Raw genomic sequence first — 140,327 nt, 5'->3', positions numbered from 1 at the left:
CAGCTGTGGCCCCCATCTCTGGAAAGCCGCTGGTACCCCTTTCATCTCTCTTTCTCTTACCTCTCCTGATTGACTGGAATTCAAATGAATTCAACCCCCATTTATTGGGTGTGCCAGGCACTGTGCTAGGAGCAATGAAAACCTCCCGACAGATCTGAAAGGGGGGGATTACTAGAGCAAGGAAAGAAGTGTGGGGGTGGGGTGGGGAGGTCATTCTATATGTATGTCTGCAGGGAGGTACTTCTGAGTACTTTTCTTTTGCGGTACCACCTCCTCCAGGAAGCCTTCCCTGATGACTTCTCCCTGCAGACATTAAGGGCCCTGACTCCCAGCCCAGGGCTCACCTGGAGCTCAGACCAGCAACACAAAAGGCTTCCAGAAGCAGGGATTGCCAGGCACTCGGACCCTGGGCAGTCCTTTGGCAGGTGGTACAGATGGGTGGCAGTAAGTGCTGTCCCAGAAAGGGACCTGCCTACTTTATAACATGGGGTGACTCTGCCCTGATTGGGCTCTGCTCACAGCAGCCTGCCAGGGCAATCCGGGGAGGGCAGGGCCACCTGATAAAGCCTATCTCATGGACCCTCCTAAGGGAACCAGATAGGAATCCTGCCTGTTTACAGGTAAGCAAATGAAGGTTTAGGGAAATGAAGTGGCTTGCCCCAGGCTCCTAGGCAGGGATGACCCAGCTGTGGCAGGGCCTGTACTGTTTCCACGACACCATTGACACCATTCTGCCTGTGCTTGGAGGTCCACAGCCCTCCCACAAAAACACACACGCGTTCCTGACAAGGAGCCTGGAACCCTGCCATGAGCTCTCTTTCTTCCTGGTTACCATGAACAGCCCCTAAAAAGCAGCAGGCACCCCTGAAGGAATTATCGGCCATTTCTACCTGAGTGTAAATTAGTTATCAGACCCTGAGACTGGAGCCGAATGCAGGGCCCTGCACCAAGTGACACATGGCAGGTGAAGAGGGAGAGGTCCCTGGGCAGGGCTGTGCCCTGGGAGTGGCTGGGTGGAACTTCCCTGGAAGCACCTGTGCCCTGGGCCCTGTGAAGTGTCCAGGGCTGGAGGTGCAGGGCGACGTGGAAAGAGCACTGACTTTTCTCGGGTTCCAGCCTGAGCTCTACCACCTCTTACCTGCGTGGCCTTGGGTGAGCCAGTCACCTCCCTGAGCCTCACAACCTCACCTGTGCCACGGGGATACTATTAGCGTATCTACCTTGCAGGTGGGGGTCCTCGAGAAGATGCTCCATCCCAGGGTTCTCAAATTGACTGAACATTGGAAGCCCCTGCAAGGCTCCTTAGAACCTAGGGTCCCCACCCCAGAGTTTCTGCTTTAGTTAGTCTGGGGAGGGGCCTAACTAACTAACTAACTAACAAGTGCCCTAACAAGTTCCCAGGTGGTTCTGGTGCTGCTTGTGCTGGGACCACTCCTCTACAAAAGATCTCTATGAGAACAGACTTGTGGTTGTCAAGGGGAGGGGGAGGTGGGGTGGGGGAGGGATGGAGGGAGAGGTTGGGATTAGCAGATGCAAACTGTGATACAGAGAATGGATAAAGACAAGGTCCTACTGTACAGCACAGAGAACTGTGTTCACTATCCTGTGATAAACCATAATGGAAAAGAGTATGAAAAAGAATATATGTATGAATATCTACATATATAAAACAGTCACTTTGCTGTACAGCAGAAATTAACGCAACATTGTAAATCACTGTACTTCAATAAAATAAATTTTTAAAAAAGATCTCTATGAAACTAGGAGATCAGGAAGGGGGGCAGGTGCAGAGCAGAGCCTATAAAAGACGCTAAATACACACTTGACATTTTGCAGGGATTTCACGCCCCATCACCACAGTTGGACAGAGGGTACCCAGGAGGCAAAGAAGAGGTGGCTACGGGGCCGAGGTTCAAGGGTCAGGGCTCTGAGCTCTCTCCAATAACCCCTCCTTTAATCCCCCCATCTACTCTGTAACACTGCAGTGAGCAGGTCTTTTGCACCTACTTCATACATGAAGAAACAGGCTGGGAGAGGTCATGGGACATGTCCAAGGTCATGCAGGCAGCAAGGTGGAAATTGAATCGGAAGCCAGACCTCTGACTCTGACCCCTGGACGTTTTCTAACCACCACACCGCCTCTCCTAAGGGTCATCCAGCGGATGTAAAAATATATTAAGAGCAGCGCAAACCCGTGCGGGTGGTTCTTCCCCCCCTGGCTGGCCCGGAAGCCCCAGCTCTGCAGAGACCGCTCTTTGCCCCCAGGCTTTGGTTCGTGCCACCCCGCCCCCCAGTTCCTTGCCCTTATGGGTCCTTCTGTCTTCCTGGAAAGGGACTGTAGCCATTGATGCTCCCCCCGCCCCCAGGCCCTGATGCAGTGCCAACACCCAGGAGGTGCTCAGTGAACTTGGGCTTCTCCTCCCCTCCTCCCCCCCTCCCCCGGCCCCAGCCCAGCTCCCTGCTCTCCACGCTCCTGGGAAAGGCGGTCCTCAGAGCCCCTCAAAAGTGAGATCCTCCCTCCTGAGCCCCGGGAGCCTGCACAGGCTGCCTGAGTGGAGCGGGAGGGAGGCATGTTGCAGCCCCCCAGGCCAGCTGACAGGGTCAGAGGGGAAACTGCATTTCCTGCTGGGCCCCTGGGGAGCCTTGTCTCTCAGAGAGGCCGGCTGGGTCTCTGCACAGGAGCTCCTGGGGAGAGGGGGCAGGGATGGGGGAGGAAGGAGGGAGGAAGAGGAGAAGGGGAGAGAGAGGAAGGCAGGCATGGAGAAGAGGAAGGACAGGGCAAAGGGGAAGGGAGGCAAAGGGGAAGGGAGGCAGAGGGGGTTGCGAGAGAAAGAGAAAAAGAGGCAGAGGCGAGAACCAGAGACAGAGGGTGACAGAAGATTGGAGATCATGAGATGCAGAGAGGAAGAGGCAGGAGAAAAGCGTCAGAGAAACAGGAGAGGGAGAGCACGTTAGAGACGAAGTAGAAAGAGGTGTGAGAAAAAGACAGAGAGGCTTAGACAAAGGCCAACAGACAGGCAGAAACCTCCTGAGACCAGGCAGACGAGGCCCCGAGGAAACACTTGAATTTCCCACACGTCGCAGATTTTCTTTGGGGTTTTCTTTGTGTCTGTGCTGTGAGGCTTAAGGCCTGGGGCCAGCACCACATCGAATTGACCAATAAACATCACCGTCATGGCCACTGATGGCCTGATGGGTAACGGCCCAGCCGTAGAATTTGGAGGGAGCTGGCTGGGCCCGGGGCGGGGGGTGGGAAGTGGTCAGCTCCCTACAAGCCATGGGGAAGAGTCTCCCTGGGGCCCTGACTTGTAACAGACTCTTGGGAAAAGCCCCTGCCCACCCTCCCCCAAGCACATCCAGAAATTCTTTTTTTTTCTTTTCTATTATAGTTTATTACAAGATATTGAATATAGTTCCCTGTGCTATACAGTAAGACCTTGTGGTTTATGTCATTTATGTACAGTAGTGTGTATCTGCTAATCCCAAACTCCTAATTTATCCCTCCCCGCCCTTTTCCCCTTTGGTAATTGTAAATTTGTTTTCTATGTCCTGAGTCTGTTTCTGTTTTGTAAGTAAGTTCATTTGTATCATTTTTTAGACTCTTTAGGGTCTCAATTTATGCCTCTGGGACAAGGACATTTCTCAAGGGGGCATGGAACACTTTAAACCAACCATTCAGTGGATAAAGAAGATGTGGTACATAGATACAATGGAATACTACTCAGCCACTAAAAAAATGAAATAATGCCATTGGCAGCAACATATGGACCTAGAGATTATCATACTAAGTGAAGTAAGTCAGACAGAGAAAGACAAATATATGATATCACTTATATGTGGAATCTAAAATATGACACAAATGAACTTATTTACAAAACAGAAACAGACTCACAGACATAGAGAACAGACTTGTGGTTGCCAAGGGGGAGGGGGGTGGGAGAGGGTTAGATTGGGAATTTGGGGTTAGCAGATGCAAACCATTATATATAGAATGGATACACAACAAGGTCCTACTGTATAGCACAGGGAACTATATTCCATACCCTGTGATAAACCGTACTGGAAAAGAACTTTAAAAAAGAATGTATACGGAAACCCACCATTCAGGCTTCCTAGTGGAAAGAGTCTGGGCTTTGAGGGCAGGCCAAGCTGAATTCAAATCCAGACTCTAATATCTACTTGCTGGGTGACCTCAGGCAAATGACTGCCCCTCTCGGAAGATTCCATCTCCCGAATGTGACTGAGCCCGCTGAGGAGCTATTGCTCTCATCCCTGTGCTCACCTGGCAGGAGCTTTCAGGGGTTCCAGGCCTCCTTCCACAGGCAAAACAACTCCATGAGACTTTAGTGAGTCATGTGGGGCTGTGAAGGAGGGTTACAGTGCACAGGAGGCAGGAAATTGAACAAAAGTGCCCATTAGTCCCCTTGATTCTCACTGTACAGTCCGCTCTGGGCAGTAATAGCTCTCTCTCTCTCCCCCTTTCCTTAGGCAGCCACTCTAGTCTCCCTGGCTCTGACATTTAGTCTTTTCACTACTTTTCTTTCTCTATGTAGCACGAGTTCTTGGAGTCTTTTAGCCTTTTTACCCCAGGAAGGAGTTGAGCATCGCTGCTAAGAGCAAATCTGCAGAGTCAGACGAGCTGGGTTCACATTTCAGTTCTAATTCCTATTACAGGTGTGGCCTCGGATAAGTGGCCTCGCCTCTACATGCCTCAATTTCTTCATCTGTTAAATGGGTGACTAATAACAATGTCTACCAGAAAGAGCTGTCTTGAGGATTAAATACGTTAATATATATAAAGCATTTAACAACAAAGCCTGGCACAGAATAAACACCAGATAAATGTTAGTGATGATTATTATTACCTCCTAAGTAGACAAAGGACCCTGCTTAAGATCTACCCTCTTTCAATGGCAGGGAGGGACTGTAAATAACAATTTTCCCCATCACAATTTTTCCTGATGTACATCAAGTAGGCACACTAAAGCTATGTTCATCGGGCTCTGTGGCTGCCTGACATTTTTGAAAACCCTTCCTATGTTTGGGAAAAGTTTCACATTATGATTCTAACCTCCTTTTCCTAGCCTCTTTTGCAGCTGGGAAGCAGGCACGAGACTCAGGCTCTGCCAGTTAGAAGTGACACATGCAGGAGACTTGGGTTGCAGGCACCAGGCTGGGGATGATGGGTTGGGGTTGGTGACATGCCAAGTCCATTTTCTTGCAAGAGCGATGAATGGTGGGGTGGTAGGTGCCCAGCACCTCAGGTCAGTGGGCAACCTTCAGGTGGGCCTTCTCTGGAGCTGTCCCATCGTGTGGTTTGGGTTTGCTTCTTGCTGTGTAGCCTCTATGCCTGACTCTCGGTTTCCCTTACTGGTTCTATAACGTTCTTTTTTTTTTTTTATTGAAGTATATTTGTTGTACAATATTATGTAAGTTACAGGTGTACCGTATAGTGATTCACAATTTTTAAAGGTTATACTCCATTTATAGTTTTTACAGAATATTGGCTTTTTTAACAAAATATTTCCACATGTTATAAAACATATCATTTCATATGTAGCTTATTTTATACCTAAGAGTTTGCACCTCTTAATCCTCCACCCCCATATTGCCCCTCCCCCTTCCCTCTCCCCACTGGTAACCACTAGTTTGTTCTCTATATCTGTGAGTCTGCTTCTTTTTTGTTATATTCACTAGTTTGTTGTAATTTTTAAATTAATTAATTAACTTATTTATTTTTGGCTGTGTTGGGTCTTCGTTGCTGCATGCCGGCTTTCTCTAGTCGTGGCGAGCGGGGGCTACTCTTTGTTGTGGTGCGCAGGCTTCTTATCGCAGTGGCTTCTCTTGTTGCGGACCACAGGTTGTAAGTGGGGGGGCTTCAGTAGTTGCAGCACGCAGGCTCAGTAGTTGTGGCTCGCGGGCTCGAGAGCGCAGGCTCAATTGTGGCCCATGGGCTTAGTTGCTCCGCGGCATGTGGGATCTTCCTGGACCAGGGCTCGAACCAGTGTCCCCTGCATTGGCAGGCGGATTCTTAAGCACTGCGCCAGCAGGGAAGTACTTGTATTTTTTTAGGTTCCACATATAAGTGGTATGGTACAGTATTTGTCTTTCTCTGATTTATTTCACTTACCATAATGTAACCTTCTTAATAGCATTTAGTCCAGTGGTTCTCAAAGTGCAGTCCCAAGACCTGCAGTTAGAAACTTAGCAATACTGGGAGCTTGTTAGAAACACAAATTCTTTGGCCCACTTCACACCTCCTGAACCAGAAACTGTGAGGGTGGGGCCCCGCAGTCTATTCAACAAGCCCTCCGGGGGATTCTGCTGCTGGCTCAAGTTTGGGAATCACTGTTCTAGTTAATTCCCGTTCTCGTTTCAAGGCAGCATGGATTCCACTGTTTGCGGCTGCGTGCCCTGACGGAACTGATGTCTCTAAATCTCTGGAGAGTTACCAGTACAGCCTATTCAAAAGTTCTGGACATACTTCAGTGCCCAGTCTGCTTCATAGTCACATCATCATGTACATCCTGTCACCTTTGCCACATTCAGTTGGTTAGAAGCAAATCATGGTCCCACCGACACTCAAGGGGAGGGGATTCCACAAGGATGCGACCACCTGGAGGTGGGCTCATGGGCCTGCTCTAGGGCTCAGCCACCACAAGCAGCCTGAGCAGCTCCTAGAGTCGAAATTCAAGTTAAATGAGAAGAGGACATGAGACCCATACAGGAAAGTTGTTCCCATCTTTTCTTTTCTTTTTTCTTTTTTGCGCTGTGAGTCTTGTGGGATGTTAGTTCCCTGACCAGGGATCGAACCTGGGCCCTCAAGCACAGAGTCCTAACCACTGGACTGCCAGGGAATCCCCTGTTCCCATCTTATGCCATGATCTCTTGAGAGTAAGAAATCTCATCTTGGGCTTCCCTGGTTGTGCAGTGGTTAAGAATCCACCTGCCAATACAGGGGACACGGGTTTGAGCCCTGGTCCGGAAAGATCCCACATGCCGTGGAGCAAATAAGCCCGTGCGCCACGACTACTGAGCCTGTGCTGTAGAGCCCGAGAGCCACAACTACTGAGCCCGCACGCCTAGAGCCCATGCTCCGCAACAAGAGAAGCCACCGCAATGAGAAGCCCGCGCACTGCAATGAAGAGCAGCCCCTGCTCGCCACAACCAGAGAAAGCCCGTGTGCAGCAACAAAGACCCAACGCAGCCAAAAATAAAATAAAAAATAAAACAAACAAACAAACAAAATCTCATTTGTTATTTGTGATTTTCTTCAGTCCCCAGCCCGGCTCCTGGCACATAGTCGGCCCTTAGCAATACCGTGTTGGATTGAATTGTTAAACTAGGTGACAGGACTTCCCTGGTGGCGCAGTGGTTGAGAATCTGCCTGCCAATGCAGGGGACACGGGTTTGAGCCCTGGTCCAGGAAGATCCCACATGCTGCGGAGCAACTAAGCCTGTGCGCCACAATTACTGAGCCTGTGCTCTAGAGCCAGCGAGCCACAACTACTGAGCCCGCATGACACAACTACTGAAGCCCACATGCCTAGAGCCCGTGCTCTGCAACAAGAGAAGCCACCACAATGAGAAGCCCACTCACCGCAATGAAGACCCAACACAGCCAAAATTAAATAAATAAAATAAATAAATTTATTTTAAAAAAACAACCAGAAAAAACCTAGGTGACACATTCAAGCTCTCATTCATTCAGCAAGCATTCACTGAGCCCCTCCCGGGCGTCAGGCCCTGTGCCAGGTGCCGGGACACCGGGTGGAGTAAGGCCAGGGCTTTGTGCTCCCTGGGATGGTAACTTGCAGCTGAAGCGTATGACAGTTTCTGGTCTCTGAAGCCCTCTCGTGTACGCGTTGTGTGACCCTGAAGTGTGGGTGCTGTTGGAGAGACGGAGGTTCGGAAGCATAGACTCTTGGGTGGGGCCACTCTACAAGTCAGCAGCGGAACTCCCTTCCCCGTGCTCTCTCCCAGAACTGCCTGGCCCGGCACACGATGGACCCCAACCTCAGGGCACCACCTGGGGCTCCTTCTCTGGCTCAGTGTTTTTTGCGGGTGCCCTCTGGTGACCCCCAGTGGAGCTGGGATGTCCTCCTTGGAGAAGGCGCCTGGGGCCCTGGGAGCTGGGGAAGGGTCTGATGTGTGTGCCCTCTGCCTCCACCGCAGGCCCGATAAGAAAGTGACCACAGTCCTTTTTGGGTCACTTTCTTGGTCAAAAGAGGAACATAGTCTTGAGTGAAAAGGGAAGATATAGCGAGAACTGCCCCTGAGTGACTTGGTCAGTGCAGAGGATGGGACAGCAAGTTATCATCACAGGACTCCGCCTCCTACCGCCCTGGTCCTGGGGTGCCTGTGCTTTCCTGTTTACTACCTTCCTTTTGAAAACGTATTTCTCTCGCTCAAGATCCAGGGTTGAACCTGAAAACAACCCTGTGAGTCCCATTTTGTAGGTGGGAAAAGTGAGGCTCCAACAGAGCTGGAACGGACAGAGAGGTGAAGATGCATGGGGTGGGTGGCTTCCCCTGCTCCATTGGACGTTTGTGTTTTCCCTCATCATAACCTCATCACTCTGTCCCATGTCTGCAGGCTCCTTGAAGGGTGGGGGAAGAGGGGGTGTCTGGTTTGTCACTGTGTTCTCAGTGCTCCTGTGGGATTTTGCTGACTGAATGAGTGAGGGTATATAGATACATAAGTCACAGGAGGGGGCCTACAGGAGCCAAAAAAGTGAGGCCATAGGGAGGCCAGGCTGCTTGCCTCTTACCGTGTTCCTGGCCCTCACTAGTGCCAAGCCTAAGCCTTAGAGAAGTTTTCCAAAGCCAGCATTCACTCCAGGCTTACTACAAGCTGGGCAATAAGGTAGGTGCCATTATTGTACCCACTTCACAGATGAGGAAATTAAGGCTTCCAGCAGAAAAGCATCTCCTAGACCTCTGACAGGATAGTCAGTGGTTCTGTGCAGGCCCCACTGGGAGACTTTTGGTCCAAGTAGTTCAGAGGCATGTGACTTCTGTTTTATCCCAAATTAAAAAAAACACTCATGATAGTCAAGGAATCATCCCAAATTAAGGAGCCCTGTGGATGAAAGGCTCTTGGTGCTGCAGCCAGGAGTCAGTGCTGTGCCTCTGAGGTGGGAGAGCCAACTTCAGGACACTGGTCCACAAGAGGCCTCCCAGCTGCACATAATATCAAACAGCAAAAATCTCCGAGAGATCTCCATCTCAACGCCAGCACCCAGCTTCACTCAATGACCAGCAAGCTACAGTGCTGGACATCCTATGCCAAACAACTAGCAAGACAGGAACACAACCCCACCCATTAGCAGAGAGGCTGCCCAAAAGCATAATAAGTCTACAGACACCCCAAAACACACCACCAGACGTGGACCTGCCCACCAGAAAGACAAGATCCAGCCTCATCCACCAGAACACAGGCACTAGTACCCTCCACCAGGAAGCCGACACAACCCACTGAACCAACCTTAGCCACTGGGGACAGACACAAAAAACAACAGGAACTACGAACCTTCACCCTGCAAAAAAGGAGACCACAAACACAGTAAGATAAGCAAAATGAAAAGACAGAAAAACACACAGCAGATGAAGGAGCAAGACAAAAACCCACCAGACCTAACAAATGAAGAGGAAATAGGCAGTCTACCGGAAAAAGAATTCAGAATAATGATAGTAAGGTTGATCCGAAATCTTGGAGATAGAATGGACAATAGAATGGACAAAATGCAAGAATCAGTTAACAAGGACCTAGAAGAACTAAAGATGAAACAAGCAACGATGAACAACACAATAAATGAAATTAAAAGTACTCTAGATGGGATCAATAGCAGAATAACTGAGGCAGAAGAACGGATAAGTGACCTGGAAGATAAAATAGTGGAAATAACTACTGCAGAGCAGAATAAAGAAAAAAGAATGAAAAGAACTGAGGACAGTCTCAGAGACCTCTGGGACAACATTAAACGCACCAACATTCGAATTATAGGGGTTCCAGAAGAAGAAGAGAAAAAGAAAGGGACTGAGAAAATATTTGAAGAGATTATAGTTGAAAACTTCCCTAATATGGGAAAGGAAATAGTTAATCAAGTCCAGGAAGCACAGAGAGTCCCATACAGGATAAATCCAAGGAGAAATACGCCAAGACACATATTAATCAAACTGTCAAAAATTAAATACAAAGGGGCTTCCCTGGTGGCGCAGTGGTTGAGAGTCCGCCTGCCGATGCAGGGGACACGGGTTCGTGCCCCGGTCTGGGAGGATCCCACATGCCGCAGAGCGGCTGGGCCCGTGAGCCATGGCCGCTGAGCCTGCGCGTCCAGAGCCTGTGCTTCGCAACGGGAGAGGCCACAACAGTGAGAGGCCCGCGTAATGCAAAAAAAAAAAAAAAAAAAAATTAAATACAAAGAAAACATATTAAAAGCAGCAAGGGAAAAACAACAAATAACACACAAGGGAATCCCCATAAGGTTAACAGCTGATCTTTCAGCAGAAACTCTGCAAGCCAGAAGGGAGTGGCAGGACATATTGAAAGTGTTGAAGGAGAAAAACCTGCAACCAAGATTACTCTACCCAGCAAGGATCTCATTCAGATTTGATGGAGAAATTAAAACCTTTACAGACAAGCAAAAGCTGAGAGAGTTCAGCACCACCAAACCAGCTCTACAACAACTGCTAAAGGAACTTCTCTAGGCAAGAAACACAAAAGAAGGAAAAGACCTACAATAAGAAACCCCAAACAATTAAGAAAATGGGAATGGGAACACACATATCGATAATTACCTTAAATGTAAATGGACTAAATGCTCCCACCAAAAGACACAGATTGGCTGAATGGATACAAAAACAAGACCCATATATTTGCTGTCTACAAGAGACCCACTTCAGACCTAGAGACACATACAGACTGAAAGTAAGGGGATGGAAAAAGGTATTTCATGCAAATGGAAACCAAAAGAAAGCTGGAGTAGCAATTCTCATATAAGTTATATATATATATATATATGTAGTTTGCTTGAGTGCAGTGTTTTTTGTTTTCTGTACTGAATTCATTAGCATGGGTCGGTATAAAATTTAGCATAGGTCAATATGTAATTTGTAAACTAATAAGGTCTTAAAAGTGAGGAATTAAGTCTTTTAAATTTAATTATTTATTGTAAAGAGCAGAATAGCATACATAAACAGGTGCCTAAGGAAAACTTGTATTCTAATATGGAACTCTCATGAACACCTTTTTTTTTTTCTTCTAACGGTATGATAGTAGGCCATTTGATTATTTTTATGGCTTTAACTTTACAACAATGAAATATTCATAAATTTTAAAAAGTATTTTTCTTTATTTGATGCGGGTGGGATACTGGAGAAATGAAAGGTCAAACATCTATTGAGGAATCCATACTTGTCTATATATTGTGTACTTTTATTTCAAGAACTGATTTAAAATTCCTAAAAGGATGCTATAATAAGTTATTATGCCATTTTACAGACTGAATTAAGTGAATTTCAGGGAGGTATGAAACTTGCCTAAGGCTATCCAGCTACCAAGCGGTAGAAGTGAGAATTAAATCCAGGTATACCTATAAAAAAAAAAAAAAAAAAAAAAGAAGGCGAGGGCAGCACCAGGGTATGGGGTTGTTAGTTTTATAGGGGTGAGTAATTTCATACGCTGATGAGTGGGAGGAGTATTCCAGCTATTTTGGGGAAGGGGTGGGGATTTCTAGGAATTGAGCCACCGCCCACTTTTTGACCTTTATGGTCATCCTTGGAACTGTCGTGGCACCTGTGGGTGTGTCGCTTAGCTTGCTGATGTGTTACAATGAGTGTATACTGAGGCTCAAGGTCTAGTGGAAGTAGACTCGTCCGCCATCTTGGACCTATTTTGTTCTAATCAGTTTATGTTGTGTCCTCGGGCTATGTAATTCTTTTAAAGGTTGTGCCCTGCCCCCTTTCCTCCTGTTTCATATTGAATATATAATATTTACCAGAGTATGTTTTAATAATTAATACATGATATATTGTATAATTAATTTAAAAAAAAAAAAAAAACACTCATAATAACACACGAGAAAGGTCCATGTGGTCCAACCACCCAGCAGCAAACCTTCTGTTTTCCTTCGACATTCAAGTCTGTCTGTGGAGATTGTGCCTGGCGGCTCCTGCCAGAGTCTTCTGGGATCTCAGCAGAACTCATGTTTTCTACATGAATACAAACGCCAGTCTCCGCACCCCCTGGCTTTTCTTTGGCTCTGTGGGAATGTTCACTCCTTTGCATTCCTCCAGCTGTGTATGGGAGTCCCTAAGGAATTTCCTCTTGACCAGTGACCTCTGAGACTTTAGTAAGCAGATCTTCCTGTTTGGCTCACTCACTCCTCTCCCCTCCCCAGGAGTCAAGCTTGAACTCAGGAGGGCTGCTTGTGGGAGTAATCCATTCATCCGTTCAAAGGTATAAATTGAAGCACCTCATACATGGCAGGCACTGATCAGAATGCTAGGGATATAGATGTACCTTCTGTGTGGGCCTGCCACCCTCACGGATTTACAATCCAGCAGGGAAGACAGATATTAAGTTAACACTGATTAAAACAGTGAGATATCACTTCACACCCATCACAGATCAGAAAGGTCAATACTCTCAAGTGTTGGTGACAATGTGGGGAGACGGGAGGCCCCAAGTACTGCTGTGGACATGTGAATTGGTGCAGCCATTCTGGAAATACCTGGCAGTATTTGGCAAAGTTAAATCTGGGAATACCTTGTCACCCAGACATCTTATTTCTGGGTAATCATCCCATAAACATAATCATCTCTTAAAACTCCCTGAGGCAACTTGGGCAGAGATGTTCACTGCAACGTTGCTAGTGGCAAAATGTAGCAGATCCGTGCTAGGGAAGCTGGAGCAGCATCAAGAAACAACATACAGGGGCTTCCCTGGTGGCGCAGTGGTTGCGAGTCCGCCTGCCGATGCAGGGCCGATACTCGCGAAGTATCAATAGTAAAGAGAGCAAAATTTCATTTTTGAAAATTAAAATGCATGCAAGAAGTCCTTAAAAGGAAATTTACAAGATTCATGCGTATTTGGGGAAAGTGAATAGGAGTGGGGATCAGGGAAGCAGGAAAACATAAAATGAATAAGAACGTGGTCTTATATAAACCACCAAAATGAACTGCTATACCCTGAAAGAACGTCAACTCAACTCTATGTAGCTGGTGGTCCATAGATGCTAAATAAAAACAAATAACTAAGCCTAGTAGAGATCATCTGAGGGTCACATCCCGGGCTACTCTGTGTCCCTAATTCTCCCTTCCGGCCTTGGCCCGGTGCCCTGAAACCAGCCTTCCATGTTTGGACTCTCTTTTACCTTCCAGTGAGTTTTCTTTCCCAGAACTCTCCTGGACCCCATGCAGATAGGACCATGTTGGATACCCCAGAACCTCCAGTCTTAACCTGAATCACAGATGAACTCGGCTTAGGTCTCAAGTGGAGATTCCAGCTGCACCTGAACCATGGACCCATTCACCCCCACCCCGTTCTGTAATCATTTACTGGGTGCCTGCTTGCTGTCAGGAACAGGCAGCATAAAGACGACTGGCAATGACGAGAAGCACTTCTCTTTTGCGTGCAGCGTGGCAGGCTCTATCCTAGCGCTTCATTTATATCAACCCCCTCAAATCCATTTAAACTTGTAGACACTTGTGGCATTGGTTAGTTGATCACCGTGTCCCTAGAAAAAAATGGTTGGGCGGTCTACTAGACTCTTTACTTGATCAGTGTAAGTGGCAGAATTCCAGCTCAAGTGAACAGAGCCTAACTCGAGTCACCAAACCAATCACTGCCCTTGACCAGCTCCCGGACTTGAACCAGTTTACAGACCCAGACAACTTGAATGAGGAGGGCGCTGGTTCCCCTTGAGGAGGGACCCCACTACACCGTCAGAAAGTTACCGTCTTTATCCTTCTCCCAGCCTTCCCCAAAGGGACTTCCAGCCATATACCTGGGTGACAGTGTATTAGAGAGAAGAAGATAATCAGACTTTTCTGGCTCTGAATTGACCCTAATTCCAGGAGACCCAAAACGTCACTGTGGTCCACCACCAGAGTAAGGGCTTATGGAAGTCGGGTGATCAATGGAGTTTTAACTCAGGTCTGTCCCACACTTGGCTAAGTGGGTCCCCGTAACCCATCCTGTGGTTATTTCTCCAATTCTAGAATGCATAACTGGAACAGACATACTCAGCACTTGGCAGAATCCCTATAAGGCAGACACTGTCATTATCATCCCCATTTTACAGAGGGAAACACTGAGGCTTAGGAGATTAAATTACATATCCAAGGTCACACAGCTGGGAAGCTGGGATTCAAGCCATGGCAGTTTGGGTCCAAATCCATATCCTTAGTCATCATCCTATACTACCCTTAAGTGCTTGCCGCTTCATAGAGGAGAGAAGCAAGTACACAAATAACTGCAATGCATTGTAGAATTGCTGTGACAGAGATGAACGCAGGGGTTATGTGGGTCTGGGTGGTGGGATGGGGTCAACCAAGGGTTGCCAGCAGAGATGGTGTCTACACACAGTGGTAAAGGATGAGCTGGAGTTAGTGGGACTAAGGTGGGTGGAGTGGGCAGAGGGGTCCTACAGAGGAGAGGGGTGGTGGCAGGAACAGCGAGGGGGCAGCATGAGTGTCCATGTGGGTGGCCCAGGCTGTGTGGGCTCAGGTGCAAGAGATCACGAACTCCTGGACGTGAAGGTGCCAGGGTGCCTGGGAGGGCTGCACGGGCCGAGTCCTGGTCCTGCCTCTGAGGCCCAGCCCAGCTATTCAGACCCAGGCCCATTCTCACACTGCTGCAGCCTGTGACATTCCAGAGCACCCCAGCATGGAGTTTCTGTACATCAGGCCTTGTGGGTAGTATTGAGCAATGCACTCTCATCCCAAAATAAACATGTTTTGGGCTTTATTTTTGCTCCTTCTTTATTTATCTCCCTGGGCATCTCCCTGCCCCCCATCCGAGGCCCTGGGAGGAGGGAGAAGGCTCTTCTGCAGCCCTTGGAGGGTGGGTGGCCTTTTGTTAACGTCTCTCATCCCGGTCACGTGGCCTGAAGCGGCTCCTTGGAGACAACGGTTCTCTGGTCCTTTACAAACCAGCGGCAGCCTGGGAAGTGAGGGAACACACTGCCCCAACCCCCCAGGCCCCACCTCTGCCATGGATCCAGGAAGAAGGGAGGGATGGACATGTGTGGGGTGGTCCATTCTTTCTCTTAACCCTTGCTTCACCTGTGAGATAGGCAGTAGTTTAACCATTTCATAGAGGAGAAAAATCTGGCACAGAGAGGTCAATGAACCAGCCCAAAGTCGCACAGCAGCACATGGAGGGGCTGGGTTGAATCACCCTGCTGACTGGCTATGACACTCATCTTTTCCACTAGCCCACCCTGTGGCTTGAAGCATGGACAGTCCGATGTCTTTAGGCTGGTGGAACCTGGAGGAAGAGACACAGAACATTCACAAGAAAGAATCATCATTTTTCTTCTCTCATTTAGTCTTGGTCCGAAGTGACTGTATGAAAATAACAATAACTAACTTATTGAGTGCTTACTTAGTTCCAGGCACTGGAACTAAGAACTAAGTTCTGAGGACTTTATTGGTATGAAGTCCTTTAAACCTCACTACAGTTCTGTTGAGCTAGGTGCTACTGTGATCCTCATTTGATAAGTGAGGAAACTGAGGCACAGAGACGGAAAGCAACTTGCCCAAGGTCACACAGCTCATGAGTGGCAGAGCTGGGATTTGAGAGCAGGCTGTCTCTGGAAACTACTCTTTTTTCTCCTTAATTAATTATTAATTGGGGTAAAAAACGAATATAAAATTTACCATTTTAACCATCTTTAAGCATATAGTTCTGTGGCATTAAGTACATTCACATTGTTGTGCCACCATCCATCTCCAGAACTTTCTCTCACTCGCAAAACTGAAACTCTGTATTCATTGAACAATAACTCCCTATTTGCCTTTCCCCTCAACCTTTGGCAAGCAGCATTTTACTTTCTGTCTGTATGACACTGACTGCTCCAGGTACCTCTTATAAGTGGAATCATACAGTATTTGTCCTTTTGTGTCTGGCTGATTTCACAAAGGAGAATGCCTTCATCCATGTTGCAGCATGTCTCAGAATTTCCTTCCTTTTAAGGCTGAATGATATTCCATGATATGTATATATCAGATTTTATTTATCCAGTCATCTGTTAATGGATACTGGGTTGCTTCCACCTTTTGACTACTATGAATAATGCTGTTATAGATGTCGATGTACAAATGTCTCTTTGAGACCCTGCTTTCAATTCTTTTGAATGCATAGGAGTCCGGAGACCACTCTTAACCCCACACTTCCTGCCTCTTAGCAGAATCCCCATGGGGCTTGTCTGTGGCCTTCCAGTAGTGAGTCTGGCCAGGGGCCGTTTCAGGGAAGTCAATGTGATCAGAGAAGATGCCCTTGTCCATCCTCCCCCACTCCCACCTCCCCAGATTGGTTTCTAATCAGCCATTCTCATGAAGGTGACAAGAAGCTGGGGAGCCATCTGCCTAGATGTGGTGGATCAAGGAGTGTGCGTGAACTTCCAGCCACAGAGAGCTCAGAAGCCGGACTCCCTGGGCCACAATCCAACCTTGATGCTGCCTGGCTTTGTGACCTTGACTAAGTTCCCGACTTCCCTTATTTGTTCAACTGTGTGATGGTGTCATCATCATCACCGGCATCATACCCACCAGTATCTTATTTTTTTAATAATAATGAGATTGATATTATTTATTTATTATTTATTAATTAATTAATTTTTGGCTGCGTTGGGTCTTCGTTGCTGCACATGGGCTTTCCCTTGTTGTGGCGAGTAGGGGCTACTCTTCGTTGCAGTGCCTGGGCTTCTCCCTGCAGTGGCTTCCCTTGTTGTGGAGCACAGGCTTTAGGCACGTGGGCTTCAGTAGTTGTGGCACGTGGGCTCAGCAGTTGTGGTGCACGGGCTTAGTTGCTCTGCAGTATGTGGGATCTTCCCGGACCAGGGCTCGAACCTGTGTCCCCTGCATTGGCAGGCGGATTCTTAACCACTGCGCCACCAGGGAAGTCCATACCCGCCAGTATCTTATTGTATGGACCACATGAGCAAAACATGGCAAGCACTCACAACAGTGCCTGGCTGTAATTACAGGTAGAGCAGAGCCCAGTGGAGCGCCAAGCCCTCCAGCTGAGAGTTGAAACACGTAAGCCTCAGCTCTGCCACTTCTTGTGTGACCTTGGGCAAGCGACCTCATCTCTCTGAGCTTCGGTTTCCTCATCGTTTAGAGATGATTATACTTCCCCTGCTTCACTCCTGGAGAGGAGATCAGATGAGACCCTGGATGTCTGTGATGCTGATCTAGTCACCTCACTGTCTTAGGCACCCTTGTTGCCTGTGTGTTGGTCCCGTGTTCCAGTTTGTGAGGGGCAGGGGCAGGGCCTCACACTTGACACCTCCCTCATTAACTGGATGGGGTGCTTCTGGACCCCAGAGCTCTGTCCCCAGCCATATGTAGTTGCACGGGCAGAGCCCCAACCTCAGGGAACTGAAAGGGAATCTACTGGCTCACACAGGGAAAAGTCCAGGTAGAGCTGGATGCAAGCGTCTGATGAGGCTCTCAGGACCCTTCTCTATCTCTTAGCTCTGCTTCCCTCCATTCAGGGCTTATTTCCAGGCAGGCTGTCTCTACATGATGGCAAAGACAGTGAGCTGCTCCAGGCTCACAGCAAACCAGTGAGCAACCTCAGTGGAAAGAGAGTTTCTTTCTTTAAATAGTTCCAGCAAACATCCTGGGGCTGCCTCCCACTTTCTGAACTTAATGTCAGACCGTCTCAGAACATATCCTGGGATTCTGATTGGTTAGTTCCATGTCATGTACCCACTCCCGACTTGGGTGGTTCAGCCCCACTTGAACCCTGGAAACTTGAACCATGACCCGTGTCTCCCCAAAAGAGAACTGAAGTGCTATTATCAGAAGCCAGGGCAGGCAGAGATTACAGGTGACGAATACAGGTGTTAAGAGCCATGGTCAGGAAGCCTCGTTTCTGGTCTAAGCTTGATCACTTATCCCTGTGTGGCTTGGAGAAAGTCACTGTCCTTCCCAGCCTCAGTTTCCTCATCTATAAAAGGGGGTTTGACTCCATCATTGGGTCCCCAGCCTGACTGCTGCTGGAATCTCCTGGTGAGCTTTTTTTTTTAACTTAATTAATTAATTTATTTATTTTTGGCTGTGTTGGGTCTTCATTGCTGCGCGCGGGCTTTTCTCTAGTTGCGGAGAGCGGGGGCTACTCTTCGTTGCAGCTCGCGGGCTTCTCATCGCGGTGGCTTCTCTTATTGCGGAGCCCGGGCTCTAGAGCACAGGCTCAGTAGTTGTGGCGCACGGGCTTAGTTGCTCCGTGGCATGTGGGATCTTCCCGGACCAGGGCTCGAACCCGTGTCTCCTGCATTGGCAGGCGGATTCTTAACCACTGCGCCACCAGGGAAGTCCCTCCTGGTGAGCTTTTAAAAATGTAGATTCCAGGGAGTTCCCTGGTGGCATAGTGTTTAGGATTTAGGCTTTCACTGCTGTGGCCCGGGTTCTATCCCTGGTCGAGGAACTGAGATCCCCCAAGCCCTGCAGGTCATGTGGCCAAAAAATAAAAAATAAAATAAAATAAAATAATAATAAAAATGTAGATCCCTGGCCCCATCCTAGACTGTTCTGATTCAGCAGGCCTGGGGAAGGACCAAGGACTCTGCATTTTGGACAAAAACCTCACAGGGTTCCGATTTGCTTTTGGATGAGATGAGTCCCAAGATCTCTCTCATTCTTATGTCCTCTGATTTTAGAGTCAATTAATATTGGCTAAAAGGCTGAGCAGGCAGACACAGCAATGTCCCCCAGATACTCCACTCACTCCCCAGCACTGGCCTGCACCCTTTCACTTGGGCAGGGCCTGTGACTAGTTCTGGCCAACAAGATGTGTGAAAGTGACATGTGTCACTTTCAGGTTACGGCAGTTAAAGCCGAGGCCCCAAATGTCAGGCTCTCTCCTGTCTGCCTTGATCATTTGTGAAGCAGAACCTGAACTGCCAGGTCACTGCCACACACAGCAAAGATGTGACAGTAGACACAGGGGTTTCTGCCCTGTGGGCTTGGGCCTTGAGGTTCTAACTGCCCTCCTTTCTCAGCTGAATGGGCGCCTCCAGTGTAGAGCAGTGGTGGCCCCAGGGGAGGAAGCAGGAAGGCTGTCCAAGGCCAGAGGCTTCGTAGGACATTGGAGAAGTCTGGGTGTGGATTGGCTGGGTGGCCCAGAGCTAGCCGATATTCATGTAAGACATTAGGGTCTGGGGAGAGCTATTGCTCCCAGATGAGGTGTTCAACCTTATCCAGGTTGGAGGAAAAGCCCCGCAGGGAGGAGTGAGTCACCCAGAGTCCTGAATACCCCTGATGCCAAGGAAAATCTATCCAGAGGGCTTCCAGATCGAGGTCATTTCCTTCCATAGAGCATGACTTCAAGTGGCTTTGAGAATGTTTACACCAACGGATGGTCAGTCCCTTCAGAGGTGACCCTTTGTTGGATTTGGCAATTTTCCCTGTGATCTTAGAAAAAAAACATGACTCTGCTGTTCCATGGTACGTTCTGGCCTGTGTGGGTACCAGGTTATACTTTGCATTTGGGGATCTTCTTACTGCAGAGAAGGCCTCTACCCATGAGATTAAAATTTAGCTTTAAATTATTACATTTTGATTGTTATTATTTATTACAGACACAATGCATTATATTTCCATTTTAAATTTATTTTATTTATTAAAAAAAAATAATACATTCCCATAATATAAATCAAAAGATACAGAAGGATGTACAATGAGAAGCAAGTTGTGTTTTCAATCCTGTCTCTCAGTCCCTCAGTTCCAGAAACAGAATCCAGGGAAATTTAAAGAAAAACTTGCTAGTAATATTAGAGACCGTTTATTAAAATTTGTTGTGTACTGGGTGTATAGTAGGCATTTTCCATACACCATTTTACCAATGTCCACAATGGCCCTATAAAGGTGGTATATTGCAGAAGAGGAAACTGACCCTTTGACAGGGGAAATCACTTCTCCAAGGTCGCACAGAGAATAAAAGGCAGAGCCAGGGCCAACATCATGCTTTTTCCCAATGTGCTGGCTGCCTTGCATTATCACTAATTAACATTGGTGTAATGTTTTTAAACTGTGTCACAAGATATTTAGGCCTCATTACAATCCTTTGAGGCATATGGGGAAGACATTCTGGTTGTATCCCGAAGACAGATGAGGAAACTGAGGGTCCAGGAGGTCTCATGTTTGTTTCTAGCCACCACACGTGTCTTGGCCCTGTGCCAAGGGCCTTATTAAACCTTAACGCATTTAATCCTGAAAACAGCCCTTAGACTTTTTGACTTTAGAATTGAATAAAGCAAGAGCCAGAGTGGTAAAGGTGACTTTCCTAAGGCGGGTATCACAAATAACGGGAAACCAGAATTTAAACCCTGGTGGGTCTAACCTCACTGTGATACACGCGGGCCTCTCACTGCTGTGGCCTCTCCTGTGGTGGAGCACAGGCTCCGGACGCACAGGCTCAGCGGCTATGGCTCACGGGCCCAGCCGCTCCGTGGCATGTGGGATCTTCCCGGACCGGGGCACGAACCCGTGTCTCCTGCATGGGCAGGCGGACTCTCAACCACTGCGCCACCAGGGAAGCCCTCACAGTGATACTTTTAAAATCATCAAGCACTATGACTTGCAGAGATGGAAACCCCTTGCGTTTTCCATTTGACTAGCCCATTGATCCTCACATCAAAGCCAGGAGGGTAGTGTTATTAATCCCAACTTCCAGGTGAGGAAACTGAGGCGTAGGGAGCTGAGGCGGAGTGCCCAGTCACACAGCTAAGAAATAATAGCGGCAGGATTTGAGCCTGTTTCTGACCCTCTGCGGGGCTTTCCCCCACACCCACTCCCAGATCTGGGACCTGCTCCTTCTGATGAAGCCGCGTCCTTTTTTCACGTCTGTGGGTAGTGATTTCACCGGACCGTGTGAGCACCTGTCAGGAGTCACGCGGAGGGAGGGAGTCAGTCCAGAGGTCAGACGAAATGACCTCTAGCAACCCTTCAAGCCTCAGTTTCTGTGATTCAGTGCCGTCAGTCTCACCTCGGCATTCCATTTATGCCCCAGTCCTCATTTCTCCAGCTCCTGAAGTTTCTAAACTCCTTTTACCCTTGGCAGAAATTTTACAGACTACTCCGAGCTCGGTCAGAACGGGAAGCTGGCGGACCTGTTGCACCTCAGCAACCATTGGTTGTCGTGGGGGTGGGGTGGGGGCGGGGCGGAGAATTGATCTAATTTACATAAATGTGCTCATTGGTTAATGAGACAGAAGTGGGCAGGCTCAATCAATCCACCTGGCAGAGGGTGGAGCGCGCAGGACTTCCGGGCAGGAGGGGTGGAAGGACCACCGCGCCCGGGGAAACAGGCCCGGCTGCGTTTGTGGGTCAGAGGTGCCAACCGCCTGCAGCCGGTTTACAGCCTTTCCGCAAGTGCGGCCTCGCTGTAAATGTGCATCTGCTGGGGCAAGACACAAAACACAGTAACAGGACTTCCCTGGTGGTGCAGTGGTTAAGAATCCTCCTGCCAATGCAAGGGACACGGGTTGGAGCCCTGGTCCCAGAAGATCCCACATGCCGCAGAGCAACTAAGCCCGTGCGCCACAACTATTGAGCCCGTGTGCCATAACTACTGAAGCTCGCGTGCCTAGAGCCCGTGCTCTGCAACAAGAGAAGCCACCGCAATGAGAAGCCCGCGCACCGCAATGAAGAGTAGCCCCCGCTCGCAGCAACTAGAGAAAGACCGCGTGCAGCACCGGAGATACAACGCAGCCAAAAATAAAATAACTAGAAAATAAATAAAAACACAGTAACATTAGGGAAGGGCAGGAGTGGGAGGGAGATTTTTATTGTAAAACCTTGTATGCCCAAACTGTGAACCTTGGAAGCTTATCAAAACATATATACACATATTTAGTAAAAATAAAATATAAATTAAAAATATAGGGGCTTCCCTGGTGGCACAGTGGTTGAGAGTCCGCCTGCCGATGCAGGGGACACGGGTTCGTGCCCCGGTCCGGGAAGATCCCATATGCCGCGGAGTGGCTGGGCCCGTGAGCCATGGCCGCTGAGGCTGTGCGTTCGGAGCCTGTGGTCCGCAACGGGAGAGGCCACAGCAGTGAGAGGCCCGCGTACCGCAAAACAAACAAACAAACAAACAAAACCATACATGTGTGTATGTGTAATTTTTGTATGTATAATTTTAATTTTATATTTAATTTTATTTTAAATATATACATTTTTAAAATTTATGTTATTAGGCTCCCATGGTATTTGTGTATATGTATTCCACATATGTGTGTGCAGATAGTTAGAAATCGATATGCCTTTAGATATAGATAATAGATAATAGATGAATAGATCATCTTAAGACACTACCAGAGACTTATAAACTCCAAACTTCTTAGCCTGGCATTCAAAGCCCTCTGCAACCCACCCTAGCCATCTTCCCACCTGCCCATCAAACCTGAACACAAAGCTACAGCCCGTGGATTGTTCTGTGTGCCCGATCCACCTTTCTGCCCCTGCATCTTTGCCTTTGCCTCTCCCTCCACATGGGATGCTCTCTCTCTACTTACAGCTCCATCTTTGCCGTTCCACCCAGCTTCAGGGATCACTCAGAGGCCTCCTCCTCCTTGACCCACAGTCACAATTGATCTCTGCTTCCTCTGTGACCCGAGGGCACTTGGTTTGTACTTAGAATGTCCACCAGAATGGCTCGCCATGGTCCCCACTGGTTCATTAGCCCAGCGCCGCAGTCTGGGCCCAGTGTCATTGATTGATTCAACAAACATTTATTGAGCACCTCCTCTGTGCCAGCCACTGTTCTAAGCCCTGAGAATAGAGCAGAGAACCAGCCCTATAAGTTCCTGCTCTCCTGGAGTTTATGTTTTAGTGAAGATAAGTGTTAATGGATAAACCAAGGCAGTGTATCATTTGTCAGGCTGAAACACACTCATGAAGAAAGCTAAAGCAGGAGAAAGGGGCTGCCCTGGACAGGGGGTGTTGGTTCTCATTCAGATTAGGGGTGTAAAGATGGTTGTATGGAGGTGACATTTTAGGGGCGACCTGATTGAGGTAGGGAGGGCAGCATCAGTAGTGTTCCAGGCTGAGAGAGGGAATGGCCATGTGTCCAGTCAGTGCCCAGCAAATAGACATTGAATTAAACTGGACAATGGAGTAGGGGGAGAGAAGACAGTCACAGACCCAGGAGAGAGTAGGGGCAGCTTCTAATCTTCTCCAGGAGAAGCGAACTTGGTCTCGACCCAAGTGACTGAGCTGTAACCAGTAGCACAACCTTTGGAAGCCACACCAAACAAGTTAAACTTCTCTAGGAAGGCAGCGTGGAACTACTGGAAAGAGCCTGATTCTCAGCTCAGTCCTGGTTTTGGCCCTTGTCTATGTGACCGTAGGAGCCACTTAATCTCCTTAAGCCTCATTTTCTACCCTATCTGTAGGGTGATAACACCCATCTTGCTGACATAGGGACCATTTCTTCATCCCTAACCGTGAACCAGGTCCTGTGTTAAACTGTTCGCATACCTTATCTCACTTACTACTCACAACAACATTTCAGTAACATGCCAAATTCTGCAGCAGGATTCCGTTGACGTGCCATGAAGGTAATGTCATGACTGGTACTTTCAAAACTGAAATAGATTAGAAAATATCAGAGTACTGGGGGGTACCTGTTTCATTTATGTAAGAGTATTTGTATTACGAAATATATTTCTTCTAGTGGGTTGGGGGTAAAAAACAAAAACTCTAAAAACAGCCTTGGGTAAAACGCCTGCTGTAGCATTTGGCATGTAGGATTTGCTCCATGCAGGGTTGCTATGGGAATGTAATGAGTTAGGCAGCACACCTGGAATTGCTCAGTGACCCTGGGTCCTGGGACCTCCATGCTGGACCGATGCTAACAGCAGGACTGCTGGATTCATAGTTCTTACTACGCCTGCATGATGATGATGATGATGAAGGTCCTAGAAGACCATACCCAGCCTGATCCTTCTGTTGAGGACTCTCAGGCCAGCCTCTACCCACTGTCTCCATCTCCAGACTAAAAAGCAGTAGAAGTGAAAATTATGTTCACAGAAAAACCTGCACATGGATGTTCGTAGCAGTTTTATTCATAATTGCCAACACTTGGAAGCAACCACAGTGTTCTTCAGTAGGTGAATAGATAAATAAACTGTGGTACCTCCAGGCAATGGAATATTATTCGGCACTAAAAAAAAAAAAAAAGAGCTATCAAGCCATGAACAGTCATGGAGGAACCTTAAATGAATTATTACTAAGCGAAAGAAGCCAATCTGAAAAGGCTACATTCTGTATGATTCCAGCTATGTGACGTTCTGGGAAAAGCAAACTATGGGGACAGTAAAAAGATCAGTGGTTGCCAGGATCTGGGGAAAGTGTGGGGGAGAGGGATGAATTGGTGGAGCACAGGGGATTTTTAGGGCAGTGAAAAAACTATATGATACTATAATGAAGGATACGTGTCATCCTACGTTTGTCTAAATCCACAGAAAGTGCACCACCAAGAGGAAACCCTGATGCGAACTGTGGATTTGGTGATTATGACGTATCAGTGTGGGTTCATCAGTTGTAACAAATGTACCACCAAAAAGAGTTCTAGTTATCAATTCCTGTGTGTGTGTGTGTGTGTGTGTGTGTGTGTGTGTGTGTGTGTCCCCACACCAAGAAGCACTGCTCTGGATACCAGCTGGGTGCCCTACAGTTCAACTCAATTCTGGCACTGTTTACCTGAAGATGGTGTCACATCCCACAGGTTGAGGGCTCCGTCTTACAAGACCATTCCCTTCTCCCACTTTAGATGCCAACCACAACTCCAGGTTGTCCCCTGTGCTTCTGACCAACTGCTCGGAGGTTCCAATGACTTCCTCACTGGCTTCAATTAATTTTGAACTCAGGAAACCCATTTACTCACTAGACCACTGATTTGTTAGGAAAGGATGTAAGTCAGGAACGGCCAGATGGAAGAGCTGCATAGGGCTGGATATGGGGAGAGGGGGCGTAACTCCCATGCTTTCTCTGAGCGCACCACCGTCCACGTGTCTCCCAGCCTGGAAGCTCTCTGAACCCTGTCCGTTTTGGGTTTTTATGAGGCTTCATTACGAAGGCTTGCTTGATTAACTCACTGGCCATGGGTGGCCTGATTCAACCTCCAGCCCCTCTCCCCTCCCTGGAGGTCAGGGGGCTGGGAGAGAAAGTTCCAACCCGGACACAAGGGTGGCTCCCCTGACAACCAGTCCCATCCTTAAGTGGGGTCCGAAAGTCATGACAAAAGACACCCTTTTTGCTCTCTTCACTTAGGAAATTCCAAGGGTTCTAAGATCTGTGAGCCAAGAACTGTGGATGAAGGCCAAATATATATATGAAAAATATATTTTGGTTATCTGAATGACCCAATACATGTTTCTTGTAAACCACAATGTCTCAGCCACTCTGGTGGGGGACATTGATAGCGGGGAGGCTATGCGTATATGGAGGCAAAGGGTATTCGGGAAATCTCTGTACCTTCCCTTCAATTTTTCTGTGAACTTAACCATGCTCTAAAAAATAAAGTCGGGACTTCCCTGGTGGCGCAGTGGTTAAGAATCCACCTGCCAATTCAGGGGACATGGGTTCGAGCCCTGGTCCAGGAAGATCCCACATGCCCTGGAGCAACTAAGCCCGTGCGCCACAACTCCTGAGCCGGCATGCCAGAACTGCTGAAGCCCACATACCTAGAGCCCGTGCTCCGCAACAGGAGAAGCCCACAATGAGAAGCCCACAGACCACAAGGAAGAGTAGCCCCTGCTCACTGCAACTAGAGAAAGCCCGTGCACAGCAACGAAGGCCCAAAGCAGCCCAAAATAAATAAATAAATAAATGTATTTTAAAATTTTTAAAATAAAGTCAGTTTAAAAAAGGTCAGGAGGGGCTTCCCTGGTGGCGCAGTGGTTGGGAGTCCGCCTGCCGATGCAGGGGACGTGGGTTCGTGCCCTGGTCCGGGAGGATCCCACATGCCACGGGGCGGCTGGGCCCGTGGGCCATGGCCGCTGGGCCTGCGTGTCCGGAGCCTCTGCTCCGCGACGGGAGAGGCCGCAGCAGTGACAGGCCCGCGTACCGCAAAAAAAAAAAAAGGGCAGGAGAAGGGTTGCTAAGAACTGGGCCCCTGGAGTCAGGCATCCTGGGCTGGAAGTCTGGCTCCATCACTATGAGCTCTGTGAAACTGAGCAAGTTACTCAATCTCGCTGTGCTTGTAACGTGCGGAATGTAAAGAGACCTACCTCATAGCGCTGTTGCGAGGATCACAGGAGGGAACATAAGAAACGTTCTCAGAAAGTGCCCGGCACATATAAACATCACCTGTTACTGTCCTCTTAAAGGCCATGGGAAGCCACCGATGGAGGGACTACAAGCAAGGAGGGAATTTCCAGCCCCCTGGAGACCACCTGAAAGCCAGACACTGCCATTCACAGCACCTGCCCCCCGCACGGGTGCTTCTAGCAGCGCGAAAACTTTGCCACCTGTTTACCAGGAGGCACCAGCTGTGAGCCTCCACCTCCCGTGCCTTTGATGGCATCTCCCTGTCTTGCCCAAGCACTTTGTGGTTTTGTCTCCATTTCCTTTGGTTACATGTCTTTGAGGTACAGAGGCTTCTCTTGGGCAAGAGCAGTGCTTCCTCAATCGGTCTCCTCTGCTTGCCAGGGTCTTTGGCCCTGGCTGCCTCAGCCGTGCTCCAAACCCTCCCTTATCTCCAGAATCTAGCAAGTCACCCTGTCTCCACTTTGGCCGAGACAACCATGTCCGCACTTAGGCCTCTCGAGTTTGTAAAGCACTTTTCCACATATTGTATCAGAGGAGCCTCATGCAAACAATCTTGTTAGATAGACAAGACATGGAAACACTGAGGCCCAGTATAGTCAAGTGACTAGCTTAAGACCACACAGCGAGGAGGTGGCAGAGTTGGGACCAGTGCAGCCCTCTTTTCTATGTAACAATAAACCACCATAATCCACGTGTGTGGCACCTATGGGGTGCCAGGCACTGTGGCAGGGTTTTACCTGCATAATCTCATTTAATTCTCACCAGTGCTTCTTAAACTTTACCGTGTATCTGAATCCCCTGGTCGTGATGTTTAGATGAAGATTCGGATCCAACAGGTCAGGGGTGGGGCCTGAGATTCTGCATTTCTAACAAGCTCCCAGGGGATACTGAAGCTGCTGGGTTAAGTGGACTTCCAATTTGAATAGCTGGGGTCCTCTCAGTGTCCTCAGACCTAGGGATCACCCCCCTCATTCTTTCAGGTGAGCGAATGTTGGCTCCAGGTGGTTAAGAGACTGCTCCGGACCACCCAGCTAGCAGGTGGTGGAGCTGAGATTCAAACCCGGGCATTCAGGTTCCCGATCCAGGGTGCCTGCCTTTATATCCCAGCTGCTTCACGCTGGGGGTCAAATCGTTGGCTCCAGATCGCTGACACCCTATGACGTCACCTGACTCTGTCATCACCCAGCTGGGCTGGGCGGCTACCTGCCATGGCTTCCCCATCTGGGAATGGATACGTTATGACCGTAAAGTCCTTTGCCACACAGAAGACCCAATGTTAAGGGTGCGCCCTCAAAGGGAAGAGAGGCTAAGAGACACTCCCACGCCAAATCAAAGAGGCCACGCTTGGCGGTGGGTGCCGTGCTGGGCCCAGTGAGTGGACGCCATGCTCTGTCACAGCATGGGCGTGGGACCAGGGCACCTTCAAATACCTGCTTCCATGGGACTGGAAAAGACAGAGATCAGTTTTATTCTTTTTCCTTTTATACCAGCTTTATATATATAATTCACATACCGTAAAATCCGCCCTTTTAAAGTGTACAATTCAGTGGTTTTTACTGCAGTCACAGAGTTGTGCAACCGTCACCACTATCTAATTCCAGAACATTTTCGTCATCCCCTGAAGAAACCCCATCCCCGTGAGCAGTAGCTCCTCTTTCCCTCCTCCCCTCAGCCCCCGGCAACCGCTAATCTACTTTCCGACTCCATGCATCTGCCTATTCTGGGCATTTCAGAGAAGTAGAATCACACAATATGTGACCCTTTGTGTCTGGAGTCTTTCACGGAGCGTCACGTTCCCAAGGTTCCTCCATGTTGTAACACGTACCAGAACCTCATTCGTTTTTATTGTCAGATAACACCCCGGTGTACGGAATGCCACATTGTATTTATCCATTTCTCAGTCCGTGGACATCTGCGTTGCTTCCTTTCCTTGGCTATTATGAATAACGCTGCTGTCAACATGCATGCACATTCATGTACAAGTTTTTGTGTGAACATATGTTTCATTTTTCTTAGGTGCATACCTAGGGGTGGAATTTCTAGGTCAGGTGGTAACTTCATTTTAGTACTTTGAGGCACTGCCACAGTGTTTTCCAAAGTGACTGTACCATTTTACGATACCAGCGATGCATCAGGGTTCCAATTTCTCTGGTATTTGGATTTATTCATTTCCTTGTAAAGCTTCTCAGTGGGAACTGAGACTTTCACTTGGGCGATGCAATGTGGAATAAACACCCAGCAGCTGTGCTGTGCTGAAGCAAGTTTGCCCTTGGAAACAAGCAGGTTTGGCCTTGAGGGCTGGTCCTCCCACTGAGCTGTGTGTTTTGGATTGTCACTTAACCTCTCTGAGCTGATTTTCTCTCTTGAGACCTGAAGTGGGATCTAGTAGTAGAGATCACAGGTAAGTAGAGTTTGAGGAGCTTTGGGCAACCTTGTCCTTTACTTATTTATTTATATTTATATTTTAAAAATATCACTTGAATATTTTATTTCATTTTTAATTGAAGTATACTTGATTTACAATGTTGAAACTTATTCTTTTTTTAAAAAAATCATCTACTCCCAAAGGCCTGATTCTAAAGTCACCCTTGCCCTAAGAGGGACCCACTGGTGGTAAAGAGCAGCCTATTGGAAGACAAATGGGTCTAGATTTAAATCCCCACTTTGTCTCTTACAGTCTAGGAGGCCTTGGGCTTGTAAACTTTACCTTTCTGACTCGCCAATTCTTCTTCTGTGAAAAGGAGATTAGACACCACATCCCAGGGTTGTTGTCAGGATAAAACGTCTTGTGGTCAGCATGCAGTAGATGACAGACACTATTTTTCAATTAATCAATTAATTGTTTTTGGCCACGCCACACGGCTTGCAGGATCTTACCCCAACCAGGGACTGAACCAAGGCCATGGCGGTGAAAGCTCCGAGTCCTAAGCACTTGCCCACCAGGGAATCCCTGATAGGCACTATTACCAAAACACGGAAGACCCATTCATTCCACTAGCATTGACCCAGATCCTGTTGTCAGTTGCTGTGATATTAAGGTGATTTTCAGGTCTGCGCTCACAGGTCTGGGAGACCAGACAAATAAACAAAGAACTGTGTGACAGTGTGACCAGGGCTATCAAGAGGCGTGTTTAAAGTTCTCTGTGACTGGAGAGGAAGGGGCGTGGCAGGCAGGCGGAGTGGCCACAGGAAGGTCTGGGTGGCGCTGGGGCCGGTGGGGGAGGCCGCTTTCTACAGGGTGGATGGTGGGGTAATATACTCCCAGAACTTGGTCTCCTCTCAGCTAACACCCCCTCCCCCTCCGCTGCCCCCATCCAGGAGCCAGAAGTGGCCTGTCTACACTGAGGCTGTAAACAGGGCAGACCTTCGGCTTATAAATCCAGATCAGATAAAGGCTCAACACCCTTCCTGAGCATACACCCAAACCTCTGTGTATCCAAGGCCCGGTAGCCATAGGGCACTGTGGACACCATGAAAAGTGGATTTATAAAGGGAAAAGGGAGATGTGACATAAACTGGATTGGGGAGGGAGGCAGAATGGCACAGAGAAAAGGGCTTCAGATTATGACTCTGCTGTTTAATAGCCTGTGATCTCTGGCAAGTCAAAACTGCTCATTCTAGCCTCAGTTTACTCACCTGCAAAATGGGGATAAACACAACCTTCCTCAAACAGTAAATGTCAAGATGAAGCGAGGCAGCATGAGAATGCAGATGCAAAAGCTAAACGCTGTAAACCTGCATGAAAGTTGGTTATTGTCATCTGACGAGTGGATAAGCAAAATGTGGTGTATGCATACAACGGAATATCTTTCAGCAATAGAAGGAATGAAGTACCGATACGTGTTCCTGCATAAATGAACCTGGAACACTCCTGCTAAGTGAAAGAAGCCGGACGCCAAGGACCATATATTGTAGGATTCCACTCACATAAGCTGTCCAGAGTAGGCACATCTATAGAGACAGGCAGTAGATTAGTGGTTGCCTAGGGCACGGGGAGGAGGTTGGGGGGAAAAGGGGATTGACTGCTAATAGATATGGGGTTTCTTTGGAGTGATGAAAACGTTCTGGAATTAAATAGTCGTCATGGTTGCACAACTCCATGACTATACTCAAAATCACTGAATTGTACCCTTTACATGGGTGAAAGGTATGTGAATTATGTCTCAAAAAAGTTCTTAAGAAAAATAGAGGCATGGTTATTTGCTCTCCAGCACCCATCTGTGGAAAGACACCATGCAACAAACACAAATGAATAATTGTATTATCTAACATTGATGTCATGCTTTCACATCTATTCTTTTCTAAAAAGTTTTTATTGAAATATAGTTGATTAACAATGTGTTAGTTTCAGGTGTACAGCAAAGTGATTCAGTTATATATATATATATATATATATATTCTTTTTTTAGATTCTTTTCCATTATAGGTTATTATAAGATATTGAATATAGTTCCCAACAGCAGTTCCTTGGTTATCTACCCCCTATATGGTAGTGTGTCTATTTTAACGTTTATTAGGTTATTTATTTGTTCATTCACTTTACAAACATTTAACTGTGCCGGGTCATGGGGATACAGGCACAAACAAAGCAGCGATCTGTGCATAGGAAGCTCCTGGCTCCTTGTTCGGAAGCAGGCAGGCTGATAGTACAAGGATGCTATGACAGAAACAAGCCCAGTGTGCTATGGGAAGAGGACCTCCGTACCAGGTAGGAAGATCTGAGAGGCCTCCTGAAGGAGTCAACCCACTCAAAGGCTGAAGAGGAAGGGGGAGAAGTGTGTGTGCATCTTTGAGTGACGGCAGGGAGACCAGGGTGGACCCTAGACAGAAAAAGGTAAATTGGGCTTGGGAGCCCATGCACCAGATTCCTGGCATGATGTTTGTTGAGTGTGTGCTAAGAGAGAGGCCCTGAGTACTATTCCAGGAAAGGAGAAGGCATGGTCCTGTGCTCAGTAATCTTTTTTTCTTTTAAGATGTGATATATTTTAATTAATTAATTAATTAATTGATTATTTTTTGGCCACGCCGTGCGGCATGCGGGATCTTAGTTCCCTGACCAGGGATTGAACCCGTGCCCCCTGCAGTGGAAGCCTGAAGTCTTAACCACTGGACCGCCAGGGAAGTCCCAGTAATCATTTGTTGAATGAATAACAAATTTATAAAATAAGGACCCTCAGGACCCACCACCTCGGATACTGATTGGATGCAAATCTCCCCAGAGATTCCAACGTCCACTGGAGTGGAAGCTCCTCTGTAGGACCGCAGGTCACCTGATTAAGCCCAGTGTTTGCCCCACTTAAAGATGATGCAAACCACCTGGAGGGCTTGTTAACATGCAGATTTGGATTCCGTGGGTCTGGGCTGGGTCCTGGGACTCCGGGCTTCTAACCAGCTCCCAGGTGAGGCTGGTGCCGCTACACTGCTGGTCCGGAGACCCGAGTTTCTGCAGCAGGTCCTCGTCCTTTCCTACCCCTCCTGCCTCCTTGACACTTCCCTCCCAGGCACCGAGCTGCTGAGTCCTGCACAGTCTGTGTCTTCTCCCCACTGGGGCTTGCACTCAGTTTTCCTGCCTGGAATAAGCTGCTCCTCCCCCTTCCCCTAGATGTCCTCCTTCTGCCCCCACACACCCCTCAAGTGCTTATTCTTTGCAGCCCTTACCAGGCTGTTCTGTTAGCACCAGCATCAGAGCAGAGACGGAAGCTTGTCCGTCACCAAATCCCAGCATCTGGCACAGGGTCTGGCAAATAACCCACCCTCAGGAAATACTTGGGGATAGCACTTACTCCGCCCTGACTCCTGTGGGTGTTTGACGTACATGATGTCGTTTCATCCTCACAACCACCCAGCTCTGTAAGGAGTTATCATCATCCCCATTTTCCAAATGAGGATACTGAGGCACAGTAGGTGCTGGAGTCTGGATTGTGACCCAGGAGGCAAAAGACAGGACACGATGGAAGGGGAAACGTGTGGTCAGAGGATGCTCTATGTCAGGAGGAGGGAGGGGTCTCTTGCTAGAGGGGGATCGGGGTCTGGACGGATGGGTTGGGGCCAGCGGGCAGAATCGCCAGAGAAGGTATGAAAGCAGTGGTGGGACAGTGGCCAATTCGTAGAATGGGCAGGTTCAGTGAGCTGCTGCTGCTTGCGGGGTGAGTCCCTGCAGAGGACCAGAGGGTGACAGGTCTTATCAGGAGATTGGAGATAATCGCATGCAGCCCAGGAAACCAGGCTAGGAGTTTGGGCTTCACAAGGAAAGCACTGCAAAGGTTTTTGGCCGGAGAAGGGCAGAACGTAATCTAGGCTCTTTGAGGGCCAGAGCAGAGTCTACGAAGACAGAGCATCAAAATGAGAGGTTTTGGATTTTGTGCAGTGAGCACACCTGGGTTCAAATCTCAGCCTCACCACCTATTAGCTGAACAACCTTGATCAAGTCACTTAACGATCTGTGCTTATTTTCTTCTCTGTAAAATGAGGAGCAAAAGTCATGATGATTGGGTCGTTGAGAGTAATGAACCAATAATAATCCTAAAGTTGTTATCAGAACGTGAGCGATCTAGTATAATCTTGGACAAATTACTTAACTCCTCTGAGCCTCGGTTTCCTCATCTGTGAAATGGGGGAGAATAATAGTACCCACATCAAAAGACTGAGATGAGGATGTAATAAGGCAACGGATGTGCCAAGTGCTTAGCTCCATGCCTGACACATAGTAAGAGTTCAGTAAGTCTGTGCTGAGCTGATGCTCATAGCTGGGCTCCAGGACATCAATCTTGGGATGTGGAAAATACCAGTGGAAATGGGAAGAGACAGTGGGGGAGAGCCCTGCTGGGAAGCTCAGGTCACGGTCTGGAGGGGAGGAGGGGAGGGCAAGTGCCCGAGAGCAAGGAGATGCTGGGGAGAAGGAAAGGAAGACTGGGTGAGGTGGGGGTAAGGGGAGTGAGGAGTGAAGTCAGGGAGTCAGGGAGGAGAAAGGACAGGGGAGCGAGAGAGGCCTCTGGGCTTGGGTCTGGTTGGCATGGAGAGGCTGGCAACGTGAGTAGAGCTGGGAGTCAGGTGTGCAGACAGGTTTGGCGAGAACCTCATCATCACACAACCGAACAATAGGGAAATGCACCAAGAATCTTGGGTAAAACTGTAGGTGATTTAGATGTTTTTCTTTATGCTTAAAATTGTTTTCTAGGTTTAAAAAATGAGAATGTATTATTTTATACCTATATTTTAATTTGTAGCGTATCTTTTTATATTTAAATTTGATTTATTTAAATAGATAATACATTCATATGAGTCTCAATTTAAGAGAGAGAAAGGTTTTTTTCAGTGAAAATTCTCCTACTCCTGTTTCCCCATCAGCCAGCTCTTCTAAGGACAGCCAGTGTTACTTCTTGTATATCCTTCCCAAGATACTCTATGTTTAGTCCAAAATGTATTATCTTAGCATAAAAAATTATGTGGATTAAAAAAGACTGAAGGGCACGTGCAACAAAAGAAAAAAATAGGCAAATTGAACTTCATGAAAAAAAATTCTGTGCATCAGAAAACACTATCAACAGAGGGCTTCCCTGGTGGCGCAGTGGTTAAGAATCCACCTGCCACTGCAGGGAACTCGGGTTCGAGTCCTGGTCCGGGAAGATCCCACATGCCGCAGAGCAACTAAGCCCGTGCGCCACAACCACTGAAGCCTGCACGCCTAGAGCCCACACCACAAGAAGACAAGCCACCGCAATGAGAAGCCCACACACCGCAACGAAGAGTAGCCCCTGCTCTCCGCAACTGGAGAAAGCCCGCACGCAACAACGAAGATCCAATGCAGCCAAAAAAAAAACAAAACAAAAAACAGTATCAACAGAGTAAAAAGGCAACCCAGAGATTAGGAGGAAATACTTGCAAATTATATATCTGATAAGGGATTAATATTCAGAGTATACAGAGAACTCCTAAAATTCATCAACAAAAAATCCCAACAGTCTGATTCCAAAATGGGCAAAGGACTTGAATAGACATTTCTCCAAAGAAGATATACAAACGGCCAATAAGCGCACGAAAAGATGCTCAACATCGCTAATCATCAGGGAAATGCAAATCAAAACCACAATGAGATACCATCTCACAGCCATTAAAACGGCTACTACCAAGAAAAAATTTTTTCACCTATTTTCCTGTTGCATATATCGTCTTTGTTGACAGTACTTAAAAAACAATTTATTATTACAGAAAATAAGCAGAAGGGAGGATGTGGACAAATTGGAATCCTTGTGCACTCTTGGTAGGAAGGTAAAATATATAGCTGCTGTGAAAAACAGTATGGTATTCCTAAAAAAATTAAAAATAGAATTACCATATGATTCAGCAATTCTACTTCTGAGCATATACCAAAGAACTGAAAACAGAAGCGATATCTGTGCATTCATGTTCACAGCAGTATTAGTCACAATAGCTAAAATGTGGAAGCTACCCAAGTATCCATCAATGGTTAAAAGGATAAGCAAAATATGGGATGTACATGCAATAGAATATTACTCAGCATTAGAAAAGAAGGAATTCTGACATATGCTACAACATGGATGAAAGTTGAGGACATTATGCTATGTGAAGTAAGCCAGTCACAAAAAGGCAAATACTGTTGATTCCACTTACCAAGAGTGACAGACCTAGAGTCAGACTCATAGGGACAGGGCTTCCCTGGTGGCGCAGTGGTTGGGAGTCCGCCTGCCGAGGCAGGGGACATGGGTTCGCGCCCCGGTCCGGGAAGATCCCACACGCCGCGGAGCGGCTGGGCCCGTGAGCCATGGCCGCTGAGCCTGCGCGTCCGGAGCCTGTGCTCCGCAACGGGAGAGGCCACAGCAGTGAGAGGCCCGCGTACCGAAAAAAAAAAAAAAAAAAAAAAAACTCATAGGGACAGAAAGTAGAATAGTGGTTTCCCAGGAGGTGGGGGCAGAGCAAGAGAGGAGGATGGGGAGTTACTAGTTACTGGGTATAGGGTTTCAGTTTTGCAAGATCAGAAGAGTTTTGGAGCAGGATGGTGGTGACGGTTTCACAACAATATGAGTGTCCTTAGTGCCGCAGAACCGTACACTTAAACCTGATTAAGATGGTAAATTTTACGTTATGTATGTATTTTAACCACAATAAAAACAAATTAAAAAAAAGAGACTGGGGCTTCCCTGGTGGCGCAGTGGTTGAGAGTCCGCCTGCCGATGCAGGGGACGCGGGTTCGTGCCCCGGTCCGGGAAGATCCCACATGCCGCCGAGTGGCTGGGCCTGTGAGCCGTAGCCGCTAAGCCTGCGCGTCCGGAGCCTGTGCTCCACAACGGGAGAGGCCGCAACAGTGAGAGGTCCGAGTACCGCAAAAAAAAAAAAAAAAAAAAAAAAAAAAGGGAGACTGAACATCAGGAAGAGGCTGGTGTTGGAGATACGGATTTGCAAGTCATTCACATGGCTATAATATTTAAAAGTGGGGGAGTGGGTTAGAAGCCCAGCTCTAGGACAGAGGAGAAGAGAGGGGAAGAGAGCTGGAAATAGTGGGAACCTCAGTATAGTATGTGGCACATATGCTCTGAAGCTGCACTGACATGGGCCGAACTCTGATCCCACCACTGTGTGAACTTGGCAAGTCACTTAAGTTCTCTGAGCCTCCTCTTCCTCATCTGTAAAATGGAGATAATATTCATCTCTAACCTCACAGTATCCTTGCGAGGATTAAATGAGATGATATTTAAACAAGGCATTTAGCACCGTGCCTGTCACATGGTAAATCACTCAATAAATGTCAGCCTCTGGCAGAGGTGCTATTAAAAGTATTTAAGGACAGATACAACCCAGGTACCAACCAACTGGAAGAAATACCACCTTCAAAAAACAGATGCAGGGGTTTCCCTGGTGGCACAGTGGTTGAGAGTCCACCTGCCGATGCAGGGCACACGGGTTCGTGCCCCGGTCCGGGAGGATCCCACATGCCCCGGAGCGGCTGGGCCCATGAGCCATGGCCGCTGAGCCTGCGCGTCCGGAGCCTGTGCTCCGTGACGGGAGGGGCCACAGCGGTGAGAGGCCCGCGTACCGCAAAAAAATAATAAAATGAAAATTAAAAAAAAACAAAAAACAGATGCAGCCCAAACCTGTGCATTCCAGCAATCATGGAAGAGAGAAAAGGGAAGGTGACCAGTCCTTCTGGGGAGTTTCTAGAAAGTCTGTGCTGGGAGGAGGGGATGTTGAGCACCTTCAAAATCCATCCAGGAAGGCAAGACCTGAGTGAGGCATTGGGCTTGTGGACCACGGACGGGCAGTTTTCGGAGAGAGGGAGGGGCCCAAGGTGAATGAGAGCAAGGTGAGGTATCCGGGAACCTCATGCAGATGCTGTGATTTAAGGCTCGCTTTCTGGAGAAGTCTGCTGATGAGAAGGAGGGGAGAACGAGGAATGTATCCCCCATTAGAGTATTTTCACTGCCCTAAAAATCCTCTGTGCTCTGCCCTGTTTGGCCCTCCCTCTTCCCACAACCCCTCGACAACCACTGATCTTTTCATTTTCTCCATAGCTTTGCCTTTTTCAGAATGTCATGTAGTTGGAATCATATAGCGGGCAGTTTTTTTCATATTGGTATCTTTCACTTAATAATATGTTTTTAAGCTTCCTCCACGTCTTTTCATGGCTCCAGAGTTCATTTATTTTTAGTGCTAATATTTCATTGTCTGGATGTACAACAGTTTATCCATTCACCTACAGAAGGACATGTTGGTTGCTTCCAAGCTTGTGCAATTATGAATAAAGCTACTATAATCATCTGTGTGCAGGATTTTGGGTATATGTAAGTTTTCAACTCCTTTGGGTAAACACCAAGGAGCACAATTGCTGGATCATATGGTAAGAGTACATTTAGTTTTGTAAGAAACCACCACACCGGCTTCCAAAGTGGCTTTGCATGCCCACCAGCAATCAACGAGAGTTCCAGTTGCTCCACATCCTCAGCAGCATTTGGTGTTGTTAGTGTTTTGGATTTTGGCCATTCTAATGGGTATGTATCAGTGGCTCATTGTTGTTTCAAATTGCATTTCTCTGACAACATATGATGTGGAGCATCTTTTCATGTGCTTATCTGCCCTCTGTATATCTTTTTCTGTTAAGGTCTTTGTCTTGTTTTTTTTTTTTTTTTTTTTTTTGCGGTACGCGGGGCCTCTCACTGTTGTGGCCTCTCCCGTTGCGGAGCACAGGCTCCGGACGCGCAGGCTCAGCGGCCATGGCTCACGGGCCCAGCCGCTCCGGGGCATGTGGGATCTTCCCGGACCGGGGCACGAACCCGCGTCCCCTGCATCGGCAGGTGGACTCTCAACCACTGCGCCACCAGGGAAGCCCTAACTTGCATTTTATAACTAATGATGTTTAGCACCTTTTCATTTGCTTACTGGCTAGTTATCTTTTTTATGTAGTACTCATTCAAGTCTGCCCATTAAAAAAAATTGGGTTGTCTGTCTTTTTCTTAACATAGATGTTCTTGATAAATTCTGGATACACACCCTTGGTTATATATAATGTACTGTAAATATTTTCTCCTAGTCTGTGGTCTGATTTTTCACTCTCTTAAATGTATCTTTTGATGAATGAAAGTGCTTAATTTTAATGAAGTTCTCTTTAACAATTTTTCCTATGGTTCCTATTGTTCATAATTTTTGTGTCTTAAAATCTTTTTGCCTACTTCAAGGTCATGAAGAACTTTCTTCTAGAAGTTTTATTGTTTAGTTTTCACATTTAGGTCTTGGATTCAGCCTAAACTATTTATCTCAAAAGTATAAGACAAGGGGTAAAGATTCATGTTTCCATGTGCAGATAGGTGATTGACCTAGAACCAGTTATTAAAAAGACCATCTTTTCCCCAGTTATTTTGCAGTGGCACCTTTGTAATAAATCAGATGACCATATATATATGTGGATCTCTCAATTTTATTTTAAATATGTGTGTGTATAAAGATTTGAAGGAAATAAGATTTGTTAACAGTTGCTACAGTGTGGTGGTAAGGTTGTGAGTAGTTTTGATTTGTCTTCTTTTTGGTATTTTTCTACACCAACCGTAATACTATTTTAATACTCAGACAAAAGAGATAAAATATTTTTCTAAAATATTACAAGGGTAGACACCATTGAGGGTGCAGGTTTTGGGAGATAGAGGAAGGGTTAGGCTGGACAGTAAGTAGGAGGGCTTCCTGCTTTAGGGAAGAATCCAGGCTAGTAGATGGGGAGGAGAGAATTCAGAGTTTATCTGACAGGTTATCTTCTGAGTGACCTCAGTTTCCAGGAAAGGGTGGTGTAGGAGACTGAGGGTGAGGAAAATGGAAATGATCATTTTCCATAATGTTGTGTTGTAAGTACACATTGTTAGCGGTTTATAAAACACTTATAAGCCTGCTTCTGTGTTCCTCCCAACAGTCCTGCGGACTGGGCAAGCCCCCGTGATTACATCCATTTTATTTATTTAAATTTATTTATTTTTATTTTATTTATTGTTGGCTGTGTTGGGTCTTCATTGCTGCACGCGGGCTTTCTCTAGTTGCCGCGAGCGGGGGCTACTCTTCGTTGAGGTGCGCGGGCTTCTCATTGTGGTGGCTTCTCTTGCTGGGGAGCACAGGCTCTAGGCGCTTGGGCTTCAGTAATTGTGGCACACGGGCTCAGTAGTTGTGGCTCGCGGGCTCTACAGCGCAGGCTCAGTGGTTGTGCATGGGCTTAGTTGCTCCGTGGCATGTGGGATCTTCCCGGACCAGGGCTCAAACCCATGTCCCCTGCATTGGCAGGCAGATTCTTAACCACCGCGCCACCAGGGAAGTCCCTACAACCATTTTACAGATAAGGAAACAGATGCTCTCTGATTCCTGTTCAAGCATCCACTAAGGACCATTTTATGCCAAGCCTTGTGTCAGTTCTGGGTCCACAAATAAGTCATACTTCCTATCTGCCCTCAGGCAGCTCCTAGCAGAGAAAACAGTTAAGTACATGGACAATTAAAATCTAGTGTGTAAAAAAAAAAAAAATCTAGTGTGTAAATACTATGAGAGATAAATTCAAGATGATGTAGGGGTGGACTTCCCTGGTGCTGCAGTGGTTAAGAACCCTCCTGCCAATGCAGGGGACATGGGTTTGAGGCCTTGTCTGGGAAGATCCCACATGCCACAAGGTAACTAAGCCCGTGCACCACAACTACTGAGCCTGTGCTCTAGAGCCCGTGAGCCACAACTACTGAGCCCGCATGCCACAACTACTGAGCCTGCGTGCCACAACTACTGAAGCCCACACGCCTAGAGCCTGTGCTCCGCAACAAGAGAAGCCACTACATGAGAAGCCCACGCGCTGCAGCACAGAGTAACTGCTGCTCGCTGCAACCAGAGAAAGCCGGTGCAAAGCAACGAAGACCCAACACAGCCAAAAATAAATTAATAAAAATAAATTAATTAAAAATAAAGATGACGTGGGGGTGAGTCTTTTTCTCCCAGTTTTGAAAAAATTATGCAAGTGATATATGTGTTAGAAATACAGATAAGAAAAAGAAAAAAATCAGTCACAGTCCTTCTGCCAAGACATAACCCCTACTTACACTTTGATATAATGCCTTTTAAACCTCGTTCTCTCTCTGAGACATACACACATGTACACACATAACACACACACAAACATTATGAAAAAATAAATGAAATTCTGCTATCATAGCATTCTATAATTTGCTCTTCCTCACTTAGTATATTTTAAGTCAGTAAATACAAATCTAGATACAATTTTTGATGACTTTCTGGGTAGCATTCAACATGTGGATGTATCAAGATTTATTCAACCTCTTACATTGTACATTTATTTCTAATATTTAATGACTATAAACAATGTTGTAAAGAACTTTTAAACCCATCTTGGTGCACTTTTCCAGTTATTATTTTATGATTAATTATCAGAGAAAATTGATCAATTTATTTTCCCACCTGTATCTCTAAACCTGGCTAACAGTGGACATTTTTATTTATTTATTTTTTTAATTTGATAGGTGGAAAATGGCATCCCGTGTAGTTTTGTTTGTATTTCAGATGACTAATTTTTTCATAATTACGGGCCATTTATATTTCTTCTCTTTTAATACCCTGTTCCTTTTTGGGCTATTTTTATTTTGGAGTATTGGGGGTTTTTCTTATGGAAGCAGAAGAGCTCTTTACATATTGTTGATAATAATTCTTTGTCACAGAGTTGCAAAATCGTTTTTCCAGTTTTCTCTTGCCTTTAGATCATACTTTTTTTGAAGCTCATTTGGGAGAATAGTCATGATAGGAAGAACATTCCAAAAGGAAAGAGTAATGAGAAATTTGCCCTCTTAGATATAAAATGTATTATAAAGCCACCATCCTTAAAGTATTGTGGAACTGGCACAGGAACACACAGAAAGGTCACTGGATACAACTCAGAAACAGATCCAAGAATATATGAGTTCGGTAGGTGATGGTGGTGTGTGGATAGCTGGCTATTACAAAAATTATATTCGATTTCTTTCCCACTCCAGAATTCAAATGAATTCCAGATGGATTAAAAATGTAAAAAAATCTTAAAAAAACAAAATTAATCCTCTTGTTGTGGGCAGTAACCAGGGGAAAAAAATGCGCTTTGCCTACCTACAAAAACCCCAAAAAACATTTTGCAACAAATACCCGAAAGGAAGTGTGCGAGTTAACCACGTGGAGGTAAAGAGAGGCTCGGAAGGGCACTCCAGGCTCAGGGAACCCGTTCGTGCAAAGGTCTGGAGGCTGAAAGACGGCAGCATGCCCACTCCAAAGAGCGGGTCAGAAATCGAACTTAGGGAGCACAAAACGGATCCGGGGCTGAGTCCAGGTCCGCCCCCACAGGCCTTCTTAATTGTAAAATAGCACTTTTCCCATATATGGTACTTAATGTCTGTTCTGGTAGAATGACATGGGTCAGGGAAAACAGCTCGCGGGGCGGGGTGTCAGAAACCCGGACTTCCCCAGTCTGCTCCCGCCTGGCCTCGCCCTGGGTCAGGCAATGCGCCAAAATCCCGGCCGGGAGGCCGCTGAGAGTCTGATCCTCCTGATTGGACTCTCTCTGTGTCAATCCTCCTCCTGGAACCTGGTTGTTTGTTGGGCCCGCCCTAGGGGGCGGGGCTCCCGCCTAGGAAGCGCGGGGGAAGGTGGAGAGGGTGGAGGTGGGGGCGAATGGGGAGAATGAATTCCCACCCCTCTGGCCCCATAGGCTCCGCCCGCTGCCTTCCCACAGGTCAATATGTCTGTCCATCATGACCAGAAGCGGGCTGGAGTGGGTGAGACAACTCGGGAGGCGGATTCGTCCCGCCAGGCTCCGCCCCGCAGCCGGCGCCCCGCTCGGAATGGGCCCGCGCGGAGAGGGCGGGGCGGGAAGGAGGCGAGGAGCAGAGCAGGGTGCGGTGAGGCGCGCATATCACCGCGGTTCCTGAGCAGGGTACCGAAGGCTGAGCGAGGCTGACCTGCTGCAGCTCCCGCCTCAGGCGCTCGTCCCATCCCGTAGTCGCCCGAGCGCTCGAGAAAGACCTCTCGGGAGAAGCAGCGCTTGTTCCCCGGGGCAGATCCAGGTTCAGGTGAGCGAGCCCCACCGGCGGGTCCCGCCCCAAGCAGGCGGGCGGCTACGGGACGCGCGGCGTCTGGGGCAAGCGGGCCGATGTGTGGTTCTTGGCCTCCGCGCAGCCGGCGACCGGCGCGGGCGGGCGCGAAAGCTGCGGGTCCGGTCCGGGGCACCGCATCCTTCGCTCCGGGAGGGTCTCCGGGACCTCTGCGCGGACGCTCCGGGAAGGCGCCGTTGGAAGCGAGGCCTCGTGGAGCAGAGGAAGGCTTCGGGGCCGAGCGCTCCCCGGAAACCCTCCGTTCCACCCGCCCCCTCCCGCTGGCGCACTCCGCCAGCCGGGCACCCGGGAGCCTCGACCTCCCCCTGCTGTCGGGGCAGGCGCCCCGCCCTCGCCTCGCCCAGTGCCCAAGTTGGGCAAACTTTTTAACCCCTTCTGGGGAGCCTCTGTCCCTTGGACCCAGCCGCACGGGTGAGGGTAAGGTGGGAGGCTCGGGGCGGGGGTTCCTTTGGAAGTTGCCGGGCGTTTTCGAAACGGAGGTAACGGGTAGGCGGGGACCGTTTGGCAACTGTCAGGGCGTCCTCCTGAGTCAGAATCGGACAATCCTGCTGCAGACATTGCGCTCTGCTGTTTCACCCCTCCGCTCCAGACTTCCTCATTCGGCCGGCTGCGATCGGCTGGGCGGAGGAGGGGAACCGGGAGAGGTGCGGGTGGGTGCATGGGAAGGGGTACCCGGCGGAGACCGCGGCTCGAGGCAGGAAAGACTCCCCTCCTCCCCCACAGATCCTCATCCGTTGACTTTTGACTTCTGCTCCCCGGGAGAGGAAGGCCCGCACCAATGTCCGCGGGCCCGGCGCGCACCTGATTCCAGCGCACCTGCGGGCCGCCCCAGCAGGGCGGGGGCGGGGAGAGCTGGGCCCTGCTCCTCTAGGATCCGGCCTGGGCTATTGCATCGTTCCCGTTTGGGCCAGATCCGGGGTTTTCTACTAACCTCCCACCCCCACCCCGCCCCATTTGTCCCTGTGCAGGGTCCTCACCCCATGCTATCCTCGGGCCACGCCGAGGGCGGGACTGCATCCCCCCCATCGCATGCCTCCCGAGAACCCCGGTGTCTCAAACAGGCCAAGTACCCTCCTGGACCAGGTTGTCGGCTGTCTTGAGGCGGGGGCAGGGCGAGCGTCGGGGCTGCTGTCTGCGGCCCCACCCAACCGGTGTGGGGAGAAGGTTCCCGGGAAGTCCCAGGTCCTGGGGACCAGCGGTTCTCTCCGCTGGGCACTTGAGAGGCCCAGTCGCTTCTCGGTTCAGTGCACCCTTTCCTGGGTTTAACAGGATCGCAAAGTAACGAGTAACTGTCGAAGGGGAAGAGCCTTAGCGCCTTCCTGCAACACTGTGGCCATTTCTGACTATCTGAGCCTGTAACCTCACCGGGTGCTTTATTCCCTTTTTGGTAGGGAGGGAGGCTGCCTTAAGGCCTATTTAGACAGTCACTTGATTAATATTAGTCAATCTACGTACAAGGCTGCTAGGGGTGGGGGGAGGGTACACAGATGTGTAACTGAGCAAATATTTAACTGGCTTCTCTGTGCCAGGGACTCTGCCAGGTGGTAGGGGGGTGAGGTTGAGCAAGACCTGGCCCCTGCCCTGGGGCATCTAGGGGAGAGCTGAAACAAATCTGCAGATGACTCTAATGTGAGGCAGAGATGACAGAGACCCTAGAAGGGTGCTGTGAGTCATGGGGATTGGGAGAAGGGAGCCAGCCTATCCATGGGGGAACCCAGAGGCCTCTGCCCAGGGGCAGTTGACAGTCCTCAGGGGGAAATAGTGGCCCAGTGACTGAAATACAAAAGCAGCCTGTGATGAGTGTCCCAAGCAGGCCGCAGACAAAGGACTCGAGGAATTCTGAGAGGGGGCCACTACTGTCTGGGATGAGGAGAGAAGCCGCCCCCAGGAAGGAGGACGTTGCAGGTTTGGCAAACCAGGCAAGCATTCAGTGTCGGGAAAGTGAGGACTCATTTAGTGGATAATTGAGGGGTAATTAAAAACATCAAGAGATTGCTCCATGTAATTTGAGAGCCGCTGTGCCCCCAGATGGCTGCAGGGTGACACTGAAAAGCTCTACTCTTCACATTCAGCAAGTCCCGGCAGTGCCCGTGGGCAGATCCAGGTGCTGGGATTGGCAGGCTCTGTTTGGGGAAGGGCAGCCCAAGAGGTGCATTCTGTGGGGCTCCTAGTCTGAAGGGCATATGAGGGTAGAGGAAAGAGAGGGGCAGGGCTTTCTGGTTTTTATTTTTTATTATTTTTTTATTTTTATTTATTTATTTTTTTGTGGTACGCGGGCCTCTCACCGTTGTGGCCTCTCCCGCAGCGGAGCACAGGCTCCGGACGCGCAGGCTCAGCGACCATGGCTCACGGGCCCAGCCGCTCCGCGGTATGTGGGATCTTCCCGGACCGGGGCACGAACCCGTTTCCCCTGCATCGGCAGGCGGACCCCCAACCACTGCGCCACCAGGGAAGCCCTATTTTTTATTTTTAAACTTTTTAACCTAAGGGGTTGGAGATGGGACAACTTCCCTCTTACAGGATGAAGGACGCATGTTAATCACAGCCTGCCTCTTGCCCGTTTTTTGCTCCAGAAAAAAACAAAACAAGGATCTGTTGAGGGCTTTTTAAAGGGAGAAAAGCGCACTCAAAAATGCTGCATTGTTGTGTTGCCTGGTGGAGGGTATTGCTAGAAGCCAGGCTAGCTGTGCTTTCTTCACTTCCTCTTCCAGCTAATCCTTCCATAAAGTACTTAAGACAGCCTTTACCAGCTTGACATCTTTATTTCAAAAGGAGAGGAGGGCTTGGCTGTTGTTTTCCTGTGAGCCTGGCCCTACCCTTCTCTTGGAGGGGGAGAAAGAGAAACCCAAGGCAAAGGGAAAAAAGAAAAAAAAAAAAATCCGTGCCTTGACAGCTTCCTCCCAAGCATCATGTTCCAAAAATATTTAGAATAACAAAATCTGTGTGTCTTCTTAATTAAACAAACGTCCTAATTTGCTGAGCATAATACAGCATCTCTGCCCGCAGGGGCAGGAAGTGCATTTTCCCTTTGTGCAGCCTCAGAGAGTCACTGCCTCTCGGCTTTAACCCTTGGTGTGCTGAGCCCCTGGGCTTAAGCCCTCTGGTGACAATGGCGTGGAACCCCGGCTGCCCCCTGGGAAGCAGTGAGCCTGTGACTTATGGAATCCCGTTCTTGAGAGCTGGGAAGAGTGGGGTCGTGAGCTTTGGCACTAGGCAGAGTTCAGCTCCCGACGCTGCCACTTTATGACTGTAGGCAAGTCATGTCACCTCCCTGAGCCTCAGTGTCCTCATCTGTAATATGGGAATCATGGTGCTTCTCCTGCAGGGTTAGATGTAAGAACTAAAAGAAATAAAGGATATAAAGGGCCTGATATATAGTGACTATGTATGTTTTTAACTTAACTCCTGGGGTGTCAGGTGAGGAAACGGGAGGCGGGGTAGATGGATTTCCCGGCTTTTAGCGCAGTGCTGTTTGTACTTCTAAAAATGGTGCGCTTGTGTGTGTGCAGTGCTCATTGACCACAAAGCCCGAGTGGTGAAAACACAGGTGCTTCCGGGTCCCATCTGCTGATGCTTTTGGATGCTCTTGGTGATGAGCTTGTGCTCACTAGCCTTGTTGCAGGGCCCTGGCCCAGGCAGAAGGTACACAAACTCACTGCGATTTTAGTTCTCAAACACGGTTTCCGTGATCTAGGAGAGAGCCAAGGGGTGACGTGGAAAGAGCACTGGACTTAGTGTCTGGAGGCCTGGCTTCTGGCTCTGGCTCTGGTTGGGGGAACATTTGATTTTGGTAGGAGGTGCCGTATCGCTCCGTAAAGGCGTCATACCAGTTTATGTGTCCACCAATTATACCTGAAACATGCACTTTAATTTCTCCAAGATTAATTTTAATTTCTCCAAGATGCCCCAGTTTCTTAGGCACTCTCATGCCCTGTTGGTGGGAGTCTAAGTTGTAACAACTCTCTTTTGAGGAGGTAGTTTGGCAATATCTGTCAAAGCATTGTCTTTCTGACTGATTTCTAGGAACTCACCCGGCAGATAAATTCAAACGTGCAAAAGGAAATGTCCGAGGACATTCTTTGCAGCATCGTCATAGAAAAAGACAGGAAACAAGTTAACTGTCCATTAAGAGGGTCAAATAAATCATGGCACAGCTGTACAGCGGGAATCCTTGCAGCCCTTGAAAAAATGAGGCTGACCTATAGGTACCGATAGGCCATGCTCTTCAAGATACATTGTAAGTGGATAAAACTAGAAGCAAAGTAGGATACGCGTTGCTCCCTTTTGGGTGAAACAGGGTATGTCGCCTGGGCTCTATGCACGGAAAGCTACAGAAACCCGGGTAATAGTGGTTGTCTCTAGATAGGGCCCAGGAAGCCGGAGTCCGGGGTGAGCGTTACTTTTTTCACTAAATGCCTTTTCACATGCGTTGCCCTTAAATAGTCAAAAACTCAAAATTTTCTTAGTTTTATTATTTATACAAATAAGTGGTTGGCTGGCCAGTCTCAGAGGTCTCCGCTTTAAAATGCATTTTGCTCAGGATTCCAGATTGCACACTGAGTGCCTATTGTATGCGGGGAAGGAGGAAGGGTCTTAAAAAGGGCTGAATTGCTCTGTGGTTGGACCATTTTCGGGCCTGTTTTTTTCTCCATGATGTCATATTATCACCAGAGTAACCCCTTTAGACAAATGTCTACTCTGATCCACTCCCTCGTGTTCTGGAAAATGGTAGATGATTGCTTTTTCTCTGCAGTATGAGAAAAGGAAGCCTGCAAGATGTGTCTGGAAAGTATTTCAGGATGCCCCTTTGCCAGCTTTCCCGCAATCCCCCTGGCTCCAAACGGTCCTCTTGTCCTTGCCTGAGGAGACCACCCTGACCAGAAGACCAGACCTTTATTCTCTTGGGTCCTCCTTATTTGGAAACTTGGGGTCATTGCAACCCACCCCGTCTCCGGTTGTCCCTCACACATCTGGCCTGTGGTTTTTATGTATTAATAACATTGGAAAAGCCCAAATTCTTGAGAAGATGTGATCAGAGGGGTGTTTTGAATTGGAGGGCCCCGATCCCCCTCTCAAGGAGGACTGCCTTAGTCTTGCATGATGTGGGCCCCCGAGAAGACGTAGGCTCTGCTCACCACCGAGTTGGTGCTTTCAGCCGGTGGAAGACCCCTTCAGGGTCTCGGGCAGGGCTGTGTCCCTCCCAGGCAGCCTGTAGGCCTCCTGGAAAGTGGCGTGAGTCACACAGGAGCACCCAGAATGAGCCTGCGTCTAAAATGGGCCTGCCAGCCCGTGGGCGGGCGGTTTGAAGTCTGGATGCCAGCCTGTATCTGCCCCCTCTGCCCGCACCTGCCCCTCAGGCTTTGAGGGGCACCAGATATTTGGGGAGCTGCCCCCTTGCGTCTGATGCGGGTCTCTTTAAAAAGTAACTGAGGCAGGCAGGCTGCAGTTGGACTTTCTCAGGCCCCCATTCTGCCGACTGGTTTCTCCAGCCTGAGGTGATTCAGCACCCAGGATGGGACACAGCACACCCGGGCCTGGGCAGGTGGGCCCAGAGAAGGCTCCTGGCCGACCTTTGGCTGAGGGCGAGGCCGTGTAGGGAGTTTCTTTGCAGCCTGACTCTCAGGTTCTCACCGTGGTGTCTTCAGCAGCTGTCTTCGTCTCTAGCCTGGGTGCGGAAGCCTCCCGCTGTGGCTGGAGGGAACCTTGCAGGGCCTTCTGGAAGTTGCCACTGAAGGGTATGGCTTCCTGCCTGGGCAGGTTGGGCTGTGGCCTGCAGGGAAGTCGAAGGTGCAACCGACCTTCCCCCCGCCTGCAGGTCACTTCCTTGGGGCCTCTCAGAGGTCCTTGGTCCTTATGGTCCTTACCGTGTTGCCCAGAGGACCAGGGGTCCTCCAGGGGAGGTCCCTCTCTCACCTCCATGGACGTTATTTTAGGAACTTCCATCTCAGGTTTTCTTTTCCTTTCATTTAACTCTAATCCTGAATGATGCCCCGCTTAAAAGGAAAATCAACGGCGACAGGACAGTCCTCCCTACTGAATTTGCTTAGGATTATAGAATGTCTGAGCTGGAAGGGGTCTTAGGGATAGTGTAATTTTGCCGCCTCCCCCCGCAGTTAGAGGAGTGAGTCGCCCAAGCTCATTCTGTGAGTTGGTAGACCGCCCTGGCCCCTGGTTTCCCGTAACCCCAGTGCCTTTCTCTCAAAATCACGTGGCCTCGCTTAAAAGTGGTTTTGAGCTGTTATCATGCCTTTCCTCAACTTTATGCACTGTTTAGCCCAGCAACACGTACTTAGCTCCTTTAATCTTCCCTCAAGAGTCTGTTTTTCCACACCCTTAATCTTTTTCTTTTGGGGGGTGCGGGGGGAGGGGCCCGAGGGTTAAGAAATGGGGTGGGAAGTGTTTCGGGTTCCTCTGAACTTCTTCCAGTTGGACAGTTCCACTTGGGCTGGAAGTTCCTGCAGCTCAAAAATCAATATTTCACATGGGGCAGCGCCAGGCAGCGAGCGGGTGGGCCACTCAGAGAGCCACACCAGCTTTCCACGGTCCTTCAGCCAGTCCTGGTTTCTAGTAATTTTAGACGTCACTTAACGTCTTGGGTGATCGCTGTGTTGTATCTTTGATACAAAACCCACGCAGAGGGAACCAAACCAGGGCTTTGGGATCTGGTGGAGCTAGGACCAGACCCTTGCCTTTCCTCCCACTGCTAGGCTGGAGCCTCAGTTTCCTCATCTACCACATGGAGATGTCGCTTTTGTAGGCTTGTTGTAATTTACATATAAACATACGCCAAGTGGGCCAGTTCTTTTCCTCCTCCTCTTCCTCCCTTTTGCAGGTCGTCGCCAACATCCTCTGTCCTCCGGTGTTTGGAGATGTATGTTCAGGTTTTAAAGATTCTGAATTTGCGCAACAAGCCCGTCCCTCGATAACATGGTGCGGTGAGATGACTGAGGAACCTGCGAAAGTTTCCCTGGGCTTGGAGGCTGAGGTTTTCCAGGCCTGCAGCCTTTGCATTCTTCTCCCCAGACCGTACAGTTCAACTGGTGACTGATCTGAGTCGGTTTAAGCATTTTAAAAAAGCGATTATAAAGCTGCCAGGGCACCTTTTTTTTGAGTTGTCTATGTTCAAAAGCCGCCACATTTCCTGTGTTTTGCATTAAGTCACAGGGCTGGAGAAGGCAGCTTCCTGTCTGATAAACATAAAGACGAGGCATTTGGAACCATTTGGGTGACTTAATCTAACTGGGCTGGAATGGGGGAGAAGGTTTTAGACCCCACTGAACTGAGAGGTCAGAGGTGGGGTCTTTCTTCATCTCTCCATCCCCAGTTTCTCGCCAGCGCCGGGCATGGACTTGACCTCTCGTCCTTGTTGCACGAGTGGAGTTCAGGTCTCACTGGTACCTGTGCCCGTAAGCCTGGGGACGCGGGGGGCCAGGCAGCCAAAGCTCTAGATTGCCGTTTAGTGATCTCTCCATTTCCTAAAAGGCGGATGCTCGGTACTTGTCTGGAAGTCTCTGGGATAAGAAAGTTGGTGGCAGGGAGCTATTTTAAAGTTTTTGTCTGTTTTTGAATATTGAAGAGCCAACTGTTGGGTATTGATCCCAAATTTCTTGGCCAAGTCAGTCATCAGAGATGCCTTGGGCTCCTGCTGTGTGGCCTGCCCTGTGCTGGGCCTGCTGGGGCTTCAGTGGGGACGAGGGCAGAGAGCCCGTCCCTGGCCTCAGGAGCCTTACCCTTTATTAGGGAGTTGGGACACTGGGACGGAGACTTGGGACGTGAGGCAGCCCGTGCCACCCTGAGTGAGCAGGGATTTCTGGGCATCTCGAGCCAGCTTCCTGGAGGCTAGGATCATCTGGGAGGAGGAGGGAAGATGAGGAAGGTGGGCAAGGAAGGAAGGAAGAGGCTCTGGTGGAGGGACGCTGGCCTGGTAATCAGGATATCTAGGTTGAAGTCCCAGCCCTGCCCGTAATAGTAATAACAATAAGAGATAAATTTTATTGAGCACTTGCTAGGTGCCAGGTGCTGTGCTAGTGCTTTTACATGAATTCTCTCATTCAATTCATTCCCAGGAGGTAGGAAGTTGATCCCCATTTTACAGATGAGACTGAGCAGGGATTCAGACTCAGGCGCCCTGACCCCTGTGTGTCCCTACAGATGCCCTTCCCTCCTGGGCTTGCCTGTTCTCACGTGGCAGTGAGGGGTCGGACTGGTCCCTGAGTCCTCCTTCCTCGCCAGTGGCCGAGAATTAATGAAAAGAGTAGGGCTTTGGGCCGGGGCAGGATGGGGCACCTCACCCCTAGTGCAGTTAGCTGTTTGGAGCGAGGTTGCCAGTTCGATAGTGTTGCCTTGGCTACTGACTTCACCTTTAACTTCAACCGACCATTTTTCAAATGTGTGTGTGTTTTGTCCTAAAGGAGGGCAGCGTAAATCCCAGCTGCCGTGCCTGCCTGCTGTTGGCGGGGCCCTGGCTGGTCCTCACTGGGAGCCAGCCAGCCAGAGGGCCCGCCACCATCTCCATAGTGGGCTCTTCTTGACATCAGCCCACTTGCAGACTTGCATTCCTTCCTGCTTCATTTGTCCATCTGTCTATCATCATTCAGTAACCACTCCTCAGAGCTTTACAGTGTATGCTGGGTGCTTGCCTGGGTGCTGGGAATAAGGAGGGGAAGGAATCAGGGGCCCTTGTTTCCAGGAGCTGTTGGTGTCCCACCAGAGTGCTGGGGGCCCAGGGGGATCTGAGAAGGCTTCCTGGAGGAGGTAGCATCTGAGCTGATTGCAAGGTAGGGATGTGGCACAGCACGTCCAGGGAACAGGGCTGGGACCTTGTTCATTCACTCAGACTTCGGTGGAGCTTTGTAAGGGTGATGCAGGTGGCTAAGGCCCTCTGAGTCACCCTGGGCTAGTAAGAGATTTCTTCTCCTTAGTGGCTCCAGGCCCCGGCCCCATCTCAAAGCCCCTTAAACAGCCCAAATGGCCCATTAAGGTCTGCTTCCCTGTGCCATTTCCTGGGAAATGTGGCGGTCCGGGATTCCACTCCCAGGCCCTTAACCTCTGGGTGGCTGCTGGGAATTCTGCCTGTGCCCTCTGGTTATGTGATCAGCAAGGACACTGTTCCCAGCTGAAGGATTTGGGATGACATTTTTCATGGAGTGTTGAGAGAGACAATTGTTCCTGGAATAGGTTCCCTTTTTCTTTTTTTAATTAATTAATTTTTTATTTTATTTTATTTATTTTTGGCTGCGTTGGGTCTTCGTTGTTGTGTGCGGGCTTTCTCTAGTTGCGGCGAGCGGGGCTACTCTTCGTTGCAATGTGCAGTCTTCTCATTGCTGTGGCTTCTCTTGTGGAGCATGGGCTCTAGGAGCATGGGCTTCAGTAGTTGTGGCACGCGGGCTCCAGTAGTTGTGGCCCGCGGGCTCCAGAGCGCAGGCTCAGTAGTCGTGGTGCACGGGCTTAGTTGCTCTGCAACATGTGGGATCTTCCCGGACCAGGGCTTGAACTCGTGTCCCCTGCATTGGCAGGTGGATTCTTAACCACTGCGCCACCAGGGAAGCCCCTAGTTTCCCTTTTTAAAGTAAAAGAAAAGCGAGGAGGGGAGGTTTGTTTATAGCACAAACGATATAATAACAAACCTGGCAAGAAGCAAATTTGCCCCTCACTCCATCCACTGTTTGCATTTTTCTGGGTTTCCTGTCCATATACTTGCATATTTTACAAAATTAAATGCTAAAATTAAATATTAAATTAGATACTGTCGTGTGTTATGACTACTCAGTGCTGTAATATAAAGTTTCCTATGTTGCAGCAGTCTCCACAGTTATTATTTTAATGGCTATGTTATGGTCCACGGTGGGAAAGAACCATTATTGACTTTGCCAGAAAGTTCCATGGGTTTTATTGAGTCTTTTGGAAATTCATTCATGCAGCAAATACAGAAACTGTTGGGTGGTTAGGATGTAGATGAATGAGACATCCCAGATCCTGCCCTCAGGGGGCTCACAGTCTATACCCAGGGAAGAATCACTTCACTTGGGTGTCGTTGGTTGTGATGGTGGTGAGCCCTGGAGAAAGTGGCAGCTTAGATGCCCTGGTAGAGTTGATGGAAAACAGGTAAAACCACTTTGTCATCAGTGGTGAGAAAGCGCAGGAACGTGGACCTGGGAGATCTTTCTGGGCTCATTGGAGGAAGATCTTTATGCCCTCCCTCCCCGAGTGGTTGGTTCATGCAGGTCTGGACCAGAAAACGCCTGGGGTGGGGTGGCGGTGGGCGGTAGTGAGGGACAGCGGCTCCGAGGGACCATGTCAGTGGGGAGGGGGGGGGTTCTGGCCCTCTGAGGGAGGCCCCTTGGTGACCACGGTGGGAGGCGGCCAAGGGTGGGGACATCTGAGAACCGTCCAAAGCCAGGCAGGCCACTTGGGCTGTGCTGTGGCTCCTGCCTCTGGGGAAGGAACCAACTGTGGCAACAAGTTGCAACAGTGTAGTTTTGTTGTAAAGAGGAAGTTGCAGAATCTTAGTGGCTGCTTTTAAGCAGACAGACCTTTACAACAGTAAAGGAGTTTTGGGGGGCGGGGCTGGGTATGAGGGGAGAAGGCGGGTGGTCAAGGGCCTAGAAACTGGGCTACAGTGTCTCTGTTCTGGTGTTTTCTTTCATTCCAGATTAATGGCTTCCTTGCCAAGGCTTCTTCCCTCTTTCCAGCTGCCCACTGCCCCTGTCCCCCAGCCCCAGCTTCTGGCTCAAGGGAGCCTGGCCTGAATGCTGCAGTCTTCCTAGAGCGCAGGAGAGAAGCCAGCCCCATCCCCATACCCACACCCCGAGGGAGTGAGGGGGGATGAGAGGGCCAGGGCGGGACGTGGTCACTGGGACACCTCCGTGGTGCTGTCTGTTTCAGGTTTTGCCGACCTCATCGGGTCCCCTCTCCAGGCTGCAGCGGCGGTTTGGATCAGTACCAGGTCCGCAGGGTTGAGGTTTGAGTAGGAGAGCTCTGTCGTCCTCAGTGTGCTCCCCCCTCCATCAAATACACACTCAGAAAACCAAAAACAAACCCTAAACCTCACCTAACCTTATTTTTTACAATATTGACTTTAAATTAGTAATGAGAATAAACCATTAGCTGGGGATTTCAGCACTTAGATCATAATGTTCCCTGGTGGTCAAGGTGAGGTCCAGGGTGTATCTTTTTTTTTTTTTTTTTTTTTTTTGCCGTATGCGGGCCTCTCACTGTTGTGGCCTCTCCCGTTGCGGAGCACAGGCTCTGGACGCGCGTGTTCAGCGGCCATGGCTCACGGGCCCAGCTGCTCTGCGGCATGTGGGATCTTCCCGGACCGGGGCACGAACCCATGTCCCCTCCATCAGCAGGCGGACTCTCAACCACTGCGCCACCAGGGAAGCCCCAGTGTGTATCTTTTTTAAATCTCCTGTCACCTTATTTACACTACTGTTTGGCGGTGATTATAGACTAGAGATTATCTTTGAATTTATACGCTTTAAAATTATTTACCAGCTTTTATATTGGAGGAGGAGAGGTGGGGCAGGAATAGAGAATTAGATAAAGCGGAAGGAGGCAGCGGGGCGTGGGGAAGGGAGTGGGTGACTCTAGAAGTGGCAGCTGGGTTTAAATCCCATTTTTACTCAGTTTATTTATTCATTAAATATGTATCAAATGCTGGCTGTCTGTGAGTCTGTTTCAGTGCTGGGGATACATGACTGGATAAAAGTAACCAAAGTCTGCGGTTGACATTCCAGTGGGGAGGAGCAGACAGCAGACAGCCAAGCAGGCTCGCCGTGGCAGGTCAGGGTGGTGGACATGCTGTAGAGAATGATGGTCAGGTGAAGGCATGTACAGAGCACCAAAGACCGGGCTGCTTAAACAACAGAAATTTATTTCTCACAGTTCTGGAGGCTGGAAGTCCAAGATCACAGTGTCTGCAGGGTTGGTTTCTGCTGAGGTCTCTCTCCTTGGCTTGCAGATGGCCTCCCTCTTGCAGCCTCTTCACTCAGTCTTCCCTCTTTGCACACATCCCTGCTGTGTCCCTGTGTCCAAACCCCCTCCTTTTACTAGGACACCAGTCAGATTGGATTAGGGCCCAGCCTCATGGTCTCATTTTCATCTAAAGACCTCTTTAAAGACCCTCTCTCCAAATACAATCACATTCTGAGGTACTGGGGGTGAAGGCTGCAATATGTGAATCTGGGGGACAGAGTGCACACCATAAGAGGGGAGAGGGGAGTGGGTATGTGTCAGTGTCAGAGGAGGCCTCTCTAACCCAGGGACACTCTAACGGTCCCTCTAGGACTTTTCCCTACTTCACCAGTTGTTCCTTTAACTGCTTCGAGCCCCAGTTTGCTCACCTGTAAAATCTGGTTAATAAAACCCATCTTGTGGTGTCCTTTGGGCAGCTAAAGTGTGGAAGTCACTCCGTGCACTGTCTGGTTCATGGGGGACCCCCAGTAAATGTGTCCCCATACCCTCTTCTGCCCCCCGCCTGCCCTTGGTTCACAGAGCGCCTTTGCCTTCTGTCTTCTTTCATCCTCTCTGCTCCTGAGTTCCACTCCTCGACATCAAACTGCCGCAGTAACCAGGCCCCCAGAATGGACCAGGGATGGACAGTTCTTAGGTCGCTCTGCCTTCCTTACAGGGGTGATGGCATCCTCCGCCCATTCTTGTGGAGCAAGTGTTCTTGGAGATGACTTCTCCCCTCTGAGGAGCCATAAACACTGCTTTTACGTGAGCAAGAGGAAACGCTTGCGGAAAACTCTGCAGGACTAGAAAATCCCAGTTGCTGGCCGAAGTGTTGGGTGGCTGCCTGCCAGGGAGAGCTTCCCTTGCTCTGTCAGCACCCACGCCCCCCACTGGTTTCTGTCTTAGCCCTTCTCGACCCTACTTGCTGGTGTCCCTGCCCTATTAGAGGACTTGCCACTGGAACGCTTGCACTGTATGTGGCCCACTGTAAGCACTTAATACATGCTTCAGAGAGGGGTGAATATATTCATACTGGAGCGTGAACCAAACAGACCTGGTTCAGCATGAGCACTGTCACTTAGCTCTGTGTGACCTTGGGTAGATGGCTTTATTTCTTTGGGGTCTGAGGTTTAACCACTGTGCCATGGTTCTGTCTGGTACTTGTGTACATAGGCAGGGGACTTGGAGTCAGACCCTCTGTCCTAATTCGGATTCTCCCCAGTGCCAGCTCCTGGACCTTGGGGGAGTCATGCATCGTTCCTGTGCATATGTTTCCTTGTCTGTGGAATGGGGAAAATAACTACCATGAGCGTTTTGGTGCTCAATAAAGTTTAGCTTTATTGTTTATTTGTTTTATTTACATACAGTTTCTCCAGCACAGTGCCAGGCTGTCTATTATAAATATATCTATTTTATCCATTTTTAACAAACCGATCTTCATGTACCTTTTCTATCACTGTGAAGTTTGAAGTCACACTCAGGTTACTGCAGTTGAAGTCTCCCAATCCCACGAGGGTGGCGGTATTGATGTTCCCATTTTAGAGCTGGGAAAATCGAGGCTCAAAGAACCTAAGTGCCTCACCCCAGGTAGTACGGGAGAGATCTCAGGTCCTCTCCCCGCTCCTCTAATTTTCAGGGCAGTGATTTTCCATATCTGCTTCCGTTGCCTCTCTTGCCCTCTCATCCCACTTAACCCTTTAAGTGGATAGTGTCTGTGAAGCTGGGGGCTTGTAGACTTTCACGCTTTCGTACACAACCTTAATGCAGTGGTTGTCGGCCCAGTGCCTCCCTGGCTTATGGTGCCAGGTGGGAAATACAGCCTTCCCTGCTCCACTGGAGACACACATCCGTGGGCGGCAGGTGCGGGTGGGCGGCCAGGTGTGTGAGATGGGCTCAGCATGGCTCCTACAGGGAATCTTAGCTGTTCCCCCTCAGCCTTCCAGCACTGCTCCTGCCTCCTAGCTGCCTCCTGGCCGCCTCCTAGCCCACCAGCCTGCCTTCTGCCCAGAGCTGGGCCCGCTGCCCCCCAACCATCTCCTGCGCCTGCCAGGGTGTGGAGGAAGTGGCTGTGTTGCCCCGAGCGCTCATGAAAAATGCCTCATCACGGGATACATCACTGGCCGCCGAGCCCGGTGGAATTCCCAAGGCCCCGTCCGCACTGTGGCTTCTCACCTCCCTCCAGACCTCCCTGGAGTTGGTTCTGCCCACTTGCTGGCTGGCACTTGAAACCTCACATCAGTGAGGAAGGAACAGACAGTGGCCTCCAAGGCCGAGACTGAAGACGCAGCGTGGCAACGTCCCTCCCAGCCTCTTACCAGCCACGTGCCCTGGAGCCCGGTTGTCCTCAAAGTGCGGACACGCTGGGGACACTGGGCTGAGGGCTCTTCCGGGTTGCAAACCCCCGTGTGCAGATCTTCACAGTCTACACACCTAGGGCAGACCAGTGTGACAGCGGCTGAAAAAGGATGGCTCTCTTCCCCTTTAAGACAAGTCTCAGGCTTTAGTTATCCCTAGGTTGAAGTAGCCAAGCCCCCGTCCCCTTCTGGCTTTCAGACAAGAATCTGAAGAATGTGATGCTCCGCTGAGGACCTGAGCAAAGATCGGGGGCTGGGGCAGGATTCTGGGCCCTTGGGGGACTTTCGCCTGCCGCCTTTGTGCTCCTGGACCTGGACATTCCAAACTGGTTGTGGTCGGGAGTGTGAACCACAGGCCTGTTAAATTCCTGCCTCCTCAGTGGGATCCGCAGGGGACCGCTGGGAGGGGCGGGGAGGGAAACCTCCTCCCCCTTCTGACAAGCACATCTTAGAGAAATCGGGTTAAAGGAGTTTGCAGGTGAAACTTGCCTGATGCGAGGGGGCTTGCGTCGGCCGCTTGGGTGCTGGGTGGCAGGGAAGGTTGTGGGCCGTCCCCTTCCTGACCCATTGCTGACGGCCGGTCACCAGGTCTTCTTACCAGCCTTGCCTACTGCTCTGTGCCTCTGCTGCCTCTCTGCATGTTCAGAGCCTGCTGGGTAGGCGCAGACCCCGCGGTACAGGCAACAGCAGCTACTGCTTGCACCCTGGGCTTTGGTTTCCTCATCTGCAAAGCAGGACGCTAACAGAACCTACCTCTGCGTTGTCGCGTGCAGTAGTGAGGTCTCATGTGAGAAGCACCCAGAACTAAGTGTCAGCATGGTCCTGTACTATGGGCTTTGTGATTCCTGAGATGAAGAAAGGGAGGTGCAGAATGCTTAAATTATGTTCCCAGGACCTTCCTGGTGGTGCAGTGGTTAAGAATCCACCTGCCAAAGCAGGGGACATGGGTTCGAGCCCTGGTCCAGGAAGATCCCACATGCCGCGGAGCAACTAAGCCCGTGCGCCACAACCACAGAGCCTGCGCTCTAGAGCCTGCGAACCACAACTACTGAAGCCCACGCACTTAGAGCCTGTGCCCTGCAAAAAGAGAAGCCACCGCATGAGAAGCCCGCGCACCACAACGAAGAGTAGCCTCTGCTCGCCGCAACTAGAGAAAGCCCGCGTGCAGCAACGAAGACCCAACATAGCCAAAAATAAATTAAAAAAAAAAATTATGTTCCCAGAATCCCTCAGCCAGTGAATGGAGACTCCAGTGCCCACATCCAGGTTGGCCGGATGTGTCCCATCCTGCGCTGATCCCACAGCCTCTGTGGGGTGTGTGTGCGCACGTCTGCGTGTGGGGGAGGGGAGGCTCCGCCCAGGGCAGGCTGGTATGGCCGCATCTGGCCACTCCCTAAGGCAGGGTCCACCACGGTTTCTCTCACACAGCTTCAGCCTTGGCCCCTCTGGGACCAGCCTGTGGCAAAGGAATGATTCTCAGCGGGTGGTTAAATAAGCGGCGGCCAGGTTTCTGGTGACAGATGTGGTGAGGTCATCCCTGCGACCAGGCTCCCTGCTCAAGGACAGCTGGGCTGGCCGACCTTTCAGACACGGGTGCTAGCACACTATGCTCTAGGAGCTGTCATTCAATTTTTGTGTCAAGTGTGAAATAAGTGGGTTTTATCTTCACCCCGTGTGTGGCTCGTCTTTGGGTCACTTTCTCCCGGGAGGGCGAAGGCTCTGGGATGCCGCTTGTGCAGCCTGGCTTCTCTGGAGGGCTTGTCTCTGCCCGCCCTCCAGCCTGTGTGCCCAGGGCTGGCTCCCTGCTGGCTCAGTGGTGAACAGGCCCAAGGGATGGAAACGAAAGGGAGACGGTTTGCCGTCCAGTTTTGGATGTTTTGTTTCTGCCGTCCAGAGTGATCAGAGCAGCCCAGGGGACATGGCCTCCTGCTGTCACCATCCCGCGTCCTCTGCTTCCCAGGCAAACTCTCACTATTGGGCCATCCCGACCGCAGCCCCTCTGGAGATGATGAAGGAAGAAAACCCTCTGAAGTCAGTTCACGTTGCCTTGGTGGAGAAGGAGGCCACTCCAGTGCCCCTTTGCCTTTGAGCTGGTAACCAGGGGGCTCGTAAAAGTCCGTGGACTGTACTTGAGGGTCTCTGTGACCCCCTAAGTTGATATACAAAGGGTTCACAGCCTCCAACCAATTCTCAAAGGGGTCTTTGATGGCTGGAAGTGTTAAAAACCACTGATCAAGAGAAATGGGGACTTTGGGTTTCCTGTTTATAGAGTGTGTGTGTATGTGTGTGTGTGTCTGTGTATAAACAGATGTGCAGAGGCATATCTGTTTATACACAGACACAGACACAGACACACACACACACAGGCTATTATCAGGCAGCAGGGTCTGTTCATTATAGGGTTAGGTGACATTGTCCCCAGGATATAAATGCGAGGAGAGTACCCTTCCTGGGGCAGTGGGCTTTTCCTCTCCCATCTCATCTGTATGAAGCCTTTTATATAGCACTTCTGGGCATCTCTTCAGTGTGGGGCTCTGCCTGGAGCTTTGAGTGGTGATGTTTTGATAGTAGTGGATTTGATCTGTTGTTACTCTGCATACAGAAGAAACTGGGCTCTTCTTTCTTTCTGTCCTTGTGATTTTCCACCTGGGCTCCAGGTCCTCAAAAGATGTTTCCTAAACCCCAGGTCCAGACAGGTCACTTCACCTCCCTGAGCATCGGTCTCCCTCTTTTTTAAGGGGGACGGTGGGGAGCAGGGAATGGGGCAGGGGCCGTAGGATACCTGCCATGGCTTTACTGAGGGTGTCGGGATCAAATGATGGGAGCGGCGGGGGACCAGCAGTCCAGCCCATGTCAGGTGACTGGGCTGCTACAGCTGCCACCTTACAGGCTGGAGGTTTGACACCGCCCCCCCGCCCCGCCCCAGCCTTGCTTTGGCTTTGGACTTAACTTTTGCTTGTGAACTTCACTGTTATCTTGGGCAAGTCGCTGGCCTAGTCTGAGCCTCACATACCCAGTGAAGGCTGAGGGCAGATGGGTGTTTCTCAGGCTGTCAGTTGAGACTCGCTGGTGGGTTGTGAGATTACCGGTGGCAACCAGTAGTGTTAGGAATTAAATAGACTCGAGTGCATAGCGTGCACATATCATTTTGCAAAGCTTTTGTTTGACACATTTGCGTATTCGCGATAAAAAGCTTTTAAATCTTTTTTTTCTACTGCGACTTGAGAGTTTAAAAAAAATGTTGGCGCCCCCAGGATGAGATGCTTCTTGCGGGGGGCTGGGTGGGGTGGGGTCTTTCAGCCCTGACTTGTGTGGTTCCTGCCCACAGGTCTGAGCTGAACTGGGTCTCCTCCACCCCTGCAGCTGAGCCCGTAAATGGAGCTCCCTGCAGGATCAAACTCTTTAACTAAAGTTCTTCACAAAATTCTGGGAAGTGAGCTGCATTCCTGGGGTGGAATAAATCATGCTGAGTGAGGCTAGGCAGGATGTGACTTCAAACCCCCCGAAGTGGGCTTTGTGAGGGCAGCATTTGTGACTGACTCATTATGAGCTAGCTCAGCAGCGACACAAACTCCTTGAGAGAAGAGGCAAGACTGTCCGGGAGGGGCACCGGCGGGCCCGGGGCGCCGCCAAGCACCGCTCTTCCCTTAGCTCATTTTGGTCCCCACGATAGTCCTGTGAGTTGAGCCGTGCTCTGACCGCATTGCAGAGATGGGGCTGTCAGCTCTCCGCTGGGGGCTGCACAGCTCCACGCCCTCCTGTCCTCCCAGCTGACCCGGGGAGTGGGGGGGCAGCTGGTAGTATCTCCAGTTGATGCATGGAGAAACCGAGGCCCAGGGGCCCAGTCAACCTGGCCCAGTTTGTTCTGTTAGTAAAGTGACGGGTCTGCAATCCCCCAGCCAGTCTTGGCTGTCTCCCGAGTCTGATTTTCTAAGACGCCTTCCATAAAGGTCATGAATTAAGTTATCACCATTTGGAAGGTCTCTCTCCTCTCAGGGCCGACTTACTTAAATGACTGCCTGATCAATACAGGAAGATCGTTGTTGACCTCTAGCCAGTCTGTGTGTCAGTTAGAAGCAAAACAGAGATTAGTGTACATCAGATTTAGCTGGAAGGGCGGTGGAGAAGAATGAGGACGCTGATACGATCCTGAATGGCCACAGAGAAGGCTCAGCCCATTCTGGGCCTTTACTGCCTTGTCTACTAAACAGAACCACTGAGGTTTGGAAAATAAGATGCAGGATTACTGGGCTTATCCTCAGGCACTTTAAGAATGGGTGGCAGAGAATCGGTTGGGCTTGGTCCTTGGAGTTTGGACCTTTCGGGAGACTGGAAACTTCCCCATTTCTAAAGTTCATTAGGGATTACTCAGCACCTACGCAGGTCCGTCATCGGGGACCTGGTGGTGACTGGGATCCACCGTGGCCCTAGAGCTCTCAGCCCAGCAGAATGGGATCAGGATGGCTATTGGTGGCGGTGGCTACGATATTCAGGGATTTTGTTTGCTTTTTATGTCATTTGAACATCACTCAGAACAGGCTGCCGAAGACCTGGTGGGCCCTGGACTGAGGGGTCTTCAAACTTGTCTTTCGTTTCTGACCTCAAGTTGGGCTTCTCAGCCATCGTGATGTGGACTCAGGAAACCCGCGTGCTGCACTTTCCCATTGAGACTGCGGCCGTATAATTAAATCTTCTCAGTATGGTTATTTTTCTGTGTTGGGCTTCAGCAAACTGTGCTTGCGTGCTTGGGGAAAGAAAAACCGTCCTATCAGCAGAACCAAAGGGAAGGAATAACTTGACTGCAGGAATCTGAAGGTTTGTGTCGCCCCTGTACGAGTGTGGGAAGCTCTTGAGGGTTCAGGAGATGCGATCTGCGGGAGGACGGGGTGGTGTGTCCGTGCACAGTTCCTGATGAGAAGTCAGCCAAGCTATTCTGTCAAACCCGGGGGTGCATCTGGGAGGATAATGGGCACCTTGCTCTTTGGGGGGGACCCCACCACCACGTTTGAAACGACTTGCTTCTCTACAGTTTCTCCTGGGCAGCCGAGTGGAAGGAAGCTCATTACCGAGTAGGTGAGGCACCTGTGTGATCTCACTACACAAATATTGAACCGGTTAAAAGCAAAGTCAACATCCAGTGCAGACAACTTACCCGCAGACCTGCTGGCAGCTGCTCGCCCAGCTTCTTCCCATTGAGTGACAGCTGCATTGCTGCTGTGCCTGTCCTGTCCTTTAACACCAGACAGGAGGGGTTAGGAGGGAATGGTGATTCTGCTGGACAGCCAGGTTCCAGAAGACACAACGTGAGCTGCTAACCCGAGCATTCTGAATAGGCGAGTTCACGTCCACAGGCACCGACTGACTGAGGACCTTCTCTCTGAACCCTGGGCTCAGTCAGCACCTGAAGGAGTTCCAGGGACTATGGAGACAGGCAGAGAGGTTCTGTTGGTTCTGGTATAAGGCAGACTGTGCTGGAGCAGGCCTGGGGAGAGGAGAGAGAAAGAGGAATAATATACCGGGTGTTAGGAAAGGCTGCCTGGGTGAGTGGAGAATTGTGATGAAGCGAAGACTGTCTTCTGGGGAGTTGTATGTTTTTTTTGTTTGTTTGTTTGATAAATTTATTTCTTTATTTATTTTTGGCTGTGTTGGGTCTTCGTTGCTGCACGCAAGTTTTCTCTAGTTGCAGCGAGCGGGGCCTACTCTTTGTTGTGGTGCATGGGCTTCTCATTGCGGTGGCTTCTCTTGTTGCGGAGCACGGGCTCTAGGCACGCGGCCTTCAGTAGTTGTGGCATGCGGGCTCAGTAGTTGTGGCTCACGGGCTCTAGAGCGCAGGCTGAGTGGTTGTGGCCCACGGGCTTAGTTGCTCCGTGGCATGTGGGATCTTCCCGGACCAGGGATCGAACCCGTGTCCCCTGCATTGGCAGGTGGAGTCTTAACCACTGCGCCACCAGGGAAGTCCTGGAGTCGTGTTTGAATGAGAGTGTCTGGCAGGGGACAGGAGAGATGGGGCTGGAAAGGTAGTTGGAGGCACTGGTTGCGGGAATTGGTTGGGCTCTAAAGGCCATAGGGATCTTTCTCTTTAGGTGGGAAAGGTCGTCATTCTGAATGGTGGATTTCTTAAATAGCAGAGCTGTTTTCAAGCTCTGCTTCCTGCCCTGATTAGTTGCTTGATTCATTCATTAAAAATGTACCTTGTGGGGCTTCCCTGGTGGTGCAGTGGTTGAGAGTCCGCCTGCCGATGCAGGGGACACGGGTTCGTGCCCCGGTCCGGGAAGATCCCACATGCCTCAGAGCTGCTGGGCCTGTGGGCCATGGCCCCTGGGCCTGTGCGTCTGGAGCCTGTTGCTCCGTAACGGGAGGGGCCACGGTGGGAGGGGCCATGGTGGTGAGAGCCTACCGCAAAAACAAACAAACAAACAAAAAAAACAAATCCAGTGATGTCACCCTCCCCCACTTCCCCTTGTCCCTAGAGTAAAGTCCACATTCCTCAACTTGGCTGATAAGATACTGGGTGAGCAGCTGTGCACCCTCCTCCTCCACCCCCAGTCTCCAGCTACTCCCTCCCACGCCCCCTGCCCCTCCCCCGTGCCTCACTAGGAGGAGGGAATCTGCATACTCAAGTCTCGTGTCACTTGATGGCCTGGGTTCCTTGGGTGCAGGCCCTGTATCTCGGCGTTCCCTGGGGAGCTCAGGAGTCCTGGGAAGCCCCTCCAGATGGCCTCTGAGGAGGGAAGGGTGAAGGGGTTGGGATCTGGGGCTCTGGTGCTAAATTCCTCTCTGGTCTGTCTCTGGTCTGGTTTTCTTATCTGCTAGGCATCTGTACAGGCTTGGGTTGGAATACTGCTAATGGAAACAAGTCCCAGCTTCTTCTGTAAGCAAACAACATTCCTGAGGTGGGGAGGGGAGGGGTCCATCCGCCATTCTCCCATTCCTCAGCAGCTTCTGGGCTCTGGGCTGCTGGGGGGCCCCTCCCCCCTTCATAGCCTGGGGAGAGTGAGCACCTCGGGGTGGGGGCTGGTGTGAGCTTGGCCCTGGGTGGCTCAGTGGCTGAACAGCCCCCGTGCTTATGCAGGAAGGCTTCTGTGTCTATTATCTTGTTTGAGCCTGACAACAGCTGCCCAGCAAGGGTCACCCAGCTGGTCAGTGCCAAGCCGGACTCAACCCCTGCTCCTCTGCCACAGGCCTCCTGCACACATCCCACCAGACCAGCATTTCCCAGGCCAGCATCAAGAAATATTTTTCATGAAGGATATTCCTGGGCGTTAAGCCTGAATGGGCAAAATGAAGTGGGTTTCCTTACTGCAGGCTTCTCAGAACCTTCTGTGTGCCTCGCGGCTCAGCAGAAGGGCCATGGGATGCAGCATTTCCAACTTTCCTTGGCCAGAAAACCCTCTCCCCTCGGGCAAATCACTTAGGAGGCTAAGGTGGCTAAGAGTCACGGGATTGTACCACCTTGTTCTCTGTGGAGTAGCGTAACCTGGAGAAAGTCACCAAGCTTCTGGAAGGTTTTTTCGTAAGTCCCAGGTATCATTCCAGGAAGGGTTAGGATTAATCAGGTCAGGAGGACAAGACAGAGGAGTTGGGAGGCAGTTCCTAGTAAATGTCGGATTCTTTGCTGGGTAGTTGAGTTACAACTCCTCCAATGGTTGACGGTCCATACTTTTTTCTCTTTCTAAAGCTAGGAAATTGAGGTGTTCCCAGCTTGAAGATCACAGGAATCCTGAACTGGGGATCAAACCCAGGGGCGTCCGACTCCAAATTCGTGCCCATTCCATTCCTTTCCATCATGGTGCATTACAAACACTTTATCTTGGGATCTGCAGAGTCGGTGCCCCACGAGGCAGTGGTTTCTCCAAGTCCTGTCTGTCTCTTTGTTCTGAATTGATACCAGAGAACGTGCCTGAGGCACTTGCTCAGCAGATGCAGACCAAGGACAGGAGAGGCAGGAAGCATGGCCCAGGGCTTTTCCTGGCTCCCAATGACGGCAGAGGCCACGCCACCGCAGCTGAGGTCCTTTCTGCTATGTCTGGTGGTAGATGGTAGGCACCTCCATCTTGGTTAATCAGGGGGCGCTAGATGGTTCCAGAAAACTGAGATTTTTTTTTTTAATTAATTAATTAATTAATTAATTTTTGGCTGTGTTGGGTCTTCGTTTCTGTGCGAGGGCTTTCTCTAGTTGCGGTGAGTGGGGGCCACTCTTCATCGCAGTGCGCAGGTCCTCTCACTATTGCGGCCTCTCGTTGTGGAGCACAGGTTCCAGACGCACAGGCTCAGTAGTTGTGGCTCACGGGCCCCGTTGCCCTGCGGCATGTGGGATCTTCCCAGACCAGGGCTTGAACCCATGTCCCCTGCATTGGCAGGCAGATTCTCAACCAGTGCGCCACCAGGGAAGCCCCTGAGATGGTTTATTCAACCTTATGCAGAGCTTCTTGGGGTCCAGTAAGTTATCTTTAGTACTATTTCTCTTTGTGGGTTGAAAGCCCCAATATGCTGTCTTTCCCTTTTTGCTTGGGGGATATAAAAATTAGTCCACAAATGGCTCGGGTTTTGTAACAAAGAAGACAGATAAGGTGGCTACGACCCTGGTGTGTGCTTTCAGCTCTGCTCTCCCTGTCACTTCAGCTCTTGTACTCTCTGGCCTCTTTGCATAGCGCTTCGAAAACCTTCCCCATTACTCCTCCTGCCTCCTCTTCATCTTGTTCCTTATTCATTCATTCAGGAAACTTTAACTGAGCACCTGCTCCAAGTCGGGCATTGCCCTAGACGTTCGAAGATGAATGAGAGCTGGTCCCTGTCCTCAGATAAAACTGCACATCATGACAATCCAGCTGCTGGATTACTGCAGTGGATACAGGACAGAGCCCAGAGGGGAGGGACGTGAGGGAAGTCTTTTCACAGCTATCAGAGGACAGTGTGGAGCTATTTGAGAGAGGGTTCCTGGTGCAGAGGACACCTCTTCTTCGAAGGCCCGGAGGCGTAAGCAGAGTGGGATGTGAAGGAATTGTTTATGAGGATCTGGGAAAGGCTTAGGCTGCACCACAAAGGGAGGGCAGGGAGAAAGGAAGGGCTAGGAGCACAGAGGAGATCAATGGGTAGGGTCACAAGGGCCTACTCACCGTGCAAAGATGATTTGATTTTATTTGGGGGAAGTCGCAGAGCCCTTGAACTGTTGGATGGGCTAGGAATATCAATAAAATAGAAAGTAACATGCCTAGAAATGGAGCTGCTGAGTCATCCTGAAGGCAGTGAGGAGGCTGGATTTGAAGGAGGTGGAAGATGCAGGGCTTCGAAGAAGAGCCAGCAAGGAGCAGCTGTAACAGCCCAGAAAGGACTGGAGGCGGGCCTGGTATGGAAGGGGCGCTGGCGCTGAGGTTGGTGGAGGGCTTGCTAATCCACCGGGGAGGAATTGACAGTGACTGTCTTGGGTGACCAGAAGGACAGTGTCTTAGCTGGAGATGGAGACCTAGAAGAGAGTGCAGGTTTGGGGAGAGGAGGGTGGGGGGAGTTCAGGTGTGATGATGCTTGTGGGTCCACAAGGTGGAGACGTCCCTCTGGTAGGTGGGAAACATTCACCTGGGTATCATCCCTGGAACTAATCCTTTTACTTTTTATCTTTTTTTTTTTTTTTTTTTTAATTTTTGGCCATGGACTTCCCTGGTGGTGTGGTGGTTGAGAGTCCGCCTGCCGACGCAGGGGACACGGGTTCATCCCCTGGTCCGGGAGGATCCCATGTGCCGCGGAGCGGCTGGGCCCGTGAGCCATGGCCGCTGAGCCTGCGCATCTGGAGCCTGTGCTCCGCAATGGGAGAGGCCACAGCAGTAAGAGGCCCGCGTACCGCAAAAAAAAAAAAAAAAAATTTTTTTTGGCCATGCCGCTCGGCTTGTAGGATCTTAGTTCCCTGACCAGGGATGGAACCCGTGCCCTCGGCAATGAGAGTGCAGAGTCCTAACTACTGAACTGCCAGGGAATTCCCTCCCTGGGACTAATTCTGATTTGCCAAAACCATCCAGTAAATAGCATTTGATGGATTTCCCAGGACTATGGGGTGAGCTGGCCCAGCCATGGACGCGCTCCCCCCTGCCCTGCCCGCAATGTGGCTGCTTTCTGTCTTCCATTAATCAGGGCCTCTTTTTTTTTTTAATTAATGAATTTATTTATTTTGGTCTTTGCTGCTGCACGTGGGCTTTCTCTAGTTGTAGCAAGCGGGGGCTACTCTTCGTTGCGGTGCACGGACCTCACATTGCGCTGGCTCCTCTTGTTGTGGAGCCCGGGCTCTAGGTGTGCAGGCTTCAGTAGTTGCAGCACGTGGGCTCAGTAGTTGTGGCACACGGGCTTTGTTGCTCCTCGGCATGTGGGATCTTCCCAGACCAGGGATCAAACCCATGTCTCCTGCATTGGCAGGCGGATTCTTAACCACTGCGCCGCCAGGGAAGCCCATCACCGGGGCCTCTTGATGCTGGTGAACTTTGCTTATGAATCACTGCCTGAGCTGCCGTGTTGGAGGCTCTGAGGGAGATTCATGTCCTGTCTGGGGAAGTACATCAGCCTCCTTTGCCTGATTTTTTTTTTTTAACTGGGCATTTAGGAATCTTTAAAGTACAGTCCAGTAGTGGTCATATCCCTTAAAATGCAGTGTATTACAAGGGACAGTCCTTCCTCAGTGACAGCACCATACATGATGGTCATTGTTTGGGTCCTGGGAATGATTTCACTCTGAGGACTTCTGTTTTGAGAGTTGGCTTGTGCCCTTGAGAGTTGGGAGAGGATTTACTAAGGAGAGGTCTGGGTCCCTGATGCAATATTTGTTCATACTAATCCCTTAAATCAGTGGTTCTCAACTGGGTGCAGTTTCCCCCCACTCCCCACCTTTGGCAATGTCTGAAGACAATCTTGGTTGTCAAAACTGGGGACCAAGTGCCCCTTTCATCCAGTGGATAGAGGTCAGAGATGCTGCTAAACATCTTCCAATGCACAGGACAGGCCCCACAGCAAAGAATTATCTGGTCCCCAATATTCATAGTGCTGAGGCTGAGAAACCTTGCCTTAATTGATCACATAATTTCGTAGTTTATGAAAAACTATACCTTCTCCCTTGGCCTGGAATACTTTTTGATCATCTTTCTCCTCCCCCATCAGTATTCTACCCATCTTCCGGGACCCAGCTTAAATGTCATCTCCTCCATGCAACTCTGCCTTGAGTTTCCAAGTTTTCCATTGAATCACCCCTTTCTCTGTTCCTACAAGCAAGTTGCTTGTTCCTCTGTTTTCCTTCATGGAGTCTTGATCCGTGGTTGGTGGAATCTGCGGATTTGAAGGGCCAGCAGTACTTCTTCATCCATACAGCCAACCTATCTGTTGGGCCCCCACCATATCTGGTGCTGGGTGCAGCTGTGAAAGGGAGAGGAGACCAAGGAGCTTGCTTTCTGTCCACTCTGTACTCTATATAAAGTCCCAACTTGGCACTGTCACTAGTGGTATGTGTCTATCCTGCCATCTCACTACATTACAAGCTCCTTGGGTCCTCTGCACCTTTGTCACAGTATTTTTGCATGTAGAGCCTCGGTACGTATTAGTTGATTGCATAAGTAAATCTTATGAGTTTGAAAATTTCTATATTACTTCAGCAGGTGCTTTCATAGGCTCTTTTTTTAATTAAAAATTTTAATTTTTATTTTATTTATTTATTTTGTGGCTGTGTTGGGTCTTCGTTGCTGCACGCGGTTGCAGTACGATGGGGTGAGCTGGCCCAGCCATGGACGCGCTCCCCCCTGCCCTGCCCTCAGCGTGGCTGCTTTCTGTCTTCCATTAATCACCTGGGCCTTTTTGTTTTTTAAAATTAATTAATTAATTAATTTTGGTCTTTGCTGCTGCGTGCGGGCTTTCTCTAGTTGTAGCAAGCGGGGGTTACTCTTCGTTGCAGTGCACAGGCTTCTCATTGCGGTGGCTTCTCTGTGTTGCTGAGCATGGGCCCGAGGCACGTGGCCTTAAGTAGTTACGCACACGGGCTTAGTAGTTGTGGCTTGTGGTCTCTAGAGCGCAGGCTCAGTAGTTGTGGCGCACGGGCTTAGTTGCTCCGCGGCATGTGGGATCTTCCCAGACCAGGGATCGAACCTGTGTCCCCTGCGTTGGCAGGCAGATTCTTATCTACTGCGCCACCAGGGAAGCCCAGCTCTTTTTTTTTTAACTTTTTATTTTATATTGGAGTATAGTTGATTAACAATGTTGTGTTAGTTTCAGGTGTACAGCAAAGTGATTCAATTATACATATACATGTATCTATTCTTTTTCAAATTCTTTTCCTTAACAATGGAACTCAGGCACCGTGATAGTTTAATTTCACTCAAAAGCAATGACTATAAGGAGAAAGAGAAGGGGCCTGTTTACCTGTGCTCTCTGGGATGGGGGTGGGGATTAAAAAAAAAATTAAAGGGGCCTGCTTGTGTACATCAGTGACTGAGCTGGAACAGGGCTCTGCTGTCTGGGTTGAGGCAGCCTGGGTCTCTGAACTGGAACCTTGGCTCAGAGAACTTGAATGGCTCCCCCAAGGTCACGGCCCTCACCTTACTTTTAGCTCCGCCGATTTAAGGTGGAAATGTGAAGAGTCCCTTGTACAGACCAGCACAAGGGGATGGGGTTTGCAGCCTCGAGCTGGCATAATTAGAGCTGGCATAATTAATGTCCGTTTCACTGGTTTGCTTCCCCAGCGGGGTTCTAGGGTTGTGTTCTCCCCATGGCCGCGGAGAGCTCGCGGGAAGGCAGTCTCAAGTGGAAACCGAGCAGGGCCTTGCAGCCGAGTGGCTCTGAGTTTGAACCTGGCTTTTGTGACTTGTCTGAGCCTCATTTCCCCCACCTGTCATATGAATATGATGACATACCCCTTATGAAATGATTGTGAGGACTGAGTGAGAAAATGGAGAGCTCAGTAGCAGGCTCTCATTACTTTAAGATGAGTTAAGATGGTAGCTTTAAGATGAGTTGTGATGACTTTGAAAGCTCCAAGCCTAGAAGTTGGCCCGTGGAAGGCTACATAAATCCTACCGTCTAGGAATGGAAAAGCTCACAGTGTCTGGACCACTGATTTGTCCTAGTACAATAAATTACGTCTTTAAGGGACTCGCAGATTCTTTTCCAAACAAGCACACAAGCAAGTACAAAGAGAACCAACCAAGGGGAGGGAGGGGAGGAAGGAGGGAGGGGGAGGGAGAGGATGCCTTCGGAAAACAGGAAGGAGTAAAAGACCCAAATGGACCTTTGGGGGGGAGGGGAGAAGGCAAAGAATGGAGGAATGACATTTTGTGTTAAAAGCAGAGGTTTTTGGTCAACCTATCTACTTTCAGTTTCATCATTTCCTGAGAATCCTAATTTAGCCTCTGGTTGTGTCCTCTCGATTATGGCCTAAAAAGGCAACTACTTGGGTTTCTTGGAGTTGGACTGGCACCCACAGGAAGCCGGCATGGAAAGGGCTGGCTTTAGCCTGATCTGATCTCCAATGGGCCAGAGCCTCCTCCTTTCTCCTTAACCCGTTGCTGGCCTGCTGAGTCCCACAACTTCCCAGGACTTCAGAGGTTCCCTAATCTGAGGCACGAGCTCTTTCCTGCAGACAGTTTTCTTAGTGCTGGTGTCGTTGCTGCCACGTGGGTACCCTGTCCAAGCGGCCGTGCACACCAGTGTACCCTCGGGGGCCAGAAAAACACCCGGACAGATGTTCCTTTGCTCCCATAACTCCACTTGAGAACTTATGTCAAGGTGGTCCATTAGATAAGAGGAAAAGAGCTAGTAAGCGGTATTTTTTTAAAAAATCACTCTGGAATATCATGCAGCCATTAAAAGTGATCACTAACGAGGCTTGGGGGTCAGGGGTCCTGGGTTCGAGTCCTCCTCGCCCCCAGCTGTGTCAACAACAGGTTACTTTCCTCTCAGAGCCTCTGCATTGTCCCCTGTAACAATGAAGCATTTGGATAAAAACCATCAAGAAGCAGACTATGGCCCTGTGGGGAAGTGGTCAGAGTGAGGAGAGAAAATACAAAATGTGAAACTCCCTGCCTGAGATAGTTAAAAATCAAGTGTTTCTATGAGCTGGGACTAGAAGGGACCATTAAAAAAAAGAGAGAGAAAACTAATTTTTGTGGGGAGAGTGTCAGGAATTCGGTGGCGCGTCTTTTTCTTTCATCTTGTAAACTGTTCTATTACACGCAGTTTTAAAAAAATTTCAGAGGCCGTTTAGCATGTTCCCAAGACAGGGCGGGGAGAAGTGGCGGGTGCTGGCGGCTGCAATCAGGCAGTCACCTCCCTGGTGTCCTTTCTATAAAGCCCCTTCCTTCATTGCTCACAGCTCTGGACGGTGGCGGCTTGCTCCACCTGCATCCTTAGAGGTGAGAGTTAACCTGTGTGCTGGCTTCCCCGCCAGGCACACAAGAGTCAGCAGCCACTGGGGCCCAGGAGCCTCTACCTGACACAGGTGGAAACAGGAGCTCCGCTGCTGCCCTGTGGCCCCCTAATCCTTGAATGTGGATGTTCCTGTCCAGGCCTGGTGAGAAGGCTCTTGAATAGAAACTCCATTGTTTATCGTGACCTCTGCAGCTCTCCCCACCGGTCTAGCCCCATGTATTGATCTGGGCACATCATTCCGGCAGAGTCGCTGAAACTAAAGGGCTCTGTCCTTGGCTGGTCAAGCAGCCGTGTTTAATGAAAAGTCCTGCTCAGAGAGAGGTGCTGAGGCCAGTCGGGACTCCTCAAGCCCACTGTCCAGGGGTGGCTTGGCCTCGCTGTGGAGGCAGAGGGCTGCAGCCCGATTCAGCTCTGAGGGGGCAGGGTGTACCCCTCCCTCTTATAGGAAGTATGGCTTGGCCTGCAAATCTCAGATAGCTATCAGAGGTAGACAGTGCTGGCCTGTACCTGCCCCCTGCCCCCCCACTGAGGCCTGAAGGTAGGGTAGAACCAGGAGCTGAAGGTGGGGGGTTGGGTGGAGTCTTCCCCTGCTACCTGCTGCAATGTTCATGGCCTCCAGTGCAGGCTCACTGATGAAAGGGCCTGGCAGTTCACCCAGATTCCCAGGGTAGGCCAAAGGCCAAACACCCAGGGCCTGCAACCTGGAGGTAGCCCGCATACTCTTTGCTCTAGGTTCCCCCGGGGCTGGAGTTGCTGGGGTGAACTGGAGTTTGATGAGGACCAGAAGTCGTTCTGCCATCACTGAGGGATCACTCACTGTTGACGGTCTCAGGCCGAGGGAGTGAGAATGTTGGATTTCACCCTGCTCTGCTTTTTTTTTTTTTTTTTTTTTTGTGGTACGCGGGCCTCTCACTGTTGTGGCCTCTCCCGTTGCGGGGCACAGGCTCCGGACACGCAGGCCCAGCGGCCATGCCTCGCAGGCCCAGCCGCTCTGCGGCATGTGGGATCTTCCCGGACCGGGGCACGAACCTGCGTCCCCTGCATCGGCAGGCGGACTCTCAACCACTGCGCCACCAGGGAAGCCCTGCTCTGCTTTTTGACAGGCCACATGGTCCATACAAGGAAGGCTCATTCTCAGCCTCCCTGGCTGCCTTATGATGCCCAGTGAATATCTGCTGAACGTTGTGGGATGCATTCCCCTGTACCGCCCGTGCTCCCCTCAGCTTACTGACAGTTTCAGCCCAGCCCCAATGTTGGCCTGACTTCTTTTGCAAGACCCCAGGCACAAGTGTGCTGGGAAGAGGCCAGGCCTGGGGACCAGGCAGATCTGGGTTAGCCCATAACTGGGCCGGGCAACTCTGGGCAAGCGACTTGCCCTCTCTGGACTGTTTCCTCATTTGTAAACTGGGGAAAATAAGAACTTTTTTTTCCCAGGGTGACTGATGGTTAGGTGAGGTTGGGAATAAACCGAACTTGATGTTGGTAGGTAGGTACTTAATGATTGGCCCCTTCCCCCCTTCTCTTGAAGTGATCTTGTAAAGGGTGCCTTCACCGGACTGGGTTGGTGGAACTCCTAACGAGCAGTGGACTTGGGGTTTTGGGGGACAGGGTTGACGTGAATCCCTTTTTGCATATCGATGGGAGATTGTCCTCTCCTTTCCGGGTTTCAAGTCTGAGGAACCAGCAGCCAGGGAGGCCCTGTGCTCAGTGATTGTTGTGAGCTCTCGAGCATGGTGGTGACGTGACTGGGGAGATCGGTTTGGGGACCCTGGCTGCTAGGACTTTGCAGAGGGCGACTGCCCCGTGGTCAGATGGACGGCAGAGAGGCAGAAGACAACTGGTATTTACTCTGGCACAGAGAAGCCTTTGATCTGTTTGAACGGACTGGCCAGTGTGGAGGTGAGGACGGCTGGATTTGGGCCTGTCTAGCCTCCAGACCCACCCGGAAGATGAGGCTGGCCAGGTGGTCTGCAGCCATCCCATTCCTGCTGCCTGACTCTGGGCCCTGCCTGCTGCTTCTGGGGGTGGTCCTTGCAGGTGGATGGTGCCCCTTGGTCCCCCCAGAGGGGCTGCCAGGGTTTGCTTGTGCTGCGAACATAAACAAAGCCCCTGGCTGAGCTCGCTGGGGAGGCTGCCAGGCCCTGCCGCTTGGCTTTGCCTTCCCTTGTGGTGGGTGGGAGCTGGCAGACTTCCTAGAAAACAGCCTCTCCTGGAGTGAGTCCAGGGGAGCCCCTCAGCCTTGATCTGGAAACCATTTAATGAGCCCAGATAAGAAGGCCTGGGCAGCCCAGACTTTCGCTTTTGTTCTCTGCCTCCCAAGCCTTCAGCCTCCTTGGCATCCAAATTCCTGTTGGGATCAGGAAGCATGAAAGACTGTGAGACTCTGGCTTTGGATCTGGGGTCCTCCTGGCTTCCTGGGCCTGGGGAGGGAGCCTTGATCTCACAAGGGAAAAGCTTCCCGGTGTCATGAGCTAGTCAGTGAGCTTCTGGGTTGTTCCTCTGGTGGCTGTGGGCTGGCTCTGTCCTAGACCAGGGTTTCTTTTTCTTTTATTAATTTAATTTAATTTAATTTAATTTTTATTTTTTATTTATTTTTTGGCTGCGTTGGGTCTTCGCTACTGCGCGCAGGCTTTCCCTTGTTGCAGCAAGCAGGGGCTACTCTTTGTTGTGGCGCGCAGGCTTCTCATTGCGGTGGCTTCTCTTGTTGTGGAGCACGGGCTCTAGGCAAGCAGGCTTCAGTAGTTGTGGCATGCGGGCTCAGTAGTTATGGCTCGCGGGCTCTAGAGCGCAGGCTCAGTAGTTGTGGCGCACGGGCTTAGTTGCTCTGCGGCATGTGGGATCTTCCCAGACCAGGGCTCGAACCCGTGTCCCCTGCATTGGCAGGTGGATTCTTAATCACTGCGCCACCAGGGAAGTCCCTAGACCAGGGTTTCTTAGTCCTGCTTTTGGTTCACTCAAAGCAGCTGTCCTCCCCGCTGATCCCAGCCTGAGCCTCTGAGCAGGAATAAGTACTGTGGTTAGACTATGGGAGACCACAGAGACCAGGAGTCCTTCTTAGGTAACTCTGGACTAAACCCCTTACCTCCAGAGAGCTTCTGTTTCCTCATCTGTAAAATGGGATGATAACACGTACTTTACCCACTTTACAGAGTTGTTAGGAGGAGGATCTTCTGAGATAGTGAAGTGTGTGTGATAGTATTTCATAAACTATAAAACCACTCAGATAAGAGGGATCATTATTTTATCTTTCTTTTGCAAATCAGCTTCAAAAAAGGCAAACACACATGGACTTATGTTCTCCTCGCCCATAAATTATGAGCGTTGCCTTTTTACATTAGTGCCTCAGAAGGGAAGCACTCATTACTCTCCAGGATGTGTCCTGGAGCCTGACTTCTTTTCTTCTCGCCTTATTTCTTGGGGCGATGGAATTAAAATCTGTTGGCAACATATTGGTGTTGTGTTTTCTTCTCTTGGTTGACTCCGTGAAATAGGAAAAAGTTTTTTAAACTGGAGCCTTCCACTCTGTGCACTTGTAGTCAGTTGCCTTTTTTGGGTTAACTAGAAATGCGTTCTTGTTGGAAGTCCTCTTAAACTGTGTGGTCACTTTCCTGCCTTAGCAGGTATAGCTTAGTGTGACTCTAATTACATCTGTCTGAGACTTATTATGCATATCATTTGGCACAATCGTTGTTTATAGATTTGTTTGTGCATCAATCCTGGGATACATCTTACCATTAATTCCTTACAGAATCTCTGATATCAACTTGTTTTTTCAGTGATGTACACCTTTCTCCCGAAAGTAGAGGGCGAGAAAATTTTGACAAATTGTACGATCTGGTTATATATAATTTTACTTATTATAATGCTGTACAGTTTGCAAACACATGACGCGAGTGATCTCTTTGTGGCTGGTATAGTTGTAGCTAACGTTGTATCCTTTTTTTCTCCCGGTCCTGGCTCTAAGTCACCATGGCGCAGCAAGCTGCCGATAAGTATCTCTATGTGGATAAAAACTTCATCAATAACCCGCTGGCCCAGGCCGACTGGGCTGCCAAGAAGCTGGTATGGGTGCCTTCAGACAAGAGTGGCTTTGAGCCCGCCAGCCTCAAGGAAGAGATGGGTGAGGAGGCCATCGTGGAGCTGGTGGAGAACGGGAAGAAGGTGAAGGTGAACAAGGATGATATCCAGAAGATGAACCCACCCAAGTTCTCCAAGGTGGAGGACATGGCGGAGCTCACGTGCCTCAACGAAGCCTCGGTGCTGCACAACCTCAAGGAGCGCTACTACTCAGGGCTCATCTACGTAAGTGAGCGGGGCTCTGCACGGGTGGGAGGTTCCAGGGCTCATCTACATAAAGTGGGCGGGCTCTGCACGGGTGGGAGGTTCCAGGGCTCACCTACATAAAGTGGGCGGGCTCTGCACGGGAGGGAGGCTCCAGGGCTTATTTACATAAGTGAGTGGGGCTGTAGGCGGGAGGGAGGACCTGCCGAGAAGGAGATACACTGACTGGTGTTAAGTGGAAAAGTCCTCCTTTATAGACCAGTTTCGCCCAGGCTTCTGATATGGCAGGTGGGAAGGATTGAGGCCCAGAGAGGGCAAGGGACTTATGCAGAGTCACACAACCAGGTGCTGGCAGGCCTGAGACTGGAACTCGGGTTTCAGTATCTCTGTCTTTCTTGATGAAAATATTGTATGCACCAAATTAAAAGCCCCTGTCCCTCGGGGTATTAACCACTTAAATTCAGCATTAGTGACCTGCAGAAAAACAAACAGCCTTAAAGGAAGCATTGCTTGTCTGTGGAGGGGAGATGGGAGCTAAGTGCTGTTGTCTGGGAGTGGGACTCTCCCCTTGGCATCCTCAACTGCTTACGTTAGAACCACTCCGCTGGCTCTAAGAAATGGGTCCTGCTCAGCAAAGCAGAGTGATTCAGGTCATGGGAATTGGAGCCTCCAGGATCTGGTTCCAGTCTTGGCCCTTCCTGACCATTTGACATGGCTACGTGGGGCCTCACTTCCTCATCTATGAGGAGTCGTGAAAGCATTGTAAAGCACCAGCCAGCCCTGGGCTCGCGGAGAGCCTCGGCTCTGTAGCTGCTCCCTTTTGTCGTAGGTGAAGGTAATTCCGACCCTCTGCTCTGCCTTTTACGGGTGTCGCTGTTCAGCTTGGGTCCTGTTAGAGCATTGCTGAGCGTGAACAAGTCGGTGGCCTGCACTTGCCTATCAGCTGGCTGCAAACAGAAATATTAGGAAAGTGCATTTGACGCTAGTTGCTTCTCAGAGCCTGGGTTTTACTCTAGGCAGGCATGGACCTGCGCCTACAACTCGTGGGCAGGGCCAGAGCCTTTTCTCCAGAACTCCTCAGCTGGAGGCGTTAGGCCTTAACTCCCGTTTTTGCTTCTTTGCTGGCATCTCCCGTGCGCAGATCCTCCTGCTTCAGTCCAGCCTCCTCCTTGGCATCCTCACCAAAAGGAAGTCGATTGTCTGTGCAGTTGCCCTAATGGAGACCCCCAGCAGGTGCAGAGCTGCGGGGAGATCAGAGCCGCTCGATGGGGCTGCCTGGGCAGGGGGCGCTGCCTCATTCACAGGCCCTCTCTCTGCACACGCTGTTCCAAATTGCGACCCCGGGAGCCTTTGTGCGGTGTGTCTGCCTGGCGTTGTGGGGAGCGTGGCTAATTCTGCGCCACAGCTGCTCTGTCTGTTTCTTTGGTGGGGGGAGGCCCGGGGGCAGGGGGCAGTCGGGCACAAAGAGCTTCTGTGGCCCGTGAATGGAGCAGCTCCCTGGTGTGGCTGTGTGGGAGCAGAGCCACTTGTTCGGTGTCTGCGCCTCCACGGGCCTCCAGCAGGATGAGCTCACAGTACAGCCCCTTCCTCCCACCTGAGCTGCAGTGCTCATTCCTCGGGGCTTAGTTTCATCATCCACTGATTTGATGGGATTAGCCCAGAGAACTTTGAGGTCCTCTTGAACCCCCCCATGGGACCATCTGCCCACCCAGCTGTCAGAAAGGCTTGTCCTAGTAAAACCCAGGCCCCTTCTGCCGTCACCACCAGCTGTTTCCAAACATCTGGCCCCGTGGCACGCCCTAAATGTGTGGCCACGTTGTCCTTCGCTTTCATCGGGCTGGATTTCCTGGAGTGTGGGTTTTCTCAAACCCCAGGAACAAAGCTCACTTGTTTCTGAGCTCCTGGGATGACCTCGCTGCTCCCTGGCCTGCTATCTCAGCCCCACCCGACAGTCATGGAGGGAAAACCAGAGGTTTCCCGCCGTGCTCCCGTCTTCCCATAATACCCGAGCTGCAGGTTGCCAACACCTCGTGCAGACTTCTTTGCTTCAGAGCTTTCCTGGTACCTCCTGAAGAGAGTAGTTGGAGGGAGAACAATTGACTGATTATCCCAGGAAGAAGGAAGCTCAGGGCCCTGCGTCCCCTCCTCCACGCAGAAGAGGCAGTCAGGCACCCTTGTTCATTTCCAAGGTCATCTGCTCTTTTGCACGGGGGCCGGTGCGTGGTTGGTGGGTCCTTCCCGAGCTCTGCTTTCAGCCTAACTTCTGCTTGAAAAGTCCAAGACCTGTAGCCCCTGGCCAGCGCTGGGAAGGGCCTCTGTGCTCCCGACTGGTTCCTGTGTGGACCCTGTCTTTGGATTCAGCCACAAGATCCACCCTCAGTTTTGGCGAGACTGGAGTGGGCAGGGTGGAAGGGACTGGACTGACACACACCCAGCCCCTCAGATGTTGCCTGCTGTTGGATCGGGGGGCAACACTGTGGACAGTGAGGGTTGAGGCCACCTGTAGCAAGGGAAACAAAACGATGTGAGGAGTTCGGAGAACCAGCTTCCATGATCAAGGAGGTCTGCACTGGGGGGATTGTGGAACCTAGGTCTGCTCCCAGCTCTGCCAGGAACTGCCTCGTGGCCTTCAGCCATCACTCAACAGTCGGGGCTGCAGGTGTGAGTCACGGCTTCTGGGCCTCGCTTCGCCCGGCTTCTTCTGGGCCTGTGGCCTGTTTCCCTAGGGAGAAGGTGCTTGGGTTGCTCCAGCTACCTAAAGAAAGCTGTCCCCCCACAATGAGCACCCGTCACCTGGGTGGTCTCAGGGGGTCTCGTCCAGCTATTAAGAGTCTGTCTTTTTTTTCTTGTCGGGGAGAAGGATCTTGAAAAAAAAAAATAGCGGGAAAATTATTAGAAAAAGAGGACACTGAAGAAAGGCAGATCTGCCTAGACCGTTGCCACCGGAAACTGCTTTCTTGACCTACTCTGAGCCTCTCTCCACAGCTGTGCTGGGTGCTGTGATCCGCATAACCACTCAGTGAGGATCAACTAGTCTGCGTGTGCCCATTTTACAGATTGAGAAATGGAGGGAGAGGGAGGTTAAGAAACTTGCCCTTGCTGAGGTTTGACTCTGGGGTCTGATTTTTTTTTTGGGGGGGGGGTCTGATTTTAACCTGGTCATCTCAGACTTGCGGTATCGGGTATATTCTCGGGAGCCTCACGAGGAGTGTTGACGAATTGGGTTCCCCTTCAAGAGGAGACCTGAGTCTTGGAGAAGGCTCACAGGGGACATGAAGGTGGTCTTTAAGTTTGTTTTTTGGTTTTTTTTAAAATTAATTTATTTTTATTTTATCTTCTTTTATTTTTGGCTGCGTTGGGTCTTTGTTTCCGCGCACGGGCTTTCTCTAGCTGCGGTGAGCGGGGGCTACTCTTCGTTGCAGTGTGCAGGCTTCTCATTGAAGTGGCTTCTCTTGTTGCGGAGCACGGGCTCTAGGTGCGCGGGCTTCAGTAGTTACGGCTCGCGGGCTCTAGAGCACAGGCTCAGTAGTTGTGGCGCACGGGCTTAGTTGCTCTGCAGCATGTGGGATCTTCCCGGACCAGGGCTCGAACCCGTGTCCCCTGCACTGGCAGGTGGATTCTTAACCACTGCGCCACCAGGGAAGCCCCCCCGGTCTTTAAGTTTTTTAGAGATTTTCATGTGAGTGTCTCTGGAAGCTTCCAGGGAGAGAGGTATCTGTCAGCGATCTGTCATCCCACAAAGCATCCTAGATGGTTGAGGAGTGCCATGAGTCTTTCCCAGTGCTGGGAAAGTTTAGGCTTGAATATCTCAGAGGGTCCTTAAGGGTAGAATAATTTGTATTTCCACACCGTTTGCTTGCTGCAGCCGAATCCTTTTCCCTTTGTGCATCTCTCACGATGCCAAACACATCTTTATCGTCCTTGGATCTGAGCTTCGTAACTGGACTCCTACTGTCCACGAAGCTTGCCCCAGATCTCGCCCGCTGCACACGCTTGTCAGCGTGCACGGCTGGCAGCAGTCTTGCAGTCGAGGGAGGCTCCCCTCAACTGAAAGAGCAGAGATGGTGCTGGTGCCCCAGCGCCTCGGCAGGTCTGCCGGAGTGGGGCCCGGAGAACCGGGGGCTCCAGGGGGGGCTTTCACATCAGGCTGACTCGGGGTCCTTAGAGGCAGCAGGCATTTTGCCACAAAGTGTGCACGACGTTGAGAATCAGACTTGCTAACCCATTCCTGTTTGCCGCTCTTTTCTTTCAGACCTACTCAGGCCTGTTCTGTGTGGTCATCAACCCTTATAAGAACCTGCCCATCTACTCCGAAGAGATCGTGGAAATGTATAAGGGCAAGAAGAGGCATGAGATGCCTCCCCACATCTACGCCATCACAGACACCGCTTACAGGAGTATGATGCAAGGTGAGCGCCGTGGCCTTCCCAGGGGCTGAGTCTTTACCTCTAGCCTTGTTGGCATCTTTGCAGGTGCTCCTTCACGGTGATCTTGTGGCTGCATTGGTGTTGATGGCCCTGGTGAGGGGGCCGTGCATTGTGGAGGTCTGTAAGCCATTGCGTGAGAGTCAAGACCAGCGGCTATCAAAGGAGATGTTTGTATGTTGATAGAATGTTCAAGAAGCTTTAAAAAATGCATTTCCTAATTATTTTCCCAATTTCTCATTCTTGTCAGGAGCTCCTGTGCCAGTCCTCTGACTTCCAGGCCCCCTCTTCCACCAGTTACTTCCTTTCCTTCATTCTTTTCACCTCTTCTCTTCTACACAGTTTGGAAACATGCTTGAGTTTTCACATCTTTAAAAAAAAAAACACACACAAAGTCTCTCCTGGATTCTGTGCCCTACTGTAGGTTGTCTCTGCTCTCTCTCCCCCGTCATAGTGGAGCTTTTTAGAGGAAGTATCCGTGCTTACGACCTCTGTTCAACACTTCTCAGCCACACTCCTTGCCCTGCACGTCGTGCCCCCCATTCTGTGTGACAAAGGCCACCCTCCCTTCTGTGGAGCTCTGAGCTCTTATCTTACTTAACCTCTCCCAGGATTGGACAGTCTTACCCACTTCCTTTTGAAAGCGCTTCCTTCCTGTGACTCTCTGGTTCCCCTAATCTCTGCCTTGCCCATCTGCATGCTTCTCCCCCGTTACACCTGGTGCTTCTCAAGGTCTCGTCCTCTGGACCATGGCCCATCCACTCGAGTGGTTTCGCCATCACTTTCCAGCTGAGGACCGGCTCTGTTAGCTGATTGCTGCCAGCCACTTGCTCCCAGCTGCCATTTCTCCATCCACCCAGTCACCCAAGCCTGGAACCTGGCTCCCCTTACACTGTCCGCTTTCTCTCTCACCCCTTTTTCCAAGCCAGTCAGCGCTCTCTATAGATTTTATCTCTTTTAACATTTCTGACCTCCTTCCCCCTCTTGTCTCTGTGGCCCTGGCCTTAGTTCAGGCCTCTACAGTTTTTTGCCTGTACTATTGCTGTGCCTCTTAACCTTTGCTCTTAATAGAGCCCTCTCGCTGTGCTTCTATCAGAGAGTCGTCTTTCTGGAATGCAAATCTGATCAAACTCCCGATTTGAACTCTGGAAAAGTCTCCTCAATTGCCCCAGAGATAACCCTTAAACCCTCCAGCAGCACACGGTGCCCTTTGTAATTGGCCTGCTGCCTACCTCTCCAACTTGCTGGCTACACGGAACTCCTTACATTTCTCCAGTAGGCCTCTCTGCCTGAAGCCGCCACGCCTGTTCCATCTGCCTTGCAATAGCTGGCAAGTCTCCAGTCTTTTGTTAAAGGCATGACTGAAGCATTACTGCCAGCCTGGGAGGATGTCTGGGCTAGCCCTAGTAATACTTTGACTTAGGTGTGGACTGGGCCCAGGTTGCCTTTATATTCTCAGAGCTTAGTCAACTCCCTAGCACAGGGCTATGTTCTCATATCTTTTATGGATAGTGGTTTTTCATGTCCTATTACATGGGCATCCTTTTTTTTTTTCCTTTAAACTTTGTAGTCAATCTAGGCTGTGGTGGTGATGAGTCTTACCGTATTAACAACCTTGTCCCTGGTTTAGTGGTTTAAAATGGCAACGTGTGGGTCTGTCTTGTACCATCCACACAGTGCTGTGGAAGGTGTTTCATTGCCAAGCTTGGTGAATTACGTAGGTTGTACACGTTTGGCCTACCCTTTGGCTCATGTTCACGTCTATCAAAATTCGTTGAAGAAGCCAGCCCTTTAGTTTTAAAGTAGGATGTCTGTTTCAGAGTGCTAACTAGAGCAGTCTGGTAGGAGAACATTCTGTGGGATTCCGGAAGAGCCTGAGTCTGTCTCTAGAGGTTATGAGTCAGTTTTCTCCTTGCTCTCATAATTGGCCTCATGCAGGAAGTGCACCCTGGAGTATTCTTGAGCTCCGCACGACTGAGTTAGGGCATGTTCCCACACTTGGATCCCAGACCCGAAAGGTTTTCTAGCAAGTGGGATTTTTCACTTCTTCCCAAGCCATTATGATAAGAATAATGTGGTGATGTACAGCATGGTGCCAGGAGTCAGAGTCTCTGGAACTGAACTGCCAGCCTTTTTTCTGACAATCTGTGGGACTTCTTCCCAAAGAGATTTCGCCCAATTATTGTGTGTTCAACAACCACAAAGAATTTTGAGGGGCAAAAGTCAGCGCTATAGGTTGGATATAATTGGGGAAAAAAAGGGAGCTTGCAGAGGACTGGAGCTTTCCTGTGTGTTGATCAGGAAGTCTTGGCCATAATGGAATGGCCTTGATGGGAACTGAGGAGCCACCCCAAGTTATGAGGGTGAATGGGTGGGTGTTTTCATCTTTTGGATATCTGTAGGCACAGGAAACCTAAGGTCTTGTTGCTTTTTTAAAATTACCTGTGTGGGTGCTGGGTCCGTGTACTTTCTAAACCTCAGTCTGAGAAGTTTTGGCCCGTTTCTGCTTCATGTTAGACCCGGTGCAGCTCTTCAGCCCCCATGTTGACCGAGGACGTTTCCAAGTTCCCTCTTGTCGCACACAGTTGACCCGCAGAGCAATCAGCAACAGATTTCTTGTTCTTGGGACAGGGAGGAAGTTAATTAACAGAAGTTGCCCCTGTTAGGACAAGATGGTTCACCAGTAAAGTAAAGGAAGGTCTCGAGCGGAGCCTTTGGTGCCTGCCCTGAGTCAGGTATGGACAGTGGAGCCTTGGGGTCTGCAGGCTGTTAGAATCAGTGCCTCTCTTTCGGAGGGCGTGTCTTACTTATTAGCACATGCTGCCCCTCTGGCTTAGGGGAACACAGGTCTGTTCTCTGACACTTCCATCCTAAAAGCCACAGCCAGACAGTTCCTTTTCTGCTTTTTCTTTAAACAGGAACTAGAAAAAGATTTCCTCCCTGAGCTGGCCGTGGCTTATGACATACTAGCATTTATTCTGCCAAATAGGGGAGTTGGTGACTTTGTCTGGAGAGTTTTATGAGATGAGCTCTTTGACTTCTCCTAGGGACCTCCCTCCGTCTTTCATCTCTTAAATGCTCTGGTTTGCCTGTAAGTTCTGATTTATGCCTGCCGTCTTGCAGTTAGTACTAACACTGCCCTCTCTCCCTTTCAGAAGCGCTCCCGTTTGCATGATGAATTATATGGTTACTTTACCTGTTTGTCGGACGAAGCCAGGGTTTCTCAAACTTGGCACCACTGACGGTTTGGGGCTGGATATCCATTCTCTGTTTGTTTTTTTTTATGGGGGGGGGGAGTTTGTCCCGAGCATTATGGGATGCTTCACAGCATCCGGGCCTCTACGCACTCGATGCCAGCAGCACCCTCCCCCTGCAGTTGTGACAACCAAAAAGGCCCCTAGACATTGTTACCAAATGTTCCCTGGGGGGCAAAATTGTCCCCACTGCAGAACCACTGGACTAAGCATTGCAGATTGGTTTTATTCTAAGTGTCAGCTCCCATCAGTAGTGCCTTGCCTAACCCTGTGCTGACAAAGGATGTGAGACTCAGTGCCAAGGAATGCTGGGATAGATTAGTGCTGTCTGCCGTGGGCACAGGTTGGGGCGTGGCAGCATATGGTAGCCTGGATTAGGCCACGGAGTTAGGAGATTGGAAAGTGCCTGAATACTGAGAGGTTGAGTACATTGCTCTGGCACTGGAGGCGACGGCAGTCCAGGTGGAGAGACAGACATGTTTGTACACAGGGATCTGTGGCCAAAGCTGTCTAACAGGACGAGTTGCCACCTCCACCTGGTGCCAGTGTGACTGCGGCAGGTGTCGGCTGTCTTGGGAATTCAGAGGAAGGTGTGGCCGCCGAGGCCTAGGGTGGTCGGAATGGCACCCTGGAGGTCGGCTCCTGTGGAAAGGCTGGCAGGTATATGTCAGTAAATGGTTGCAGCACAGCCCAGACGTGCCCGGCCCAGTCTTGTTTGTTTTAATCCTCAGCCTTGGGTTTAATTAAAGTTGCGGTGACCTGGTAGGTTCACCCTCCCAACCCTGGCTTTCCCGTTCGGTTAATTTGTTGTCCTGGGCATTACTGGGTCTTCTTACCTTGTGGTTGAACCGTTCCTCAGGATTCTGTAAAGCGCGGAAGGCCGGGAAAATGAGAGAGCGGGAGGCAGACGTCTGCCCTGCGGGGACAGGGTACCCAGGGCTGCCCGGGGAATTCGGGAGAAGCAGCATCGTCCGCCCTGCGGGGACAGGGTACCCAGGGCTGCCTGGGGAATTCGGGAGAAGCAGCACGTGGTCTGTCAGACGCACGGCTGGGTGGGGAAAGGGCGCATCTGACTTCCACCCTCCGTGGGAAAGAGTGTGTGTGTTCTCACAGGAGAACTGGCCAGTTGAAGAATTTGAGCTCAGTTATCTCCCCAGGAATAGAAGAAAAAGACCCTCTTCTTTGTTAATTAGTTAGAATGCCAGGTTTGGTTCACTTTCGGTGACTTTATGGTATTTTAATGAGCTCCCAGCATTTCTGGGGGAGTGGCAGCAGGGTTTGCTCTCATTCCAGACCTAAACTAATCCAAGAACTATTTAACCCTTCGCTCTGCACTAATCCCACCTCTGCTTCTCAGCGGAAGCTGCCCCAGGAGTGGTTGGTCACCAAGGGCCCGGTGAGTGTCCACATGCCTCTTGGTGCTTGACTAACCTTTTCGGGTAAACAAGGAAGGGCAGAATTCGAGCGTTCTCTTCACATCTGAGGACGACCCTCCTGCATCACAGGTAAAGGGACAGGCCCAGAAACATTAACTAACTTTGCCCAAAGGCCCACAGAGAGCCAGCCCCAGAAACCCGGTCTCCCGACTCCCGCCCTGGTGCCCATCCTCCAGGGCGCCGTGGGTCCTCCTTCTCCCTGGCTGGTGTTTGGAGGGATGCTCCCATCCTGCTGGCTGGTTAGGGCCGGAGGGGCCCTCCTGCCCCTCTCTCGTCGTTCTCCCGGCCCTGCCGCCTGTTGCCCCCGTGAAGCTGTCTGCCCTCCAAGGTCTTTCTGAGGAAAAGCTCCATGTTGGGGAGGTGCTAGGAAGTGCTTCGAGGGTCCAGTAAACCATGTCTTTGAGCAGACTCACCGGGACAGGCCGCCGAGGAAGCCACGGATGTGATGATTCCACTTAAGCAGGAATGTGCCGGCCAGGAGGCTAAGGCCCTGCCAGGGAGCCCTGCCAGCCGGCGGCACACAAAGGCCCCGCTGTCTGAGGGAGGCCTGGAGGCAGCAGCTCACCCCGAGGGCTGCGCTCTGTCACCCCTGCCACACGGTTACCCCTGCCGGCCGGCCATGCTGGACGCAGCCCCTCTGGGGCCTGCTGGGGGCAGGGGCGGCCTGGGAGGCAGGCAGGTACACTGCAGCAGGAGCGTGAGGGTCCAGCACCTGGGGGCCCACCTATCTCGGGGGCCGCCTTGACAAATGACACAGCGCTTCTGGAGTAGGTCAGCAGAAGGCGTCTGCCGGGTCTCTCTCGGCCCTAGCTTAAGGGAGAAGCTTGCCTTGTGACCAAGAAGTGTGCAGAAAAGAGAGCGCGGGGTTCAGACTGGTCAGCGTCGGGCTCTGTCACGTCCTGACGGACTGGGGTCCACTTTGGGCCTTCATTTTCTCATCTGCCTCTTGGCCGGATAAACGTACTTGGCAGGTTTACTGTCAGGATCAAACAAGGGGCCGTGCGTACGGTTCCTGGCCTGTGACAGGTGCCCATTAGAAGGTAGCAGTGGGACCTGGAGATGCAGTGTCTTAACTGAACAGCCCCTGCCTTCCGCAAGACCTGCACACGGCGTATCCCGTCCATCCACGCTCCCATTTGCGTGATGAAAGTGGTGACCAAGTGCTTCCTCAGGTGGCTTCTTAATCTCCTCGGTGAGCATCCTCCCAGAGGCCAGGCTCTGGGTACCAGCACGTACAGGAAGTGGCTTGTTGTAGCTGATTCCCTGTAGTGCCCGTGTGATACACAGGTGTGCAGTGGCAGATGCAGCCTCTAGCTTGTCTGATGTGGTCCATGGGCCTCAGCTGGCAGCACGAGGCCTTGGGGTCGACGTGGCCTCGGGGGTCTTCAGGAGAATGCTGTGCACGCGAGAGACGGTTCCTCCGTGGCACTGGAGTCGTCCTCTGTTGATGTGCTGGTGGGCTACCAGAGGGGCGTCGTGACAGGCAGCCCTTGGCCCCCTGCCCCCACACCGAAGCCCGGACAAGGAGGCTGCTTGGTCAGGCCCCCCCAGAAGGGAAGTCGGCCCGCGGAATGAGGCTACTTAATTGTGGTCACGCCTGTCAGTCTCATTTCTATATAACGGTCTTTCTAGAAGAGGAATCTGTGGTTAATGGGTCCTTTTCAAGGATTCAGCTTTCGGCTTGTTTTTTTTGTTTTGTTTTTAATCCAACCCAACAGGGCGGCTCTGTGTTGCTCTGGGCTGGCTGAAGTGGGAAAGGAGATAGAAGTGACCTCTCGGAACCTGAAACTGTGGCGGTGGTCGAGAGCTTGGGCCCATGTCTCTGTTACTGTAACCCCCCTCGCCCCAACAAACAAACAAACAACAAAAACTCACCTGCATCGTCTCTAATGGCTGAGCTGCTCTTTGCTTTTTTTTTTTTTTTTGCAGTACGCAGGCCTCTCACTGCTGTGGCCTCTCCCGTTGCGGAGCACAGGCTCCGGACGCGCAGGCTCAGCGGCCATGGCTCACGGGCCCAGCCGCTCCGCGGCATGTGGGATCTTCCCGGACCGGGGCACGAACCCGTGTCCCCTGCATCGGCAGGTGGACTCTCAACCACTGCGCCACCAGGGAAGCCCTGCTTTTTGCTTTTAACTTCCCTGGCCTAGTTCCTCTCTCACTACCTGCTGAACACTGCCTAGCAGCTCGTTTTTCCTGTTTTCCCAAGTTCTGGCCCTGAGACCCCAGGAGAGCATGTCCTGGTATGTCAGGGCTGAACATTGGTGCATTTGGAGAAACGGGTTGCTTTCTTCCCCTGCCTGATTTCTGGAATTAAGCTATCAGAGGAGAACAAAGTAAATTCCCTAAAACTAAAGAGATAAAGAGAGCTGAGAGTCTGCAGGCCTAAAAGTCAGGATAATGTAAGTGTCTTCTGTAAAATCCCTTTAGTCTCGACCAAGGCTAATGGCCCGGTATCGACCTTTGTAATAAATTCCGTTCTTCTGGCAAACAGCGCTGACTGGGGCTCGGGGTGCCATTCCAGCTGGGCTTCCTGACTCTTGTCGAAGAGCTGGTCTCTCCAACACGAGCTGGACCGCAGACGCAAATAGGGCAGAGCTCTAAGCTGAAAGCTAAGAACAGAAGCCCTGTTCCAGGAGCAAAATCTGGCCCAACAGTTACCAGCCCATCTTTTATTTCATTTGAGCGCCCTTCTCAAGGCGACCGGAGCCACTGGCTTCTGCAGGGAGCATCTTCACGTGCCACTGTGGTTCGTCTCCTAGCATTTGTGTTCCTGGTTCTCCAGGTTTGACCGAACCTGGGAATGGGGCATTCGCAAAGCCTGCTGTCCTCCTTGGAGAGCTGTTTGTGCTCCGACTTGGAGCCAGGTTTGTCCTGAGCTTTGCCTGGCGGTGTCCATCTCATTTCCTGCTCGTGTCCCTTTGTTCTTCCTTCCTGTCCTCCCCCGAGAGCCCAGCCCTCTGCAGAGCTGTGACCTGTGGCTTAGTGCTCTCTGTACCAGACTCAGCCAGGGCCTCCTCCTGCCTGTCTTTTCTTTTCCCCGAGGGATTGTTTCAGAGCAGGGCAGAACTGGCCTCGGGGGTTGTCAGGTCCCCCCGGTGTCCTCGTGGCCTTTGCAGTGGGCCGTCTACACTCACACGTGGCTTTGGAGTCTCCCTCCATCCTGGAAGGCTCATCCTTGGCAGCAACCCCACATGAAGTTTTTGCTTCCGGCCCTGCCCGCAGGAAGGTGGACAAACAACGAGCAGTGGTTTGGGCAGGTTTGCCTGTGCGCTGGGAGCCCACCTGTGTGAGCTGCCGGGTGCATTTTGGCCAAGAGAGGGCTTGTCGGGGGCCTCGCTTGCCCCCAAACAGAATGAAAGAGCAGTCCCTCGGGCTTCTTCCTAATTGTCAGGGGTGCTGGTTGGGGAAGGCTGCCCGATCTCTGTCTCCTGTACCTGGGTTTCAAACCCCGACCCTACCCATGGGAGCATGTGGGTGGAGGCAGTGGTTGGGGCCAGCTGGCTTCTAGCCTGGAAGCTGCTGACTGAGCGTCTGCTTGGTCCGGGCCCACCCTTGTACCTGGCAAGAACGTCGCTGGTGCCCACGCCGTGTGCTTGGGAGCCGCTGGCGGGCTTTCCTCCTCGCTGGCTGACCGCGGAGCAGGCAGGCAGGCAGGCTGCCAGGGCTCCGCGACACGAGGCCGCTGAGGCGTGGCACCAACCCGCAGCCTCTGCTAGCAGGAAGCATTATTTTGCACCTGCTTTTCCTCACCTCTCCGTTTGCTTCCCAAGCGCTTGTAACCCAAGCTCGTGAGTTGGGCTGGCTTTGGAGAAAGTGGCAGACAGCTTGCGAGGCCGGTGTGACACATCGTGAGTGGGGATGGCCCGTTCCGCGCAGCACTGAGGCGGGGCGGCCGGTGTGACACATCGTGAGTGGGGCTGGCCCGTTCCGCCCAGCACTGAGGCGGGGCTGCCGGTGGCACAGAGGACCCTGCCCTGTGGGAGCAAAGTGGGGAACTAGGCAGGCATCTGGAGGCCTGGGTTTTTAGCCCAGCTTACGTGACTTTGACCAAGTCATTGGGTTTCTTGGGACTTGGTGTCCTGACCTCTAGATGCAGGTGATTGAACTGCGTGCTCTCTAGAGCCTTCCCAGCCTCCAGGGTCTGAGCTCAAACCCACAGTTCTCTCCATGTTTTACACCTGGCGAAGTGCTTTGCATTTTGGCCCATTGGGACCAAAATGCTGCCCCGGAGTTTGCCCCAGCAGCCCGGGGCTCCCATCCCAGGTGACACGGAGCAGGGGTCCCACAGGGGTCTGCTGTGCAGTTTTCGCAAGACAACCCCCTTGGTGGTGGACAGTCTGAGGCCCGCTGGCCATGGGTCGCGCCGTCTCTCACCCCACGCACGTGTGTTGTCCAACCTGTAGCTGCCCTTGCATTCGTTTTTGGTTGGCCCGTATGCACGGCTGTCAGTTCTCGAGAAACCCGGCTGACCTGAAGACAGGTCCCGCGGGCAGGACCCTTTTCCAGGTGCCCCCAGAGAGCAGCCCCACGGCAGCTCGGCAGGCGTTATCTCAGTGAGCGCTCTAGTGAGTCAGCCCTGGGCAGCCGCTTGTCGGTGAACCGGGCCCGTTCCCTTCCTCCTGTACTTCCTGTCGGGGCTGATGTCACATCGCGGCTGAGCAAGACTCGTGGCCTTTTATGGACAAGAATCGGCAGCTCCTCTCACAGAGGAAGTGAGCCAGAAGGCCCCTCGCATAAGCCCGTACCTGGGCCAAAATACCTGCGGTCAGGGCTCCCCTCCGCCCACCTGCGCCGGGGCCTTCTGAGCCGGCTGGAAACACCTGTCTGTTTGAACATCGGAATCGGCTCCAAAAGGCCTCAGGGCTTTTGGGGTTTAAAATAAAATCAGGGGAGGGAATGACCTCATCACCGAATATGTAACTTAAAAGCTTTCTCGCTGTCGTCATTCCGAGGAGGCTGCGCAGTGGGGGAGCTGGGAGGTGCAAAGGGCTGGGGGCCATTAAGGACAGTTTCCAAGCGCCTGCACTGTGCCTCGCGCTTCAGGCACCCGCATCATTCGGTCCTTGGAGCGGCCCTGCCCTCTGATTCCCCAGAGGCCAAGGGGCCAGGCATCCCGAGGGGCCGTGCAGAGCGAGGATCGTGCCCCGGGCTCTAGGGCGCGCAGCCACTGGCTTTCTTCTCTCCGCCGCTGCTCCAGACACATGGACTGGTGGTTGTAAAGTGTGCTCTCAGGAGCCCCATCCCCACTGCCCAAGCAACTCTGATTTTTATCTCCTGCTCTTCATATTAGGGACTCAGGAAGATGTTTATCCTGAGGAAAGGCTGCTGCTGCTTTTAAAAGAGTTGAAAAGCCCTGAAGAGATTCGTATTCTGTCTCTACCCCGTCCCCCTCAAGTCAGTACTAGGGCAGGAGGGGTTCAGGGGCCTAAGTCAGGCTAACGTCTTCATTCTGCGGAGAGCCTGTTTCCCAGAACAGGGCTGTCTTTGGTGGGCGCACTCCCCTGGTTCTGGGCTGTCGGGTTCCTGTCTGTCTGTCTCCTCTGTTGTGGAGGAAGGAAGGGTGTTTTCAAATAAGCCTTCGGTCCACGTAGACCCAAATAAGGACTTGAGCGAACAATGGAGGGGTCTGGACTCTCGAGGGTCCGTGTCCTGAGAGCTGAGCATGTGGGGAGTGAGTATTAAGGAGGGTCCCAGCCGGAATGCACCGGGTCTCTGGCAGAGTAAACTGAGCCAGACGGAGAGCCGGCTGGCTGCTGAGAATTCCCTCCACCCCCTACCCAGAAGAGATGCTTCTGAGCTCAGGAACCGAGGAGAAGTGTGGTGACACAGGCTTGGGCAGACCAGGGACAGCGCCTGCCTCACCTACCTCCTAAGAGATTACAGACCCAAACCCACTGTAAAAACTGCGAAGACCGACGCTGGGGGCCCCAGTGTCATGCATGGTGGGCAGGTGGATTCGGGGGCAAAGTTGAGGAAATCAGAAAGGCCTCCCATCGCTTTTCCTCTGTGAAAGCATTTGCCCAAATGAATGTTCTGGCAAAGCAAATTAAGGCTTCTTTAAAGTGTAACATGCAACGATTGGAGGGTTTCCTTTCACGCTGTGTTGACAGTGGTCACTTGGCTTCAGGAATTGGAGGTGGAAGGTCAGAGGGGAGGGAGAGCTGGAGATGGTGGGGCGGGTGGAGGTTACATGAGGAGTTTGGGTCTGAAATTGGGATTTGAAGCGTGTGCAGGCCTGTGTGTATGTGCGTGTCTGTGTGTGTGCATCTCTGTATGCCGTGCACCTGTGTGTGCACCCACAGGCGTTTGTGTGTACATGTGCCTGTGTGCACACACACGTGTCTGTACACGCTCCTAAGCATGCCTGTGTCCGTGTACATGCACTGTGTGCACGCGTGTCCACGTCCCTGCGTGTGCGCAAGTGGGTCTGTGTGTGTGCGCCCACATGTGTGTGTTTGGGGGCTCTGCTTCCTGTTGTTCAGCAGTTCAGCATCCGACTCCTTCTCACACAATCAGAGGAATTCCAGCCATCCCGGGGACCAGGCCTGGGCAGCCCTGGGAAAACAGTTCTTTCTGGGAGGGATGGGAACGTTTCCTTTTATGGTAGTGGCAGCCGCCCGCCGCCCGCCACCCGCCTGGCCCGTACAGGTACATTCTTGCCACTCTCCCAGCGGGGACGGAACACGCCCGCCGCTGGGCCTCTGCCGACATGCAGTGGGGGAGGTGCAGCCCCGTCGTAGCTGTTTTGGTTCCAGCCTCATCAAAGTGGGGTGGGTGCTGGAAGCTGCCACGGCTTCCCCAGCCTTTAGCACCGCTCCCGCCGTGCCTCCCCACCAGCCCCGCCACCCGCCTTCCCTGCTGCCTTATCGGGACCCTGCCGGGTCTATGAGACTCAGCCCGGTCTATCTCAGCCCCTGCTGTGCAGCCTCGCAGGGCCTGGTCCTGTGGGAAAGTCGAGAGGGTGCAGCAAGGTCACCCTCTGGGTCTGCTCTGAGCCCTTGCCCGGTGTGGGGCAGGGTGTGGGCTGTGTCTGTGTGAGTGGCCGGGTTCCCTCCGCACACCCCTACCCCCACACTGTTGATATTTCCAGGGGCTGGAGGGAGGGTGGGGGCAGCTGCAGCTTGTGTTGGATGAGCGGTTTCTTTTTACTTCTCCCCGGCCGGACTTCCTCTCTCCCTCCCGAGACAGGAGAAGAGGTGGTCGTAAATGCCCACCCGTGCAGGCTGCTGGGATCAGTGCGCTGGAGGCTGCCCTCACGGAGAGGCTGTGGCCTCGCTGCACAGTGTCTCTACTGGTGCCGGACAGCTAAGTCCGTCTCCCGAGGCCATACACACAGGCAGCCCTGAGTCACCCTCCCGATGCCCTGCAGGTTCCTGGCTGGGCAGTTGAGCCGGTGTGGGTGTCCTTCCAGATCACCGACATCGGTGTCTATCCAGCACTGACACCACTGACAGCTACCAGAACCCTTGCTAGTTCTCAACTAGTTCTCCCGCTGCCCTGACCAAGCCGTCGCCACCCGTCACAGCGACTTCACGATGGGGAAGTGGACAGACAGCAGCCACCCGTGGGGTTCACTCTGTCTACAGGGCTCCGGGCTGGGTCCTTTTCATGTTCTCTCTGTTTTTCAAACTAATCCTGCCAGAGAGTTAGTAGCATGTTTACTTTATGGATAAGGAAACCGAGACTCGGGAATTACTGACCTCGCTGCAGCCCAGTGTTGGTCAGTAGCCTGGTCCTGGATTCAGGCTGATTTGACCTCCAGGAGGTGGGGGTCTCCCAGGCGATGGGATAAAATGAGTTTATATTTTCAGCTGTTGCTTAAAATTGCACACTTGGTCCTGAGCCAGGTCAGCCCTAATATCTTAAAGCGTTTCTGCGAAACTTCTCTTTCAAAGCCTGGCATCACCGTTCCTCCTGCCTTCCAGGGGAGTGCCTTGTTTATATCCATACTTGCTGACCGGTTCACAGAGCTGGGAGAGTTGCTGAAAGTTCCTGACCCCCGGGCCTGGAGACCACAGGGCTCACAGCAACTGGTCAGAAGCTGATTCTGATGAGCCGCCGTTCTTTCCGAGCTGCCTCCAAACGCCCATTCCTGAGAGTTTTCCCCGTGCCAGACCCCACACTGGTGCTTTCATGTGTGTGACTTCCACGCATACCATCATCCCCCAGGGCTCCAGGAAGGCCGTGCCGAGACAGCATCTTAGCCCAGGCCTGTCCCACGGCAAAGCCAGCCTTGACCTCACCGCTCACCCCACGTCTTACCTGTGCCTCTTACCCAGATGGGGACAGTGTTTAAAACACCTGCCACGGCCCTCGTTTCTAACAGCGTCAACCTCCAGTTAGAAACACGTGGGGCAGGAAAGTGGACTTCCAGGGAGCTCTCCAGAGGTTGGCTTTCTCCGAGGGGGAGCAACAGAACTCTTTCAGTGTCACGGGGCCAGGTGGGCGGCCAGGGCGGGCAGTTTGAGCTCCCGGAGGAGGGAGCAGCTGCCCCATGTCGCTGCCACCCAGGAATGTCCCTCCTCCCTGTGACGGTGGCATGGAGGGCCAGCGTTCCAGGCTTCACGCTCCTGGGAAGTGGGCAGGGCGATGGGCGGCTCTTCAGAAGCCGGAGCGGGAGGCTTTTCATGTCTGCTGGAGGTTAACCTGATGTCTCTTTTGTTTCAGACCGAGAGGACCAGTCCATTTTGTGCACGTAAGTGTTTCTGTCCGGGTGGCAGGTCCTGCGTCACCCTGATCTGTTCTCTCTTGAAGACCCCTACCAAAACCTAGGTCGATGAGATCCATGCCCAATTCAAGCCCCTGCCGCTTGCCCAAGGGCCAGGCTTCATGTTGCTCCTTAGTAGTCCTGCAGCACGGATGAACTTAATTTCATGGCCAGAGATTTAATCTCCTTCCTCAGAGGAGGCGGTGGGGATGAGGGTGGCAGTGCGGAGAGGAAAAGCAAGCATCTTCTCAACAAGGCAGGGTTGGGAGCTGCTTGGGCCCCCAGGACACGTTCACTCTGGTGCCGAACCGCGGCTTTCTTTATCTGGGCTTCTCACCTCCGTCCTCTGAACCTAACGAGGAGCTGATAAATAAACCCGTAGCCAAGGAGGTTACTGGCACGAAACATTCCTTCGAGTGAAGTTTCGAGGGAACATGTATAAATGCCTTTGACCCCTGAGTCGACAGCTGCCTAAAACTGACTCCTAAGACATTTGGAAGCAAAGGCTGTTAAGTGACCAGGGCAGGCAGCGGACAGAAGTTTATTCTGGTCAGGGCTGCGGAGGGCCATGGGAAATGGCCCGAGTGAGGATTTCAGAGCTTACCATTTGCTTGCCCGTCCCCTTTCCTGCTCCTGGCTGTTGGGTCCCTCACTGGCACCCCACAGAATGGGAGACAGTAGAGCTCGTAGTGGGAAAGGGGCAGACGCCGAGGGTTTGGCCACCTCTCCCCTGAGAACTTCCTTGGCTGTCCCGGCAGGGGCGAGTCTGGAGCTGGCAAGACGGAGAACACCAAGAAAGTCATTCAGTACCTGGCTCACGTGGCATCTTCCCACAAGAGCAAGAAGGACCAGGTGAGTGCAGGCCTTCCTCCCCGAGGAAGAGAACTCAAGGATTCGTGGTTTGGCTCAAAATGAGAGTGTTTGGGGGGCTGAAGCAGAGGCCAGGCCTGCTTTCACTGAGGCTGGGAGTGGGTCTGGTGGTAGCCCGCCCGTTTCTCCCTTGACCTGCTAACTTTGAGTCGCTATGGAAACCGGAGACGGCCCGAGGTTCGCAGCTAACGCTGCGTGGCCCCCACCTCTGAGGTCGGAAGAGAGGTTCCGAAACTTGGCTCTCAAGTTGTTGGAGACGTGCAGGATCTCGGGCAGGCCTGCCCTGGAACCCCTGCTTCTGTTGCCTGCTGTTGAAGTGCCTCTGGGTGGACAGCCCCCAGCGAAGAGAGAACGGGCAGCTGGAAAGACATATCACTTCCCTTTTTTTCCCCTCTCCCTCTTGGTGGATTGTGGTCGAACCCAGCAGTGTCCTCGCTAGGTGAGCTGCACGTTTACTGCACGTTCTACACCAGGAATGCGTGTTCTGTCCATCGTGTGCCCTTGAATTACGTTTTTTTTTTCTAAGCAGCTTTTCACCCCACACCATTGTCACTCTCTGCGTCTAGACCTCTTCTTGTAGGCTCGGCTCACTGACTGTCTTGGGAGGAGGGGCTGGGTTGTGACACACGGTGACCTCGCGTGCACTCTGAAATGACAGCTCCTGCAGAGTGGGGACAGGCCTCACCACCTAGCTGTTCTCAGATGCTCCGGTCAGGCCCAGAGTTCCCACGGGCACACGGCACGGAAGGCCCCGTGCAGAACCCTGACCGAGGCACAGCGGAGTGGTCATCTGCCCTCCTGGACCCTCACACGCTCAGTGTTCTGGACCAGATGGAGATGGGTGGCTCCCGCCTGCCACCACAGTGCCAGCCCGAAGCAGTGCTGGGAAGGCCGCGCACAAGGCTTCCCCAGAGTGAGGTGTGGTCAGTCGGAAGCATGCCCGTGTGGTGCTCTCTTTCTCTCAAGCACACACTCTTAAACTTCCCCGTGAAATCTAAGTGCCAGTGGCGTCCCCTCAAGCCATCAGGGGGAACTGTGCCGTCTGGGTGCCCCCCCTTCCTGGGGCGCCGTGCGCAGCCTGTATAAGTAAGTAGTGGTGTGTGTCTCTTTGCATGTGGATCTGGGGTGTGTCCTGCAGAATGTCCTAGAGCACAGTCTTCTGGAATCGAACCAAAAGTAACTTTTCATGTGTCCAACTTCGCAAGGCATTCTGAATCTTTCTCCAAGAGTTATATTTAGAAACGAATCAAGTTTTCTTTTGCTCCCTCTCTCTACCCACCTCCCTCCCCCATTTTCCATTCTTTTTAGGGGACCTATTTTTAAAACAGGGCTGTGAGGTTAGGAGTTCTCTAGCTGTGGTTTTCCATCTCTGGATTTGCAGTAAAATCCATTTCCCAACTATTCATTGAATGCCTAGTATGTGCCTGGATCTCTGGAGGGTGGCCTTGGAGTCCCTGCCCTGCGGGATGGGAGGCGGTACCACAGTTAGAGAGCAGGGCTCCATGCGCCTTCCGTCATGGGCTGCTCCAGCTGCAGGGGGGAAGGCAGGCCCCCAGCACTCAGGACGGCAGGTGAGGGCTGTGACATGCAGGGGCACACTTGTCACGTCCCCTTTCTCAGGTCACTTTGTGTGGCGGGCACCCTGTCTCCAGCTCCAAGTTCAACTCGAGCGATCGAATAGGCTGCCCCTGGCTTCCCGTGACTGCTCAGGTCCTCAGTTGTGAAGGCCATTGACCAGTGTGGTTGATTTCCTTGCCTGAAGCTGTGTAGGGATTGCCCACACACAGCTGGGCCACGAGGCACTCTTGAACTTGGTCTGCGCCCTTGTGTTCTGGGCCTGTCGCAGCATACTCTGGGGGCGTGCGCTCCCCTCCGTGACCCAGGTGCTCATCCCAAGACCGCCCGTCGGGACACCCCACACCTTACCTTGTGGGGGACCGGGCTTTGGCCAGACGGCAGGTTGGCAAAGCAGAGCTTGGTGAAGGGACTCTCCAGGTGGGCTTCCAGAGGCTGAACAGTGGCCTTTCACGCTCTTCCTCTTCCTCGCTCTGTTTTCTGTGTGCTAGTTAGAGCCCCGGGCAGAAACTCCACCCAGTGAAGCCCTTCAGGAACCGGGTGGGTAATTCCAAACCTCGTGAGCACGCACTGCCTACCTTGTAATTTCACAGTATGTGGATTTCATTGAAAAATAAAGGTCTCTTCTGTTCTCAATGAAGAGAAACCCATAGGTTAGCTGCCACCATTGTCAGCAGAGAGCTTGGCTTGGGAATCCGAGGTGGTCGCTCCTGGGTTGGCCTGGTGGTCCCACGTTCCACGGTAGCAGCCCGTGTCCCCGACAGAGGCCTTAGCTTTGCGTCCAGGCTGGCGGCAGGCTCCGGTAGGGGCCAAGCTCCCATCTGACTGCGGGAACGGGAGTGGCTCGGCCAGCCTGGCAGCCTGGCCTGTGCTTTGAGAGGATGTTGTAGCCGGTGGGTGAGCAGAGCGCATCCAAATCTGGCTCCATGGGCTGCCTTGGCCGCCTTCCCAGGCCCGCCTGAGCCCGGGGGATGGAGGCCCAGTGTCCTATGACCGCTGGTGCCAAGCACTCCCGTAGAGCCCGCCTGTGGCTCCACTGACCCTCCTCCACTTAATCTGTGCGGTCCGAAAACAAGACTCCCCGGCCCTGGGAGGAGCCCTGACCGGGGCTGGCTGTGGGAAGAGGAGTGTCTGCCGGGGCCCCTTCTGGTGGGCTTGGCCCGACCCCAGAGCATCCTGGGTGCTCTGCCGACGGGTCTCGTCTGCAGCAGGTGTGCCTGGGAGGCTGTAGTTCACGGCTCTCCCGGGAGCCCCTGCTACTACCCGTTCTGCCCTTCGTCGCAAATTACAGGCAGCCTTTATTTCCGGAAAGTCCTGGCTTGACTCCAGCCCTGCTGATAACTATAAAACCCCACCTGGCCCTTGCGTGATGTCCTCTCTCCCTAGAGGGTGCCCGGCTATGAAGGTGAACAAGAGCCGTATTTTCCGCAGGCAGTGTTAGTTATTACCTGGCCTGCTGGCAGGATGAAAGGCCTGCCCACCTGACAGGGTAGAGCCCCCAGGTGGGGCCGGGGATGCAGGGGAGACAGGGCAGTGACTGACAGGTGTGAGGTAGAAACCTTGAATTCGATGACCTACTTTGCTGGTTGATGGCTGGATGACCTTGGGCAAATCATTCCCCCTCCCTCAACCTCTGTTTTCTCTTCTCTGAAATGGGGCTATTCTGTCTTTCCTACCCTAAGTATCATGCGGATCCAGGGTTAAGAAGGCATAAATAAGGGGGCATGTTGTCAACCACCAGGTGTCATGAGACCCCGAGTAGGGTTTATTGGTGTTCTTGATAAGTAATTCAGAGTGCAACGTGGGCCTTGTTGATCCCATGCTCAGATGCCTGACCTGCTGGGAGCAGGTTTCGGGGCGGGGGGAGTGGAGGACAGGGGACCAGCAAGGGGAATGCAGAGTTTATTAGGACACGGACGAGACGAGCTGGTGTCTTCTGTGGATCTGGTTCCCTCTCTCCTTGTCCTATGGGGAAAAAAAAATTTTTTGTGGTCTGCCAGGTGGGGATTAGAGGCAAGGAGGACAGAGGGAGGCCAGCATACCTGGGAAGGAAACTGTCCAGGGGAAGGAATGGTGCCTTCGTGTCTCTTTTTGGCTCACGTGCTACTTCGCGACACATCCTCCAGGGTTGATCCAGGCCACTGGGCCAGGTCCCCAGAGCTAGCTGGGTGAGCCGCCTGCTTTCCTTTTCGATCCCTGGTCGGTTAGCCCAGGGAAGTAAGTTCAAACCAAGCAGGGTTTCCAGATGCCTGGCGGGAAGGTCACTCTGGAGTGACACGGGGACTGCCAAGACCGGTGTGGCCAGAGCCCATCCGGAAGCCCCAGTCCCTGGCAGGTCGGATGTGTGGACACAGCTCTGCCACCTCCCCTCCACCTGGCGGGGCAGGTCTGCCAGCCCACGCCGCTGCCTGGCCCTCACTGCCCCTCTGGGTTCCTTTCCAGGGCGAGCTGGAGCGACAGCTGCTGCAGGCCAACCCCATCCTGGAGGCCTTCGGGAACGCCAAGACCGTCAAGAACGACAACTCCTCTCGATTTGTGAGTGCCGGCGCTCACGGGCGCCTTCCCACCGGCCGCTCGCGCCCCAGACGCGGAGGAGGGTCGGACTTGGCGCTTCCTGGCCTGTCGCGTGCAGTAGGCTGGGTCACGCACCTGTATAAGGAGCCTGCTCGGCTCAGGTGGTAAAGCCAGCGAGGCGGTGGGGAGTCCCTGCCGGTGCCCTGCTTGTCCTGCTGTAACCGGCAGCCAGTTAGAACGCAGGGCCAGACCAGGCAGGAGGAACACCTCCAGATGACTTCTTCCCTCCTCCCCTCTTCCCGTCTGTGGCGGAACTTGGGCCCGGCTCAGGCTTAGCCGTGTGGCCCTTCTGAGTCCCGAGCACCCATGCAGTTGGGGTGCGGGGCCCCCGGCCGGGGACACAGGCTCAGTCTCTTGGCTTTCTGCCTCCAGGCTGTACCACTGGAGGTGGGACTGGAGGATGGGGCCTCTGATCTCTTCATCCGTCTTTCCTTAGGGCAAGTTCATTCGCATCAACTTTGATGTCAATGGCTACATTGTGGGAGCCAACATTGAGACTTGTATCCTTGTGGTTAATTGTAACAAGTGTTCTGGGTCTGGGGGGGAGAGGTGTGACCTTGATGGAGAAGAAGCTGCTTCCTGATTCCAGCAGTTTCCCCTCTCCGGGCCTGTTATGACACCTTGTCTGTGCCGCCCGGAAGAGGACCAGGATTAAGCTCATTGGGAACTCAGCTCAGAGCTCAGGTTTCTCTTTACGGGCGGGAAAAAGTTCAGCTTAGAATGGGATGGAACCATGGAAGATCATCCAGTGTGGGTCCCAGAGAGTGGAATTGGGTGGACGCTACTTTATTTCTCCCTGGTGTTATAGCCTGGCTGGTGAGAGTGTTCTGAGCTCTGTTCTCTTGGGAGAAGGGGGCCCTTTAAACAGATAAGGCTCCCAAGTGTGAGGGCTGCTGTTCGCACAGGCTACACCCGTGGAGTGTAGGGCCAAGGTAGTTGACCTTTGTCTTGTTTTGCCGCTTTCTGCTGGTGAAGTTCCGTGGCTTTGGACAGGGCTGGGGGCATGCGGAGGGCTGGCTGCCTCCTCTCCAGCGAGCACGATTCCTTAATGTTTGCAAAGACCTCCTGGAGAAATCGCGTGCCATCCGTCAAGCCAAGGAAGAGCGGACCTTCCACATCTTCTACTACCTGCTGTCAGGGGCTGGGGAGCATCTCAAGAGTGAGTGGTGGGCCCACAGCCTGACACGGGGGCTCACCCTGCTGTCGGGCCACACACTGCAGTTAGGAAATGAAATCTCGGCCTTTGGGTGGGCCAGAGGGGCGTGACTTCCGTCCCTGGGCCGGCTGACGGCTTGGCCTCTGTTTCTGACCACGCCAGAGGAAAGCCTGGCAGGTCCCTGTGCAGCTGCGGACCTCGGGGCCCCAGTGCTCTCAGGCGGTGGGGGGGGGGGGGGTCTACGTGCGTGCCCATCTCACACGCTGGGGAGAGTCGGCCTTTCCAGCCACTCCGCGGTTTCTGTGGTATTTCAGGGCGCTCCCCGGTCTCCCACACCTTGGAGGTCACGGTGTTGACTGGAGCCTCTGGTTCCAGCACCTCCTGACGTTCACGAAACCTTGCCCTCTGCCCCCACAGCTGATCTCCTGCTGGAGCCATACAGCAAATACCGCTTCCTGTCCAACGGGCACGTCACCATCCCCGGGCAGCAGGACAAGGACATGTTCCAGGAGACCATGGAGGCCATGCGGATTATGGGCATCCCAGAGGAGGAGCAGATGGGTGAGGGCCGCTCCTCCCGGGGCAGCCTGGGGAGCACTTCCTGCTGGCTCTGGCCCTTAGGGAGTCTGTAACGGCCGGGAGGAGGGCCCTGAGTGTGTGGTAGACGGTCCCTCAGATTTGAGGCTCAGGATTATTTCTTCCCGGTTGTATTGCCTGGGGACATAGGGGAACAGAGGACAGGCTACTAAGTGCCCAGGGTCTGGGTCCACCACTCGCGTTCTTGCCATTTGCTAAAAGTGGGCTAGTCCTGCTTTGTCCAGGGCGAGCGTGGAAGGGGCTTGGCTGGGGTCTCCGCGCTGGCGAAGCTCAGAGTGAACACAGTGTGCAGCTTGCCTGTGTCTTCTTGTTTCTCTAGAGGGAGGGTGAGGAGGGCCTGAAGGCTTTATTTTAGGAAGATTGGGAGACTTCCATTCTCTAGCGTTAGGGTCAGTCACCTTAGCTCCACAGATAGCATGTGAATGGATGGGCGTGGCTGTGTTCCAATAAAACTTTATAAAAATAGACCACGTGCCCCTGGGTAGAGGCGCATCCTTGGTCCGGACTTGGAGATGCTGGGCATGTTAACAGAGCTTGTATCTAAGCTGAGGTCAGCCAGAGGCCCTGGAGACATGCTTTAGGCCGAGGCCTGGTGCCCCCCACGTGGCTCGTCTTGCCTGAGGGCCTCTGGGGGGAGACACCCCGCTCAGGGGCTTATTCCACCCCCCGCCTGGTTCTGACCTGCCTTCGATTGCACCTGAAGGCTTGCTGCGGGTCATCTCGGGGGTCCTCCAGCTCGGCAACATCGTCTTCAAGAAGGAGCGCAACACCGACCAGGCATCCATGCCCGACAACACAGGTGACCGCGTGGGCCCCTCACCTGAGGTAGAGGGACAGGTGCCTGGGCTTGCACTGGCTTAGGAGAAAGAGTCTTGGAGAAATTGCACACACTCCTGTCTTCTCTGTTGCGTGTGTGTTTGTGGCTGCCCGTCACTCTGTACTTTTTGTGAAACACACATGAACACGACCCTGCTGCTTCACAGAGTAAGCGTCAGAATGAGTTCGAAAACCCATGATCTTATGGCCCAGCATTTCCCCTCATTTGTTCTGAGACCAGACCGGTTGTCTCTGTAAAACAGTCATTTCTGCTGTCACTTGCCTTGCCTGTGAACTCGCGAGGACATGAAGCAGTGTCGTCACCCCAGCTCCTCGGTCACTGCTCGTCCCTTGGGTCGTTCCAGGAGACTCGCTTACGTTAGCCTTCACATGCGCTTCTTAGGGGCTCTTGAAAAAATTTAACCCACGCGCGTGTGGATTGCCCTGTTCCGTCCACTGTGTCTGGGGCAGCGCTGCCTCAAGGCAGTCCTGTTTGTGGGTAGGACCCTCTTTCACACTCAGGACATGGCCTGGGGTGTACGGAGGTACGGACGCCAGGCCCCCGGTTAGGACCCGTGCCACCGGCCTGTCCGAGGGGAGAGCTGGCTGTTCCGTGTGCCGTGGGGGAAGGGCCGGGGCCCGGACTGGTTGTCCGGTAACGATCGCCCAGTCACCACAACTTTCCCAGGGTGAGCAGAGGGACCCGTTCTCTTGGGTTTAATTCAAGCCTTTTACCCCTTCCCTCCTTACCCTTTGAAAATCGTCAGCTGCCCAAAAAGTGTCCCACCTGTTGGGTATCAACGTGACCGATTTCACCAGAGGAATCCTCACCCCTCGCATCAAGGTGGGACGGGATTACGTCCAGAAGGCTCAGACGAAGGAGCAGGTAAGCCCTCTGGTTGGGGTCGGGCCGCCTCCTTCGCAAGGGCCGCTGCAGTGGCCAGGTTGAGGCCTGCGCTGCAGCATCCTCAGTGTTCGGTACTGTCACCTGGGTTCCTCACTGGGTCCTCACAGCACCTCGGAGAGCAGGTGGTGTTACCCCCACTGAGAGCACAAGGAAGCTGGGCCCAGGGTCCAGGAACATGGCCAAGGCCCCCGCCTAGGAAGCGCCGCCCTTGGTGGGAGCTCTGGGCTGCCATGTGCCTGTTCCCTGGAGTCAATGTTGAGCTGATGGGTGGGCGAGGATGCAGGGGTATCCTGTTCCAGGATGAAGCGAAGCAAGCCCAGAACGTTCCTGTAGCACAACTCATCCCGGTGCCAGGGCGGCGGCACCCGCCATTCTTGGAGCCCAGGCCTCAGGACTGTCTGTCCCCCACGTGCTGTCCTGCCGCACGTGGCGAGAGCCGGGCAGGGGTCTGTGCTGCTCACACGTGCCCGCCGCCCAGGACCCGAGTCCCTGCCCGCAGGGCCTCTGTGGGTGGTTTCTAGTTTCTCTCACGGCCCTGGCGCTGGGTGGTTTTAGGCCGCTGCTCCTCCCGTCTCTCAAAATTACTTTGAATTCACGTTGCTGAGTTCTTTTTCCAAAGGGTGCCGTGCACTGGGCCTCCCGCTGGCGGCTGACAGCTGGTTCTGGGCAAAGCCCTCCCTCCAAAGCTGTTTTCAGAAGACAGCGGGCATGATCATGAGCAACTGTTCATTTCCCTGATAATTAAAGAAGCGTAATTTTTCCATTATGAAAATACTACATGAACACTTAAGATTCAGAAAAATCTAAGAAGTCCAGAGATGGAGAAAAATCGCCCCAGTCCTGCCCAGTGATGCTTGCTGGGCAGCTTTTTCCTTCCTGCAAGGCCTTTTCCTTCTTTCTTTTTTTTTAAACTACTCTTTTGTTTTTTTTAAATTTACTTATTTATTTATTTTTTGGCTGCATTGGGTCTTCATTGCTGTGCACGGGCTTTCTCTAGATGCGGCGAGCGGGGGCTGCTCTTCGTTGCGTGCGCGGGCTTCTCATTGCGGTGGCTTCTCTTGTTGCAGAGCACGGGCTCTAGCTACGCGGGCTTCAGTAGTTGTGGCTCACGGGCCGTAGAGCACAGGCTCAGTAGTTGTGGCGCACAGGCTTAGTTGCTCCGTGGTGTATAGGATCTTCCCGGACCAGGGCTCAAACCCGTGTCCCCTGCATTGGCAGGCGGATTCGTAACCACTGTGCCACCAGGGAAGCCCCCTTTTTTTCCTTTTTAAACGTAGTTGTCACCTTGGCTTTTCATTACGGAACTTCTTGAACATTTGCACAGTAAAGTGGAGAACGGCGCAGGGAGCCCATGTGCCCATCACACAGGCGTCTTCAGGAGTCACTGACTCAAGGCCAAGCTTGGTTCCTGGTTCATCTGGTCGCCCTGCACCCCTAACTGTGTAACTTGAAGCAAATCTCGGACATCTTGTCATTTCTTCTGTAGATACTTCAGTTCGTCCCCATTTATTTTAAAAAGGTCTTTGCAGATGTCTGAGTTCACTCTGCCTGTATTGTTGGATATTTAGGTTACTGCAGCCTCCTTCATTGTAGACAACACCACAGTGAACGTATTTGTGCATGAAGCTTTTTTTCCAGCCTTAGGGCTGTTTCTCTTGGTGGGGGGGCGGGGTGGCCCACAGGGGACATTATTGGGGCAGAGGGAATGAGGACTTAAAGGCTTCCTGTATCTGACTCCCCGCCCCCCCCGGGTGTCCCCGTCACCAGGCTGACTTTGCCATTGAGGCCTTGGCCAAGGCCACCTACGAGCGCATGTTCCGCTGGCTGGTCCTGCGCATCAACAAGGCTCTGGACAAGACCAAGAGGCAGGGCGCCTCGTTCATCGGGATCCTGGACATCGCCGGCTTCGAGATCTTCGATGTGAGCTTCTCCCTTTACCCCTCCCGCCTCCTGAGCCTCTGGGCCGCCTTCTCCCGGGACTGGGGTCCTTTCTCCCATAGCCCCACAGCAATGCGAGCTGGCCCCCTCCTTGCTTGTGTGGAGACACAAGACACCGGTTGGGTGTATTTTCAGCTTAAACAAGATGCCCTGTGGGGTGAATTGGGAGATTGGGATTGACATATATACACTAATATGTATAAAGTAGATAACTAATAAGAACCTGCTGTATAAAAAAATAAAATAAAATAAAATTCAAAACTTAAAAAAAAGAAAAGATGCCCTTTGCCAACCAGAAATGCTGGCAAGAATGATACCTTCTGGATGGGGTTCCAGGAGGCCTCATGGACAGGGGCTTTCTGTTGATTCATTGTTTATGTATTCTCAAATATTATGAGCGTTGTGACAAGATATGGTCCCTGCCCATAAAGACATCAGGTAGGAAAAACTGATAAAGTAGATCAGCAGAGGTTCTTATCCTGGGGTCCATGGCAGATTTCAGAGGAACCATGAACGTGGGTGGGGAAAAAAAATCACCTCTTTATTTTTACTAACTTTTCATTGAAATGATGCAGTGTTTTGAATTGTGGCTTGAACAGAGTGTGCAGACCTCAGTTGCATTAACAGTGGTTGGATGTGTCACCACTAGAAATCAGACGTTTTCACGTCACAGCAGTCATTGAAGAGATATAATATCATTTACGTTCGTCTCCTTCAAAATTCTGGAAGTTATTAAGCCCGTGGCTTGTGCCTTTTAATGAAGGAGCACCGTGTATTCCTGTCACAATATTTTGATAATTACATTTCCACATAACTTCTTTCTTTTAGAATCTATTTTATGCGTTTAAAAACTTTATCCTGAGATAAGGGACTTCACCAGGCTGCTGGCGAGGTCCGTGGGCCCCAGGAGGTCCTTGCCAAGGGACTTGCAGGCCGTGTAGCGGGAGGGTGGGCGTGTCCGTGACCCTGTCTCCCTCTTGCAGCTGAACTCCTTCGAGCAGCTCTGCATCAACTACACCAACGAGAAGCTGCAGCAGCTCTTCAACCACACGATGTTCATCCTGGAGCAGGAGGAGTACCAGCGCGAGGGCATCGAGTGGAACTTCATCGACTTCGGCCTCGACCTGCAGCCCTGCATCGACCTCATCGAGAAGCCAGTAAGAGCCACACCTGGGGGGGCTTCACCCCCGCCCTCTTCGCTCTGCCCTTCTGGGGCTGGAACTACCCAGAATTCTGACATGAACGATTTGCTTTTGCGATGAGTTTTTCTTTCATCAGTTGCATTTTCTAACAAACAGGAACCCATGTGGCTCCCAGGCCTGTCAGCCAGTCCCCATGATGTCCGAGCCTGCTCTCTTGTTCTATAAACTCAGTGTGCGGAAGGCTTTTGGGGCTCTGGGGTGCTTCCTCCTCCTCGGGGGGCTTGTCCTAAGTGTCACCTGTCACCATGTAGCTGTGTGGATATGGAGGGCGGGGGAGGGGATGCGGAGGGACTCAGGGAAAGGGGCATCTGCTGGGGGCAGCCTCTGGACGTGGGCCGGGGGTCTGCTTGGCCCATCAAGCCCGCCAAGGGATTTCCAGTGCACTCATTGGAGAACCCTTCTGATGCAGCTGTAGCCTAGACCCCAGCAGTTTCTTTTGAGCTAGAGCTCTTAAATTGAGTGCTTTCGGCACTGCTTCTTCTTCTTCTTCTTCTGTTTTTTTTTCCTCCCTGCGGGGAAGCACTGCCTACCTTCTGGAGAGATTCTGGGCTTTGGCATCTTACGAGGGCAGGAATGGGTGGGTTTCCAGGTCGAGCTCACCCGTGCGACGCTGTGCTTCTTCCAGGCAGGCCCCCCAGGCATCCTGGCCCTGCTGGACGAGGAGTGCTGGTTCCCCAAAGCCACGGACAAGAGTTTCGTGGAGAAGGTGGTGCAGGAGCAGGGCACCCACCCCAAGTTCCAGAAGCCCAAGCAGCTGAAGGACAAAGCTGATTTCTGCATCATCCACTACGCTGGCAAGGTGAGGCGCCCACGCACAGGAAGGTGTCGGCCGGACCTGCGTAGGAGACTTAGAGGCGATTCTAAGACCGGGAGCCCCGAGGTGTGGGGCGGGGCGGAGTGTCCTTGTCCCGTGACTCGTCCGATAATGTGCCTGGTGCCTTCAGCATTCACGGTCCCCCACCTCGCCAAGCACCATCGCGTGTTCCGTTTTGTTAGAAGCTTGCAGCAATCCTGTGAGGTGCTCAGGCTGGTGTCCTGTTGTGTGTTATCATTAGGTGCATTTTCCAGGCGCGGAAATGAGATCTGTGCTAAAGACGCAGACCGTGGAGTCTGTATTAGAGCTCTGCCCCTGTGTGACTTTGGGCTGGTTCCCTCACTTCTCTGAGCCTTGGTCGAGTCACATGGAAAGTGGGGGTGACCACCACTGAACTGGGTAACAGGGATTAAAGGAGCTTGTGAGCCCAGAGTCGGCGGTCGGCGCTCTGGGGCAGGGCCTCTCCGCCTCCACACTGCCCACTCGGGGGCCGGGTCAGTCTGTGGTCGGGGCCCGTCCTGTGTGATGTAGGATGTGTAGCAGCGTCTCTGGCTTCTCCCCACCAGAGGTAGCAGCACCCTCCCTACTTGCCAAACCAGAAATGTCTCCAGACATCCCAGAACATCTGCCACATGGGGGTGGCACAGTCCTCTGGGTGAGACACACCCATAGAGGATGGCTTTGTTATTGCCAAGGCCACCGGCCAGTAAGTGGCAGAGCTGCCTTCACACCAGCTGGAACACATCCTCCAGCTGACTTGTTCCTGGGGCTTGAACCTAACTGAACAGGGATGTCCTGAGTCTGCAGAGGTCCGTGCTTAGACTAAAGCTGGGTTTTCTCAGCAAATTGTGTTGCTTGCATGGAGTATCTAACTATTGGTTACACTCGGGTGTGTGATGAGATTTATTTATTTTGGGGGGCTGTGCCGTGCGGCTTGCAGGATCTTAATTCACCAACCAGGGATCGAACCCGGGCCCACAGCAGCGAAAGTGCCGAGTCCTAACCACTGGACCACCAGGGAATTCCCGCAAACTCCCTGTTTAGAAAACCTCTGTTTTCTCGTTACCTAAGGTAATGGCGCCTAAAGCCCCATTTCCACTTCCACCCCTGTTAGAAATGTAGGAGGGCTTTTGTTGCACTGTTGTCTGCGATGCGGAAACTGGGTACACGCAAAAGCCCACGAGGGGCCTGAACGGTGAAACTGACGTGTGCATCCTCGCCTGGGCTGCACCACAGCAGCTAAAAGGACAAGGATGCTGCCTGTGCCCGGGGGACAGATGGCCGAGACACTCAGCTCCAGGGTTTGTCATCTCCCAGGAGGTAACTCTGCCCCTAGGGAGAAAGAAGCCACCATCCTGTACCTTGTCATCAATAGCAGTGCGTGTGCGGAAACCTGTCGAAAGGGGCCAGGAGGGGACCACAGGCTGAGAGCGGCGGTTACTGCTGTGTGGTTTAGGACGGGGGTTGCAGCAGCTTCCCGCTCTGTTTGTATTGTTAGAATATATAATGTTGTACCACTCTTGTTATTAAGGACATATTTCAAAAAAGATAAGAATAGGGGGCTTCCCTGGTGGCACAGTGGTTAAGAATCCGCCTGCCAATGCAGGGAACACGGGTTCGAGCCCTGGTCTGGGAATATCCCACATGCTGCGGAGCAGCTAAGCCCGTGCGCCACAACTACTGAGCCCGGGAGCCACAACTACTGAGACCACGTGCTGCAACTACTGAAGCCCGCGTGCCTAGAGCCCGTGCTCCGCAACAAGAGAAGCCACCGCAATGAGAAGCTGGTGCGCCGCAACTAGAGAAAGCCCGCGCGCAGCAACAAAGACCCAACTCAGCCAAAACTAAAATAAATTAATTAAAACAGAAAAAATGATAAGAATAACGCATATCCAGGAAAACCTGGGTATCCTGAAATGACAAAGAAAAAGTAAAACTTACTTGCCTGTTACTAAAAAGAAATATTACCACATTTTGGTTAACGTCCTTTCAGGATTTTTTCTTTATGTTCACGTTACCTTAAAAAAATTAAAAACAGAACATTCCGTGGTGTAACTATAACCGTTTGCTTGGGGTTTGCGTGGCTTAAATTTTTTGCTTTCTGCGTGATTCCGCAAAGAACACCCCATGGAGGCCTCCGCCCTGGCCACTCATCATTTCCTCCTTGGGGATGCAGATGCCGGGCCGAGGGTTCACAGTTTTTAATGTTTCCGCCTGTGGGGTCGGCTGGTCATCGGAGAGGCTGCGCGCGCCGAAGTCCCCCAAGCAGCCCGTGACCTGGGGTCCCGTCTTGCAGGTGGATTACAAAGCTGACGAGTGGCTGATGAAGAATATGGACCCGCTGAACGACAACATCGCCACGCTGCTGCACCAGTCCTCCGACAAGTTCGTCTCGGAGCTGTGGAAGGATGGTACGCCCTTGGCCCTCACCCCGCCTCCCGGTGCCCCCGGCTGGGCCTCTTCCCTCCACGGCAGCGGGCCGAGCCCAGGACGTGGACCGGTGGGTTTGTGGCCGCTTAGCACCCGGGAGCCTGGGCTCCTCCGACCCTTACGGTCACCCTGTCCTTGAGCCCCGAGCATCCTTGAACATGCTGCGCAGCCACTTGCTCTTGGGCAGAGGCTTCCCTGGGCTCCGCGGCCACAGACAAGCCCTTTCTAGCGCGGGGGGTCGCGTGACGGCCCGGCGCCCAGGTTCCCGTCCCACTCCTTACTGCCTCCCTGCCTCTCCCCGGTAGCTGGTAGCTCCAGAAGTCGTTCTTCTCCTTGTCTCTGCTGGTCTCTCCTCCCTTCTGCCTGGGTTTTGCTTTAACCTCTCTGTTGCAGAGACGCAGAGCACCCAGAGAGCCCATTTCTATCAGCGCTTTCCTACCCTCCTCCTCCTAGAACCAGGTGACTGGCTGCCCGGTGCGGCGTCCGTCCGTGTGTGGTGCACCGAAGGCTGCGTGACGAGCGCTTCTGCTCAGCGTTCTCTGCCGTGGCTGCTGCTGCCTGACTGTGCCCCTTCCCTGGTCTCGTCCCCGGGCTTGTGGGGAGGCCCCTTCCCCCTCCCCATCGCCTCCAGGCCTCCGGTGGAAAACCAGGCACATCAGGGCCGTGTTTTGGTATTGACACTTCTTGTTAGATCTTAAAAGGAAAACAATCATTTTACAATCTATATCCCCTTCAGAACTCCCGCTCGTGAAGGCGGCGTCTCATTGATTGGATGGCTGCCGTGTCTCAGCACGAGGTGCTGTGCGCACTGCTGTTACACGTTCGTGTGTCTGTGCGTGCGTGCACCTGTGTGTGTACGCAGCAGTCACCTGCTCCTCCCGGGCCAGGCCTTCCGGGGGCAGGGCACACTTACATGAAACGGCGAGTTGTTACGGGGCGTGTTTGACCTCACACTGGGCAACCTGAGTGGCTGTCACAAGCCACCCACTCCCAGGACACCTTTGGTGGCCAGAGGGGCCCTGCGGTGGCTGCATGAGGTCCAGATGCCTCCCGTTTTAATTGAGGGGGTTCATTGGGTCCATCCTCACTCCCGGCTTCCCTCTTGAGCAACAGTCCTTTGTGTTGCCTTCAAAAAAATAAGAGATCTGGCCACAGAGGAATAAGAAACCTACTTTGTCACAGAATTCTTAACTTTTGCAGCCAGCAATGGAAGCTTTCAAACTTAACATTGGCTCTTGCTTAAGACTGGCCTCAAGTCGCCGGCCACTTAGGTTGGGTTTGTTCGTTGTTTTGTTTTCGCCTGGGAGGAAGCAGTTCATTTCATTGTTCTGGGTGGGAGCCACGGTGATGAGGGCTTCTTCCTTGGAGGGTGGGCTTAGATGATAAAGACCCCTGAGCTTGGAGACCAAGGGAGACGAGAGGGAGAAGGGGTCGTCACTGGCAGAAGTGGTTGTCTGGAACTCTCTGCTCCGACACCATTCCTGCCGCGCTAGGTCCCTGATGTGGAGCCCTGCGTGGGGCCGCTGCAGACAGAGAGGGGCTCGTCCAGAGTCCTGCAGGCGACGGCAGAGTAGCTTTAGAGCTCCTGCCTTCTGACTCCTAGCCCAGTGCTCTCGGGTAAAGGTCAACGTGAATTCAGGGTGCTGAGTTTTTCATTTCATCTGGGATCCAAGGACTACAGGATTCCTGTAAGTCAAGTTGAACACCTCCTCAGAGCCAGGCAAGTGGCCGAGCTTGGCTCGCCGCTCCAAAATGCGTTATTAGGTCTGGTTTTTTTTACAGTTATTCTCATGGCAAAGGGTTGTTATTTACCAGCCATCACGACACTCACCAAAAGGCTACACGGCTCCTATCAACTTATCTGAATTGTAGCTAGTGTGAAAGGGGATTCTGTTTTGTTTTGTTTTGTTTTGGAGTATAATTGCTTTACAATGTTGTGTTAGTTTCTGCTGTACAATGAAGTGAATTAGCTATATGTACACCTATATGTCCTCCCTCCCACCCCCATCCTCCCCCCTCAACACACACACATCCCCCCCATCTAGGTCGTCACAGAGCACTGAGCTGAACTTCCTGTGCTTCTAGGTTCCCACTAGCTATCTATTTTACACATGGTAGTGTATAAACGTCAATCCTAATCTCCCAGTGTTAGCTCTGTCGTGTCTCTGGGTTAGGAGCTTTCCAGGGTGGCTGAGATGAGCGCCGTGGATGTGGAGTTATCCTTCATGGGTGCGCTGCTCCCCTCAGTGGCTCTGCACCCTTTCCAAATAGTGCTTCCTGCTTTCTGCTCCTTGCTCACAAGGCCACCTTCGCTCAACATTTGGAGATGACTTTAGCCTGCTGTGTAGACTCCAAGTAGAAACAGTCTGCTGTTCCGTAGTCTCCTCTCTTTCTGTCCAGATTGTCTGTCTGTCTTTCCCACCCCTCCGCCCTCACCTGACCGCCGGGTACTCAAGTGCTTCTGCGTGCTCTCTGCAGTGGACCGCATCATCGGCCTGGACCAGGTGGCCGGCATGTCGGAGACGGCGCTGCCAGGGGCCTTCAAGACACGCAAGGGCATGTTTCGCACGGTGGGACAGCTGTACAAGGAGCAGCTGGTCAAGCTCATGGCCACGCTGAGGAACACCAACCCCAACTTCGTCCGCTGCATCATCCCCAACCACGAGAAGAAGGTGCGGGCGGGCACACATGCGGGCCACTCCACTCTTGTCTGTCTCCCTGTGCAGAAGCTCTGTCCCCCGCCGCACACAGTGGCCTCGGTTAACTTCCCCGGCGGGGTGGCTCAGGCACCCTTAGGGGCTAAGCTGCCTTCGTAGTCTGTGTTTCTGCCTCTCCCGGACCTGGATCACGTAATTAACTGGGCTGTCAAAACCTGTGGGCGGCAGCGACTCCCAACTCCCTTGGGGGCTTTTGCCCTGTTTCATGCAGAGGGGGCTGCCCCTCTCTCCATCAGTTCCTGGGCGCAGAAGTAAGAGCAGGTGCGTGTATTTTCCTCCCTAGGCTGGCAAGCTGGACCCCCATCTGGTGCTGGACCAGCTGCGCTGCAACGGGGTTCTCGAGGGCATCCGAATCTGCCGCCAGGGCTTCCCCAACCGCGTGGTCTTCCAGGAGTTCCGGCAGAGGTGAGCAGGGCCCAGGGCCGGCTGCATCCCAGCAGGGGCCTCCGGTAGGGGAGCCGTTTCCTCGTCCACATTGAGTTGAGTTCCGGCCGGCTCCTCACACGGTTCTCTGTGCCACCGTCTGCGGGAGGAGGGATTTCTCTGTTTTGTTTCTAAAACAAAAGTTATCTCATTGGCTTTCACTCCTAGTCACTTTGGGAGCCTGGCGCTGTTTGCTACAGTTAGAGGAGCTCTGAAAGGAAATTAAAGGAGGATCAGCCGGACCCTTGGGTATTAAAGGAACTTGATGGAAATGGAAGTCTGCTGTGTGTGCAGAGGGGGACAGTAGTGACACCGGCTCCTTTGCTTAATGACTGTGTTTAGTGCTGGTTGCTGTCTTGATGCAGCCCTGGGTTTAATTTCTTGGACCACCCCGTTGATTGGTGGTTCCCTGCAGCGTCTCAGTGAAGGGGTGGGCGTGGCCTTCTGGGGTTACAGACGCGGATGCTGGGTGATTAGCAGTTAGTAAGCCCACTGCAAAACTCACCCGTGAGTGAATGAAACAGCCCGACATGAGTTTCCATTCGCTTTCTGGAAAGCACCAGGCCTTCCTCGTGCCATTTAGCCGACGGAAAGAGCAGGGCGGGGTTCACCGAATGTCCCCTTTCCTTAGGAGACTCTGTGGAAAGAATTCTACATCCGCTACACCACAGGGACGACCCTAATCTCTCACGTGTGTTCCAGGCCCCATGGAATCCAAGCGAGGGCTAACCTGACCTGGCTGTCCTTCTCTTCCTCAGATACGAGATCCTGACACCAAATTCCATTCCTAAGGGATTCATGGATGGGAAGCAGGCGTGTGTGCTCATGGTGAGTCGAGCTGCTGTGTTGGGTGGCCTGTGGCCGGCTGGGCATCCGTGTGGCCAGCGCCCCTGTGACTGGACAGGGTCCTTTGCATCCATTGGCACTGTGCTCTCTCGTGCCTCCAACAAGCCAGTTCTGACTCTGCCAGGTGCCCTGAGCGGCAGCCCCCTTAGCCCTTGGTGGGGTCAGGACAGCGTGTGGGAGCCAGGTGGGAGGGAGGAGGCCAGAGCACGGCGTGGCAAGGCTGTGGTGTGAGACGGCCTCTTCCTTTTGGACACGTTCTGGTTCTTTCTTGCGCACGTCTCCTCCGATCTTCACATGCAGTGTGGTCGGCGGGGCAGCTTGCCACCAGAGCGCCACGACCAGCCCAAAGCTGCCGGTGTCCGAGTTTCTGGACCTTTCCTCTCTTTCCCCCAGCTCTGAACCAGTGCCTGACGGGCAGTGGGCACTGGATTCTGCATAGCGAATGAAGGCCCTGTGGTGACCCAGTGGCCGCGCTGAGGCTGTACCCACTCAGTCGTTTTTCTGCTTTGCAGGCAGGCGTCCCGCTGGGCCTGACGTGTCCAGAGTCAGTAGCCACCACTTCCTGCTTGCTTTACTTCGCGTTCTTTCCAAAGTCAGCCGAGGATAGGCCGGGCTTGGGGGTGGGGGAGGAAAGAGAAGAGGGAAGAAAAATTCAACACCTACTCTGTGCAAAGCAGCACATTAAGGGACAGGGAGATGGGGGCTAGAAAAGGAGGGAGAAGACACAGCTCCCTGCTCTCCGATGCTTGTCACCTGGCAGAGAGGAGGCGTGAAGGAAGAAGGGTGTGCTTCCAGCTCGTGTCTGGGCCGCTGTTTCTCCGGAGGCTGAGTTAGCTGCTGGCCAGTCCCCACTTCTGGCATAAGCAGGTCCCCTCCGTCCAGCCCTGCAGGGAAGATGGGCAGCTTGGGCTCTTCATGCCGGGAGGGAGGTGGGGCGCGTGGCCGGGGGATGCCCTCAGTGGCTCCACCTGCCCTGGGCTTCCCTTTTCACAGGGCCTCTGCCGGGTCGTTCGTGGACACCAAGGCCCCCAGATCCCACTTACCCTATTCAAGGCTCTGCCTCTTGGAGCTTGTTCTAAATCTCTTCTCTCCCAGGCAGACAGTTGGACAGACAGACCCTTGCCAGTGGGCTTAGTAAAAGAGCCTGGTTCCTATACCAGAACAGCCCGGTAATGGTAATGACGGCTGAAGCCCGTTCGGCACTGGTCACACGCTTGACCGTTGGTGCTTTCTGTGCGTTCTCTTGTTTGACTCCCACGGCTCTCCTAGAAAGGAGGTGCTATTATTTGCTTTGTCTGTTAACTTTTCTTTTAATTAAAGAAACCGTTCTTCCCATTTTACAGCTGAGGAAATATGGGCTCATGGAGGTTAAGGCCTAGGGTCATCTAGTTAGTATTCGATCCTGGCCTGAGCTGGAGTCTCTGCTGGGCTTGGACCAAACAATGATGCTTGGCCACCTCTGCTTGGAGGGAGACTTGACTGGGCATTTGTAGAGCGTGACTGCAGTGTGCGGGGCGGCACAGAGAAGGAAGAGGAGACCTCCAGGGTCCCTTCAGGGCCGAGATTCTGTGCTTCTCTGCAAGTCTGACTCGTTACCTGCCCCATGCCAGCCCCCACCTGCCTGCTCCCCAGCGTGCCCCCAGCCGCGCTTTCCCTGCACCAGGAGAAGGCTGCCCACAGAGCAGGCCTGACCCAGGCTCCAGGCCCCTCCCCCGTCCTTGGCCTTGCTCCAGGGCTCCGCAGGGGTGGCAAGGGGTAAGTGGCCAACTCTCCTCCTTCTAGATCAAAGCCCTGGAGCTCGACAGCAACCTGTACCGCATCGGCCAGAGCAAGGTCTTCTTCCGGGCCGGCGTGCTGGCTCACCTGGAGGAGGAACGGGACCTGAAGATCACGGACGTCATCATCGGCTTCCAGGCCTGCTGCAGGGGCTACCTGGCCAGAAAGTGAGTCCTAGGACGCCCACCCCACCCAGCCTGTCCTGCGCTCGGGCCCTCCCAGCTCTCCTGTAGCGGAGGACACTGAGGAAGCAGTGGCCTGGGCGCCCTAGTGCCAGTCAGGTGTCACCCCGGGAGGCCCCCGTGGCCTTCCCTGCCCCCCTACTTCCTGGATTTCTGCCTGAGGTTTAAAGTGAGCTGGTGGGAGGGGTGACTGCGCTTGGATTTGCTCGTCACGAAAGCTCCTACCACCGCTATTCCTTCCTGTGTCCCTCATGTAAGGATGACACCCAGAGTTGGCTGTCCCCAGAGGACGCTGTGCTCCCAGAGGAGGAGGCCATCCTTGAGTCCCAAGCAGCTCCTGTGGGGGTCAGGGGCTGACTTGCTGCGGGAAGGTGGGTGGGGCAGCTGCACATCTGTCCCCTGAGCCCTCCGTGTCTGTGCTCAGGGGTGTATGTTCCAGCCTGAGATCTGAGCGCTGGGGGACGCAGCATGAGTTTGTGGAGTTTGGACAAATGGACCTGTGTAGGACATCAGCTGCAGACGTTCTCCCTCTAAACAAAAGCCACAAGATCGTGGGTGGTACCAGGGTGGGGAGCTGTGGTCGATAGACGGACTTGATGACCAGGGCTCACGCTTGACTCGGATCTGTGGTGACCTCGGCCCCAGGCACCCTCTGTGAGGTCACCCACAGGATTCAACCCGAAGCCGACCTCCTTCCCACCACGTCTGTTTCATGGTGCCCCCGGCAGGGGTCAGTCCCTCCGGAAAAGCCTCCACAAGTGAGGTCAGGACTGTCGGGAGGGAGGTGTGCCGTCCCCCACCTGGAGGGCTGACTGTGACCCTCGCCCCACAGGGCCTTCGCCAAGAGGCAGCAGCAGCTGACGGCCATGAAAGTCCTGCAGAGGAACTGTGCCGCCTACCTCAAGCTGCGCAACTGGCAGTGGTGGCGGCTCTTCACCAAGGTGGGTCTGGAAGGGCCTCCGCGTGACACGGGGGACGAGCAGGCCTCACGCTGGCCTCCTGCAGGGCTCAGGCCCTGGGGCTGATCCTGCCCATGGGGTCTAGAGGGGTGTGAGCCGGGGCACGTGTCCGGCGTGGACGGCCACGGTGCTATCGGGCTGGGCTAGGGCAGCTCCTGGGATGTCAGGGCCCAGCCCGCCCACCACGGCTCCACGTGGAGACAGAGCTGCCCACCCAGAAACCACGGGCAGGTCAGAATCTGCGCCCGCTGGATGGGTCCTCCCTAGCCTTTACAAAAAATTCGTTCATTAGTAAAGTTGTTCAGGCTGCTTTTGTTTATGATAAGTAATCTGTGGTAATTGCGAAAAGTTAGACTAACCACAAGGGTAAACAAGAAAATAAAAATTCACCTATAATCCCTTCATCCTTGTGCCAACGTCAATATTGAATAGATGTTTCCATGTTTAGTCTGCTTTTAAAAAATTTTTTTTTCACTCCCAGTAAATCTCTGCTGTGTAAACCACACACATTCTTACATAGCTGAGCTTTGACTTGTATAAACAGTCATGTACTTTGCATTTTGCATCTAAAATTCCTTCATGAGCATCATGTTTTAAAAGTCAGCATACTGTTCCCTAGAGATGTTTCATAATTTATCTGACTATTTTTCCAACAGTGGATGTTTATCTCTCTGGAATTTTCACTGTTATAAACAACGCTGTCCTGAACATCTTCACGTACACATAGGGGTAGTTTCCCCGAAACGTAGTGGGTCAGAGGCCTATGGCACGCAGTACCAAATTGATTTCCAGAAAGATTGTACCCATTTGCACCTCCTCTGCCCTGCGTCCTACCTGCCCCTCACTCTCATGAGCTTGCGCTTCCACAGGTGAGGGGAAGGCGCCACGGCTCTCAGCCTGGACAGGCATCTTCCCCTGAGCACGTTTCCTCCTCAATCTCCTCTCCTAGGTCAAGCCGCTGCTGCAGGTGAGCCGGCAGGAGGAGGAGATGATGGCCAAGGAGGAGGAGCTGGTGAAGGTGCGGGAGAAGCAGCTGGCCGCTGAGAGCAGGCTCTCAGAGATGGAGACCCTCCAGTCCCAGGTGGGTGTCTGCAGGCTCTGCCCAGGCAGTGCTGCCACCTGCTGGCAACCAGTAGGCGAGGCATGCCTGGTTAATTTCTCTGCAGACCCTGTTCGGGGTTTCGTGATGTAGGAAGGCTACTCCATGGGATGGGAAGCTCATGAGTGTTGGGTTCAAGGCCCAGCCCCTCTCTGAGCCTGTTTCCTCGGGATCTGGACGTACAGCTCACGGAGCGGTGGTGAGGGACGGTGGGCGTGATGTTTAAACATGCGGGGCAGCTTAAGCGTCCTGAGATGGGAGCTGCTCTCGTCAGCAGGGTTCTCCCTGCAGGAGCCTGCACTGGAGACCAGTTCTCCTGTGGGTACAAGTGGCCCGAGGCGGCCGTAAGAGCTCACATTTCCCACGTGTTCTCGCAGCTCATGGCTGAGAAGTTGCAGCTGCAGGAGCAGCTCCAGGCAGAAACGGAACTGTGTGCTGAGGCCGAGGAGCTCCGGGCCCGCCTGACCGCCAAGAAGCAGGAGCTCGAAGAGATCTGCCATGACCTGGAGGCCAGGGTGGAGGAGGAGGAAGACCGCTGCCAGCACCTGCAGGCTGAGAAGAGGAAGATGCAGCAGAACATCCAGGTGCCCAGAGGAGGGGCAGGGCCGGACCCCAGGCATGGGGCGGGGGGTGGGCTGCGTGGGGAGCAGGGGTGCCACGAGTGCCATGGGAGGACAGCCTTTGTCCCGGGGGCAGCCTTGGAGACGTGTTCTCTTTGGGGCTTTTTTTTTTTTTTTTTTTTACGGCCATGCTGCGCGGCTTGTGGGATCTTAGTTCCCTGACCGGGGATTGAACCTGGGCCCATCAGCAGTGAGAGCTCGGAGTCTTAACCACTGGAGCACCTGGGAATTCCCTGGGTGGTTATTTCTGACGTGTCAGATGCCTGTTAGCGCTGCCCCACTGAGCGTCGAAGCCAATTTAATTCCCCTCCTCCGTCCTGGCTCTGGCTGGTCTGAGGAGCGGAGAGCGGATGCTTGCTGGACGAGGCCCCTCGGAACACGTGACCCCGCGATTGGACTGGGGTTCTTGTCCCCGCACCCTGGTTTTAAATACATGACCGCACACGTGGGGGCCGGGCCGCATCCAAGTTGCTCAGGCGTCGCCCCGGCTTCCCGTTAGGAACTGGAGGAACAGCTGGAGGAAGAGGAGAGCGCCCGGCAGAAGCTTCAGCTGGAGAAGGTGACCACTGAGGCCAAGCTGAAGAAGCTGGAGGAGGGCCAGATCATCCTGGAGGACCAGAACTGCAAGCTGGCCAAGGTGGGCGGCAGCCCGGCAGCCGGGGCACGGGGGCGAGCGGCTGGGGCAGCGGCTCCAGGCTCGGGGCTGCGGCTGGGTCCCTGTCAGCGTCCGCCTGGCGACAGATAACAGCTGGGAATCAAGTTAGAGGAGAAGGAGGGACAAGGTCAGGATGCTGACCTCCATCTCCAGAGGATGGGGGTGGCCAGGTTGACAGGGCAGGGCGGCTGCCCGGGACCCTGTGATGTGGGGAGTTACGCTGGCTGTGTGGCCGCCACTGTGGGATTAGGACTCCACTGGTGGCCACACAGAGCAGAAAGTGAGAAGGGCAGGGGCACTTTGGGGGATGAGGAAGGGGGAGGTCGAAGGCATGCAGGAGGTGGCGTCATCCCGCCTGCCCTGAATTCCCTCATTGACGCTCACTGTTACCTGGCGGCTCTTCTCACCTGAGCAGAAAGGGGTGACGCAGGCCCAGCTATTGCAGGGGAGCTAGTGACCTTTCCGAATGACTCCTTTGATCTAGGAAATCCTAATGAATTTGACCAGGTGTTTAAGGCCCTGCCCCGCCATTCAGTCCTCAGTGTCGGGGTGAGCCGTGCCTTGAGGAGAGCTGACATGTTCTGCGCTCAACTGACTTTAAGCTCTGACCCACCCTCGCCCCCCAGGAGAAGAAGCTGCTGGAAGACAGAATAGCCGAGTTCACCACCAACCTCACAGAAGAGGAGGAGAAATCTAAGAGCCTGGCCAAGCTCAAGAACAAGCACGAGGCGATGATCACCGACCTGGAGGGTAAGGGGGTGGCGGCAGCAATGGTCGGACTCGGGATCGCTCGAGTGTCCCCTGCTCGGGGGCCCAGCCTGGGCCTCGCTGCCAGGAGCTGGAGTGCCGGCCGGGTCTCCCGCTCGCTCTGTGCGGGCGAGGCTGGGGTCTGTGGTAGCCGGCCGCTGCCCTCGAGACATGGGGGTCAGCGCCCGCTCCCTGTGGAGTCTGGACCTCCAGGCACTGGTTGGGAGGGACGCTCCCCCAAGTGACGAGTGTTGAGAATTGAGCTCTGGCGTTTCTCTCGTGTCGCGCACCATGCGTTTCCCAAGCTTCTGAGACTTCCTAGGAGCTTCTAGCTTTCACTGCGACTCTGCCACTTACTAGCTGTGTCATCTTGTACCTATTAATCTCCGTGAGCTTGAGTTTCTCTTACCTCTAAGGGGACACAGCGAAAGGGTGAGTGTGAGGAATGAACTGAATAACGTGCATGGACGTGCTGTGTGTGTTGTAAGATGCCGGGCAGGTATCGCGAGAGGCCGTTGCTTCACGTGGGGCAGGGAGACAAACCATGCCTCCGTCTCCCTGTGCCCTGGGATCCGTGGTGGCTGGGAGGTTGGCACAAGCCCAGGTCTGTGCTGTCTGGGGACCCCTTGTCCCCCTGCCCCTTGAGAGGAGTGGTACCGGGGGCAAGGGGAGCCCAGACCACCGGGGGGGCTCTGAGCTCCAGCCAGAAACCACTGCTCCCTCTGGAGAGACGTGGGGCAGCCCGGTGCGCAGGGCAGTTGTCAGTGCCCAGTGGACGTAGGGCTGAAACCATCTGGGCTGGTCGCTAGGAGAATTTTCCCAGCTTGGTTTCTTGGCCCCTCCTGGGTGAAGGTGTTCAGACCATCAAGGGGAAGAGACGTCCTGACACAGAGATCTCTTCACCTGGGAATAGTCTGAAAGACTCCATCATCCAGGAGGTCTTGGGGCAGCAGGCCGGCTGGATTGGCAGACGTGAAAGTTTGACACTAACAAGTGTTGCCAAAGATGTAAAACAGTCAGAACACACACACGCTGCCAGTGGGAGTATAAATTGGTAGACAGTTTCAGAGAACAGTCTGCCAGTGCCTAGTGAGGTTGAAGCTTTGCCTGCAACCCATCCCTCTTGTCCATGTGCGTTGGGAGTCATGGGCAAGAATGCTCACGGCATCGTGGCTCAGGAGGGCACACAGCTGTAGGCTGTGCCCATCCTACAAGTGCCCATCAGCTGTAGGATAGACAGGTAAGTTGTGGTGTGTTCACATGGTGGAACACACAGACAGAAGTCCAAATGGGTCGATTACAGTGACACTTAAGTTGCTAAATCTCAAGATTTAATGTTGAGCAACAAAGGTAAGATGAGGAATAAGAGTCGCCAGCCCTTACTGCGCACTCTATGGGCAGGCACGGTTCCAGGTGCTTTCAGATACCAACGCATTTGAGCCTCCCAGCAGCCTAAGGAAGTAGCTTGTCTTATAGCCTTACTACTCAAATGAGGCACAGAAAGTTAAGGACATCACCTAGGTGACGTCATAACAGGAGGTGTAAAGCCCATTGGTCCCGCTGTACCGTCTCCATAGAATTCATATAGGACAGATCCCTAATGTAAGTTCAGATTCATGCAGGACTAAATGTTATAATTTTTAGGGAGGCAGACATGGTGGAGCCTCAAAGGGAAACGAGGGAACTATAAACATGAACTTTGGGGGAATAGTTCCCTTGGTGGGAAGGATCAGTGGGTGGGGTTGGAGAGACAAGGACTTGGAAGCTTATGGTGACGTTCTTGCCCTTCATCCAGGAGTTGGGTATGAGTGTGAATCATGATCATTTAAACAGCACGGATGTTTTGTAACAAATATTTGGCATTTTATGTAAGATTTGAAGACAAAGACAGATCTGTAGCCACTGAGGGGTCTGTTCGCATCTCTCCATTCTTCCTTCTCAGAGCGCCTGCGAAGAGAGGAGAAGCAGCGTCAGGAGCTGGAGAAGACCCGCCGGAAGCTAGAAGGAGACTCCACGGACCTCAGTGACCAGATCGCCGAGCTGCAGGCTCAGATTGCTGAGCTCAAGATGCAGCTGGCCAAGAAAGAGGAGGAGCTCCAGGCTGCCCTGGCCAGGTGAGGGCCAGAGCATCAGCCAGTGCCCGCACTCTCAGCGTGCTCCCTGCTGTGGCTCTCGGTGCACCAGTGAACTGCGGGCACGCGCTCCGCTGTTGTCTTGGAAGCCAATTAATGACAAAACATCTTCTATTCACTAAAAGTGCAGTCTAAGGCTTCTCTGTCATTTGTAATCCCCCAAAAATTCATCCACAACCCTAGTCATCCAATCATAGCAATTCTTCCCTTTCCTTTTTAAAATTTCATGGCTACAGGCATGCTTTTAAAAAATAGATTTTATTTTTCCAGGCATATTTAGATTCATAACAAAATTGAGCAGAAGTTACAGCGAATTCCCAAGTCCCCATGTGAACAGCCTCCCTCATTAGCAACCTCCCCCGCAAGAGTGATACATTTGTTACAATTCATGAATGTGCACTGACACATCATTATCACCCAAAGTCGGAGCACATTTGTATTTCTACTTAGCTGCAGTAATCATGGACTGTAGCATTTTATTTCCTTTTTTTTTTCAGTTAACATTTCATTTTTTTTTAATGTTTAAAGGACTGAATCTTAATTTGGAAAATGAAATGATTCTTCTGTGAGGTTTTTGAATTCTCAAAGTGGAATAGCGCTCAGTCTTCTGGATGCGTCAGATGATTTTGCTGAGAAGAGCTCCTAAGGGCCATGATTATGACTGCCAGAAGTGGCTTTGGCTGCACCTCTCTGAAGCCTTTTCTGCAGACTCTGCTCTCCGTAGGTGACAGTGATCTCATCCTGATGTTGTTGCTCTCTTTGGCAGAGTGGAAGAAGAAGCCGCCCAGAAGAACATGGCCCTAAAGAAGATCCGGGAGCTGGAATCTCAGATTTCCGAACTCCAAGAAGACCTGGAGTCTGAGCGTGCTGCTAGGAATAAAGCTGAGAAGCAGAAACGGGACCTCGGGGAAGAGCTGGAGGCTCTAAAAACGGAGTTGGAGGACACTCTGGACTCCACGGCTGCCCAGCAGGAGCTCAGGTGTGTCTTGGGACCGACCGCCCCAGTCGCTGAGGGATAGGGGTGGTGGTGCAGGGAAGGGGAGGCTGTGGCCTGGGAGGGGTGGACTCCAAGTCTCTGCATACATACAGTGGCCTATTGTCATGGAGCAGAGAGCTCGGAAGCTGATGGTTCCTCAGCAGCTTCTCCCTAGAGTAGAAGAACTTGGCTTGGAGTTGGGGTGAGGCAAGGGTGGGCTTTAAAGCTGAAAGGCTACAGATGCCTCTACAAAGTGTGTCTGTGGGGAATTCCCTTGCAGTCCGGTGGTTAGGACGCTGCGCTCCCACTGCAGGGGGCACGAGTTCCATCCCTGGTTGGGAAGCGAAGATCCTGCATGCTGCGGCCAAATAAATAAATTAATTAATTTAATTAATCTGCTTATAACTCACTCCTGGCTCCTCGTATTTAGAATAAAATCCAATTCCTTACATAAAAGGCCTACAGTACATTTAAAAAAAAAAAAAAAAAAAAAGCGTGTCTGTGAGCCTGGGCTGTAGGCTGGATGGCCATGGAGAGAGGCCAGCGGGCAGAAAGCTTCCTGGGGTGGCCAGTGCCCCTTGCCGGGTGCTCTCTGCTGCCACAGAAGAGCCCCAGGGCAGCACCGCTCCTGGATCCCTGGCCTCCCTCCTGAGGGCGTTTCTCTGTCCAGGTCCAAACGTGAACAGGAAGTGAACATCCTGAAGAAGACCCTCGAGGAGGAGGCAAAGACCCACGAGGCCCAGATCCAGGAGATGAGACAGAAGCACTCGCAGGCCGTGGAGGAGCTGGCAGAGCAGCTGGAGCAGACGAAGCGGGTGCGTGGGCCTCCCCAGGACTGGCTCCGTGAGGCTCTGCCACGGTCAGGGGGCCCTTGCAGGGTCTAGGCTCCAGCCCCTCGTGGCTGTGTGACTTGGGGATGTAGGTCCCTCTGTGCCTCAGTTTCCCCATCTGTAAGGGAGGCTGATGATAGCCCGTCTCCTACAATTAATGTGAGAGTTGGAGTTGGTAACATGTGAGGCACTTGGATAGTAAGGGCTCGGTAAGTTGTTCAAGAATCATTTATTCTCATTATTATCTTGTTCATCAACCTGCCAGACCAGAACATTTCATGGAATTGGAGCGACTCTGAGTTTCAGAGGGCCATCGGGGTCCCCTTTTCTGAAGCCCATCCCTTCTCTAGAACACCCCCAACAGGTGGTCAGTTGGAGTCTTCGTGGGAGAACCCTGGGGATGTTGACCCCAGATGGTTTCTCGGCTGTGGCCGGGCAGTTCCTGAACAAGGCCAGTCCTGCATCCGGTGGCCTCCAGCTCACAGCCACCCTTGGTGGCAGCCCGAGAAGGCAGAGGCTCTTCCACACGGCAACCTGTGCAATATTTTCAGAAACCTGCCTTGTCTACCTGTCTACCTTCAATTTCCACCTGGTTCTGGGCAGGTTGAAGCCTTGCCTGGTCCTTTAGCTGTTTTCACCCAAAGTGACTTTGCATTCACGCTGGGTCCGGTTTACCCTTGAACTTGCCCGTGATGCTGTGGCCGGCTCGGTACGGACTAGATTGGGATTGTCGTGTTTATTCTGTAAACTCGGCTTTTATGTTGTTTGGAAGAACATCACTGTGTTACTTTGAACATCAGATTTTCAAGAGGCTTTTCTGGAAGTCTACCTACGAACAATTATAATTTCCATCACCCTATAATAACAGCTAAAATCTTAACATCTGCACTGATGGCATCTTGCCCTTGGACGCTCCCTGAAGCCGGTGCAGGAGGCCGGGCAGGGATGGTGTGAGAGCTGGGGGAGCCCACGTGCCGGGTGTCCGGCCCCAGCTGGGTGCTGAGTTCACATCAGGCCCAAGCCTTCCGAGTCTGGGACCCTTGCCAGCTCGTCATCCCCCAGACTTGCCCAGTGTCGTTTTTGCTGCAAAGGCAGCCGATTCTGGGTCTGGACCCGCCGGATCTTCAATGATGTTAGAAAGACCAGCCTCACATCACAGGTGCCCCCTTTCACGTCTTCGCTTTTCTCCCCGCTGCCAGGTGAAAGCCAACCTCGAGAAGGCCAAGCAGACCCTGGAGAATGAGCGAGGGGAGCTGGCCAACGAGGTGAAGGTGCTACTTCAGGGCAAGGGGGACTCCGAGCACAAGCGCAAGAAGGTGGAGGCCCAGCTTCAGGAGCTGCAGGTCAAGTTCACCGAGGGGGAGCGCGTGCGCACGGAGCTGGCCGACAAGGTCTCCAAGCTGCAGGTGAGGCCTCCGCTGGACCTCCTGGGTCCTGGCCCACATCGCCAGGGCTCCCGCTCTTGTCTCTCTCTCTCTCTCTCTCTCTCTCTCTCTCTGTCTCTGCAACATGGCTCAATCTGCGAGGCCTCTGGGGTTCAGCCTGTGACTCAGGTCCAGCATGGCCGAGAGAGCCGAGGTGGGACCCAAGCAGTCGTGGTCGAGCTCACGGGGCTTTGTCTCCCATCCGTGCGCAGGTCGAGCTGGACAATGTGACGGGTCTTCTCACCCAGTCGGACAGCAAGTCCAGCAAGCTCACCAAGGACTTCTCCACTCTGGAGTCACAGCTGCAGGACACGCAGGTAAGGGCGGGACGGCTCCTGTGCCCGCACCGCATTAGCTGCCAGGCTTCTGGGTCTTTGTCTCAGAGCGTCCTCCCCTGCATCTGCGGCTCTCTGCGTCCTCCCCTGCATCCGCGGCTCTCTGCGTCCTCCCGGCTCCTTGCCAGGCTGCCCCCTGAATCCGAGGGACTGCTCCCCTCTTCCACCAAGGGTATGGGGACCGCGAGGCCCTGACACTGCGGGTCCTGAGCCCCTGCCCTCCTTGTTCTCGGAGTAGGAGCTCCTGCAGGAGGAGAACCGGCAGAAGCTGAGTCTGAGCACCAAGCTGAAGCAGGTGGAGGACGAGAAGAACTCCTTAAAGGAGCAGCTGGAGGAGGAGGAGGAGGCCAAGCGGAACCTCGAGAAGCAGATCGCCACCCTCCACGCCCAGGTCCGGAGCTGGCTCCCTGCAAGACACCCCTGGGAACTGTGGGCTGGAGCCTGCAGGCTGGGGAGCTTCTGGCGGGGCGCCCACCTGGACTCCAGGGCACAGCCCTGCCGCTGGGTCCACCCAGGCCTCCCCGAGCTGGACACCTTCCCCTGGGGGAGCTCCTGCCCTCCCCAGACCAGGGCTCATGCCTGGGGTCCCCAAGGAGAATTTAGGAACCCATGAACTTGGGTGGAGGAGACGTACATCTTCATTTCACCAATCTCCAGCTGGCCTTCGGCGTTTTCTTCTGTTACGAATGTAGGCAACAAGCCGTGGCCCTCGCAGTGCCGGTGGCCTGTTCAGTAGAAACCACCGGTCATCGTGTCCGAGCTGAGGGCAGGCCTTGGGAAGGTCATCGTGCTCCTAGCCACTCAGGAGCCTGCTCTCTGCTGTGCTGTTAAAGAAGCACGATGGTTACTGAACCACAGTCTTAAAAAGTACCCGACACCTGCACTTTTCTATATTGGTGTCTTGGTAATCCTGCGTATTTTGCTTTATGTACGTTCAAACCTCGTTATGAGAAGGAGGTCAGAGTCTTCTCTAGACTCTGAAAGGGTCCGGGGCCAAAGATAGACCAAGGGCCCTCTTCCGGATCCTGTCTTAGGACTTAAACGTGCCAGAAGATCTGCACCAGGTCGGGGAGGGTACAGGGTACCTGGATGGCGGTAGGGAGTGTGGGCACGGTGGCAGCTGTGTGTCCAGATGCGAGGAGGGGGCTGCGAGACGGACGCCTGCAGGCAGGGGGCACTAGGCTGCTGCCTGGGGGAGGGGAGGAGGCTTCCCACTGTAGGCCTCCGTCTTGGTACGAGCGGCTGGTGCGGGTCACAACTGAGAGGCCTTGCCGAGCTGACCTGTGGTGTCCGCCTCCCCCGGGCTCTGTGCGCTAGGCACCGGCCCTCTGGGGAAGCTCCATTCCCCTGGCCCCAGAGGGAGCGGGAAGTGGCTGGGGGAGCCGTCTCCGTAACTGGGTTGGTGCCCCATTCCTCCGCTGGCGGGTGGCAGGCCAGCTCCCAGCTGTCCCAGGTGTGGCCACGTTACCCAAGCAGGTGCCGTGCTGGGTGCCTCCTGACCCCTTGCTCCCGCCCAGGTCACCGACATGAGGAAGAAGGTGGAGGACGGCGTGGGGTGCCTGGAGACGGCCGAGGAGGCCAAGAGGAAGCTCCAGAAGGACCTGGAGGGGCTGAGCCAGCGCTACGAGGAGAAGGTGGCCGCTTACGACAAGCTGGAGAAGACGAAGACGCGGCTGCAGCAGGAGCTGGACGACCTGCTCGTGGACCTGGACCACCAGCGGCAGAGCGTCTCCAACCTGGAGAAGAAGCAGAAGAAGTTCGACCAGGTGGGTGTTGTTGGTGCTGCCACCGCCTCACGTCCTCCCCTCTGCAGACACCCTGCCTCGGGCAGGGGCCTCTGTCCGTCAGCCCGGCCCGGGGTCACCGTCACCAGCCCGGGAGGAGACCCTGAGGGGCAGGCGCTCAGACGGCGCCCCCGGATTCCAGCTCGTTGAGGCGCCTGGAAAGAAAGCGCTCACGATAGGTTTGGGAGCAACTTTTCCCCTTTCCTGGTTTTTTATGTTTTTCGAATCTTCTCTAATTAGAATTTTTCTTTATACGTTCCTAACTCTTGCTTACTCCAGGAGATCTGAGGCAGCTTACCGAGACGCAGGCAGTGGGGTGGGATAGAAAAATGGAATCGTGCAGTCTAAAGCGTTTCCCATCTGTCCCATTTAAGAAATAAGTCCATGGAATAAAGAGGTGCTGAAGCAAAGGGGGAGGGGGGAAAATAAGATGATACGGTCAGGGTGGGCCAGCGCAGGGAAAAGATGCCGCACGTCCTTGGAGGGGGGCCACAAGGGATTCGCGCCTCCGCGCAGCCAGATTCGCTTTCTTTTCAAGGTAAACACCAACCAGTCATTCAGGAAAACCAGGGGCTTTCCGGGTCCTGAGGGTGAAATATTTACTGCCTGTGGGTTCTCCCGGAAGGGGCACTGAGTGTCATAAAGAACCTCGGTTACTAAGTGATAAAAGTTACACAGACTCCAGTGGGTTGTGGCAGAGGCCATCTCCACCTCCGTCTGCTTATGAGGACACGCTGCACAGCACGTGTCACAATCGGAAGCAGCGGCTCGCTGCTCTCCTTGGTCCCCCTCCCCCCAGTCCTGGCCCCTGGGACCCTCCTTCCCCAGGGAGTTCGGGCCCAGATGCTTTACCTGCCAGAGGCCAGCAGGCCCTGAGCTCTTTCTGAGAGCTGGTTGCTCGAGCCTCATGGCGCCCTTCTGTCTCCCAGCTCCTGGCCGAGGAGAAGACCATTTCCGCCAAGTACGCAGAGGAGCGCGACCGGGCGGAGGCCGAGGCCCGGGAGAAGGAGACCAAGGCGCTGTCTCTGGCCCGGGCTCTGGAGGAGGCCGTGGAGCAGAAGGCGGAGCTGGAGCGGCTCAACAAGCAATTCCGCGCGGAGATGGAGGACCTCATGAGCTCCAAGGACGACGTCGGCAAGAGCGTGAGTCCCCGAGCCCACGGCCGGCACTGGGGCGGGGGTGGGGGCGGGAGGGAGATGGCCTCAGGACGCGAAGGATTAGGGGCTCATGGACACTGAGGCTGGGGACCTGGGAGCCTCGCGCCCCTCTGCTCCTGACCGCATCCCCTCGGCGGCAGGTCCACGAGCTGGAGAAGTCCAAGCGGGCCCTGGAGCAGCAGGTGGAGGAGATGAAGACCCAGCTCGAGGAGCTGGAGGACGAGCTGCAGGCCACCGAGGACGCCAAGCTGCGGCTGGAGGTGAACCTGCAGGCCATGAAGGCCCAGTTCGAGCGGGACCTGCAGGGCCGCGACGAGCAGAGCGAGGAGAAGAAGAAGCAGCTGGTCAGACAGGTGCGGACGGCCCTCCCGCTCCCCTGGGCAGAGGCGGGCAGGGAGCCCCAGGTTCTGGGGGCTCCGTTCTCCTTCCGCCGGGACTGGGGGAGTCCCCTGATTACGCCCTCCACGTCCTCACATTCCAATCCTCTGCCTGGGGGTCAGTGGCCCCCTCTACTAGGGTTTTATGGTCAGGAGTCCTCCCTGTCCCTGGACGCCCCGTGGACGCCACGGGACTGGACCAAGCCCACCCGGGCCGTGAGCTGAGGCAGGGTCTGTGGGTACGTCCGGTCTCCTGAGCCGTTGGCATCGCCCCAGGTGCGGGAGATGGAAACTGAGCTGGAGGATGAGAGGAAGCAGCGCTCGATGGCCGTGGCTGCTCGGAAGAAGCTGGAGATGGACCTGAAGGACCTGGAGGCCCACATCGACTCGGCCAACAAGAACCGGGACGAAGCCATCAAACAGCTGCGGAAGCTGCAGGTGAGCTCAGGCTGGACCCCACCAGATCCGGCCGCACATGGCAGCGCTGGGCTCAGCATGGGGCTGGGACACTAGTGGGGTGGCCGGTGAATGCTGGGAAGTGCCGCGTTGCCCTCCCCGAGGAAGGTCTTGGGTGCCTTTAGCTCCATCTCCCAGAGGGAGACCCAGAAGCTGAGCAGAAACAAACTAGTCAGAAGCAAGCTTGCAGTAAGAGTGTTGTCTCTGAGTGAAACAAGTGTAAACCTAGAGATGCAATGGCGCTGTGGCCACCTCGCGGCGGATTTCCAGCATAAACCGGGCGCGCCCCATCCCAGCCTTAACGGACAATGGTGGAAGTTTCCACGCTGATGCTTCAGAGAAGCAGCTCGGAGCACAGAACACATACTTGGCCTCATCAGTAATGAAAGAATAATAAGTTTAAAAAAGCAGCTCTGAGATGCCACATCACATCCAGCAAACCGGCAACAATAAGAACGAGTGTAAACGCTGGTGTTTGCGAGGTCGTAGGGCGTAGGTGCTCTCATTGCGGTGGCCGCTCTACCTGGTACCACTTGGCCGTGCCCAGCAAGGGTTGTATCCTTTGGCCTGGGGAATCCCAATTTGGGATTTATCTCCAAAAGGAAAAAAAACACAACTATTTCCCAAGATCTTCAGAGTTAAAACGAATCACCAGTGAACAAAGGACACATGACCGTGCCATGTTGCCGGGACTAACCTGGCGGGTGGCCGCTGACCTGGAGCCGTGGGGATGGCCCCAGAGTGCGGGATCCAAGTCAACAGGAGGCGGTAGAAAGTAAACAAAAACATAGCTGGACTAATACCCACCCGGGGACTAACGCTGCCGCAGGTGTGCTTCGTAGATCCTAACAGTTAAAAGCGTGTAAAGATGGTATAGAATAAAGGGAAGCTTTGTCTTTCCTCTTTTGCCCTTTTATAGCCATGTTGGTTGAATGTGGCCACAGGCTGAAGCCCAGCCGTCGGTCCCTGTCGGCGGGCACTGTGTGGGCACTGTGTGGGCACTGTGCACACTGTGTGGGCACACGGGAGCGGTGGGACGGTGGCCCCAAGCCTCTCTTCCCTGCCCTCAGGCCCAGATGAAGGACTGCGTGCGGGAGCTGGAGGACACGCGCGCCTCCCGCGAGGAGATCCTGGCGCAGGCCAAGGAGAACGAGAAGAAGCTGAAGAGCATGGAGGCCGAGATGATCCAGCTGCAGGAGGTGGGCCGGGCCGGAGCAGGGCGCTCGGGGCCTCCACCCACCTGCCGGGGCCACCCGGGCAGACCTGGAAGAACGGGCCAAGCTCCAGCGATGGGCCGGTGTGGTTCTTGCTTTCTGAAAGAATTGCCCCTCGGGGTTTCATGAAGTAGCAAGGCTCCCTGGTGTGATTAGAACGTGTGTGTGTGTGAATTAACTCGTCACCTCCTGGGGCCGGCTCCCTCGCCACCACCTGCGGTGACTTCCTCCCTGGCGAGGAGGGGTCCCTCCCAGAGGCTTACGGCGCCGAGTGTCCCCTTGGCGGCCTTGTCCCTCACACGAGGCAGGTCGGGAAAGCGTCCCCAGGCTCTAGGCAGTCTTCTGCCTTGGTGATGCTGGCTACCCAGTTGCTCCTAGCTGGGCCAGACATCCAGGCTCTCCTCGTCTGCCCTGACCAGACCGGCTGTGCCCTCCTGCCCACGTGGGTCTCTGGTGAGGCCGCCTCACCCTCAGGGTGAAGCCCTTGCCCCCGCCGGCTTTCAGAGCCCCGCACTGTGGCCTTAACTCACGTCTTTGTCCTGTCGCCCCTGCTTCCTGTCTGCCTGGAAGGTAGAGGGACCAGCATCCCGTCAGGCCAGGATGATTTCCTGTTTATTGCAACATCCCCGGCACCTGGCTCAGTCTTTATTTTATTTATTTATTTATTTTTATTTATTTTTGGCTGCGTTGGGTCTTTGTGGCTGTGCGCAGGCGTTTCTCTAGTTGCGGCGAGCCAGGGCTACTCCTCGTTGCGGTGCGCGGGCTTCTCATTGCGGTGGCTTCTCTTGTTGCGGAGCACGGGCTCTAGGTGCGCGGGCTTCAGTAGTTGCGGCGCGCGGGCTCAGTAGTTGTGGCTCGCGGGCTCTTGAATGCAGGCTCAGTACCTGTGGCGCACGGGCTTACCTGCTCCGCGGCATGTGGGATCCTCCCAGACCAGGGCTCGAACCCGTGTCCCCTGCATTGGCAGGCGGATTCTCAACCACTGCACCACCAGGGAAGCCCTGGCTTAGTTCTTAGTGCTTAGGTATGGGGGCTGTGTGATCATACGGAGCCTCAGCTGTGGCCTCAGAGGGGCTCCTGGGAACGGGCTTCGTGGAGGAGGCAGGCCTGGGAAGGGGTTTGGGAAGAGGGGGCCAGGGGCTCAGAGTGCCGGGAACAGAGGAGGGCTGTTGGCTGCGGGCGGCCCCGGCGGGTCACATTCGGGTTCCCATGGCAGGACCTGGCAGCTGCTGAGCGCGCCAAGCGCCAGGCCCAGCAGGAGCGGGACGAGCTGGCCGACGAGATGGCCAACAGCAGCGGCAAAGGGTGAGCCGGCGCGAGCGCGAGCGGGTGCGGGGTTCCCCGCTCTGGTTTGGCCCCTCTCACCTCTCCCCCCCCCCACTCCCCAGTGCTCTGGCGCTGGAGGAGAAGCGGCGCCTGGAGGCCCGCATCGCACAGCTGGAGGAGGAGCTGGAGGAGGAGCAGGGCAACACGGAGCTGGTGAACGACAGGCTGAAGAAGGCCAACCTGCAGGTGAGCGGCGGGGCTCTCTGCGCACCAGGGCCCCCTCGGTGACGCAGGTGGGCCTCCCCAGTGGCAGAGGCAGAGGCGGCCGCCCCCTGATGCTTAGGGGACAATGTCCTGGTGCCTGCACTGGCTCCTTGGTTCCTCTCTCTCAGGCGCTGAGCTGCTTCTGGACCCTTTACACTGGGCAGTTCCCTCTGGTGGGGAGGCCTAGTGATCAGGGGCCCTGCAGGGTCCAGCTGCCCCTCCTCTGCCCCCGGCCGGGACCCCCATCTTCCTCAAGGTCACCAGCCCATCTTCCTACAGATCGACCAGATCAACACCGACCTGAACCTGGAGCGCAGTCACGCCCAGAAGAACGAGAACGCGCGGCAGCAGCTGGAGCGCCAGAACAAGGAGCTCAAGGTCAAGCTGCAGGAGATGGAGGGCACTGTCAAGTCCAAGTACAAGGCCTCCATCACCGCCCTCGAGGCCAAGATCGCACAGCTGGAGGAGCAGCTGGACAACGAGACCAAGTGGGTGCCCCTCGCCCGTCACCTGGCACCGTCTGCCGGCTCCTCTGTGTGTCCATCCCTGAGACTGTTTCCCCCCATCCTGACGGGGCCTTTTGCCGGGGCTTGTGGAGTTTGAATAGGACCCACAGCCAACTTCTAAAGTTGGGGAGCCTGATGACTCTCTGAGGGCTGAATCCGAGAGGTGGGGTTCCCACCCACCTGGGCAGCCCATCTGTGGGCTCAACAAGACGGAGACTTCTTTGGGGGTAATGGGGGTCAGTCTTCCTTTTTGCTTTTTCTTCGGCTGCACTGGGCAGCATGTGCGATCTTAGTTCCCTTGACCAGGGATTGAACCCGTGCCCCCTGCACTGGAAGTGCAGAGTCTTTAACCACTGGATCGCCAGGGAAGTCCTCTTTTTCCTCGCTTTATATGTGCTCTCTGAGATGTGTCAGTTCCCTTCCCTGAACCTCAGTTTCCTTATCTGTGAAATGGGGCTAATCCCAGTGCCTTCATAAGAGTGTTCAGTAAAGGCGGTCTACCTTAGCATCAGGGGAAGTACCAGTGAGGCCCGGGAATGGGTGGCCCGGCCTGTGGATTTGTCGGCCAGACCTTCCGAAAGAGGGTGCCCCCCTGAGCCTCTGTGTTCATGCCTTTCAGGGAGCGCCAGGCGGCTTCCAAGCAGGTGCGTCGGGCCGAGAAGAAGCTGAAGGATGTGTTGCTGCAGGTGGATGATGAGCGGAGAAGCGCCGAGCAGTACAAGGACCAGGTGTGTTGGCGGCGGAGCGGGGCCCTGCCCCTTGGCGGCTGAGGGCGGGGAGGGCCACAGGCATGTGGGGTCGTGACTGGGGCCCCTGGCCACGCGTCTCTGCAGGCGGACAAGGCGTCTACCCGCCTGAAGCAGCTCAAGCGGCAGCTGGAGGAGGCCGAGGAAGAGGCCCAGCGGGCTAATGCCTCCCGCCGGAAACTGCAGCGTGAGCTGGAGGATGCCACGGAGACCGCGGATGCCATGAACCGCGAGGTCAGCTCCCTCAAGAACAAGCTCAGGTGAGCCCCGCCGGCCCCACCCGCCCCTTCACAGGACCCTTTCTCCTTCAAAAAGTTAGTTTGTCCTGAAGAGCAGAATTTGGAAAATGAGGCTCCTATAAACTCAGTCACCTTTCTCAGCTAGATGTCAACGAGCGAGGTGCTTAATGATGCCGAGAAAGTGCCGGTCAGAGAGCCCTTCCTCGTTCTCCTTGCCTCCTGGGCTGTAGCCCGGCCTTTTTTTTTTTTTTCTTAAACTTACTTATTTATTTATTTATGGCCGTGCCGGGTCTTTGTTGCTGTGCGCGGGCTTTCTCTAGTTGTGGTGCGCGGGCTTTTCATTGCGGTGGCTTCTCTTGTTGCAGAGCACGGGCTCTAGGCACGTGGGCTTTAGTAGTTGTGGCACGTGGGCTCAGTAGTTGTGGCGCATGGGCTTAGTTGCTCCGTGGCATGTGGGATCTTCCCGGACCAGGGATTGAACCCGTGTCCCCTACATTGGTAGGTGGATTCTCAACCACTGTGCCACCAGGGAGGTCCTAGCCCTGCCTTTTAAATAAACTCTCCGGGTGATTTCTTCCCATCCTGCCTGAAGAGTCTGTTCCTGTCGCAGCGCTAAACCTGATGAGAACGTTTTCAGGTTTTGTCAACTGGAAGTTGCTTGAGGCAACCGGCCGGTCCCTGGCGCAGCTTTAGGCGCCGGGTGAATACGGGCATCTTCTAGCTCTGAACCAATGGAAAGGGCTGCTTGGCAATTCTCAAAGGAACGTCACATTCAGGCAGCATGAAATGGTTGAGGCAGAGGGTCTTCTTGGTCGAGATTCTCACTGCTTACCTCCTTTTCCCAGGGATCGTTTTTTAAAGCATAAAAGCAACAAGAGCAGACAGTCTGGTCAGTGTGTGATACCGATTTTCTTAGCGGGGACCGGAAGGAGACGCCTGTCTCTGTGCGCTGTACACAGTCATTGTGTGTCTCTTAGTTTCACCTGTTTGGTACTGAGTGTGGTCAGAGGGTGGCATTTTGCAGGGGCAGCTTCATCTGCTCTTGTGCCTCCCCGCTTTGAATCAGCCCCCATTACCTGACGGATTTTTGCTAGTGTTTTGGGTGAAAGTGAGAAGCTTCAGGCCGGGGGGGCAGGAGGGGACAGCCCTCCTGTCCCCGCTGGAGGCTGTGTCCCCGGAGGCTCCCCTCCCGCCGTTGCTTCTCCCCGTGGGATGTCAGGAGCTAGTTTCCTCTAAAGATCACTTTGAAACACATGAGCTGTACTGCGGCCGCCTGGCCAGCACTGCTGACCGCTGCCTCTGCCCCCAGGCGTGGGGACCTGCCGTTTGTCGTGCCCCGCCGAATGGCCCGGAAAGGTGCCGGCGACTGCTCGGACGAGGAGGTGGACGGCAAAGCGGACGCGGCTGAGGCCAAAGCTGCCGAGTAACAACTTCTTCTTCTGCTGCCCGAGACGGACGACAGCACCGACTCCACTTCCCCTTCCCAGCCCTGCAGCACCCCTCCTCCCTCCTGGGGCTGCTGTGACCGTGACCCCACCTCGTCCCCCCAGGCCAGGGGACCTCAGGCCTCACCTCCCCGCCCATCCCGCCAGGCCTCCTTGAAGGGCTTCCGGCTTCCTCTGCTGCAGCCTGCTCCCCTCCCCCCCTCCCCCCCCCGCCCCCCCGGAATCTAATACCAAAGAGTCAGGGTCCTGGGCCCTGGCCCGGGAACAGAGCGACCAGCAGTATCCCCCCCACCCCTTCCCTTGCCGAAAAGCACAAGATGGTGAGGTGAGGAGGGCGGGCCTCCGGGGATGGGCAAGAGAGTTTTCTACGAATCTATTTTTCTTCAGACTAAGGAGTTTTGCTAGCCCGACGCCCCAGAAGAGTTGTCACCTTCCCCCGCCTCCGCCACCCTCTCCCTTCTTTGCTGTTGGCAATCACACGCGGTGACCTCACACCCTCTGCCCCAGCGGCCCCCCCACTCCCGTGGGCTCTGGGTGGTCCGGCATGAGCAGGCCCAGGGGGTCCACTTCTGTGCAGGGCACGGGAAGCTGGCGCGGGGAAGGAGGGGCGTTCCTCCCCGCCCCTGCCGGGCAGCGCCACCACCACCTTCCTGATTCTGAAATGTCTCAAGTGCAATGATGACCCCTTTCCCTCCTTTGCCGAGGGCAGCCCACCCCTGCTGCAGCAGGGCTTCTGGGCTGAGAAGACAGGGCCCAGGGGCCAAGCTGGAGAGGCCAGCCGTGGCCTCTTCCAACACTCTTGGGGACCAAATATATTTAATGGTTAAGGGACTTGTCCCGAGCCTGACAGCCAGAGCAGTGGAAAGGGCCAGGTGATCTCGAACCTACTCCAGGACTGGGGCCCGAGGGTAGCTGACCTGCACCGTTGACTCAGTATAATTCAAGACTCTGCCATCTGCACAGATATTTTTAAAAGAAAAAAACAGTTGTCTTTTCTCCCTCTAACTGTAATAAATGGTAAAATTCCAAGTCTTTATCACTGCCTTTCCTTTGGAACCACGTCTAGAAGAGAGTAGCTTGTCCTACACTGGTCTACACTGGTGGCTGATCCCCGTATTCCTAACTGTTCTGTATATGCTGCATTTAGACTTACTTATGGCAAAAAAGGCATTTTTTTTTTTTAAGGAAACAAACTCTCAAGAAATCATGAAGATATATAAAAGCTACATATGCCTAAAAAGCTCTGAATTCAGGTCCCAGTTGCTGTCACAAAGGAGTGAACAGAACTCCCACCCCTGCCCTTTTTTTATATAATGGAAGTGCCTTAGCATGGTTGCAGCCGCCACCACTACAGTGAGCTGGTTTACAGATGTTTTCCACTGAGCATCACAATAAAGACAACCTTGTGCTACGAGCCATGTGTCTGGGGGTGTCTCTGCGCCGGAGCAGGTGGCCTAGAAGGGACTGTACCTGGGCCACCTAGAAGGGACTGTACCTGGGCCACCTAGAAGGGACTGTACCTGGGCCACCTAGAAGGGACTGTGCTTTGCTTCTGCAGCAGGCACCTACTTTGTGCAATTTCTGGAAGCTTCCAGGAATGCAGCTCGGCTGGGGCACAGGCTCCAGTAGGGAGTGACAGTCACGCAGAAAGGCAGGCTGGCTGGCCAGATTCAAGGATGCTAAGAGTGTCTCATAAATCTTGGTTCCTTTCAGTTACTGAGTACCCACTATGTGATGGACACTGAGCTGGCCTGGGGGATAGAGATACAAGGCCCAGGCGCTGACTTCCAGAAGCTTTCTTAGTCATCAGACGATGCAAAGCCTGTCCTATGGAGATCCATCCCAGGTACCATAGAAGGGGGAATGAGGGAGTCGGTGCCGAGGCCTGTGGGTACTGGGGCAGGGGCTCTTCACAGGACCGTCAGAGCCTTTGTTCCTTCCTTCTTCATGCTTTGAACAAAGGCTGAGCATAGACCAGGCCCCTTGCCAAGCGCTGGGAATGCGAGGGCAGGGGAGACAGATGTCCCTGCAGTTGCAGGCAGGAGGGGGGGCAGGCAAAGGCTCTCCTTACAGAAGGGGTTTGGTGCCCACTTGATCCAAGGTGTGGACTCAGGCAGCAGGTCTGCATGCGGGCCCTCGGGGCCGCTGTGTGGCTGGCCCGATTGCTAAGGAGAGCTGCAGGCTCCTGGACAGGGCACCCACCAGGCCTCCAGCAGCCGACCCATCCAGCCTCCGAGCAGGTGCACTTTCGGGCCCTGGGAAGGGAGCTGCAGGAGGTGATGGGAGAGGCGGGTGGGCGCCGGCGCTGGAGCCTGGGGTGCCGCTTCCCTTAGAGGTTCTGGGCGGGGGGCCTTCCTCGCCGCTCCCAGCTTGCGGTGTCTCCAGCCTTCCTTGGCTCGTGGCCGCATCACTCCAGTCTCTGCCTCTGTCTTTTCGTGGCCTTCTCCCCTACGCTGCTGTCTCTCTGTGTGTCTCTTATAAGGATGCTAGTCGTTGGATTTAGTGCCCACTTAGAGAATCATTGTTGATCTCAAGATGTTTAACTTAAAGGATTTCCAAACACCCTTTTCCACATAAGGTCACATTCACAGGTTGCAGAGATGAGGTCACGGACATACATTTTTTTGGGGGGGGGAGCGTCCATTGAACCCACTACAGGACCCAACAAATATCGGTTCTCCCCCCTTAAGGTCCTCTGGCTTGACTGTTCGCCTCGTGCAGGGGAAGTACTGGACCAGGTGCCAGCCTCTGCCCACCAAGGGGGTGCAGCCCCAGGGTTACCTGACCGCCCACCATGCATGAGCATGAGAGCCCAGGGGCTACTGATTCCAAAGGCCCCTGTGGAAGGGAGGGGTCTTTGCTCCGTCTCCAGCTGTCCACGTGCTCTCTGTGGAGGCTAAAGCTTGCTAATGCCCCTCCTCCTCCCAGCCTCTCTCTCATTACTCTTGGTCATCCCTCCTCTCTGCTGGGCCCTGAGGTGGACCGTTCACCCTGGTCCCAGCATGTTCTCACTTCTCCATTTGCGTCCACTGTGCTGTCAACTTTCCCACTGGTCTTCGACTGGTGGCATTAGAGACCTCCTCATCCCTAATTCTGACTAGTTGCTTATTTTTGCAAACAATTCCAAATCTTCCACCCAGCCTATGGTTATGAACACAAAAGCTGGCTTCTGCACATGGCCGGCCAGTGTCTGGCACAGTGGTTCTGTGCTGAGAACGTTAATCCTATGTGGTCAGTGCCAGGTCATTGCACAGGGCCATGTATAGGCAAGTGAAACTAGACTAATCACAAAAGAAGAGGGTAGAACTTATCACCTAGACTCCATCTTATTTCTCCTGGGGACCCCAGTGGGCTTTGCCAGTGACACCACTTTGACTTTTGGTATTGGAAGAGTCGGGTTTTTTTGGGGTTTTTTGCAGTCCGCGGGCTTCTCACTGTTGTGGCCTCTCCCGTTGCGGAGCACAGGCTCCAGATGCGCAGGCTCAGCGGCCATGGCTCACGGGCCCAGCCGCTCCGCGGCATGTGGGATCTTCCCGGACCGGGGCACGAGCCCGCGTCCCCTGTGTCGGCAGGCGGACTCTCAACCACTGCGCCACCAGGGAAGCCTGGAAGAGTCAGTTTTTTAAAATTAGTTTATCAGTTAAATCTTGATTACTAATGGAAATGAAAGGGCGGGCATATGGATAATTAAAAATCGATGAACCGATGGAAGGGAGACAAGGTGGTGAAATAGAACGACCTTGAGCTCACTTCCCCTCATGAGCACACCAAAAATCACAACTAACTGCTGAACAACTATCAATAAAAAAGACTGGGATCTACCAAAAAAAGATATTATACATCCAAAGACATAAAGGAGAAACCACAATGAGACAGTAGAAGGGGTGCACTTGAGATATAATCAAATCCCATCTCACCCAGGTGGGTGACTCACAAACTGGAGAATAATTATGTTGCAGAAGTTCTCCCACAGGAGCGAGAGCTCTGAGCCCCATGCCAGGCTCCCCAGCACAGGGGCCTGTCATTGGGAGGAGGAGCCCCTAGGTAGTTTGGCTTTGAAGGCCAGTGGGGCTTGACTGCAGGAGCTCCACTGGACTGAGGGAAACAGTCTCCACTCTTGGAGGGTGCCCACAAGGTCTGGTGTGCACTGGGACTCAAGGCAAAGACAGTGACTCCATAGGAGCCTGGGCCAGACCTACCTGCTGGTCTTGGAGGGTCTCCTGGGGAGGCGGGGGCAGCTGTGGTTCTCTCTGGGGTCATAAAATCTGGTGGCGGACATAGCAGGGAGTGTTCACCTACATGAACTCTGGCTGGAGGCAGACATCTTGGGTCCTTGGCCCCGAGACCTGGCCTCACCCCAGTGCTGGGATGCCTTAGGCCAAACAGCAAACAGGGCAGGAATACAGAACCACCTTGTCTTTAGACGGGCTACCTAAGGAATTCCTGAGCCCACAGCCCTCTCTAGACACACCCCTTGATACAGCCCTGCTCACCAGACGTCCAAGACCCAGCTCCACTCACCAGTGGGCAGGTACCAGCCCCTCCCACCAGGAAGCCTGCACAAGGATCTAGACCAGCCTCACCCACCCAGGGGCAGACACCAGAAGCAAGAAACTACAGTCCTGCAGCCTGTGGAACTGAGTGCACATACACACTCGGAACCTACCCTAGGACCAGCTGGTTCCTGGCCCTTGGGTGATGAGAGGGGAGTATACTGCTGGGACACAGAGGGCATCCCCTATAGAGGGCCACTTCTCCAAGGTCAAGAAACATAACTCACCCACTACATACATAAAAATATAAACAGAAATTTAAACAAAATGAGACAGCAAAGAAATATCTTCCAGATGAAGGAAGAAGATAAAATCCCAGAAGAACTAAATGACGTGGAGATAGGCAATCTACCCAGGAAAGAGTTCAGAGTGATGATCGTACGGATGAGCCAAGAACTTGGGAAAAGAATGGATGAGCAGCGAGAAGTTACAAGAAATCTTTAGGAAAGATAAAGAACAACCAGAGTTGAAGAATACAATAACTGAAATGAAAAATACACTAGAAGGAATCAATAGCAGAATAAATGAGGCAAAAGAATGAATCGGTAATCTGGAAGGCAGAGTGGTAGAAATCACTGCTGTGGAACAGAATAAAGGAAAAAGGATGAAAAGAAATGAGGACCGTTTAAGAGACCTCTGGGACAATGTCAGAGGCACCAACACTTGCATTAGAGGGGTCCCAGAAGGAGAAGAGAGAGAAAGGGCCTCAGAAAAGATTTGACGAGATAATAGCTGAAAACTTCCCTAACGTGGGAAAGAAAAGAGTCACCCAAGTTCAGGAAGTGCATAGAGTCCCATACAGGGTCAACCCAGGGAGGAAAACGCTGAGACATGTAGTAATCAAATTGACAAAAATGAAAGACAAAGAGAAAATATTAAAAGCAACAAGGGAAAAGCAACAAATAATATACAAGGGAATCCTCATAAGACTATCAGCTGATTTCTCAGCAGAAACTCTGCAGGCCAGATGGGAGTGGCACAATATATTTAAAGTGATGAAAGGGAAAAACCTACAACCAAGAATACTCTTCCTAGCAAGACTCTCGTTTGGATTTGATGGAGAAATAAAAAGCTTTACAGACAAGCAAAAGCTAAAAGAATTCAGCACCAACAATCCATCTTTACAACAAATGCTAAAGGAACTTTTCTAAGGGAAGAGAAAAGGCCACAACTAGAAACAAGAAAATTATGAATGGAAAAGTTCACCAGTAAAGGCAAACATATATTAAAGGTAGGAAATCATTCACATACAAATATGATATCAAAGCCAGTAATCGTGATAGGAGGAGAGTACAAATGCAGGATATTTAAAATGCATTTGAAATTAAGAGCTCAGCAACTTAAAATGATTTTATGCTATACCAAAACCTCAGGGTAACGACAAACCAAAAATCTATAATAGATATGCACACAAAAAAGGAATCCAAACACGACACTAAAGATAGTTATCAAATCACAAGAGAACAAAAGAGGGAAGAGGAAAAGAAAGACCTATAAAAACAAATCCAAAACAATTAACAAAATGGCAATGAGAACATACATATTGATAATTACCTTAAATGTAAACAGATTAATTGCTCCAACCAATAGACGTAGACTGGCTGAATGGATACAAAAACAAGACCCATATATATGCTGTCTAAAAGAGACCCACTTCAGATCTAGAGACATACAGACTGAAAATGAGGGGATGGAAAAAGGTATTCCATGCAAATGGAAATCAAAAGAAAGCTGGAGTAGCAATACTTATATCAGACAAAATAGACTTTATTTTATTTTTTTAAATTTTATTTATTTATTTATTGGCTGTGTCGGGTTTTAGTTGTGGCACACGGGAGCTTCGTTGCAGCATGTAGGGTCTTTTGTTGTGGTGCATGGGCTCTTTGTTGTGGCACACAGGCTTCTCTCTAGTTGTGGCACGCGGGCTTAGTTGCACTGCGGCATGTGGGATCTTAGTTTCTCAACCAGGGATCGAACCCACATCCCCTGCATTGGAAGGCAGATACTTAACCACTGGACCACCAGGGAAGTCCCAAAATAGACTTTAAAATAAAGACTGTTACAAGAGACAAAGAAGGACATTACATATGATCAAGGGATCAATGCAAGAAGAAGATATAACAATGGTAAATTTATATGCACCCAAGATAGCAGCACCTCAATACATAAGGCAAATGTTATCAGACATAAAAGGAGACATTGACGGTAACGTGGGGGACTTTGAGTCCCCAGTTATGCCAATGGACAGATCATCCAGTGACAGAAAATTCATAAGGAAGCACAGGCCTTAAATGACACATTAGTCCAGACAGACTTAACTGATATTTATAGAGCATTCCATCTGAAAGCAGCAGAATACACATTCTTTTTTTTTTTTTTTTTTGCTGTACGTGGGCCTCTCACTGTTGCGGCCTCTCCCGCTGCGGAGCACAGGCTCTGGACACACAGGTCCAGCGGCCACGGTTCACGGGCCCAGCCACTCTGCGGCACGTGGGATCCTCCCAGACCGGGGCGTGAACCCATGTCCCCTGCATCGGCAGGCGGACTCTCAACCACTGCGCCACCAGGGAAGCCCAGAACACACATTCTTTTCAGGTGTTCATGCAACTTTCTCCAGGATAGATCACATGCTGGGTCACAAAGCAAGCCTCAGTAAATTTTAGAAAACTGAAATCATATCAAGCATCTTTTCCAACCACAATGCTGTGATATTAGAAATCAACTACAAGAAATAAACTGCAAAAAACACAAACATCTGGAAGCTAAACAATATGCTATTAAACAACCAATGGATCAT

General features: G+C 52.6%; 1 protein-coding gene and 2 long non-coding RNA genes across 4 annotated transcripts; 1 reads left to right on the top strand and 2 right to left on the bottom strand.

Moving 5' to 3' along the window:
• Window positions 1-22,699: 22,699 nt before the first annotated feature.
• Window positions 22,700-26,700, bottom strand: LOC117196454 (uncharacterized). Its single transcript, XR_004476629.2, has 3 exons — window positions 26,465-26,700; window positions 23,712-23,818; window positions 22,700-23,003 (listed from the first exon to the last, which is right to left on the bottom strand). It is a non-coding gene; the product is annotated as an uncharacterized LOC117196454 (long non-coding RNA).
• A 15,191-nt stretch (window positions 26,701-41,891) lies between these two features.
• On the top strand, window positions 41,892-134,391 carry MYH9 (myosin heavy chain 9). 2 transcript variants are annotated; one of them, XM_004279430.4, is made up of 41 exons: window positions 41,892-42,082; window positions 74,786-75,123; window positions 79,355-79,511; window positions 92,884-92,911; window positions 93,682-93,775; window positions 97,811-97,903; window positions 98,379-98,442; window positions 99,003-99,101; window positions 99,516-99,659; window positions 100,399-100,494; window positions 101,279-101,397; window positions 103,186-103,338; window positions 104,340-104,513; window positions 105,184-105,357; window positions 107,669-107,783; window positions 110,281-110,474; window positions 110,803-110,924; window positions 111,701-111,770; window positions 113,571-113,731; window positions 114,579-114,687; window positions 115,655-115,786; window positions 116,182-116,388; window positions 116,924-117,061; window positions 117,706-117,829; window positions 119,769-119,940; window positions 120,725-120,937; window positions 121,605-121,749; window positions 122,964-123,170; window positions 123,401-123,505; window positions 123,762-123,914; window positions 125,041-125,289; window positions 126,237-126,449; window positions 126,605-126,817; window positions 127,118-127,279; window positions 128,368-128,496; window positions 129,728-129,816; window positions 129,900-130,023; window positions 130,321-130,529; window positions 131,167-131,275; window positions 131,381-131,553; window positions 132,842-134,391. In XM_004279430.4, exons 2-41 carry the CDS (start codon window positions 74,791-74,793, stop codon window positions 132,957-132,959), a joined length of 5,883 nt encoding a protein of 1,960 aa, XP_004279478.1. In that variant the 5' UTR covers window positions 41,892-42,082; window positions 74,786-74,790; the 3' UTR covers window positions 132,960-134,391. The 2 variants fall into 2 exon arrangements, with proteins under 2 accessions (XP_004279478.1, XP_033260863.2); XM_033404972.2 differs by lacking the exons at window positions 41,892-42,082; window positions 74,786-75,123; window positions 79,355-79,511 and adding an exon at window positions 83,386-83,440.
• On the bottom strand, window positions 133,873-135,157 carry LOC125960507 (uncharacterized). The gene is made up of 2 exons (XR_007470236.1): window positions 134,507-135,157; window positions 133,873-134,456 (listed from the first exon to the last, which is right to left on the bottom strand). It is a non-coding gene; the product is annotated as an uncharacterized LOC125960507 (long non-coding RNA).
• Window positions 135,158-140,327: the final 5,170 nt, after the last annotated feature.

This window comes from Orcinus orca, chromosome 11 (genome assembly GCF_937001465.1).
Source record: "Orcinus orca chromosome 11, mOrcOrc1.1, whole genome shotgun sequence".
NCBI lineage: Eukaryota > Metazoa > Chordata > Mammalia > Artiodactyla > Delphinidae > Orcinus > Orcinus orca.
Note: the sequence above shows the minus strand (reverse complement) of the source record. Positions and strands in the feature narration are given on the sequence as shown.

What these genes read in the sequence shown, in the direction of transcription:
- MYH9 (XM_004279430.4), top strand. Translation starts at nt 74,791, where the DNA reads ATGGCGCAGCAAGCTGCCGATAAGTATCTCTATGTGGATAAAAACTTC. An exon ending in AGAACTGCAAGCTGGCCAAG is followed by an intron (nt 117,062 to 117,705) that starts GTGGGCGGCAGC and finishes CTCGCCCCCCAG; the next exon opens with GAGAAGAAGCTGCTGGAAGA. An exon ending in AGCAGAAGAAGTTCGACCAG is followed by an intron (nt 125,290 to 126,236) that starts GTGGGTGTTGTT and finishes TCTGTCTCCCAG; the next exon opens with CTCCTGGCCGAGGAGAAGAC.